The sequence below is a fragment of the Podarcis pityusensis genome, assembly GCF_964106645.2.
Source record: "Podarcis pityusensis genome assembly, chromosome: 1".
In the NCBI taxonomy this organism is placed as follows: domain Eukaryota; kingdom Metazoa; phylum Chordata; class Lepidosauria; order Squamata; family Lacertidae; genus Podarcis; species Podarcis pityusensis.
In genome coordinates this window covers 42,972,348-43,094,243 of record NC_138028.1, presented here as the reverse complement: position 1 = coordinate 43,094,243, position 121,896 = coordinate 42,972,348, and the positions used below count along the sequence as shown (strand labels likewise).

At 43.2% G+C, this 121,896-nt stretch overlaps 5 protein-coding genes, 1 long non-coding RNA gene and 1 pseudogene across 14 annotated transcripts; 3 read left to right on the top strand and 4 right to left on the bottom strand.

Moving 5' to 3' along the window:
* Positions 1-459: 459 nt before the first annotated feature.
* On the bottom strand, positions 460-23,192 carry ZFYVE19 (zinc finger FYVE-type containing 19). 5 transcript variants are annotated; one of them, XM_080997333.1, is made up of 12 exons: positions 23,076-23,192; positions 21,661-21,804; positions 20,042-20,163; positions 19,015-19,068; positions 16,775-16,935; positions 15,386-15,531; positions 12,842-12,956; positions 8,392-8,598; positions 6,146-6,225; positions 5,025-5,132; positions 2,515-2,657; positions 460-879 (listed from the first exon to the last, which is right to left on the bottom strand). In XM_080997333.1, exons 2-12 carry the CDS (start codon positions 21,715-21,717, stop codon positions 807-809), a joined length of 1,266 nt encoding a protein of 421 aa, XP_080853459.1. In that variant the 5' UTR covers positions 21,718-21,804; positions 23,076-23,192; the 3' UTR covers positions 460-806. The 5 variants fall into 5 exon arrangements, with proteins under 5 accessions (XP_080853459.1, XP_080853461.1, XP_080853458.1 ...); XM_080997335.1 differs by having other exon boundaries at positions 21,661-21,741; positions 23,076-23,153; XM_080997332.1 differs by lacking the exon at positions 23,076-23,192 and adding an exon at positions 22,763-23,069.
* LOC308472768 lies at positions 8,606-22,003 on the top strand. The gene is made up of 3 exons (XR_013983718.1): positions 8,606-10,987; positions 18,130-18,210; positions 21,812-22,003. It is a non-coding gene; the product is annotated as an uncharacterized lncRNA (long non-coding RNA).
* Positions 23,193-23,323: 131 nt separating the features above from the next.
* Positions 23,324-42,163, top strand: DNAJC17 (DnaJ heat shock protein family (Hsp40) member C17). The gene is made up of 11 exons (XM_080997543.1): positions 23,324-23,543; positions 25,598-25,667; positions 26,608-26,666; positions 28,098-28,185; positions 28,555-28,637; positions 29,161-29,257; positions 30,185-30,234; positions 30,728-30,805; positions 31,521-31,601; positions 32,625-32,747; positions 41,964-42,163. Exons 1-11 carry the CDS (start codon positions 23,466-23,468, stop codon positions 42,084-42,086), a joined length of 930 nt encoding a protein of 309 aa, XP_080853669.1. The 5' UTR covers positions 23,324-23,465; the 3' UTR covers positions 42,087-42,163.
* LOC308472649 (uncharacterized protein C15orf62, mitochondrial) lies at positions 37,779-41,954 on the bottom strand. Its single transcript, XM_080997760.1, has 2 exons — positions 40,203-41,954; positions 37,779-39,020 (listed from the first exon to the last, which is right to left on the bottom strand). The coding sequence occupies exon 2, from the start codon at positions 38,896-38,898 to the stop codon at positions 38,356-38,358; it is 543 nt and encodes a 180-aa protein (XP_080853886.1). The 5' UTR covers positions 38,899-39,020; positions 40,203-41,954; the 3' UTR covers positions 37,779-38,355.
* A 1,028-nt stretch (positions 42,164-43,191) lies between the features above and the next one.
* Positions 43,192-55,039, bottom strand: GCHFR (GTP cyclohydrolase I feedback regulator). The gene is made up of 3 exons (XM_080997805.1): positions 54,882-55,039; positions 49,338-49,432; positions 43,192-43,959 (listed from the first exon to the last, which is right to left on the bottom strand). The coding sequence occupies exons 1-3, from the start codon at positions 54,915-54,917 to the stop codon at positions 43,779-43,781; spliced, it is 312 nt and encodes a 103-aa protein (XP_080853931.1). The 5' UTR covers positions 54,918-55,039; the 3' UTR covers positions 43,192-43,778.
* An 8,099-nt stretch (positions 55,040-63,138) lies between these two features.
* RMDN3 (regulator of microtubule dynamics 3) lies at positions 63,139-100,032 on the top strand. Of its 4 annotated transcripts, none has more exons than XM_080997286.1 (13): positions 63,139-63,284; positions 64,817-65,019; positions 65,775-65,970; positions 67,021-67,167; positions 73,505-73,769; positions 75,723-75,825; positions 77,005-77,065; positions 85,443-85,518; positions 86,292-86,369; positions 88,851-88,949; positions 89,884-89,937; positions 92,402-92,482; positions 95,107-100,032. In XM_080997286.1, exons 2-13 carry the CDS (start codon positions 64,824-64,826, stop codon positions 95,158-95,160), a joined length of 1,410 nt encoding a protein of 469 aa, XP_080853412.1. In that variant the 5' UTR covers positions 63,139-63,284; positions 64,817-64,823; the 3' UTR covers positions 95,161-100,032. The 4 variants fall into 4 exon arrangements, with proteins under 4 accessions (XP_080853412.1, XP_080853410.1, XP_080853413.1 ...); XM_080997284.1 differs by having other exon boundaries at positions 63,144-63,207; XM_080997287.1 differs by lacking the exon at positions 63,139-63,284 and adding an exon at positions 63,331-63,603.
* LOC308472355 (cytochrome P450 1B1 pseudogene) lies at positions 99,414-110,025 on the bottom strand (annotated as a pseudogene). The gene has a single exon. The product of its transcript is annotated as a cytochrome P450 1B1 pseudogene (transcript).
* Positions 110,026-121,896: the final 11,871 nt, after the last annotated feature.

Here is a 121,896-nt window from a genome sequence, read left to right as displayed (position 1 = left end):
TGCATTTCAAGGGACTTTGGTGCAACGCCAATACATGTCCGTTTAGCACACTCAGGTTGACTTACTAAAAGCATTCACCTCATAATGGTTTTGGAATTCGCTATTGTGAAGCGAGAACAGAAAGGATGCTATTCTGAAAATTTAGTAATTAAAAAACAAGACATATGAAACCTAAATCTAGTTCCTTTTGTAAGGGGGAAAACTGACCAAAGAGAATGGAAAGATAGGAATTGAATGTTTTCCTGATTTCAGAGGAAAGGCCTTGGTTATGATCCAAGCCTACTTGGAATTTACTATAAAACTGGTTCCATTTTTGTGAAGAACTTTGCTGTTGAGGCAACACTACTGCTTGCATTAAGGACGGTGTAGTTTTAAGAGACCTTGAGACGAGTTCTCAGATTGTAGAATGCAACAGTGGACATCTACGGGGGGGGGGGGGGGAGAGAAATCACCACAAACTTCTCTTCATATAATTTATTATCTTTGCAATATTTCCTATGAACATCTCATCCAAGTCAATGGCAAATCTCTGCAAAATAACCCACCTTTTCAAGCATGCCAGTCTTCATTCTCACTGAATTAACAGCTTACTCACATGGCAAACCACCTTCAGTGTACTACGAGCTCCACAGTGGCTGCCTTGATTTTGCTGGGCACAACCATTTGCCCTCCAAGCTTCTCAGTGACACAGAGCTGCCTTTCAGAGTCTGCCAGCTTTTGCTGAAATAGCAAACCTTTGTGGACATCTTCTCTTTTATCCCCTTCCATTTCACCTTCCTCCCCTTTTCTTCTCACGCTCCATAGGCTCATTTTTGCTTTCGAGGACGACAATAGCTAGACGTTCGGTGCTCCCTCCGATCAAATTCATCATGGCTTTCCCTGAAAACCAAAACAGGAAGTGCAGGCAGTGTTTACTAGGAGTCTACTGTCATGCCAACCAGAATATCCTGCAGAAGTGATGGCGACTCTCACTCATTCATGGAGGTAAGAGGAGATCACAAGCCCTCCAGTGATCTGAGGCACAAGGTTTTGCAGGCATAGTCAGAAGTCTATGAATTACTAGTATGAAAATTTAGGTTACTGGGCACAGCTGGCAAACAGGAGGCCTCCAGCCGTTCCTTCAGATCCAACTCTGAAACTGCACTACAGGGGTGGGGATGCCTTCTCTGTAGGATTGTGAGCCACAGAAAAGAGCAGAGAAGGGCCCAATCCACTGACAGGATCGTCTTGCACAAGCTCAATGGAAGGAAACAGAACTATGTGAGTACACATCACTGTCATCACCCGCAAATAAATTACTCTCTTTTATGTATGTGCTCACACACTGTGAAGTGTTTTAATCTTCGGCACCATAGTCTGAATGACAAATTTCTCCCTCCCTGCCCTACAAGAAGAGAACTGCAGAGAGCCAGTGGGGTATATAATAAGCCAAGTGATGGACTTGAACTTTGGGACAAACTATATGTTCACTTAGGTACGCAGCATAGAGCTACTTATTTCCCCTTAAATAATTGCAGGCATGAGAGTTCCCGGTTCTTAATGTAAATACAGCTCATAGAGAGGGGAAGCTTCTCTCTTCACTCTCCCACTTTGATTGGAATGGAGATTCCTTCCCTTCCTCAAATGCAGCTAGAAAAATAAGTTCCCACTGATACCAATGAGGACTTTTTATCTAAGGCTCTCAGCAGCACAGAGGGCTTGATCTCCATTCCAGCTGTGGGATGTGAATATGAAGAGAACTTCTCCCCAGGCTCTGCCTTTGCAGTAAGAACCAGGCTTCCCCCAAGCCTGTAACTATTTAAGAAAAGGCAATATACACAAACTCATGCGACCACTTTAGACAGCCATGGCTCCCCACTCAAAGAAATCCTGTAGTGCTGAGAGTTGTTAGGAGACCCCTGTTTCCCTCATGGAGCTACGGTTCCAAGTGGTTTACCCATCAATCCCTCTTCCCAAGGAACTGTAGGAATTATATCTCTGTGAGGGAACAGCGGGGTCTCCTAACAACTTTCAGCACCCTTCATAAACTACAGCTTCTCTGGGGTAAGCCATGTTTAAAGTGGCAACATAGTGTTTTAAATAGACAGTGTGAATGTGATCATGGTCTGGGCCTGAGAAAAGCTGCCTTTAGGCCCGACACCAGTTGTGTGGTCGTTGCAGGAGGCACTGCTGCTGAGGCAAGCGTAGATTTTCCACCAATTTCTCTATCCGAAAACAGCCCTCAACTCCTGTCCCAGATGATTCCTCCATCCGTTTTAGGGAGAGCAGGAAGTTGCAGCAGGATATAGGAAGTGGGACAGTCCCCTCCCCTTAGGCCCAAGTCATGGGGATTGCACGTTCGGTGCTAACTACTTTCTGCCGTGGGGCCCTTGCAACTCAGGTGCTTTGTTTCAGCCTTTTTGGCACACAGTTCTTCCTGCACACTCTAAAAAAACATGCAGCACACGATCACGCTGCACAAGCTGCATGGAATGCTGGGATTTCCACCCTCCGCCCCGAGGTTCTTGCCATTACCGGAAGCATCGCTGGCAGTAGAGGTCGTCATCACAGGCGTGGCAGCGTAGGACAGCATCCTCGTTGCAGATGCAGCACCAGGGCAGCTCTTCCTCGTCGCTGTCCGGTAAGACGAGAGGTTTAGCAACCGCTGGAGCTTTTCCCTAAAGGGAAAGGGTAATATGCATAGATGTTGCAACAGAAACTCCAAGAGTACCTTCTGGTGTGAATGGGGAGCTGCGTGACATTGCCTTCACTGTTTGCATTCTGCAAAATTCCTCCCACTACAACTTTGCACCAATTACAAACCCAAACCCACTTATCAAAATCAGTGCAATATTTCTACATATATCATGTAATGTTCTCATTTCAATTTTTTTTTAATTCCAGTTTTTAAAAATTAAAAACAAACACACACCTTGCCTATGCGTTATTTGTTTTTGGGGAGGTCAGGAAGCCACATGAGTGTAAGAGGAAAGATGTGATTGGCAGTCAGAGCACATAGAAGGGATGCTGTAGTTGTTTCCTGGATTGCAGATCCCACACTCAGCCATGGGTTGGACTGCATGACCACCAAGGTCCCACCTAAGACTGGAGGCCAGCAGGTAAGAAACTGAACTAGATAGGGCGCAGGACTCTGTTTCCTGAAGATCACAGCATTTTAAATATATGCTATGCACACATCTACATATACAGTGGTACCTCGGGTTACAAACGCTTTGGGTTACAAATGCTTCAGGTTACAGACTCCGCAAACCCGGAAGTAGTACCTCAGGTTAAGAACTTTACCTCAGGATGAGAACAGAAATCATGCACCGGGGGCGCAGTGGCAGCGGGAGGCCCCATTAGCTAAAGTGGTACCTCAGGTTAAGAACGGTTTCAGGTTAAGAACAGAGCTCCGGAACGAATTAAGTTCTTAACCAGAGGTACTACTGTATACACATTCTTTTTTTGAAGATTTGAGATAACCACTGTGTTACTAATATGAACCATCAATTTCCTGCTTCAGGCCTCATCTTACCTGAGACAGTTCTTCTTTCATTCTAGGCCTATATTCCCTCCTCCTCACCACCATGTACAATACGATGCTCATGGTGTTACCCCATGGTCGAAATAAAAAAATTCCTTCCTGTAGCACCTTAAAGACCAACTAAGTTAGTTCTTGGTATAAGCTTTCGTGTGCATGCACACTTCTTCAGATACACTGAAACAGAAGTTGCCAGATCCTTCTATATATTGAGAAGGTGGGGAGGGGTATTACTTAGAAGGGTGGTGGGAATCGGAGATTGGCAGATAGCTGAGATGAGCCTGTTGACGACTCTTAACGACTGTAATAGGTCTTACAGGAAAAGGCAAGGGGTGAGAAGGTGAGAAATGGCTTAGTCATGTATAATGAGATAAGAATCCGATGTCTCTGTTCAGACCAGGTCTCTCCATTGTTTTAAGTTTGGTAATGAGTTGTAATTCAGCAGCTTCTCTTTCCAGTCTATTTCTGAAATTCCTTTGTAGTAAAACAGCTACTTTGAGATCTTGTATAGAATGTCCTGGGAGATTGAAGTGTTCTCCTACTGGTTTCTCTGTTTTGTGATTCTGTAACTGGTGTTACCCCATGTTACAGGGCTGTTTTAAGGAATATACTGGGAATATACATGAAACGTTTGAGACACCTGAAATGTCTGCATAAATGTGAAGTATTAAAATCTTACAGCCACAAGGACCAGAAACTCAAAAAATAAAATAAAACTGAGCTGCTACGAACTCTGCTGCAGGCCCCAGAATACACTTCTAACCCTGTGCAATATTGGGCACCTGAAGACAATGCAGAACAGCCCAAGCAATAAAGGAAGAACCGCTTTTGCTTGGTACAGGAAGGGCCCATCTGAAGCGATGAGGCCTTGACGTGAGTTTTGTAAAGTCACAGAGGAAGCATGTGGAAGAACTGTTTGTTATTTCCCACATTAGCACCAGTCATGCTTGATTGCTATTTACTTTAAAGTGCACACACAACTTCGGGCATCTCTTCTTGCTCACATAAACATCAAAACCTATTGTTCTAGAAGAGGACACCTATCAATTTTGCCTACAGCTGGAGGGCTTTGAATTGTTTGCCATAACACAGAACTAGGACACAGAATGTGGCTCAGAATTAGCTGGCCTTCGAGGAGTCATTTTGTCTTTCGCTTCTCAGCTTAACCATTAGGCCCATGGGCATTTTGTTGTTGTTTCTGTTTAGGTGCTATTTAGCACGATGGGATGACACCTAAACTAAAAAGGGCCTTGCTGGGATCAGCCTGACACTGCACTGAGCACAGCAAAGTCAGAGAAAGCCACACATATAGGCAGTGCTTTTTTGTGGGGGTACGCATACCCCTAAACATTTTGTGAATCTTTGTACTTTTGTCCATTTACTGTATTTATTTTTCCTGATTTGAGCTATAAAACACTGATTTTCTTGAGTCGAAATGAGAGTACCCCCAAACATTTTTTTAGAAAAAAAAAGCACTGAATATAGGATTGAATTGGCTGCTTACTTGCTCGGGTTTCCTGGCTGGTTTCTGTTGGGCTGTCGCTGGTTGGGTGGATCGATCTGGAGAAATATTGAAGCCGCTTGCTTCATCCAGAGCCGCCTCCTCAGTAAGCTGAAGGCAGAAACAACAGCAGTTGAAACAAAAGACTTTTCTTCACACAAACCTTCCTCTCAGAAGTGTCTTTCTTCTACTACTTCCTTAATCTTTGGTTTAGTAAACAAACATGCAGCCACCAGATTAACTATTGGGCAGGAAAGAAAGCAGCTTTACAAAGGGCATTTATGACCAAAAATACTATTACTAGTCATCAAATACTCAGGGAGCACCTGGGTTCAAATTCCTACTCAGCTAATTAATATCTCTAACCTACCTCACAGGTTGTTGTGGGTAGCTCCTCTGGCTAGAAATTATGTAACAAAATCAATAATATGGATGCGCTTCCCTTCAGACATTTGCATGGCTTGTCTTTCTGCCTCTCAAAACCCTTTTCAAAAGTCTCAAGCATGACAGCTTTGATTTTTATTATTTTTCTTACATCTATCTTTGTTTCATCATTCTTTCATTGCTTCCACTGAATAGCAAATATTTGTTCATCTTACTACGTACTTCCTATTCCCCTCCCCTTGTTGTGAGCCTGCAGGAAGAGCCCAAAGATTACAGAATGCTTTAGTTTTGAGTAAACATGCATCCAATTGCTGAACGGCTGCCATTGTGAGTTTTAGATGGTATTGCTTTTTATGATGCTGTAAGCTGCCTTGGATGGGCTATACCCCAAAAGGCAACCTATAAATGAGTTTACAGATAAATAAAATTGTACTACACAACTCCTACAGTTAATTGACTACAGTGGCTGTTGTCCACATATTTTAATGGGAGTAAGTTTCATTTTAACTCTAAGCTGACGCGCACAGGAACTGCATTACACGATTTCTTTAATAGAGTGAAAGCTCTACATAGTACTCTACAAGGCTTATGGACTAATTTGGGAAAACCATTAGGAGCACACTCTGAGGATGGATTTACAGCAAAGATAAGAAGCTGGGCATAGCAGAAATCTTGTCTTTGCAGCAAGGCAAAAACAAGAGGCTTAACAAATGCAAAACTCAATTCCAATTACTATGGACCTGTTTCAAAACTCTCTGAATGGCTTCTTCTTCTTCTATTTCTTCATCACTATTGGGGAATCTGTAGTCATCCAAAGTCACTGCAAGAGAAAGAAGAGGAAACTGAGGAGCTAAAGATGCAATTCATCAAGACGGCCCATCATCATCTTATGTTTCTTGCCCTCCTTTGCAGATTTGCCCTCCCTATGGGAAGATGGGTTTTTATTTTGGTTCGCATTCTTTAGTGTATTTCTAGTCCCTGTAACGCTGGAGAGAGAATAAAGGACCACGTGATAGCATGTACCACTAATACACCCCCGACGGGTGTATTCTTAGAAGAATAAAGGCTGTTCCCTGGTCACTTCCATTCCATCATCAGATGGCACAGTATACCTGAAGGAGTGTCTCCACCCCCATCGTTCTGCCCGGACACTGAGGTCCAGTGCCGAGGGCCTTCTGGCAGTTCCCTCACTGCGAGAAGCGAAGCTACAGGGAACCAGGCAGAGGGCCTTCTTGGTAGTGGCACCCGCCCTGTGGAACACCCTCCCATCAGATGTCAAAGAGATAAACAACTACTTGACATTCAGAAGACATCTGAAGGCAGCCCTGTTGAGGGAAGTTTTCAGTGTGTGACATTTTAATGTATTTTTAATCTTTGTTGGAAGCCGCCCAGAGTGGCTGGGGAAACCCAGCCAGATGGGCGGGGTACAAATAAATTATTATTATTATTATTATTATTATTATTATTATTATTATTATTATTTATTTGCTGCCTTTGGGCTCAAGGAAGCTAGCAATCCGCCCTCTTCCTTTTGTGGCCTTGTTTCTCTAGCAGCCAGTTCTTCCTTCTTGTTCAGCCCAGGCTCTCTAGGCTGATCATTCTTTATGGTAGAGTCCCAGGAGAAACATGTTACTTTTGGTTCCAGTCAGTAGGATTTCTAAAGACATCCAGGATCCTCCTTCTCCCATCATCAGTGTAGGCAAGGCTAACTCTAGCTATGGCAAATGGAGCTGCTAATGGATGAGAGGTCACTTTGACAGCAGCTTTGTTTGCAGGATTAGCAGCGGATACTTTTTAGGTGGAAAAGTAAGTTCCACACACTCACTCTTGCATATCAAGGTTATATCAAAGGCAAAAGATTAGGCCAAGGTATTGTCTTTCCTTCAGTTAGTTGGGAACCCTAGCAGTCAATGTGAGAATGCAGTTATTGATTACAGAGGGAGCATGAAGCTACTGTGCAGCTGACCCAGTTGCACAGGCTGCAATATTTTCTAACACTTGGGATTACTTGAAGGAATAGTATGTATATTTTATTTTATTATAATAATGTTCTGCAAAGGTATTTGTCTGTTTGATACACATTTGGACACCTCTTAAGGTATCATAAATCACATTTTGAATGCGGGTTCCTGAGATCAAGGAGCAGGTTTTTAATCTATGGCTCAGGGGAAATGGAAGACCAAACCTTTCAAAATGGCACTGTTATTTTTGTTTCTTCAAATTCCTGAGCAATGCTAGGCACCCAGGGGTGAAGAAATATGAGAGAAGACCAGGCCCCTGGCAAATGCCCAAGGCTGGAGAAAACACAGCTAAGTACTGAATTTTGCTACAGGCCTGTCTATACGCAAATCAGGCTTTGTTCAAACAGTTTCGCTTCTGAAAGAAACTAAGGGTTTCTGTTACAAGTTAGCTTCGAGCTATCCACCGATACCAATTACTTGTTCCTTAAAAAACCAGAATCACAGCACTAGGAAACAGTCATATTTTTCGACAATTGTTTGTCAGGCATATTCCCACTAGCCAACAAAGAAAATGTAAGGACGTAAGAAGGGTCTGCTGGTTCAGGCCAGTGGCTCATCTAGTCCCACATCCTGTTCTCACAGTGGCCAACCAAATACAGTCAAACCTCGGTTCTTGAACAGCTCCGTTTTTGAACGTTTTGGCTCCTGAATGCTGAAAACCTAGAAGTAAATGTTCCAGTTTACAAACATTTTTCATAAATTAAACATCCGACATGGCTTCCGCTTGAGTGCAAGAAGCTCTTGCAACCAATCAGAAGCTAAGCCTCGGTTGTCAAACGTTTCTGAAGTCAAACGGTCTTTCGGAACGGATTACATTTGACAACCGAAATTTGACTGTATTCCACGGAGAAGCCTGCAAGCAGGACCCAAGAGCACTGGCACTGTCTCCTCCTGTTGAGAACGACTCCTCTTAAGGAAACAGAGTGCCTGTTTTTCTGCTTACTTTAATATCCCATGTTACACACCTTTCTCAGGATCTTGGCCTTTTAGTGCAGCCAATCGCTTGGCTACTTCTAGAATCTTCTCCTGCCTGGTGTTGTCTTCCCTCAGCTCAGTCGCCGCCGATGCCAGCAATCTATTCTTCTCCTCCTCCAACTGTTTGGGATCCATATCATCAATGCCGCCAATGCTGTCGGCTCGATTTAAGTCATTTAAAGTTTGGGTCCTAACTTCTGGAAAAGCAGAGACTTAGGATTAATTCAGAAATATATGACCATTGCACGATGACTGCAACTTTAAATGATGCACGCAGCACAAACCTCCCAGACCAAATGCAGCAGATGGAACATCTATTATCTGGCTCCCACATCACCATAAAAACAATGCTATTTCAGTCTGCAATGTCTATCGCCCCATGAAAAGGATTGTGATTACAGCAAGAACAAATAAGAACCAGCAGCCAGCAAATAAAACACATCTGATCAGTAAAGGCAAAGGTAAAGGACCCCTAGACGGTTAAGTCCAGTCAAAGGCGACTATGGGGTTGCGGCACTCATCTTGCTTTCAGGCTGAGGGAGCCAGCATTTGTCCACAGACAGCTTTCTGGGTCATGTGGCCAGCATGACTAAACCGCTTCTGGTGCAAAGGAGCACCGTGATGGAAACAAAACCACATGGAAATGCCGTTTACCTTCCCACTGCAGCGGTACTTATTTATCTACTTGCACTGGCATGTTATCGAACTGCTAGGTTGGCAGGAGATGGGACAGAGCAATGGGAGCTCACTCCGTCGTGCGGATTCGAACTGCTGACATTCTGACCGGCAGGCCCAAGAGGCTCAGTGGTTTAGACCACAGCGCCACCCCATTCCTCCATCTAATCGGTAGCAGCCGGTAAGGCTGCATTCCCAGTGTCAAGCACCACTGATGCGTTACCAAGCTGGGGGATGGGGAGGAGCAAGGCGGCAGGGAGTTTGGTGTACTGCAGGCAAAGTGCTGGAGCCAACACGATACTCCTGCTGCTGTGCCTACCCTGCAGTAAGCTCTCTGCCGCCTTGCCTTCCCTCTCAGTAGTCAGTCGCGATGTGTGGCATCAAGAAGCCAGGTCAACAATACAGCATTGTCCCACTGGGCACTGCTGCATCAATCCCAATAAAATAACTAAGACCCCATAAATCATTAAAGCTAGAAGGGTATTGCAGATTCAACAACCCCATGCAATTCTGTTTACAAGAACATGACGGAAAACGATTAAAGCCTTTGGGGGCTTTAGAAGGCCTGATATGATGGGGCTGATCTTCCTGGAAATGCAGCTAAGGTTCAAGACGCTTGGAGATATAACACTGAAGGATATACTTTCATGCCAGTAGTGTGTGATGTTCAAAGCGAATTTTCATGGTAAGTTTCTGTGCCCAGGAAAACTGTGGCCTGATGCAGTGGAATAGTTCTGCTAGTTTGCAGCAGGACCCAGCTGTGGATAGTGCGGTTGGCTGGCACCTGCAACATCAAAAAAGCTCTGCTCCCTCCCAGAATAGTTTTGCACTAATTTTTCAAAATGCTTTCTTTAAAAAATAGCGATTAATTAGTAACACTGGTCGATCTTGACTTGGGTTACATTCTGGGGGTTCATGTGCAAAGGCCAAATCATGCAAAGTCAAAACAACCGCTGGAACTCCCCCAGCTGCTTGAGATCTTGCAAGGCCCTACAAGAGAGCCTCTAAAGCCTGAAAAGCAAGGATCTTCCATCACCTTTCTATTTAATCGTACGTTTGCAATTGCTAAGTAAAATAAGTGTAAATTTACATGTGGCACTTTAAAAAAATAATAACAAAAAAAACCCAAAACCATAAAAGAGGAAAAGCCCTCCTGAAGCACAAAGAGAGGGTGGGGTAAGGCTGGAAGATGATGCAGATTTTGAATTTCTGGTATGTGAATCTGTTCTGCAAATTGCCAGGCCAGGTTCACACTGCAGGGCGTGAATAATTATTCTCCCCACCTAGTGAAAATTAACAGCAAATAACCCGCTACCATTTCTCTTTAAATGTTAGGTTTGCCTTCAGCCTAGGACTCGCTTAGGGAGGTCTGCTCTCAGGGAACCTCCCAAGGTCCAAATGCCAGCAGAGGGTTGGGCCAGAGGCAGACATGGGCGGAACAATCGATGTGACTTTCACCTTTGCGCAGCAGATACATTCTAGCCCCACAAAAACCAGAGGGTTCTGCACCTCCCACCTACTCTGCCTTCCAGGCAAGTAGAAGACACAGTTTAAGGACGGGAAAAACAACAACACTGAAGAACAGGAGCAGGCAGCATGGAGCCCTCTGGACAGTAGTGTCACTGCTGCTTTCTGGGTCGGTATGGGGGTTGAGCAGGGTGACATCACAGTTGTGTGGCTGCACCAGTGGAGTCAATCCTGCATTCCCACTAGTGTGTGCCTGCTAGAACCCTATCCCTGCTGCCACCATTCTGCAGAGGACACTGGTGTCAGAGAGGCAGCTCCATACCACCAACCCAACATGCTGGCCCTTCCTGCTCCATGAGAGTCCTGGGGGCCAGATAGAGAAGGCTGGAGGGCCACATTCAGCCCCACACCTGCTATATACATAGGAGGGGAGTCAAATTTCTGGTGGGTATGATAAAAAGTAAGACCTCCCTGTATACTTTTAAATATTGGGGGAGGGGGGGAGATGCATCTTTGTAGGAGTTATTTATGAAAGAGAGGTTTGATACTATTGAGGATTTCCTCTGAGGGTTAGAGGTGCACTTTTGCAGTGGTTCTGTATCTATCAGCTGGGTCAATTTCGGAAAGCAATCTTGGTCCCCTAACAGTTATGCTGTGAAGCACCACAGGGCACTATTTTCTCCCCATTCCTATTTAATGCCTAAATGAAGCCATTGGAAGTAGTCATTAGCAGATCTGCAACACAATGCTTTCAGTAAGCTGAAGACCACTCAGCTTTCTTGCTCTATAACATCTGAATCAGGAGTGGTCTCTTTCAGAGGCATACTTAAGTTTTGTTTTATTGCTGTCCACTGATCATCTCCTGGTCTTGTACTGAAATTTTAACTATTATCGCTACTGCATATTTTATGTTTATTTTTGGTTTTCTGTACTCCACTCCTGATATTTTATAATGAGTAGCTTATATTTTTTTTTGAAATAAATACAGTGGAACCTTGGTTCCCGAATGGCTTAGTTTCCGAACAAATCGGCTCCCCAACGCCACGACCCCAGAAGTAACTGTTCCGATTTGCAAACGTTTTTCAGAAGCCGAACGTCCAGCGTGGCTTCCACTTAACTGCAGGAAGCTCCTGCAGCCAATCGGAAGCCGTGCCTTGGTTTTCAAATGGTTTCAGGAGTTGAACGGACTCCCAGAATGGATTAAGTTCGAGAACCAAGGTACCACTGTAAAATGAATAAAAACATGTCAGCCAAAGAACGACACTGCACCATGACTCTGATCAAAGTACTCATACTGTTCTCGAACTGTAACTAAAGAGATCATAGCAAACAAAGATGTATACAGTGGTACCTCGGGTTAAGTACTTAATTCGTTTCAGAGGTCCGTTCTTAAACTGAAACTGTTCTTAACCTGAAGCACCACTTTAGCTACCGTATTTTTCGTCCCATAGGACGCACTTTTTCCCCTCCAAAAATGAAGGGGAAATGTGTGTGCGTCCTATGGGGCGAATGCAGGCTTTTGCTGAAGCCTGGAGAGCGAGAGGGGTCGGTGCGCACCGACCCCTCTCGCTCTCCAGGCTTCGCGCAGATCTCCGCAAACCGTGGGAGCCCGCACTGGGCTCGCGCGGCTTGCGAAGATTTGCCTGCATGCCAAAGGCTGGGCGCGCTGAGCTCAGCGCGCCCAGACTTTGCGCAGCTCCCCGCAAGGCGTGGGAGCCCGGCGCTGGGCTCCCACGGCTTGCGGAGAGTTGCGTGTTCTGGGGGCTGGGGTCGGGGGAAGCTTGGGCTTCCCCAGCCCCGTGCCTGGGGGGGAAATAATTCCCCCCCCTTTATTTCCCCCCCAAAAAACTAGGTGCGCCTTATGGGACGGTGCGTCCTATAGGGCGAAAAAATACGGTAATGGGGCCTCAGACTGCCACCGCGCCGCCACCCCATGATTTCTGTTCTCATCCTGAAGCAAAGTTCTTAACCCAAGGTACTATTTCTGGGTTAGTGGAGTCTGTAACCTGAAGCGTATGTAACCTGAAGAATATGCAACCCAAGGTACCACTGTATATGGAAACAATTCAAATAACCTTGTTTTCATTTATATACCGTACATTATTTAACTGGGACCTGCAGCAAGGAGTAAATGTTGGGTGATGTGCTTGAGTGAGTGATGATACTGTAATGAATATATTGATCTATAGCAGTGGTGCCCTTTGAGGTCTTGAGGTGTACTTGCTTGTTCCTCCATTTTTAATCAACTTGCGGGGGCGGAGGGGGGGAGACTGAGCAGATTTAAAACAAGACAGGAACCTTGTGGCGTAACTCCTGAGCCACCGCTCTCATCAATGGCAACTTCCTCAGACATCTGCTTCAGCAGGTCATCTGACTGCTCGGTTTGCGTCCTGGCATTAGGGGCCTCGTGTACGTAACAAGAGAAAGAAAAACAGAAAGGGATTGCACAAGTTACATCGGAATTCCCAAACTTTCAAGTTCACTGACCACTGGATGATATCAGAAAGTTGCCATCAACCTCTACCCAAATTCTTAGGAAATAAAGTGGTGGCCTTGGGAAGCAGCTAAGCAGAGCCCTGAAGAAAAGTGAGGCTTTTTAAAGACTCACTGAAGTTTCCCAAAGGCAGCTTGCTTTTATATATTTGGTTGAGGAGTGTTATAATTAGTCTTTTAACACTGTAAAAAAATATTTTACAAGTGAAACTCTGCACTTACATACATTTTTTTTTTGCAAAAGAACAGAAAAGCGTGGTCTGAGAATCCTGTTGCAATGTGGAATCATCTTGTCTAAATACAGAGGTTCCTCAATGGCAAGGGCATTCATTGGCTCTCTGAACATGCCCTTGCTCAATAGTTTGTAATTAAATTTATTTTTCACATTGTACCTTATAAATTCCTTTTCCACCCCAGGCCCTTTTGGACCCCCAGATCTTTATTCACCCCTGCACAGTCCCATCAACCCCAGAGGGTCAATGTTGACCACTTTGAGAAAACCTAAGTTATACAGTCAATGGAAGGAGCCCAGAGGTTCAAAACTAAAAGAAAGAACAAGGGGCCCAGCCACAACAACTTCCCAAATGTCTCAAGGGGCCCAGAGACATTTCTATTCTTTCACACCAACCTAATATACCCAATCTTATTTTCAGGGGGCCAGACAACAGATATAGCCTGTCTCTGAGGCAAATGGCCTTGGACAGAGATAGCACAGGGAAAACCAACACCTGCTCTCTCTCTCTCTCAGCTTTCGAACACAGCTGAGAACTTGAAACACTAGTAGGTACCAGAATGTCTCTGGTGGATTCTGTACCTCATAAAACTTCAAAACCCTATTAGTAAGAGAATGATAATAGGTAAAAAGGTATAGGGCCCCTGGACAGTTAAGTCCAGTCAAAGGTGACTATAGGGTTGCAGCGCTCATCTCGCTTTCAGGGCGAGGGAGCTGGTGTTTGTCCACAGACATCTTTCTAGGCCATGTGGCCAGCATGAGTAAACCGCTTCTGGCACAACGGAACACTGTGACAGAAACCAGAGTGCACGGAAACGCTGTTTACCTTCCCGCCGCAGTGGTACCTATTTATCTACTTGCACTGGCGTGCTTTCAAACTGCTAGATTGGTAGGAAATGGGACAGAGCAATGGGAGCTCACCCATAGCTGTCAACTTACAGATTTGAAAATAAGGGACCAGCAGCCAAAATAAGGGACCTGCAGCCTCACCTGTTCCAGGCACTCCAGTCTTCCTGTCCTCCTGCAGTCTGGTCAAACTCATGCTGGTAGCTTCGAGAACACTGTCCAACCAACTTTGTAACCAGAGGTTCAACTGAATAGAATCTGAATCACATGCACCACAAGGCCTATGCAGCCTCAACTTAAGATGGCTCCCCGGCCTGGCTCTGCACTGCAAAGTTTGCAGCAGCACGTGCAACAAAATGGCGTCCAGCCTTCAAAACCCCCCCCCAGCTTGCATTAACTAGCCACACACAAGGCATGCAAGTTCCACCCCCCAAGTCGTTCTTAGACTTCTTATTGGGTGAGCAACACAGCCAAGCAACACAGTTGGAACCTCCCTCCTCCCTGGCAGGGAGGGAGGGAGAGGAGCAGCTTCCTTTGAAATTTAAGGGACATTTAAGGGACATCCATCAATAAGGGACAGCAGCGGGACATGGTGCTGGAATAAGGGACTGTCCCTTCAAATAAGGGACACTTGACAGCTATGAGCTCACCCCGTCATGCAGATTTGAACTGCTGACAAACAGGCTCAGTGGTTTAGACCAGTAGCCTTGGCCAAATTAATTTTTCCACATAGCCTATCTCACAGTTATTACATTAGGTTGGTGTTAGAATAGACCACAGCGCCACCCACGTCCCTTGACAATATTCATGTGGCAGCTAGAAATAGAATCTGGAAAAGAGTGGATCCTGCGGCCCTTCAGATATTGTTGGGACTACAATTCCCAGCATCCCTATTCACTACCATACTGGCTTGGGCTGATGGAAATAGGAGTTCAATAACATCTTGAGGGCCACCAGTTCCTTATCCCTTGGAAATTATATATAGTAGTACCTTGGTTTACGAACTTAATCCGTTCCAGAAGTCCATTCTTAAACCAAAACGTTCTTAAACCAAGGCATGCTTTCCCATAGCATGGTACTCAATTTACAAATAGAACACACTCAACAGGAAGCAAAACATGTTCTTATTCCAAGGCAAAGTTGACAAACCAAAACACCTACTTCTGCATTTGCAGCGTTCTTAATCCAAGTTGTTCATAAACTAAGCTGTTCTAAAACTAAGGGACCACTGTATATATATATATAGAGAGAGAGAGAGAGAGAAATCTTACTGGTTTTGGAGCTGGAGAGGGGATTGTTCTGCCCTGCAAGGCTGCCAGCCGGTTTTCCATCTCCTGGGCTGATGGAATGGGTCTTGCAGGGTCATCTTTTAGTGCTGCCAGCCTAGACTCTATCTCAGCCTGAGATGGAATGGACTCTGTTCAATTAAGAACAATCTTGTTTTACTAAGAGAGCCCAAGAGGCTTTTGTAGCTTTCGTGCTTTGCATTAAAACAGATAGGCAAGTATTTCCCCACCCCCACCCCTGCTCCAGCCATCATATTGACTAGACCCAGAGGATACCGAGAACCACCTGTGATACTGGAATAAAATATTTCCCTTCTCCGCCCCCACAGCATTATTCCCTAGCCTGTGCACGTTCAGTGCCCTGCAAACCCCAAATCCTGCTGTCTGAATAAAGCTTAAGTAACAGACAACAATTGTTGCATTGTGTGCTATCTCTGCAGGCAGGACAAAGAGCTATTCAGGACACAGAAACTCCACCTGCTGACCACTGGAGGGCCTTCCCATTCAGTCTGAGGTTTCCATCAGACATTGTTCACATATCAAGCAATGCTGCTTCAGAGACCTCAATCGCCAGAAACTAAACAATGAATAGAAGTTCCTTTCAACCGCCCACAAGAATATTTATAATGCCTACCAAATGTCAGATGCTTGCCTTGTGTAGCAATCCCAGGGACACACTAATTATACATAGCCCTGCCTAAGTATCACACAGATGCAAGCTGAATTCAGACCATTGTCTGGTGCCTTCCCTTCAGCACCTTCAATTGGAAGGTATCTAAAGCAGCTTCCAGCAGCAGCACAACGGCCTGCAAAAGGAAGCGTCAAAGATGTATATGCTACAGAGGTCATCAACCCAGAGCAAATAGCAATATATCAACTAACTGTGCAATTCCATAAGTACTGCCTGAAAAATAAGTTCTGTTTTTGCTCAAGACAAACCATGAGCTGTAAACCTAGAGCAAACCTAGGTTACAGCTCAGGTTACAGCTTGTCCAAAGGAAAACAAATCACAAGGCCAGGCTTGTACAACAAACCGTGGCTTAGTTCGCAGCACTGCAGGAGGATCGGAGGAAGAGCAAAGTGGCTACAATCTCCTCTCCAGGAACCAGTGTGTTCACACTAAGCCATGGTTTAGCGTAGCATTATGTGCAAACTGGATCAGTGTGTGGCAGATCTATTGTGCAAATAAACAGTGAAGGTAACCTTGCCATCGTTGGTTTTTTCCACACTGCTGCAAGCACATGTTGGCTTAAAGCTAAGGACAAGCCTTCCCCTCCATTTGCAAGGCTGGGAATTAATTTTTTAAGTTCTGTTTTAAGCAGGCTTTCCAGGGGTGATAAGAGCGAATCACTCCAAAAATAGTACACAGCTTACTGGGTTTTGTTTCCTTCTTGAGCCTCTCCAGTCTCTCTGCTAGAGCTCGATCCTCTTTTGATAGACCTTGATATCTGGAGCCTGCTTGGCTTTGGGACTTCAACAAACCCTTCTGGAGTCCCTGTGGCCGGTTCTGCTTGGCTTCAAGGGCTGCTACACGCCTACAGAAAGAGCAACCAGGAGGACTTACAGCAGGGTTTTGGGTTTTTTTAAAGGGGAAATAATAATTTTAAAATCATATTCCATGTGCTTCTCTAGGGGTTTGTTCACACCCACCCACACCATTTGATCATTTGAGCATCAGCTGACTACTTGCATGCACAAAACAAACACTACAGATGGAATCACCCCACCAAGTAAAACGCAGTCCTGTTTCCCAAGCCCATTCACATGTTCAGCCAGAGATGTGAAAAACTGAGCAATCAAGTGCTGAGCAATCACGAAGTACATAGGCATGAGTGAATCGGTCCTAAGCAACGGGTAATTTTGGATGAAGGTTATGCAGCGACTATGAAAAACTGCCTTCTCTCATCATATGAGTGGAAATCACAGCTACTCCAATAAGAAAGAAGAACTACCATTACAACAGCAAAGCAGTGCTAGATGAGGTTGAGAAAACAATTTTGACTTCCCACCCTTTACATTAGGGCTTCGAATCCTGACACAAACTAGAGAAAGAGAACATTACAAGTGGCTGGTTATTACCTAGAGCTAATGGTGGCAGTTCAGAACAAAGACTTGGATCTGTAAAATGAGCAAAAGTATACACCCTTGTTTGCAACTTACACCAAGGATATGGAATAAAACCAGCTAGATTGTTATTTGCGTACCAGATCCAGGTGCTCTTGGGGGAAACTGATTATCTCTATCTATTTCAATTGGGGTTTAGGCCTGGTTTTGGCACAGAAATTGCTTTGGTTGCCGTGTATGATGCCATGTGTTGGGAGAGAGACAAGGACAGTGGCTCCCTGTTTGTGGAATGCCCTCCCCAGGGAGGTTCGGCTGGCACCTTCATTATACACCTTTAGGTGCCAGATGAAAACAATTCTCTTCAAGGCCTTTGGCTGATTAACATATGATACCCTTTTAAATGTGTTGTGAGAGGGGGTGAGGGGAAGGGAGTTATTAGATTGTTTTTGTTCTTGTTTTTATTACGTATTTGGTGTTTTATATCTTGTATTTTTGTGTGGTGAACGGCCTCAGGACTTGTGGATGAAGGGCGGTATAAACCTTTTAATGATGATAATAAATTAACATCTGCATGAAACTACTGAATAGGATTATCTGGAGTTTTGCAGTACATTGTCAGCAATATGCTGATGACACACAGGTCTACTTCTCATTCACATCGGCAGGTGTGGCAGTGGAAGAGCTGGACCAATGTCTCGCCTTGGTCACAAACTGGATGAAAGCCAATGAACTGAAGCTCAATCCAGGTAACGTTGAGACACTGTTAGTGGGTTCTTTCCTAGACTAAATGGATGGGAGATTGCCTGCTTTTTATGGGGTTACACTTCCTCTAAAGGAGCAGGTACATTGCTTGGGGTATTTCTAAACCCACAGCTCCCCCTTCTGGACAGGAATAGTCTAGCCAGTCATCTATGCTCTGGTAACCTCTAGGTTAGATTACTGCAGTGCAGAAGGAGGCCTCTGAAGACGGTTCAAAAACTTCAGCTGGTTGACCACTGGGGAAAGATGGTTTGAGCATATTACACCAATCCTGACCCAACTGCACTGGCTGACAATTTTGGGGCCCAATTCAAAATGCTGTTTTTGACCTATAAAGTCTTAAATGGCTCAGGACCGCAACACCTCAAGGACCGCCTCTCCTCACATGAACCAATGTGGACCCTGTGGTCATAATCGTTGGCCCTTCTTCGTGTGCCTCCTTCACTAGATGTCCAGAGGGTAGCAACACAAGAACAGGCCTTTCCAGTGGTGGCTCCTTGCTTGCAAATGCTCTCCCCAGGGAGGCTCACCTGGCATCTTCATTACATATATTTAGGGACCAGGTGAAAACATTTCTCTTTAACCAGGTCTTTGGCATCTTTGGCTTTGGCATCCTTTTAAATGCATTTGTGGGATGGGGTTATTGGTTTGTTTTTGCTCTCGTTTTTATTATGTATTTTGTGTTCTCACTTTGTCTTTTTATGCTATGAATCATCCTGTGATCTTCAGATGAACAGCAGTATACAAATTTAATAGATAATATATAGATAGATAGATTATATAGAACTCACTTTTTATAGTTCTCTGGTGGAGACCATTTAGCTGCGTTTGACTGAGGTGAGCCACTGTAAAGCAAAAGGAGAAATGTCACAATGGCAGAACATAAATCCCTTCTTTTTTTCTTTAAATTTTTTTAATTAGGGATTTCAAAAAAACATTTTATCAAAAAACATATCATCCTTAATTGCCCCCCCATTTCCCCCCTCCCCTCTCCCCCGACTTCCCTCAGCTCCTCTCTCTGGTTTATCAACAAATGTTATTCTTAATCATGGCAGGACATGCCCTCAGACAGAACCCCATCTTGCCTTGCCTTCAATCCTTGAGAAGTCCTGGGTATAACACCAATCTATTTCACCCTATGCCTCAAAAGCAGCAGGGGAGATGGCAAGGCTGTTTGTTGATCTCTGGCTTGCATATGAAGAATTGCCTGACTGAAGGCACCCCCGCAACAATCTTCCATCAAAGTACACAGAAAACTAGATGCGAAGGAGAAAGGTCCCAGCCTAAACCTCAGCCTGACATGCCAGTTTTCTAACAAGTTCAGCAATTTCACTGAGGAACCTCAGCCCCAGGGACAAAACGTAGCCCTCACTGGCCATGCTCCATTTCCTCCGTGAATGCTTTTGCCTGGATAGAACATGTCCCTCAAATGGAATAATGCTGCTAGCTTGCACAGATGGAGAGACAGGGAGGGATGTAGAAGTTTCTGATTTTTGCATTACTGGAATGTAGCCTACTGTACAGAGTTAAGAGGCACGTATGTTGCGCTAACTACTTTTGCCTCTGCCCCCTCCCCCTTTGCAGGCATGCAGCCCCTGCCCAGTTACCTATGAGAGAATGCAGCCTTGAGGCTGAAAAACAGCCTGAGAAACTTCCTTCGTTCCTTCCTTGCAGCATCATATAGATTGTTGTGGAGAATGCCCACCTAGCCTGTAGAAGTGCTGGAGTGACAAATCCCTGCAGGAAATGTCCTGTGTTGCCTTCATAAAAGGAAAGCGTGAGAACCCCTCAATCAGAACCACAGCTCTGGTTTCTTACCTTGTTAATTCCCCATGGCATTGCTTGCAGACCTTCTGCTGGGTGTTTCCACAATGGGGGACAACAGCACTGAATCCCAGGCAGCCTGAGCAAAACGCTCGCCCGCATTTCTTGCATCCACACTGAGAGAGGAAGGGAAGAGGAAAAGGAAGGAAGTGCTCTTAACACCCAGCTGCAAATGATTCCAAGAAGTCTGAATGACTCCTTCTTGGAAAGGGTTCACAAAGGGGATGCTTCCACATCAAAACATTACAGTGGTGCCTCGCAAGACGAAATTAATTCGTTCTGCGAGTTTTTTCGTCTTGCAAATTTTTCGTCTTGCGAAGCACGGTTTCCCATAGGAATGCATTGAAAATCCAAAAGGAAACAAACTTGCAAGACTTTTTCGTCTTGCGAAGCAAGCCCATAGGGAAATTCGTCTTGCAAAGCAACTCAAAAAAGAAAAACTCTTTCGTCTTGTGAGTTTTTCATCTTGCGAGGTACCACTGTATAGCCTTCTTCGACCATTTTCTACCTTTTGAAAGCAAAAGAATTTATGTGAATGCAGGAAGTGTTTGCTAACAGTATTTCAGCACTCCAAACCGGACACATGGTTTAGTGATATTTATTTTAAATGTTTTCCTAGTTTTAATGATGGGTTTATCCATATTTTTTTTTAACTGGTTTGTAAATTTTAGTTTTGCTTTATGACTAAACATTATGCTTTATGACTGAACCTGGCTTGTTGTTTTTGCTTATACTTTTTCTAAATAAATAAATAGCATAACATAAATACTTCCCATAAAACACATTAAATGAACCTTTGTTTACTAAATCTGTACTCAAAGATATCAATCTTAATTTCAGCCATTCCACACATTATGTAGCTGCAGACCTTTGCCACCAAACTCATTTACCAAAAGAGAATCCTGGGTCTCTGGTGAATGTTCTTTTTATACATACAATATTCCAAACGTATGTTTGCTTCACGCACACCTTACATTTTTAAGTGCACACTACACAGAACATGCCTACTCATTCAGAAATTTCCCACAGTGATGCTTACTCCCATGTAACTGTACACAGTTTTGCAGATATTGGATATTTGTTTTATTTTATATATTTATATTCCATTTAATGCAAGAATACTCTCTAAGTGGTTTACAAAATATTTTATTATATAAACAATGAAAGTAAAACAATACAAGACTGTATTGAAAAGGTGTATAAAAAGCATAATGTATTAATCAGTCCTAATTCTTACTTTGCAAAGCTAACATAGAAATAACATTTTCACCCCTTCACACCACACCCCAAACTTCTGAGGGTGGAGGAACTAGCAAGAGAGCCCCCTCTGCCTATCTTAGCACCTATACACTTTACAGCTGTACAAAACAGAAAATTGGGACAAAAGAAAGTGATTTGCTTAAGACCTACCTCATCCAGTAAATTAATGACAGGAGACGATTAAACAAGTGGCACATCATTAAAATATGTAATATTTGAGCAAGCGCACCTGTCACAAACGATTGAAAGCCTGATTGAAAGTTCTAGTGGAACATTTTGGAATAATAGTTCCAAGTTCTACTCTTCAAGCTCTCCTTTCTCATGACAAAGACGATTAGTGGAGAAAACCATACCTGTTTCTTGAAGACGGTAAACTTCGATGCACAGCCATAACATCTGCTATCCATCATGTCAGGTGAGGTGGCACACTCAGTCTTCAAAAATGTACAAATGGAGACACATGATTCTATTCTGTCTGCTACCTCAACTTTCTTCCTCTTTCAGAGAGAGACCAGACAATAAGAGAGACGGTACAGTTATGGAATGTTAGCAATGGACCACTGAAAACATGCCATGCTATGGAACCTGAGGTTCATGCAGTCTGAAGAAAATGTGAGGATCTGGTCCTTCCTTAACCTTAACAGCAATGGTTGCCAGTGAAATGTTCTTAAATCATTAAATCAAAGGAAAGGAAAACAGACACTACACTTCTTTTATAAATATCCTTTCTGAGGTGACCATCCTGGTGACCCCTCCAAATTTAAAGGAGAAAATCATTGGGTCTCCTAGAAGGCAGAATTCTAGATTTCAGCACTATCAGTTTCAGATGAAAGCAGTGCCCCCAAAGTCTGTGTGTAATGGGTCACCCACCCCATAAGTTCCCATTATCATCATCACAGATGGCAAACACAACCATCTACAATGCACCGATTTATGTGAGAAAGGTGGCTGGCAATGTACATTTCTGAAGAGGAGTGACTCATCACTTTCGCAGGCCGCTAGCACATTACCCACCACCTAAAGGTAGCATCCTACAGGCAACCTTTAAAAATAAGAAGAGGCTACACTTTCCTGCCATGCTCCAAGGCTTTTAGAGAGGATCACAGAACAGCTATAGATCCACTTATTTCCGCAATACTGTACTGTATGTACTGTAAAATGCAGATGCGGCTGGGCTGACACATGGACAAGCAAACATCCAGAGAGATTTCCCACCTGGTACTCATCTTGCAACAGCAAAACATTTCAGTCTTTTTTGAAGACCAGGAATGCCAGCCCCCACCTTATTCATGGCACCCACATTTATGTATGTATGTATTGAACAACCCACACATTTCAGGTATCTCTCCTTCCGTCTTCCTCCGCCTTCTCCGCCCCCCTTCCTCTCACTCCCTCGTTAAAATAAAAAAGGCAAAAAATGGAAAAGATGATGGAGAAAGCTGTGGAGCAACCCACCTTAGGCTGACCCGGGGCGTCATCCAGCCGATTCACACGACCCAGCAGTCGAAGGCAAATGCTCTACCAGCGCGGAACTCGACGGCCGTTTTACCATAGAAGAGCAAAACAACAACCCGCCAGGCACACACCTCGGTCCCAAATCTGGAAATCCAACACCCAGCTGCACAACACGACACAGCCTCTGGGCGCCGGGAGGGCGAGGAGGCTGGAAGCGAAGCGAGGCAGAAGCCGCCTCCGCCTCCCCGCCAGACAACCACGAGCAGAACCTCACTAATGGCAACGTCCACTGGCCCGGCTCGGTAATACTCACTATAGTGCAAGAAACGCGCGGTGCGGCGAGAGACCCACTCCCATCACCCCGGACAGCTCTTCTCCGGCAAGACCGGAAGGGGAAGAACTACATTTCCCAAGAGCCCACGGGGCCTCCCCGCCCCCACTTTCCCTTGCGCGGTGTCTCCTGGGAGCTCCAGCCTTTCTAGGTCCGAGGAATGACGGGAATCGTAGTTCTGGCCACACCCGGGAAGGGGAACTGCTGAGGAGGCAAAGACTACGTTTCCCAGCAGCCTCAGGGCAGCGCGAGTCGCTGTTGGGGCGGCGGGCGAGGGTAGCCTAGCTGAGGGAAGGCAAGCTCGTTCGGGCAAGTCGAGGGAATAACAGCCTTTTTGGCCCCGTAAAGAAGCGGGTCGGAGCGGGAAGAGAAATGGCGGTGGATAAGGAGCTGCTGGAGTTGGACTTGTACGCGCTTCTGGGAGTTGGCGAGAAGGCGTCGGATAAAGAGGTCGGCAAGGCCTCGGGCTGAGGGGAGGGAGAGGAGGCGGCGGTGGCGGCCGCTGGAGATCCCTCAGGGCCTAGCCGGACCCTCGCAGGCCCCCGAGGGCCAGAATTATAGCAGGGGGCTCTATCCCTGCCGCTCCTTACGGGACAAGACCTCAGGGCCCTCGAGCTGCTGAGTTCAAGGGCCCATGGCCTAAAGTATTGAGGCGATACTGCACACACTTTCCTAGGGGCCACTTGGCACTGTACTCGATGGGTCCCCCTTCTGAGTTCCCCAGTAAATCTGAGATGCGCCGGGGTGCAGCCCTGCGCGAAAGTCGCGCCTTCTTCAAATGCGATCATAATACTGTTTTCTCATAGTCATTATATATAAGACCACGACGGTCATCTAGTTCAAACCTGCAGTGCAGGAGCCTTTTGTCCAACGTGAGGCTCGAAGCCACGACCGTGGAATTTAAGTCTCGTGCTCTGCCAACCGAGCTCTCTCTCATAGAATGGTAGAGTTGGAAGGGACCCCCGAGAGTCATCTAGTCCAACCCCCCCCCCATGCAATGCAGGAATCTCAACTAGATCATCCATGACAGGTGGCCATCGAGCCCCCGCTTAAAAACCTCCGAGGAAGGACTGTCCACCACCTCTCATGGGAATCTGTTTATGAGTGGCTTTGCAAGTGTGTGGTACTGAGCTGCATGAATGAACTGTGATTTGAGATGGCTTCTTGGGTTTGCTTTGGATGCTTGAGGGGATGAGTATAATGATGGGGGAGGTGAACTGTGAACTAGGAAGTCCTTGGTTTGCATCCGATCTTGGCCACAATTCTTTCAGTCTCTCCATCTGGCATAAATTGATAATAATGCCGTCTTACTTTGTGTGGGCAAACATTGTGGCAACCTTGCAAGTATATTCCTCAAAAGTTGCTAGAAGACTTATTTTTATTTGTTATCCTGATCCCCTCACCCCCATTTGAGGCATTTTTTAAAAAGCCAAATTTTAACATGTTTTCCTTCCTAGAGGTGATATTTCCTTATTACAGGCAAGCATTTTAGAAGCTTCTTGAAAGCATGTTTGTAACAGTTTCTGCAATAATGGGTATTAAGCACTTTGAGTGGTCAAATAGTGTTGTTATATATTATTGTGTTAATATTTTGCTTTAAGTTTAAGGATCAATAGCTTCAAGTTGTCTTTTTAGTACTCATTTGGTCCACTAGGTGGTGCCTAAATACCAGACGTTTTTAGTCTATGCATACTGTATATTGACAGAACTTTTTAGGGTAGTTATCTTAGAATAATAAGACACTGCTTTGCATATGAAAATGTTTCTGATAGGGAGTATTAATGTTAAAATGAATGCATGTGATCTATACTTCATAGTATCTCTGTTGTGACAGAATTGTACAGCTGGAAAGATGCTAACAACATCTGATCCAGCAACCCGAACAGAAGAAAGATTCAGTGTCTTAACAGTCTCACGCGGATTTTCAATGTGCCAGAGAACTCAGAGGTTCCTTACTGAGAAGATCAGTAATACAGTTTTTCCAGCACTACTGAACAACCCATCAAATGTGCATTTGCAAGGATGGGTTGAGGCTTCTGGAGCGCACTTTTGATTCACAGGCAGAAACAGCAAGAACAATCGGGGCTGGCCAACATGGAACTCATGTAGTATTTTGTAGCTTCTGGCCAAGTGTCAGCACATGTTCCGTTCCTATCAGGCCAGGTTGTTGCCATTGGATGGAATCAGCGAAACAGTTACTTTGACAAATAAAATATTTTTATTTACCTGAGCAACTGCAGTCCAAGCATTGAGGATGCATTAGGCAGCAGGTGTGTTTGTCATATCTACAGCAGTGTTATACCAGGTTTGCTTGGTATAAGGTAGGCCTGCATTGGGCAGATAACCTCTAGCAGCAAAACAAACCTCTTAAAAGAATGAGCTAATTTTAAAACTTTTCCTATTTACTTTTAGTTGCCTGCTGTCCTATCTTCTACATAACTGAATACTGCCTTAATCTGCTAATCACACTGTTCATTGCATTGTTTTTGCTCTGTCATTTACAGATTAAGAAAGCCTACAGACAGAAGGCCTTGTCCTGCCATCCAGATAAAAATCCAGACAACCCCAAAGCAGGTATGGAAAGTATTCATAGACACTCTTAGTTTTATTGACTGTTTTCCCTGTGTGATCACTAGAAGTGGCTAGATTTATCCAGAATTACACTGGTGTGTTTTATTGGTAATAGATGGAATGTTCTGGATATCAGTGTCTAGGCTTGATTATTTATGTGACCCTTTAATCACATTAAGCCTATTGTGTACCAGGTCCATTGGTTGACAAATGGTGCAGTTTTTAGGCCTGCTACCAAGAGCCATAGGATTGGCAGGTACCACAGACAGAGCTTTTTTGTGGTAGCCCCCGATATTTGAGGCTCCCTCAGAAATTGTGTGTGGACCCCCATTGTTTGAGTCTTAAGCAGATTTGAGATTTTTATTGTTCTTCTAAGCTTTTGTTGATGGTTTTATGTGGGCTTCATCTTTTAGCTGCGGCTATTCTAGATGTTTAATTTACTGACTTCTGTTAATTCTGTAATTGCTCAATATATTATATTTATTGCTGCAATCTGCCTTACAATGTTCATAAGTTTATCTGGGGGAATATAAATATATTCAATTAAATGATCTCAGCAATATTTTGTATTCAGAAGGGGGCTAATTGTTTGAGATTCAGGACAGACAAAATAAAATGTATTTTCATACATGATGGCTAAGTTTTGCTTTCACTGTCCAAGGTTACTAGTAAATACAAGTTACTAGGAATCACCTGTAAGTTTAGAAATAAGATATTAAGAATAAAGCACTGATCCTTGCATAAGGGACAAACTGTATTTTAAACGGAGCAAACTGAAGTTCTGAAGTTATGGTGAGGATTGACTTTCAAATATTGTAAGAAGCTTTGTTGTGTTCTCTGAAATGATTTACTCAGACAAATTTCAGACAATCATTTACTCAGTTCTATATCTAGGAATTGTATGCATTCTCTTATTGCTGTTTCATTTTTTTCTGTTTCCTAGCTGAGCTCTTCCATCAGTTGTCTCAAGCTTTGGCAGTTCTAACAGATGCAGCAGCAAGGGTGAGTTATTTTAATGCTCTGTTAGAACTCCAAGCATTTTCTGGCTCTGCTGTAAGACATGAATACTTGGAAAAGAAAAGTGCAGTCAGAAACTTATTTCAGGCCAGTACAAGCCAACAAGTTGTTTCTGGCTGTTTCCTTACATATCTCTGGATAGCTTATGTACAGAAATTCCCTACTTCTCTCAGCAATAGACTCCTATTCTAAACCATGAGTGGCTGAGGCTGGGTCATACTTGCATGGAGGGAGAACTCTATAACCATCAGAGGTCATTTGAGCCTCCAGTGACAGAGATGGATCAAAGAATACTCCCAGACTGCACACCTGCTCCTTCTGGAGAAGTGCTACCCGATCCAGAACAGACAAGTGGCCTATCTCCCAGAAACAGGAGCTATCCAGTCACAAGACCTCCGTCTTTCCAGGATTCAAGCTCAGTTTATTGACTCTGATCCAGGCCACCACTGCATCTTGCTCCACACTCAGTTGTAATGGAGAAATAAAGTTGAGTTTCATCAGGGCAACACCTTGCTCCAAAACTCCAAATGACTGCTTCCCGTGGCTTCATATAGATGTTGAATATCATTGGGAACAATATAGTGCCCTGTGGCATCTCATAGTGTAAATGTGTTCATTGACCTTGGGGAAGGTTAAAACTAATTTATTCTTGCCTTGGAGGCTCGATATGAATCCTTCATTTCAAACTGATCTGCATACTTTCTAAATTAGTGATAGCTTGGGATGGAAGAGATTTTTGGCATTATGATCAAGTATTTAGGTTCTAAAATGAGCTGGGTTCCACTTATCTGAGTAAATATTACTTCATATAAAGAAATAAGATGGAATTTTAAAAAATGTGAGAGAGATAGAGGGAGAACTATATGCACAGCTTTAAACCCGTTTGCTGCAACAGATCTTATTACCGAAAAAAGTAACTGCTTTTTTCATTGGTTTTCTCCTGTATTTTGAACTGCTGTGACATGAAAGCAGGTAGAGCTCTTGCAATTCTATTGTTCTTGCCCATTCTTTGGATCCCTGTTAAAAGCTGCAAGCAAAACTATACCTGTTGTCAACACCTGTTGTCAGTATGTTTCAGACTATGCTGCCCTTACAGTGCTAGCATTAAACTGGGCTAGTGATCTAATACAGACATTATAAGTAAGATATATACTTCAGAATACTTTCAAACATTTGTATCTTTCTTGATTTCACATATTCTGGTCCATCTTTCTTTCCTCTGTTTGTGGACATTACTAATGTTAGTTACTGAGAAGTCTCGAATTATTAAAATTTTTATCCTTGTTAAACACAATCTGAATGTCCATGACACTTGCAGATCTTTGTTTTGTTTTAATTTTAATATTTCTAGATATGTGATTGAAACTTTCATTTTGTTTTGATTTATTATTTTTTCTTGTCCTATCACTACTGCAGGCAGCATATGATAAAGTGAGGAAAGCAAAGAAACAGGCAGCAGAAAGGACTCAGAAACTTGATGAAAGGAGGAAAAAAGTCAAACTTGGTATGTAAATCTAGAATATTCTTTTGCATATGGAGTAAATGCCAGGTTGCAGGATCCTTACCATTTGTTCATGTCTGCAATTCGTTTGTTTTCATTAAAATTTGAGGTGGTATCAGTAGGTGCTCTTAAATATACTGTACTATGAGCAGAGATTCATCCTGTTAGAAATGAATCTCAGGAAAAACCAATCTGTTGGGTTTGTCCTGTCTTGGAATCATAGAATTGTAGAGTTGGAAGGGACCACGGGGGCCATCTAGTCCAACCTCCTGCAATACAGTAATCTTTTGCTCAACGTGGGGTTCGAATCCACATTCCTGAGATTAAGAGTCTCCTGCTCTACCAACTTGTGGACTTCTTCTTTTGCTATAGATCTTGAAGCCCGGGAAAAAGAAGCCCAGTCCCAGGTTAGCAAGGAGGAAGAGATCCAGATAACTAGAACATTAGAGCAAGAGGTAAGGGTAGCAACCAAACAAAATGTTATTTTATACCAGAAGTGAGGATGGGATCCTTTATGTGCACAGCCATTGTGAAGAGCAGAAAGTTAATGGTATTGAAAGATAAATTATGCTGGCAGCCTATAGGAGTAGCAACACTGAGGTTCAGGCTGTGTGAAAACATAGCATAAAGGGATTATAAACTTGAGGGGCATAGTTCAGTGGTAGAGTGTGCTTCACATGCAAAAGGTCCTAGGTATTGATCCTTGGCATCTCCAAAAAGACTCCTTTCTAAAAAAAAACCTGTAGAGAGAGATAGTCTAATTTATATAAGGCTGCTTCCTGTGTATCTATTCTTCTCCTTTAAAAAAAAAAACTTTTCAATTTGGCTGTTGTTGCTAGACAGGAGATAAAGAGACTGCTGGTCTATTCCTTGTGACACTTTCTTCATACCGACAAGTTAAAGAGTAGATTGTTTTGTAACAGCCACTTTTCTTGGCAACATGGCCACCATTTTTTTGCCTTCTGCCTCTTTCCCCAGATCCTACGGTTACGTGAGGAGGGATCCCGCCAGCTGGAGGAACAACAAAAACTTATCCAGGAACAAATACGACTTGAGATAGAACAGCGAGTACGAGGTAAGGCCAGGCAAGGTCAGAGCCTCTGACTGCCACAAAGTTGCCTTGCCTCGGTTCTCTTCAGAACACGCCTATGGGTGCTCAAAGCCAGTTTGCTTTTGTTGTTAAGGAGTATATGCCTGTAGAAAAATAGCCTTTTCTTTGCTGCGTCTCTTGTTGTGGAGTTTATTGACAGAATATTCTTTTATTAAGTAGAAGGGCCAAACAAGAAGAGTTAAGTTGGGAGATGTACAGCACACTCCTATGCATGTCTACTCAGAAGTAAATTGAGTTCAGGGGGACCTTCTCCCAGGTCAGTGTGTGTAGGATTGCAGCTCTGGTCTCTTCTAAGCTGTGCCACTTATTTCCTTTTTGGCCCCAGGCAGATGTGGAAATGAGGAGGGTATTGACGATTATTTTAATGAATGTTTGCAAAGAACTTTGCAATATTTGTTATAGATTTTTCAGTACCAGTTGGCATGTGAGATTGGTTTATGAACATTCAGTGCTATTTTTATCCTCCTATCCCAAATTTATTTATTTATTCTTTTATTTATTACATTTATATACCACCTTTATATTCCAATAATCTGAAGTTGGTGTACGTGGTGTGTCGTCGTCCCCCGCCCATTTCATCCTCACAACAACCCTGTGAGGTAGGTTAGGCTAAGAGATGGTGACTGATCCAAGGTCACCCAGTGAGCTTCATGGCTGAGTGAAATTTTCCAATCTCACTGTTATTGGAGCCCCACTTCTGGAAGAAACAAGAGTCAAAACAGAACCCCTTTTAACTTGCATAGTTATCAGGATAATTGCCAACCTACACCCAAATCCCCTGTGGTGGAGTTTAAATCAAGCTAAGGATATGCAGAACATAGACTTTCTTGAGTATTTTCATTCATTAAATGTCAATGTAGTTTTCATTTTCTTTTTCTTTTCTTCTTTGAGGCAAACATGATGGGTATGGAGAGGAGGGCAAAGGAACACCCAAGCTCAAAGTAAGACATTCCCAAAAAATGAGCTATGAAGAGAGATGAGCAACTAACTTATCATTCCATCAGTAGAAGCCACATGGATCGCCTCTAGCCACACAGAATGCTGGACTGTCTCTGGCATCCTCGCTGCTTACTGGAATTGTCACTTACTTCATCTTAATGTGTTCCTTGCACTTTAATCTAGAATCTAGGCACTAGGATGAAGGTAATTAGAAGTTAAGTCTCTGTGACTTGGGATATTGACAGGTTGCCAGATGCTGCTTGATGTATGTAGTAATTTTCAGATCTTCTAAATGTGAACTTTTCCCTGTGCCTAGGACTATGTATATCTGCTCCTGTGCAGTGTAGACATTCCTTTTAGTATGTCTACAAATTTTAACATCTGAATCTGTTGCCTCTATAGCATCACAGATGTAAAACCAAATGCTAGATTCTGCATATATTGCATCCAGTACACTGAACAGTGTGAAATTAATTTCTAACTTTTCCTCATCAGCTACGCTGGAAATGCAAGAAAGAAGATGAAACTAAAGGAGGCTACTCAAAAGAAGTTCTTCTGCAAATCCTACAAAAGGTCCTGTTCCAAAATGCTCCTTTCACCTTGGTTGGTTTTGCTTAGCATTCTGTAAGAATAAGCAAAGAAAGTTGATATCTTCATAAACTAATGAGGCCCTCCCATGGTAATTATAAATCATTCAATTCCTTTTTGTTGGTACAGGAGGACACCATAAGGAATTTATTAACTTGTCAGCTAATATATCCCTGTGGTATGACTCATAAATAATTTGATGGTGTGGTTTAACATGTGATCTTTACTTCATCCCTATTTGTACTTCAGTAACTGCTAGGCAGATTTGACTAGCTTGGGCTTACTCTTTTTTTGTGTGTGTGTGAACAATTAATTCAGATCTAGGCTGGAACAATAACCTCATTCATTACATCACATGATGATGATGTTCTATGGGGTTTTGCTGGGAGAGTGTGATTTGTGAACTGACTTATGGCTGTGTTGCATTTCAAGCTTGTTATGATGACCTTGGCCTCAAATCAATGACTGCTATTGTAATATCTCTAAAAACTCTTTAACTAGCATTTTGACATGATTATGCATAGTATATCTCAGCACAAAATGTACTCTTCCCCAGTATTGTATCTCATTCCACTGCAGTCCTTTTTCCATTTGTTATTTATGGAGACTTTGGCAAGAACTGTCATATATCACATTTTAGAACATGCGGTTTCTCCCCTAGACCTATGTCTGACTTTACATTTCTTATTGATTCTGGCAGTACGGCGAGGTTCTGAATTTGCTAATCTCTAGCAAGAAGACTGGGAGTGCAGTTGTGGAATTTGCCACGGTGAAAGCTGCTGTAAGTTTTTCGACTTTGGAATTTCTCAGTGCACCTTTATGGTGGTATATATTGACCTTTATGGAAGAAGGTATCATTAGAAGTCTTTCTGTGACTCTTCTTCATCAACTGGGCTTCACCCACCCAACCCTTACGACTGGCACAGAAAGCAGGGCCAGTTTCCCATCTTTCAGCAACAGGTGGGTGTTTATAGAGGGGTGGGAGGCTCTGAGAAACTTCACCAAAACAAAGGGAAAGCATTTATTGCAGTTTAGGCAACCATACTTAAATATTTCTATATAGATAAGTAATTAATGTGAAAAGAGTTTCTCGTTACTTTAAACACCCACTCTGAGTAACAAAACTAGCCCCTGAGTATCAAAACTATCATGGTAAAACCTTCTCCCATCAGTATGCAAATACCACTATCAAGATAGTTACCAGTAAACCCTAAAACGCTACATCTGATTTTGTTATTGTTACTAGGATGCTTCTCTCCATATTATGATGAGCCTTAGATGCAGAAGAAAACCTTAATGAAGTTAGGAAGGAATTTTCCTCCCATTAGATTATCTGACTATTTTACTTTTCATCCTTCCATACAATACATTTAGTGTGGTTTGCTTTAAGCAAGCTGGATTTGTTTTACTTTTCCCACAAGCTCTCCCCTATCACATGGTGCATCCTTGTGGCGCTGGCATGCTCTCTCACATTAATGTGCACACATAAACCTACTGATGGAAATGGGATGGGCTAATCAGGGACTGGGAGGGGCTGATATATAAGCTTGGAGGGGTTTTCAGCTCCAACTAGCACAACCTTCCCCAACCTGATGCCCTTGAGATGTTTTGGACTCCAACTTGCATCAGCCCAGCATAATCAGTGGTTGGGGATAATGGGGATTATAGTCCAAAACACCTGGAGGGCACCAGGTTGGAGAATGCTGATCTAGCATGATCGTTTAATCAATTGACCTGTGGCTATTCTGTTATTCTGGGCTTAGTATGGGAAGCATGAAATGAAGAGGCTGTTTTTATTCATTAGGAGATGGCAGTGAAGAATGAAGTTGGCCTGATAAGCAATCCTCTAAAAATCTCCTGGCTAGAGGGCCAACCACAGAGCAATCCTGTGTTTGCTGATGGCACCAGCCTGCCTCAGATATCCAAGGTAGGACCAATACAAGCTGCTACTTTTGTATTTGGTGGTTCTTAAAATCTGTTTGAACTCTGCATACACCTGGTATGGGCACTAGCAAAAATATTCCGTTCATCTTTGTACTTTTGCCTTGGGAAGCATTCACTGAGCAACTGTAAGCCATTTAAAGTTTTTCATTTATGAACTTGTTCTAATGAAAGCAGGTATAAATCTGGCTTGATGTTGAGCTTGTATAGATATGATCTGCTGCGGCACTAATTGGGCTGTTGCTAAATGGAGTAATAGAGAGGATCCCATGGGATGTTTGCTGTGTTTAGGGTTGGGCTGAAGAAGTACATGCACAGCTGATGAAAGATGAGCCTTGGGAAGTGATCTCTTCTGAGAAACTAGATTGGGGCAGATAATTCTCCCACAAAAAGAAAGGCTTGTTTTACTGATGAAACTCATGGTTTTAGAGCAGTGGTGGGAAACCTCCAGCCCAGCATCAGCTGATGGTCAGGTCTTGCAAAGCCCTGTGCACAGCACTTTGCAAGACCAGGAAGTAAGCAGATCATCACCACTTTGTGCACTGTGTCTTTGCCAGCCCCTGTCAATTTTGTGGGGAGGGGATGTGGGGACAGATCCAGTTCCCCACCCCTGCTTTAGAGTATACGTTCTCTTCTGTTTGTTGAGAAAGTCCCATCATTGGAAAGAGGCCTACAAACGTGATGCACTGTCTGCAAATCTGCTAGATAAAATAAACCTCTGTGATCTTTTTGAAAGCAGATCTAAGCTATAGGTTCCTCACATCCCCAAATGTGGATTTGCTTTATTGCACCATTTCAATATTACATTTATAAAGACTGTTCTAATGTTTCTAGAACTTCCCCTACTCTGTTGAAGGCAGGGGAATCGGTGCTGTAGAGTGCAAGATCATCTGAGCTTCCATTTTATATTTGAAGCTTCATTTGTTTTTACTTTTTCATTTATAGCTTGCCGTGTCTTGAATCAGAGCACCTATTGTTAGTCATAAATGAAATAAGAGTCTTCATGTGTTAAGGACAAAACAGACTAGATAAATGGGTGATGGAGGGAAGTGGGAACATGTAAATACCACTTTATTATCTTGATTTGGACTGTATCTATTATAGATATGTGAGATGGGAATGCCCAGCTATTCATTCTGCATATGCAGATATTCTTTAAAAGCAAAAGCAAAGAGAACTCTGGGCCAAAGTCTGCCCTCCTTTTCTCTGTGCACGTGGCTTGAATAGCTTTTTCAATAGTGTGTGGGTGGAAAAGTAGCAGCTGTCTACTTAATGAGCAGGTATTCTGGTAGTTTCTCAGGTGAGGCTGTTATTTGTGTCTTCCTTTGTTTTGCTAGCCGGTTACTTTGTGTTTAATTCCAAGTAGTAGTACCTGAGAAACTGCCTCTCAGCCTCCCTGAGGTTTTGCTTGAGCCTGGATGGCTCCATCTAGGGAGCACTTTCAGCTCTTTTCAAAGAGTGACTTTCCTGCCCGACTCCACAGGGCTGTGTGTTTATGGCCACAAATAGTCTTGCCTGGAGTGCAGTGGGGAACAAATGCTGTGACTGGTTGTGCTGAACTAGGTGGAATCCAGCAGTACTTTCAGGTTGTTTGCGGCCAAGAGATGTTTTTCTCCCTTGCGCAATATAGGCGAAGCTACTGGGCATGATAGCTATGCCCTGCCTCCCCAGCCAGAGGCACTAATGCTTCTCAATACCAGGAAACCACAGGAGGGGAGAGTGCTATTGTGGTTGGGTCCTGCTTGTGGGTTGGCCATTGTGAAAACAGGATGCTGGACTAGATTGGTCACCAGCCTGATCCATCAGACTCTTACATTCTTATCACAAACAATGCCTATAAAAGTTGTTTTCTCAGGACTGAAGAGCAACAGTTGTCTCCAAACAGAAGCTCTTGTTGGTTTTCAAGTTAGCTTATTGCTTCTTAAGAAGCCTCTGGCTTATGACGTGAGTTTATCTTGGCTTGTTTCCGTTCCATATGTTTCTTACTGGGAGCCCGTGTATTCTGCCTGCTGCACAGGATTAATGTGTATGAACCCAAGCTGGGAGCTGTGACTGAGTTCATAGCTCTGTGGAAATGATAGATGCTCTGATACAGAGGCCTTCCAGCTACTTGCTGGAGTGCAGACATTGGGATTGTGCTATTCTGAACTCTTTCTTAGATGATACCTTAGCAAGTTTTCTTTTTGGACCCATCTCAGTGGGATGTAATTGCAATTCATGGTAATTCCTGGATTCAGCACTGGTTTTTCAGTGGGTTTCCAGATAGAAGGGATATAACTGGTATGTCTTTCAGGTTGGAGATAAAATCCAGTGTTCCCCCCCACCCAAAGTAATAGTTTCCACCTAAGTTAACTGGCCTGCCAGTTTTTATGAATCACTTTTCATAAGAACTGGTATGGTTACCTAAAATAGCAGGATTTCGATCCCAATGTTTTTTGGTTTTTTTTAATTGCAGTAGGGGGATACTGATTTTTTACTTGAAAAGATAGTAAACTTCTGTACTGTAACCTAAATTCAGTACAGAAAAAGCTGAATCCTGCAACCTGTGTAAATTACCTAAAGTAAACATCCATACATTACAACACAAAATATGGTAATATTCCTAATCAGAAGATTTTAAAATTGCTTTTAGAATTTTTACAATTACTCAAAAATATTAAACCTGTTAAAAGATTACTTATATTTTGCACCCTTAGCCTTTGACAAGTGAAGTTCCAGTAAACTTCACTTTGATATGCAAACTTTTTCCTGTTGCTTGTGCCATGCCTGCAGTGATCACCTTCCTTCCTCTTTTTGTATAATTACTCCTGAGGTGACATCACTGATTCCTTACATCCTTTCTACAGAAACTTCCCACAACTTATTTTGTTTGGCAGTACTTGAATATGAATGCTTGTAACTTGCTCTATTCATTCTCTTCCCAATTTTAAGCGACATCTTTTGTATTAATGCCTCTTTATATTTTGGGATCCTTTTCCAATTCTGTTGGTATTTACATACTAAAAAAAAAGTTATTGAATTTTAATGACTAATTTAAATCAGTTCTTATCTCTTGACTTCTGTCTGCCCTGAGGCTCTTTTTACTATCCTGTTCATGTTTACTAGCCTTCCAATAAATACTTAACTTAGGTGCCCTCCTCCTGAAATACTGTAAAATCCATTAAGCATGTAGACTGTATACCCACACAGTGCTTGTTTTGTCTGTGCTGTCATCATGCTTCTAAAAGGAAAACTCTTGCGGCATTAACCTGTTTGTTGGCTTGCTCCTTGAGTTATGTGATGTTGCATACTTAATGTATTTTTTTGTTAGAAAAATTATCTGTTATCTGCAAAGATGATTCAAAAGCAGATACTTTTTTGCAGCAGAGACACTAGCTTGGCACTTGCACCAGGACAAATCTGCTATTTATTTATTTCATAACATTTCTACACTGCATGATTGTAAAAATAAATAAAATAAATAAATCTCAAAGCTGTTTACAAAAAGATAAAACAACATAATCAAGAAAAATTCACAGCCATACTTTAAAACATACAAAAGTTAAAATACTAAAACATTAAAATTACCTCAACTTTTTAAGCATCTGAGTAAGCATCACTTTTTGTGCTGGAGTGGGAATTGTCTGGCATGCTAGCTGAAAAGTTATGCCAATATACATTGCTGTAGAGCAGGGGTGGGAACTAGATCCATTGAGCAGGCCAGATCCTGGGTTCTGCTCACCCTGGTAGGCCACTTTGACAGGTGGGCAGGGCCCTACCCACCTGTCAATCTGACATCGAGTGACATGTTCCCTGCTAGAAAAGGAAAAACAAGCTTGAAGTCACCCCCTGTCAGTGAATAGACTTGCTCTCGCAGCCAGTCAGCTGATTGGATTAGTGACAGCACACAACTGGGAGTGCACTTTCAGACTCCTAGTTGTGCAGTAGCAGCCACATCTCCACCTGCCCCACACTTGATGTCACCTATGGCAGCAGGTTGGCGTGGTTTGGGAAAAACTGTTTCACAGGCCAAACTGGGACTTGTGTTGGCCCTAATGAGGACTGTGGGCTAGAGTTTCCCGACCCCTGCTTAGAGTATAGTGTGTCGTGCGTTTCTCACAAGGCCATGCTGTTAACCTGAGGAAATCACTCTAAGCTCACGTCTGACTCGTGACTTGTTTATAATGTGAAGCCAGAAGCTGAAACAAGGGTAAGAGTCCCTGGTTACTTAGGAACTCTTGGCATGCTGCAGCTTTATCTTAATGGCACAGTCATTATGGCAAGTATGCAAAAACGGGTGGAGTTCATAATTCAATTCAAGTGTTAGTTTTACAGAGGGCAAAACTACATGTGATGTTAGTCATGCATTGCAAACAAATATGCACAGCCTGACTGTTTTATATTGAAGCAGCAGCAGCAGCCATAGGGTTCCAATCTGCAGTACAGATAGTAAATTGCACCTTTGGAGGTAAATAGCAGCCAGTGATGCGGCAGTTTTCCACAGGAAAGCTATATGAAGTGGTTGTTTTCTCTCTGAAATAAAAGCTGTGAGGTTTTGTATTCTTGTTTAAACATGGAATTGTTGTTGTTGGTTTGTATACCACCCTTCATCCATAGATCTCAGGATGGTTCACAACATAAATTTACAATATAAAAAAGACAAAATACATAATAAAAATAAGAACACAAAAAAATAACACTTGCATTTTGGTCCTGAGACTGACCTGCAATAGCAAGCAAGGGAGTATGACTGTGAATCCATCTACACATTGTAAGTGTTTATTCAGGGCAGTAACTCAATAAATTATTTTGACATGGCCCTGGAGCCACATGATTCCATAATCAAGCCTTAGGACATGATATTTCTTACAAGGGGGTCTTAGGTGGTTTGGATATACTTAGTTGAGCAGTAGCTGTTTGGTTTTCCTTTCAGTGGCCCCTTTTCTGCTCTTTCTAGAGTTTGATGTAACAGGGTTTTCCCCAGTCACACTGTTACATGAGTGCTTGCCAATGAAAATTAAAGGAGACACAAATGAAGTACATGAAATACTTTTAATAAGGTCTAAAATATATATTCTCTTTCACATTTTACAGTGGATTATTCATAGCTTATTGTGGAAGCAATAGTTATACACTTCCTTTCCCCTGTGACAAATAGAAAGAAAAATAATTGCTTTCCAATAATGGTCTGGCTTTCTAATAGCTTAAATATACCCATTAATGAGGGAAAAATGCACCAGCATAAAGGAAGATGAACTTCAGTCATGTATAGTTCAAGGCTCTTGTATATCCATGAGTTCCTTATAGTTCCTTCATGTTACAACCACCCACCCTTTTCCAGACACACATTAGTTGTAGAATCTCTGATACGGTCCAAATGTAGGAAGCATCTTGTCATAATGAAGTACTCTGAGTAGAAGTTCTTGGGAATGTGTGATGAATGGAAATACAGTAATGCTAGTAAATTCCAAGTAGATACTGTGTTCAACTGCTAGCTGGTCTGCTGTTCTCAGTTCATTGAGAAAAACAAAAAGCAGCCTCGGTTGCGTACAGGCAATGAAGATGAGCCAGTGGTTCGGTGTAATTAATTCCTCTGCTTTTATTTGCAAGTCTAGCTAATCTGACAGTAAATTCTGGTTTCTGAGTGTCTGCAAAACATCATCAAGGAGTGAGGGCCCCAAATCCAATGTGAAAGAAAAAAAGGGGTCTAATGGATCACGAATAGGATTTCTGTAGCAGGAGGTGGTTTCAGAGAGCCACCAGTTTGTGGCTTGGTTCCTATAAAATAGGTCTGGCTGTGTTTGAGTGGCCTTGTGGAAATGACGTGAAGTGCTTGGGAAAGAAATGTCTGTAGAGGGAGAATCAGTGTGGTTTATTATATTGGGGCAGCTGGCACTGTCCAGATATAGCCGAGGTGGTTTGGGAGGTGGCAGTGGCTTGCTGAGTAGGTTTTGCTCGCTCTGACACGATAAATAGTCCGACTTTCTCGTCAAGTCTCTTGGGAGCTCCCTTTTGTTGTACTGTTGTCCACTGGTGTCTATTGTTTGGCTGTTATGATTCCAGATCGTGACTTGATTGCCCAGCTTTTTATGCCTCCTGAATGAGAGGCGCTTGAAGAAACCAGAGGATCTGATGGATCCTCTCCGCCAAGTGTCCATGGTGAGGGAAGCAATAAAAAAGGCTGGTGGCTCCCAACTGTGTGATGAAGGAGGCCAGAGGCCTCCGTGTTGAGCTTAATTGAGGCTTTCTGAGTCAGTGGGGAGCTTCTTTCTTCTAATTTCTGGAAGAAAAAAGAAAACCTAACAAGCTGGCTTCCCAGAGAAGGCAATACTTGACTGTTAAACCTCACTTCCACTAAAGAAACCATTGGGAAAGAGTTCTACCAACATGACTTTCATGACCGTATTAGAACTGTAGAACTGTCCAAGTTATCAGTATTTCAAAGAAAATGTTAAGTAGACATATAAAAAGCACTTCAGGTATTGTGAACTTGAAAGCCAATCATAACTCTTAGTGTGTAAATAGTTGTGTTTTAAAGCATTTGTAGTTGAGGCTCTGTCATCCCAGCTGGCTGAGATGCAGCAGATGAGTTATTGCAGTGTACAGGATGGGGCTTGACCCTTCTTATTCCTCTGCTGCTTGACTCTGCCATGCTTCTGCAGTAGCCTTTATTCAGGACAGTGGCAACCAGTATAGTACTATTTGAGAGTTACTGACCTATCTCCATCAGCATCAGCCTTCTTCCCTGCCTCCCTGCTTCAAATCATCTTCTTATCCAGTGGTCCCTTAGAACACCTCTCTGGTATTCTTCATTCCTATGTCTCCTTATCTGTCACCCCCATTAACACAATTTTCCACAGCTTTTTGTACAAATCCACATCTCACTCCTTTTTTTTTCTTCCTTCTACCTGCGATGGTCTTCCCATTTTCCATTTATCAGGCCACTTTCCTTTCTTTCTCTAGAGCTCTCTTTAAGACCAAATTATTTCCAAAAGAGTCTTTTCTGACCTACCCTGCCTTTGTTTCACTTGATCTGCTACTTTTCCTACCTCATTTCCTTCCTCAGTTGTTAGGCAAAATGAGGTACGATCTAATGCAGATTGAAAGCAGTAATGTGTCAGGACGTACTAACTTCATCTGCCACCTCAAGGTCACCAAACTCCACTTGCCCCTTTTAGCCCACTTTAAATCCTTACCACACAAAGGAATTATGGGGCTGCCAAATAAAGGGCTGTATATACATATCATCATCTCAACAAATTTACCCAGATTATAGAGCACAAAACAGCATCCATATGGTGGAATTGTTGAATGTTACATGACAGAAAAGTCATTATCAGTCTCTCATTACTGGATTGGCAGAGCCGAGAATTAGCAAAACTATATTTATGAAGGATTTCTAGAGCTTAAGTAGTTGCAGAGCTTAACATTGAAGAAAATGAAATATAGAGTCGCTACTTACTGTGAGACAGAGGGGAATTTTGAAGGAAGTCCTTCCAGCCCAGGGCACAGCATACCTGTGTCCATGTTTAAAAGTCCACTGTATCTTCTCAGCTCTACCTTTAGAACACCATTCCTTCGGTGTTACTCCTTGCCCTTCTCACTCAGCCACTCATGTGTTTTGCTGGTGGCAATTCCTTTGTGTGTGTTCTGTGCCAAGCCCTTGCTGACTCAGTTACATCAGAAACTGGGATTTACACTATTAGTTAATTGCAGAGATTGCAGGAAGTAGGTGTGTAGACCTGTGAAGTGTCAGCCCACACATACAAAGCTTCAAGAGAATACAGGGCTTCTATGGAATACTACTTGAACAACTTTTCAGTGTAGCTGCTGGAGGAGGGGGAGGACAAGGAAATACAATAAGACCCAGTTCAGAATTGCAAGTTCAAGGGACCTGTGCATTTCTACCTAGGGTTGGAGATGGGATCTCTCCCCGCCCCCAAATGGCACCTTCATGGTCAGAGGCAGTAAGATTCTGACTATCAGGTGTGGTGAAGAGACAGAAGCAAATAATCACGCTATGCTTGCAGCTGTCCAGGGACACCTGACTGGTGGTTACTCCTGGAGACAGGATGCTGAACCAGGAGGACCCTTGGTCTGATCCAGTCCAGCAGATTTTTAAGCAGAGGTTGGATGGTCATCTACCATGGATGCTTTAGTGATTCCTGCATTGCAGGGGGTTGGACTAGATGTCCCTCGGGGTCCCTTCCAAGTCTACAGTTCTACGATTCTATTATTCTTTATATTGTATTCTTACACCATTATATGTTACATAAGCAATTAAGTCACAAATATAAGGTGCCAACTGCCTTCAAATTTTTAAAAAGGCCTGACTAATCAGGAATGTACAAAAATTGCTGTTTTTACCCTGGTTTATGAACTGGATAGCTCCAAGCTGAAAGTGAAAAGCGGTTGGTTAGTATTAAAGAGCCATGCCACCTGTAAGTCCTCTTGAGACTCAACAACACTAAATCTTTACGTATAGAATCTGTTTAATAAAGTGCTGAGAAATAAAATGACACACAATTTCCAGGATAATGGTTCCACTGGTTTTACAGGATATTAGACCAGGGGAATCCCCTCAATGTAAGATGTTTCGTTTTCAACAATTTTAGATTTGGGGATTTGTATTGTTCTCTTCTTGGAATCTGAGGAAGAAATCACTAGTTAAGATTCTGGAACCCTCCTCAAAAGAGTATTTGCAGTGCTTTGCCTATTCTTAATTAAAGTGATATTATGTTCCTGTAAAATTAAGGCAGTAGACAGTATTTTGATCCTAGAACATTTATGATGCTGCTTTAGTACTTCCTGTTATATTGTAGCAAAAGGAAATTTATTTGTCATTTATTACATTTCTGTTTCACTTTTTCAGTAAGGAGCTAGCTTGGGTCTGTGTCCCCTTGCACACCCATTTTACCTTTACAACCACCCTGTGAGCTAGGCTACAATTACCTGTAGTAATGAGAACTGCCACAACTGTAATAGTTGAGAGTGGAGGAGCTTACTTTTTCTGGCATGACATTTTGCTTGTAGTGGCTACATTAGAGTTGTCCCCACTTTGGGCAATCTTTAGCGCCAATAAACATTAGCTAGTAATGTCTGTAAGGTACTCTGCACCAGAAGACCTCTTTTCTTGTGCCATTGTGGTGGTGTTTATTTTAGGACTTCTGAAAGAACTAGCAGGGATCCCACCTTACTTTTCCTACCATCCCTTTTTCTTTAGGGTTCAGTTGTCTCGGAGCGGGATTACGAAAGCCTCGTGATGATGCGGATGCGCCAAGCCGCTGAGAGACAGAAGCTGATTGAGCAGATGAAACAGGAAGATGAGGAAGAACCTTCCACATAGTACAAGGAGAAAAATAGCATTATCTTGTGTGTTTGCTTATACTTAAATTAAGTCAATAAATATCCTTTTTAAAAACAGCCGTGGTTTTCTTTGAAAAATAAACTGATCATCCTCAATAAGGGTATAAATCTGGTGGTGTGTGGCTCTGCTTCTGCTTAGATATCGGGTGCCCACACTGTCAAAGCTACCAAGTCAAGTTTCTCCTCCCATTGACAGACCATGGGCTAGTTTTAATCTTATGGAAACTGCCAGAAAATGGTTCCTGCTGTTGGCAACTCCACAGATGGGTATAAGTTATATAAATGATTGCCATGTTTACAAGGTATCTCCAGCAACTTCTGTGTTAAAAAAATTGTGTGTTAAAGGGAGTTTCAAAGACACTGAAATGGTGATGTGATTAATAGATAGACACATTGGTTGCATTTATTAGTTGAGAAGAAGTCACCAGAAGGTTGTCGTGCAATGGACCTTTGAGAAACCTATTGCTTCTGTTCCCACATGGAAGGCTTTTTTTTAAAAAAGGGTTCTGAAATACATTGGATGCACCCTCAAATCTGCAGCAATCATCATGGCAGGTACTGGTGCTGTTTTTGGTCTTTTCTCACTGTTCTCATTAACAGGGAAACATGGAGATTCTATATAATCAGTGTTGGCCACAGTACATGACCATATTTTCAAACACAAGGGGAGTAAATGGTTTGGCACTACACTACTAAATCAGTAAATAGCCCATGATACTGCCATGTTCCTACAGCTTCTTGAAGAATGGAAGGCTGTACAAGTTGGGATAGCTCAGTTGGTAGAGCATGAGACTTTAGGGTTGTGGGATTGAGCCCACTGGGCAAAAGATTGCTGCATTCCAGGGGGCTGGACTAGATGACCCTTGTGGTCCCTTCCAACTCTACAATTCTATGATTCTACTAAGGCTGTGGGCCTCTGATTCATTATCTGGCAATGCAGGAACTGGCCCATATCCAGGGTCATTATCTGTGTACTTCTAAAGCCTTTTAGCGGCAGCTGCTCATTATTTCTCAGAAATTCATTCAAGAGTTAAAACGCTTGCCCGCTGCTACTTCAAAGGAATTAAACTTTGGACAATGTGAAGTCTGTTTGTTAAATTATTTTATTTTGCCAGCTATTTTAAGAACGGCTAACTGCATAAACACAGTTCCAAATAATCCCAGCAATGAATGGACTGGTACAATTACAAAACTGATGTTCAAATATTTACAGGACCTTTCGCCTCCATTTTCCAGTTTGCATATAGAAGGGGTAACTAAAAAAACCACATTCAGGATTCTATTCATACTCGTTAACTTGAGTTCACCCTAGATTATTTTCAGCTTGGAGATATGCTGTGCTTACTGGTGATCAACTTGTTCTGCAGCAGCACCCACCCCTTTCTCAGCAAAGTAACAAACTTATAAGCTTGGCCTTTTCTCCCCTCAGCCACTCTAGCCTGAGAGAGTTACTTTAATGCCAGCTTTTCATCATTCAACAGGAACAAATGAGGATAATGCTGCTATATTGGCAGTTCTGGACTGGCATTCCAATTAATGCTCAAAAAGGATTGATCTCTTCAGGCCAACGCCAGCCCTAACTGGGCCACCTTCCTATGATGCGCTTGTGGTAGTGGTACCTATGTTTCATAATGCCTTAAAACAAGTAACACGCTGGAAAACGAAGGCAGGACTATGCTGGGCGATTTACAGCAATATCTTGAGCAGAGAGAAAATCAGAGTTCTCTGTACTTTCTTTGTGGAGGCACCACACCAGTGTCTGGCCCACTCCCGTCATGCTGATCACACGATAACCACGCTTCTCCAGCTTGTCCAAGACGATCCGAGGGGCATCGTGCACATAGTATTCCCAGCTGTTGTAAACAAGATGTGGAAACAATGAGAAGAAGCAGTTTCCCAAATAACTTCAACTGAACTGTAACCGCCACTTGGGGAAGGCTACCAAATTCCCTCAAGGTTCTGACAGCGCAATCTGTAGAAAGTAACTGGACGTGTAAACTAAAGTGGTACAGATCAGGGTTATGCCCAGTTACGGCTTTGCCAGCCCAATTTTTTGGAAGACTTAGGACAGGGTTGGGAAACCTCAGGCCTTGGGGCCAAAGGTAGTTCTTTCCAGCTCCTCCTGGGCCTGGAAAGGGGTTAGTTTAACCTCTGATTTGCTAGTAGTAGGCTCCATACAGACCAATCACACCATCCAGATCAGGGGTAGGCAACCTAAGGCCCGGGGGCTAGATGCGGCCCAACTGCCTTCTCAATCCGGCCCGCGGACGGTCCGGGAATCAGCATGTTTTTACATGAGTAGAATGTGCCCTTTTATTTAAAATGCATCTCTGGGTTATTTGTGGGGCATAGGAATTCATTCATGTTTTTTCTTCAAAATATAGTCTGGCACACCCCATGATCTGAGAGACAGTGGACCGGCCCACGGCTGAAGAAGGGTGCTGACCCCTGATCTGGAGCAGCTTTATCCAACCTGGTGCCCTTCAGATGTTTTGGACCACAACTCCCATCAGCTCTTGCCAACTTGGGTATTGGGTGATCTAGATAGGATTAGCATGAAGCTTACACACTTTCATGGCAGAGTGAGGTCAAAACCAATTGTAAATGCAAGTTTGGAGTTGAACTTGGCTGTGGAATCTTCAGCTTATCTTCTTTTTTCAGTTTAGGGGTCACTTATAGAAACATTAAAATGCCCATTGAATAATGAGGAAATAGGAAGGATGGCCTACAACTTGGGAATCTAACTGATAAGAAGAAATTAACAAGGGAATCCAAATCGACTCTGCTCTTGATACATCCAAACTAATAAAGGATAATTAACATCGCCGATGGTTCTTGCCACATATTTCGGGCTAGATGAGAGGTTGTCTTGCTCCGTGGGGAAATCCATGGCTGTGTATGACCCAGATCAAGCCACACAATCTCCATTTATTTAGGTACTTTCTTGTTAACTACATTTGTAATCCCAGCTGATGCATGCTTGTTTTAAGATTTCCAGGCTTACTCCAAAATACTTTTTTCAATTAAAAAACCATCCACTTGCACCTTTAAAACAGGGGTGGGGAACGTGTGACCTTCTAGTTCCGGCTGAACCAGAACCCCCATCATCCCTCAATACTGACCATTCTGGCTGGAGCTAGAATCCAACGATATCTGGAGAGCCTCAGGTTCCCTACATCTGCTTTAAAACTAACAGGAATTATTTTACTGAAAGAGTGGATTACCTGCATAATCATTTAGTGCAACTGGATTTTTAATACAGTTAGAAGCTACTTAGTTATAACACTTTAAGTGTTGTAGATATGCCCTTCACAAGTCGTTTACAACTTGAAGAGCGCCATAATTGCTTAGAAAAGCAATCTTCCCTTAGTATGGCTCAATCTCTGCCTTGATATTTTAATAGGCCTCCCTTGGTTGTGTTCCTACTTGGTTCTCTAAACTGATCCCTCTGACTTAACCTTCCTGGAATGCAGGTTTTCACACCCACAGCAAAGATGCCAAGTATAGCCCTACATTCCACCAAGGCAGGTTTGTTTTTTGTTTTTCCCCCTCTTCCTCCTCTTCAATTACAAAAGGGAGGAGGCAAGCTACGCAGCCTTTTGCCGTGGCAACAGAGACAGGAAAAGCATCTACTGACTAAACAGTGATTGCATCCTAGAAATGGATGGGGTAAGAATTAGAACTTGCAATGTTTGGAGACACATCAGCCAGAGACAAGTACAAAAGTTGACATGAGGGAGTGACACTTCTCACAGCAAGCCCTAGAGCAGGGAAAGGCCACGTGCTGCCCTCCAGTTGTTTTGGTTTACAAACCCCATCATCCTTGACCATTGGCCCTGCCTTCTGGGGCTGATGGGAGTTGCAATTCCCAAATTCTGGAGGGCACCATGTTGACTATATCCAATCTAAAACAAGGTCTCAGGTAGGATTCCTTTCGCATCAAGGTTTTTAATGCTTGATGTTTTGTGTTTTTAGATATGCTGAAAGCCACCCAGAGTAGCTGGGGAGACCCAGCCAGATGGGCAGGGTATGAATAATAAAGTTGTTGTTGTTGCTGCTGCTGTTGTTGTATGAATAATAAAGTTGTTGTTGTTGATACATCCCACCACATAGTTGCCACACACCTGCTGGAAATGAACAAGGACACTTCTCTGGTGAGCACGAGAACTCAGTGGCAGGTAACTTTTTCAGTCCAAAGGCCACATTCTCTCATGTACCACCTTCCAGGGGAAACATGCCAGTGGTGGGTGGGGTTAGAGGTAAAAGTGGATGCAGCAATTGATGCGACTCTTAGAATCATAGAATCATAGAATCATAGAGTTGGAAGAGACCACAAGGGCCATCGAGTCCAACCCCCTGCCAAGCAGGAAACACCATCAGAGCACTCCTGACATATGGTTGTCAAGCCTCTGCTTAAAGACCTCCAAAGAAGGAGACTCCACCACACTCCTTGGCAGCAAATTCCACTGTCGAACAGCTCTTACTGTCAGGAAGTTCTTCCTAATGTTTAGGTGGAATCTTCTTTCTTGTAGTTTGGATCCATTGCTCCGTGTCCGCTTCTCTGGAGCAGCAGAAAACAACCTTTCTCCCTCCTCTATGTGACATTCTTTTATATATTTGAACATGGCTATCATATCACCCCTTAACCTCCTCTTCTCCAGGCTAAACATGCCCAGCTCCCTTAGCCGTTCCTCATAAGGCATCGTTTCCAGGCCTTTGACCATTTTGGTTGCCCTCCTCTGGACACGTTCCAGTTTGTCAGTGTCCTTCTTGAACTGTGGTGCCCAGAACTGGACACAGTACTCCAGGTGAGGTCTGACCAGAGCAGAATACAGTGGCACCATTACTTCCCTTGATCTAGATGCTATACTCCTATTGATGCAGCCCAGAATTGCATTGGCTTTTTTAGCTGCCGCGTCACACTGTTGGCTCATGTCAAGTTTGTGGTCAACCAAGACTCCTAGATCCTTTTCACATGTACTGCTCTCAAGCCAGGTGTCACCCATCTTGTATTTGTACCTCTCATTTTTTTTGCCCAAGTGCAATACTTTACATTTCTCCCTGTTACCTTTCGACATGAAGCTACATTCCATCCACACAAAAGCCAGAGGGTTGTTTTCCCCCACATGCACACACCTGGAGGGGGCTTGGCCTAGGGACAGTCTCAAGGGTCAAAATGAGGCCTCGAGGGCCACACTCATCACCCAAGGCTTAAAGGTCCTCACTCCTTCTTGAAGGCACTTGCAGGAAGGCAGCTGATCAGAATTCTAGGGGGCCTCTCAAGACAAGCTGGTGCTTCCAACAAATGCCATTTTCCAGCAATGCAATTTTACACATTAAATCGCTTTTTCTCTACTAGTAAAATAGTTGCTTTCAAGTATAAACTGTACGATCAGGGAATACGACAATGAGAAGGGAAAGAGCAGAAAACATCATTAAGAGTGCATTGTGGTTTTAAGAAGGGCATGATTATAAATGACAAGGGGGGGATGCTAGTTCTTCTTCACCATTTCTTAGTTCTTATCTCTGAGGTAAATATTCATGTGGGAGAAAAATGTTCCTTAATTTTCTTTTTCTTCAAATCTGAAATACTTGTTTGTTTCAAGAGATTTTCAGTCTCACCTTATAGTTATGAAACAATAAAGTATCACCTTCAAAACTGTGTGTTTAAATCGTAATTACAGGGTTCTGTATTGTGTGGGGACCTTCCACAAGTATAGGAGGCTTCCTGCTTCAAAAGTTCACTCTCCAGCATTGGAGGGCGACATTAACAGTGATGGTGGGCCAAAGCTTTGGGTGCTCTTCATCACACAATGCTACTTGTGGGGGAGATTATAACACCTGAAAAGGGCTTCAGACATACTTGAGAGAGTGTCAAAGGAACACCAGACTGAAAACAGACTGAGGACAGGAAGGGGAGAATGCACAAGGCAGAAGTTGAACTAATGATGAGGAAGTGGTAAAACATTTACTCTGCATGTGGAAGGTCCCAGGTCCAATCCCTGGCATCTCCAGGTAGGTCTGGGGGAGAGCTCCACCTGAAATCCTGGAGAGCTGCTGCCAGTCAGTGCAGGAATTTAGAGCTAGATGGACCAATGGTCTGACTCAGTGCAAGGCAGCTTCCTATATATTTAGGGGCTGAAGCAAGATGAAAGTCCTGCAAGGGACAGTGGCTGGAACACTCCTCCTGAAATTTCTCAGCATGAATGGGCCTTCATTTTTATTTTATTTTTTTACTGTTGTTCCAACCCTACTCTGGCATTAAGCCCTCACACAATGTTTACTGCATGAGAGGAAGAGTGGGGCCACACTTGCTGGTCACAACCCCATTGCCCATGCATTGAGTGGAAAGGTCTAAAGCAGGGAGCCTGACCTGCGAGTGTACAAGTATACAGCAGGCTTCTTGCTTCAGATTTTCCCCTCCCTAATGCATGGATAGCAGAGGCAGGGCCAGCAGGGGATGAGATGGAAGGGGTGGATCCAGCTAGGCCTGAAGAGGACTCTTTTCATTTACTTTGGACTGAAGTCCAGGAAACATCTCGGCAGCAGGGTGGAGTGTTCCATCCATCCTAAAGAATACACAGAGTTTTCACAGAGCTGAATGATGAAGGTGACCAGCAGGGCACGGTTTGGCCATAGATGCAGTGTGTGAGGAAATGTTTTTAACCACTTAGATCAGGGGTAGCCAACATGGTGCCCTCCACATGTTGACATAAAATGCAGACACTGAGTTGGTAATGGACTTTTCACTGTGCCTCCAAATTTTAGATTCCAATTCACATATGAACATATAAAAAACTGCCTTACACTGTACGGGTCAAACCACTGGTCTATTGAACTCAGTATTGCCTAAAAACTAAACTGAAGTCTGGTTCTCATATTCACTTGGCTTATCTACACTTGTTACTTTATTTTTGTTTCATTTAGACTAGCAACTGGATGTGTGGACCGAAATCCACTGAAAAACCTCCAGTTTGAGAGGTGATAGAAACATCTTGCCTGCAGTGCTGTAGCTGTGATGGCCTATTCACACATGCAAGGCGCTATTTGATACTGCAGGCATCCTGTGATGAACACAAGGACATTTGAATTGCCCATAAGTATTGAATTTGCAGTGCACATGCAAAATCAAAAGGCGACAGTCACGTTGTACTCTCAAAATCTCTGACTGGTTAACCAAAGGATGGAGAAGCAAAAAGATGGGAGATCAAATACCCACAGAAATACTTACAAATGGTTCCCCAGCATGTTTCTTTTCGTGGCCCCAAGGTAATGCATCAGGTTTGGGTCAGAGTGCTCATCACCAACCATGGTGGGCCCAACCTCCTGCAGGGAGAAATACCCGGTTTCATTACTGAAAATCATATTGGGATCAGGGCATTCATTCAGTCCATCTAGCAAGAGTGTCTAATCCATCTAATCCAAGGGTCAGGAACTTGTGGCCATCCTGATATTGATTGATTACTCTTATTTTTTCCTTATTCCGATGATGATATTATTTATAGCGACTCAGAGACTTCTATGCATGGCCCAGGAAGGTGGATACAGCAGGAATGCAAAAGGAAACATTCTGCTAGAGCTCCTCCTGCAGGCTGAACAAGGGACACCAGGATTTCCATATGCATCGTTTATCCTGCCAAGTTAGTTATTATGCTTAAATTCAGATTAACTAGAGAGAAGAGAAACGCAGTGAAGGGTTAGAAGAATAACTGTTTAAACAGTTACGCTACTTAGAGGCTGAAGAAGCCTTAGCTGCAACCAAGATCACTAGCCACACTTTTTACTAGCCTGCCTGCCCAAACCTACAAGTCATATCAACCTATTAGGGGAGCAAGGAGAGAGGCGGAGAGCACTTCCACTTCTTTTCCATTGAAGAAGAAGAAGAAGCAGAAGCAGAAGCAGCAGCTTTGACTAATTGCCTGGAGCCACTTCCTACTCACCACAAGCTAAAGGTGAACCATTTGAATGCTTGCAAAATCTTACTTAGATCTCAAAGGAGCCACTTTGCAAATATACTGCTTTAAAATGTTCAGAGCATGGAGTCTCAAAATATGCTAAGAAGCAACTTTTACCCCAAAGGTCAAGATGCTTGCCAAACAGCAAAGGGAACCCACAATGGCTGTGCGACAAAGAGGCTGCAATGCTAAAAGGGTCCACTGTGTGACCAGACCACGGTTCAGGAAAGGGAAAGAAGAAAACAGTGCAACTGCCACAGCTTATTCAGAAACCACGAAGGAGCTCTTTCACGCTCACTGTGGCATGCACTGCAGAGCAATGTCTACAAGAGCACGCCACAGCCAAATGACCTCGCAAACCCTCTTGTCCAGCAGAAAACATATTCAGTGCAACAGCGTTTCCTGGCCAATTTGTCCAGGAAATGACTTGGCATTCCAGCTTCATAAGCCCTTTGAGTAAAGGGACCGAGTGCTGCAGGAACTGGCGAATAAGCTTTGTACATCCCTGGACTGTATTTGGGAAAGAGAAACTTGCATTGTTTGAAATGGCTGTAGGCAGACAACAAAATGTTGTCACCCTATGGTCCCCCCCCCCCCTTTATTCATATTAGTTAATGGTCTAGTCAGTGTTCTAAAGCTTCTCAAAATTTGCTCCCCTTTCATTTCCTACAAAATATGCATTGCAAATAAAAAAATGTCAGACTCCTATAGAAAGCTAGAATTTATTCATACTGAGGGTGTAATCCTAAACAAATTCATTTGGGAGCAAGTCACCCTGAACTCAACTTACTTGTGAGTAAACAGTAGGATTGTGGTGTTTATTGCTTAAGCAAATGTGTGATATGTTGGTGGCAAGGGGAAAATACTGTAGGTACAGTGGTGCCTCGCAAGACGAAAAGAATCCGTTCCGCGAGTCTCTTCGTCTTGCGGGTTTTTTCGTCTTGCGAAGCAAGCCCATTAGCAGTTTAGCGGATTAGTGCTACAGGGCTTAGCAGGCTTAGTGGATCAGCTGATAAGCGGCTTAACGATAAGCTGATAAGCGGCTTAAGGATCAGCTGATAAGCGGCTTAACGATAAGCTGATAAACGGCTTAGCATCAGCTGTTAAGCGGCTTAGCCATCAGCTGATAAGCAGTTTAGCGGCTTGGGAAAAAGGGAAAAAGGAAAAAAAACCTGCAGGAACTCGCAAGACATTTTCGTCTTGCGAAGCAAGCACATAGGAAATTCGTTTTGCGAAGCACCTCCAAAACGGAAAACCCTTTCGTCTAGCGGGTTTTCCGTCTTGCGAGGCATTCGTCTTGCGGGGCACCACTGTATAAAAAGGAGAATTTCTAGATGCCAAGATCCAAGTCTGGGGCAAGTACTCCTTGGTGAGAGAACCCCAGCAGAGTTTTCACATCACAAAATATGCAGCAAAGTAAAGCATGGAAGTATAGGCTGGTAGACCTTTAAATTATCCCCCTGTAAATTCCAAAAAAACCCTTCTTCCTCATCATAGAAAAAGACCACACATTTGGTCAGTTAAAAATGGTTTACTTACAAACTCTGCAAAGGTCATATTCATGTGCTTTTCCACACAGCATTCAGAAGAAGTTGCAGGCAGTAAACCTGACTTAGTTACAGTGGTAAAAGTTCCTAAATTATTTGCATAGGAATTCAAGAAAGGCTTGTTAGAGTCATGTGGTCTGAGCTTCGAGCAACCAAGGTAGGCTGACAGAAACGAAGTCTTGATTACCCAGTCCCGCCCAAGGTGGGCTAAGCCTTGCAAGACAGCTTACTCTATGGTCTTAATCCCTTCATGCATAAATTAGACCTAAGCATGTAGGTTATTTGAGGCTGGTTATCTGACATGATCCACTACAGATTTCTTAAAAACTTTTTTTTTTAATGTGCTGCAATGTATAGTGTACCACACAGAGACACAAGGGAGCAAAGGTGAAACTTGATAGAGCTTTTCATAACAAATGAGGGCAAGAGTATCCATTTGTGTATCAGAGAGGAACTGGAATTTTTAACTTTTATTCGATTTTTAAAGCACGACTGTGCAACCCCATTTGATTCACTATGCACTGCGACACACTGCCTTTGTGTTTACAGATCAAAATGACTGGAAGTTTCTTCCACGTTGCCCTTTGCCACTCTTCACTCAGTTTCCAGTTGTTTTGTAACTCCATTTCTTTCCTTTGCTAACATTCAATACACCTAGCCCATGCAGCTTGATACTCTGGCTGGCAGGCAGAGGCCCCTGCAATGAATATAATGGGACTCTGCTAGAGTCTCTACCCAGCAAGAACAGAGCAATACATCTGCACAGTTCCTGCCCCCCTTTGCCCGAAGTCACTCAGGTTGAGAAATAACACATTAAAAAAGCTAGACTCAAAGTGCTTCCCGGCAGTCACTATTTTGCAGAAGGGATTTCCCTGTATCAGGAGGTTTTTAATGTTTGATGTTTTATTATGTTTTTATATGTGCTGGAAGCCACCCAAGAGTGGCTGGGGAAACCCAGTCAGATGGGTGGGGTAGTATTTATTATTATTATTATTATTATTATTATTATTATTATTATTAAAACATGTATCAGAGATTTAGGTTGGTGCAATGCAACAAATTCACTTAACACACTTTTTGCAGCTCAAAAAGCGACATGGAAATGCACTGGGAAATGTAGGATAAATGACTGAATAATGGGAAGGCAAGCAAATCAAGATGAATGCTCATAGTCATACAACCACCCTATAAGAAAATCAGAGCGACCGCTCAACCAAGACTGGTCACAGTTTAATCACTACATAAGCTTTCTGCAGGTTGAGGGAACTGGTGTAGCAGCAGAGCCAAACCTAGGAGTAAGGGCTGGCTCCAGGCATGCGTGCTTAGTAAAGCAGAAAAGAACTGGTATACTGTATGTGCCACCATATACAAAGCTGCCACCACATACAAAGCTGTTGGTATTCTGAGATTCCACAAAAGCATAGAGTACAAAAGGGGACCAGAAATTCAGCTTTACAGTTTTCCTTTCCTTTCCCTTGGCTCAAGCTTCTAGTCCTTATGGGCAAAAATAAATTGGAATGTGTGGGGGCAGTGCTCAGCAAAGGCCAAGTGACATTTTCAGTTGGCTAGGAGATGCGGCTTCCATGCCTAGCCTCGTCCCTTCCATGCCCAGTACAATCCAATAAATATCCACTCAGAAGTAAGTTTAACGATGCATGATCTCAGATGTGTTTAGGATTCCAGCCTAAATTATGGGAAAGAGTGAGTGAAGATATGCCTAATCTGCATTATGTACACAAGTTGCAAACAATGGGAGTTACCATGGCATGGAATCTTTCCGCTGTAATTTACAGACTGAGGAGTGCTGAAATAATATCACAGGGTATGCAATTTCAGAGTGTTTCCCAACCTTCTGTATGCAAAGCATAAGCATTACTACTTAGCTCTGGTCCTTTCCCTGGGGTTTGCGTCACATTACATTTTTAAGTGTGCAGATAAAATATAATGCATCAAGCAGCTTTAAATGTGCTCATTTGGTTCCATCTAGGCATATACACATACACATACAAACCACCAAACACATAAATACATATATACATACATACTTACATGCCTGCACATACACATACTGTACATACATATATATGCCCCTCTCACAGGTCTGTTTTGAGGATAGAAAGAAGGAGGCTATATATGCTGTTTTGAACTCCTAGGAGAAAAGGTACAATATACAAAATAGTAGCCTTCTACCATTTTTTGTAGGGTGAGCTAGTGCAGTGCAGTAGCTAACAGTCTAATATAGGAATCAGGAATTCCTTGGTTCAAATCTTACCTCAGGCATGAAAATAGATAATATTAACCTAACCACTTTCTTTGAGCCGCAGCCTCCCAACTACAATATGCGAGTAATAAAACTGCCCTAACTTGTGGAGCTGTCATAAGAATTACAACAATAATGTACCAATGTAAATTGATTTGAATACTAAAATCTTCTACATAAATAAGCAGTTATTAGTCATTCACATGTAACAGAACTTCTGGCAGCATTGTCTAAATTTACATCAGACTCAAGCTGCTTGTCATGCAAAGCTATAACATACAGTATTGGACTTCAGTCCGTTATTTTTGTCAAGGAGACAAAAAGTAAGCGCTATCAGTTTGTAATCTAGGACATGCAAACTGTCTTATCACGCAACTATTCTACAGAATCACTGGTTGCTTCCTCAGCCTGAATAACAGCAACTTTTAGCATCAAAAAGGCAAACTTGGCGCCCGTCTGATACGCTGAGATATATCCACAGTAGGTTCACGCTAACAGACAGACCACCCTCGGGACCATCGCTCAGCGGAAGAAGCCACCTGTCGAGCATCCGTTGAGAACTGCTGCACTAAGTTACCTGGACACTTTAGCAGGTGGCATCCCTGAAAAAGGAAGGAAACCAGGAAACAGCCAGGTATGTTTCGATCCATGCCGAGATCACAAAGCCACCCTGGGGGGGGGGGGTTGCCAATCACACCGCCACCAGCACAGCACAGAAAGAGGCAGCCCCATCGGGATCCGAAAATACTTATGCACGCTCAGAGGCCAAAGCGAGAAACAAGGGCCGGCCGCTATTTAATGCAGGGACGTATTATAGCCTGGAAGCAGCGGCACCTCCTGCAAGGCAAATGGGATCAACTCTGTCCCGCGCCCCAGTCCACCTCTGCAAGCGGACACGGGCGGGCAGCAACCCATTCGGGGCCGCCCCTCGCCTTCCTGGGCATGGGCACCGACGGGCTCCTGCTCAGCACCATCCCGGCAAGCCCACCTAGAGCTCCCCCCGAGCTGCTCACCATGCGGATCTGAGTACTGATGAGGACGTACGGCATGATGCCCCGCCGCGAAGCGCTGCCCTCAAGGTGGCCGCCGCTCCCGCACGCCCCGCTTTTGCAGCGCAACGCCCACGTGACATCCTGCCACGCCGCGGCCACGCCCTCGCTCCGAGGAGCCAATCGGCGAGCGGGCTGCGGCGCTGGAACGCGAATTGCTTGGCTTCGGGGGCGCGGGCGGCTTAAGGGGCACGCGGCGGCGTTCCGTCGCTTTTGCGCTCGGACCTGGACTGCCAGGGGGTCACGTGCGAGGGCCCCCCCTCTCGTCTGCACTCTGCTGCGTTGCATACCCGGGTGGGTCACCCCACAGCCTCAAGGCTCCGCGGGGCAGAGGCTTTTTCCCCCACAGCCTTAAACTCCTCCGCGTCGAAAGCCGTGCACCGCCACCAACCTCCTCCTGCTCCTCCCTTCAGGCGTTTCTGTCGCCGCAGACAGACAAGAGGGTGGTGGGGCGGTGACCCATATGCCCTCATAGACCAGCCTCCGTCGGCACCCCCTCTGTGAAATATACGGCATGATACACCTGCCGATCTTCCCGTGCGATCCTATACATGTCACAAAATAAGGCACGCACAGGACTGCAAACTTTAGTTTTACTCTCCCGAAGAATTCGATGGGAATGAGAAGCATTTCAGTTTGGCTGGATGTAATGTTGTTGTTTAGTCGTTTAGTCGTGTCCGACTCTTCGTGACCCCATGGACCAGAGCACGCCAGGCACTCCTGTCTTCCACTGCCTCCCGCAGTTTGGTCAAACTCATGTTTGTAGCTTCGAGAACACTGTCCAACCATCTCGTCCTCCGCCGTCCCCATCTCCTTGTGCCCTCAATCTTTCCCAACATCAGGGTCTTTTCCAGGGAGTCTTCTCTTCTCATGAGGTGGCCAAAGTATTGGAGCCTCAGCTTCAGGATCTGTCCTTCCAGTGAGCGGTTTTATCTTCTTGCAGTCCATGGGACTCTCAAGAGTCTCCTCCAGCACCATAATTCAAAAGCATCAATTCTTTGGCCATCAGCCTTCTTTATAGTCCAGCTATCACTTCCATACATCACTACTGGGAAAACCATAGCTTTAACTATACGTACCTTTGTTGGCAAGGTGATGTCTCTGCTTTTTAAGATGCTGTCTAGGTTTGGCTGGATGTAATATAGTCAGTGCTTTTTCCTGTAAAAAATGTCTAGGGGTACTCTCATTTTGACTCAAGAAAATCACCATTTTATAGGGAAAAATAAATACAGTAAACAGACAAAAGTACAAAGATTCACAAAATGTTTAGGGGTATGCTACTCCTTCATCCCCCCAGAAAAAAAGCACTGAATATAATTAAAAATATTTACCGCAGTACATGGCAACATTAATCTGCCCTCGCTAGGGTTTCCATTCCTTCCCTGAAGGAGCGGGCATGTAACTTGGGGGTACTCCTGAATCCTTTGCTGTCGCTTGAAGCTCAGGTGGCCTCAAAAGGAGTGGCTGTGTGCCAGAGGGCAAGTGGGATGGGGCCCCCCTCCCTCAATGGTCAGTTAGTTAGAAAGACAAAGGGTAATTTAGGATGGAGTTTTGTGGCAGTTTCTAAAAGTCAGCAAGCTGAAGAGAGGGCCATGTTTTTGAGGATGTCTATTTTTTATTTGAATCCAGGACTACGTCTATGGGTGGCGGGGGCAGCGGCAGTGCTCTGAACCCCTCCATGGCAGGCTCAGGTTGTATATAAGTGTAAATAAACCTTATTATCTTAAAGAAACCATAGTCTCCGCTGTGCCTCATTTCCAAAGGAAACACGAATCCTGGGTAAGTGCCTGGACCCCTGGAATCTAACACTGTTGTGGAGGTTGTGGTGGCTTGTAACAATACTCTTCATAGACTTCCTTTAAATAGAGCAATAAGTTTGAAGGTTGGGGGAGCAATCTTTCACTCATTTTTTTGCTTTTGAACCAGGAGGTGGGGCTGTGCACAACAGAATAATAATATTGAAATAGCAAATGTGGGGCACGGAACAGTCTCTACATATTCATTTCCTTTGTCTTGTATTTATTATTTTATTATCTTTGAAGGAAAAAGCACAAACCTCTCAGGGTCTCAAGGTATAGTCTGAGGACACATGAGGCCACCATCTTTCTAAAACTGATGAGGTCTGGATCTGGGTCAGTGCTAGGGTGGGTGAGTACCTGAAACCACATATATGCTGCCTTGAGCTCCATGATGGAAGAAATATAGAATAAATGATTCATTTGTAATTTAACAGAGCATCTCATTTTCTGCTTCACTGTTGCTTTCATGGATATCTTTGTTCAGTCGGCATAATTTTAAATAAACATTACAAAACACCCTAAGTCTCAAGTAACCTTCATGCAAAGGAAACCAAATTCAGGTGGGTGCTGTGCCCTCAGAACTTTTCATCACTCAGAGAAGTGGGGTGAACATAACAGCAACCAATTGTGCTCTGAGCTTTTTCATGCAATTCACGTTTGAGAAGGCTTGAGGTGATTTAGCTGCCTCGTAAATTATGGTTTGGTTCCTTTACATAATATTAGAGATAAATGGCTTTTTAAGCAAGATTTGTGTGTGCCTTTTCTGTTGTTGCAACAGCTTTTTCAAATTAATGCTTTCTTCTTCACTCTATAAGTGCTACAACTAATCTTTGAGTTTATTAAGATTGTTCATAGTTTCTTGAGATCAGCCAACATGGTTAAATTAAGAGACAGAGAGCTTCCTACACAGAGCGAACATCCTTTTTCTATCCTTCCTTTCAGTATAAAATATATTCGAGGCAGTTTACAAACAATAAAGCAACTATTACAATGATTTGCAACAAGGCTAAAAACAATAAAGCAACTTTTACAAAGTTTGCAACAAGGCTAAAAGCAGCAGTAGCAGTAAAATCCTTAAAATGGAGGGGATCCCAAAATAGCTCCCTGAAATAAAACAGTATTTGCTTCTTGTCTAGATAAAATAAACTTTCTTAGGAGGCTGCACCATGGCCACTCTCTAGCTCTTAAAGGGAGAGGTAATACTTGAGATATACTTGGTCCAAGTTATGTCTGTCTATCAAATTAGCATCCACTTGGCTGATAAAGGATTGGTGTGATCTGATCTGTGCACAGCTCTGTGGGTTAGAGTGTAGGGCTGATAACGCCAAGTTTGCAGGTTCGATCCCCGTATGGGACAGCTGCATATTCCTGCATTGCAGGGGATTGGACTAGATGATCCTCAGGGTCCCTTCCAACTCTACAATTCTATGATTCTGTTATCTGATCTACCAACTCCAGACAAGCCTGTCATCCACATTCTGCACACTGAAGCTTCCAGACTATCTTCAAGGGCAGTGCATTACATTACAGAAATCTAATGTGAAAGTGATTAGAGCAGGAGAAATTGAGGCCAGGTCTGGTTTTTCCAGGAAAGGGTGCAAGTGGCATAAAAGATAAAAAGGTCAAAGGTCATCCTGGTCACTGTTGCTGCCTAGGTATCCAGGAACAGGGCTGGGTTGAGAAAGAACCCTCAAGCTGTGGATCTGATGCTTCAAGAGAAGAGCAACTGTATGTGTACCAGTGATGGGAATGCACTGGAGCCTGAGTCAATGGTAATGTGCCCACAGTCTGAGCAACCAGTGGTGCATTCAAAAACGTTTTCTGTTGTGGCTCCCCGACTATGTAACATCCTACCCTGGAAGCTCAAATGGTGGAGACCATGATGAGTTTCTACCATCAAGTAAAAACATCCTTATTCTTCCAAGAATTTGGGGTGAACCAGTGAGGCCACATTTTCAGTATTTTTAGACCATTCTGTTTCTTTTTTATTGCTTTAAGTTGTGTATATTTTTAATTGTTCATGATATTTTGGAAATTACAGACATTGCTATAAATGACAAAAGATGGAATACAAATCTAGATAATAATTACAAAAAGTTACATGGTTCGTTCCTTCCAACTCTATGATTCTATGAATTGATTTGATAATCTTGAAATGCGCACTTAATATATTTGGATGACTAAAAACATCATTTGCACATTCTATTTTTTCCCCATTCTATTTTTTTTTCATTTTTATCCCTAGGGTCCCACTCCTTTTGTTTCTTTGTTTGTCTGGGAAAACCTCTTTTGTGTTTGTAGAAACTTTCAACCATCGCCATTTTACTGGAGTTGAAGAGATCATTCATTACAAGATGAAAAGTCTGACAGCGTGTTGACACTGCAGCGAAAAGTCACGTGCAAATATAACCAGCCCCGGAAACATGAACGTTATTATTTTTTAAAAAATCATTTTTTTACTAAAACTTGGCGCATAACTAAATTAATTAAAGTAATTACATTTCCTTTCTAGTATTCTTCTTAATTATTTAAGCTTACCTTACTCTAGAATATTACCTTGTCACTGTCCTTTGATCCTGCTCCATGAAATGAGGTCATGGATTTGTGTGTGTGTTTATGATGGAACAATGGTTTTCATTTTGATGTCATGAGTAAAGAATTAAGGACTTTTCCTGTTAGCATGAAGAAATAAAATCAAAAACAAGAAACATATGGGAGAGAAAACTCTAATAAGTAACATTTTGTACTAACCCAATTACTAAAAACAAATTAAATCCCGACAATGCTACTCTGGCTTCAAGATGGGCTGGCTGACCCATTCAGGATTTCCTTATCTCTTATATGCATTATTTCTTTGGCTTAATCACTGTCGGGTTTTGTTTTGACCACAGAAGAGCATAACTGAAAAAGGATGGGGCTAATTTAATAACTATCACGTCTAGAAGAAGGGCAATAGCTCACTAGTAGGAAAAGCTTAATTCCTGACATCTGTTATGAAAAGGGTCTCAGGTACAGAGCTGGAAGTCCTGAAAAGTAACTCCCAGTCTTAGTAGGGAATACTGTGCTAAGTCTGACTCAAGGCAGTTCCTTTTCTTACACCTGTCTTTCTCAGTGGGCAATTTCTAGAAAGTTCAGAGATGCCGGACTCAATGCAGCCCGGGAGTCACACCTTCGCACCTATAAGCCTGGTCCCCAATCCCAGATGTCTGGAAGCTGTTTGTTGTTACTTCTGACTTGAAGGATGAATATTACCATTATTTTTTCATCTTCTGTTTAAAGCTGCAATCCTATCCACGCTTATAAGTAGGTCTTATTGAAATAGGTTTAAGTGTGCATAGGAACTGGCCGAATTTGCCTTATTTGATAACACTGAGGGTGTTGATCACGAACATGGCAGTGCTTAATGGGTTTTTACCATAGTCTGACTCTGACTATGGTGGGTTTAGTTTAAAGAGAACAGTTTGATATTACTTTCACAAAGGCTGATGTTCCAACACCAGCCAAGTCCCATAAACACAGTCCAAGCTATGATTTATAATACTGTCTAGATAGGATCTTTAATATCCGCAAAGGCCTAACTTCAAACTCCCGCTGTCTTGAGCCTCTGTTATTCCTTCCTTGATAACAAACGGATAGTGAATAATAATTTGAAGGCTTACAGCAACGTAGTTTCCTTTTTCCACTCACCCTTAGGGATTTGTCAGATGAAATCTATTCCATTTGCTTTCAACCCAAAGCTCTTACGTCAGCAATGCAGCCTGACAGGCCAAGAGCGGATTTCTAACAGTATTATATAGCTGGAACACTCACAGACTTCAGGGACTGCCTTATGTCCTGATCTGATATTATCTGTATGATGCAAAGCCAAATATTGTTTACTGGAAAAAATGGAAGTTTGGTGACTTGCAGGTGTAATCCCTGAGCACTTAAAACATGTCAACTTGCCTCATGGGATTACTATACATTGTTTATAACAAAGTCTTGCATCACCAAACTTTGTGACTTCTAATAAGGCATGTTTTAGTATGAGCCCCACCTTTCAATTTACCCATGTGCATTGGCAAACCCCTTTGTCAGTGACCTTCCCATATTGCACACAACATCCTCATATGTTTCCTCCCAACCCAGCCGGTAACAGACCATCCCAAGTTGTGAGGGGAAGATCTGCAAGGAGCTTTCATTGACTTTAAATTGAATGTGAATTGAATGATCTTGCACAATCAGGGACCGTGTGTTATCAGTGTTCTTGATTGTAGTGGAGCATATGTGGGCATCCCTGCTGCCTTCCACATTTGGAACATAGGAAGCTGCCTTATGCAGAGCCAGGTCATTGTTCCATCAGCCTTTGGTCGACAAAGCATTCTATGGCTTTTTAAATGTTTTTGTGGGAGGGCTTTATTGGTTTGTTTTTGTCTTAAGTATTTTGTGTTCTCATTTTGTATTTTTATGTTGTGAACTGCCCTGTAATCTTCAGGTGAAGGGCAGTATACAAATTTAATAAATGAAAAATAAAAATAATCCAGATGGGGTGATCTGATAACCATTATAAGCAACCAGGACCTGGTAGCCACTATGCTATATTAAGACTAGCAGAAAGACCTGACAGAAATGTTGGGCTTGGCCTGGAATTCTTTGGCCTAGGGCAGTGATGGCCAAACTTGGCCCTCCAGCTGTTTTGGGACTACAACTCCCATCATTCCTAGCTAACAGGACCAGTGGTCAGGGTGATGGGAATTGTAGTCCCAAAACAGCTGGAGGGCCAAGTTTGGCCATCACTGGCCTAGGGTGAACCCTAGATGTCCAATTAATAAAATGACATTTTCAGGCTTACATTGAATGGATAACTTTAAAATATGTGGTTATTTTGAGGCTGTTGTAAGTCCCCAGGGGGAAAGTGTGCTGCCACAGAAGCTGTAAGATTAGATATGTGTGATTCAAATTTCCCAATGTGCAGATAGTCTTATTCATTTATTAAACCTGTATCATAACCTCCAGGGTGTATGGGGTTTTAGAGGGGTAGTACCTCTGGTGGGGGACATGCTTCTTCTGGGGCAGTCTGTCCACTTTTGGTCCCCACCCTGCACTCAGCTCTCACCTGTAGCTACTAGAAGCTGTCAGCATGCAACAGCAGCCATACCCCAGGAACAGCTACGGCTTTGACTGGCCAGCTAAACCAGGTGAGGGTAGCCGATCGGTCTCAAACTCTTGGGGAGTTAGGGACTTTGTCTGTGTGCGAAGAAAGGCACATTGAACCGATGAGACCAATAGTAGGTCCAACAGCCAAGAAGGCGGTTTCTACATGTCCTGTAGAGGGAAGTGAGAGGCAGATCCGGCTCATCAGCCCAGGAAGGTAGTCCATCTAGGAGACAGAAAACACTGATCCTAAACTTCCATCTGTCAGTCTTCCCTAAAGAGTTGAGAGCTGCATAGGCAGAGAGAACTCCCTGCCGCTTCACTTCCAAAAAACTATACCCATATGGTCCAGCATCCTGTTTCCCACAGTACTCTCCTACTGTTCTCCCCCAACAACTGGCATTTAGCAGCGTACTGCCTCTCATGCTGGGAGAACATATCCATCATGACTTCCAGCCAGGGCCAGATTTAGGTTTGATGAGGCCCTAAGCTAATGATGATAACGGGGCCCTTTATATGTCCAGCTGTCCTTTGTCAACAACAATTTTTTGCTGTTTTTTGTGTTGAATATATGCTATATGGCAATTTATGGACCTAATAGGTATCTAAAGCCATTTGCCACCGTTGCTGTATGTAGGCTTTATTTTATGTTTTTTTTATCTTATATTTTGGAAATGTACATCCAGTTTTTTCCCTTTAATTTTTTGGGGGTCCCCAAGAGAGTGCGGTCCTAAGCTATAGCTTGTTTAGCTTACACGTAAATTCGGCACTGCTCCCAGCCATTGATGCTCCCAAACCAACCCCAAGCCCTTTCACATTCTTGCACCATTCGAAATTTGGGCATCTCCCAACGCGACAAGTTAGGCAGAGAACAGCCTCTGTTTTAATTGTACACACCACTAGCAGACGTCTAGGCATCCGCCCGGGCGCTCCTGATTCCACGCCTCGCCCCGGTCTGGTGTTTTCCCCACCCGTGTTTCCCTATTGCTCAAGCATAGGCAAACTCGGCCATCCAGATGTTTTTTGGCACTACAACTCCCACCATCCCTAGCTAACAGGACCAGTGGTCAGGGATGATGGGAATTGTAGTCTCCACTGTGGGAGGCAGTAATGCTCCTAGAAACACTTGTGCTCCGCTCCTGCTTGTAGGCTTCTCACGGGCGCCTGGTTGGCCACCGTGAGAACGGGACGCCTGCTTTGCCCGGCCGCTGGTCTGATCCGGCACGGCTTCTCTCTACGTTCTAGAGGCGTGGCCTTTCTCTCCGTCAATTCTCCGCGCCACCTTTCCACCGGCGGAGGGATGAGTCGTGCCCCGACGTCATTTCTATGCGCCGGCGAGAGGACTGGCCTGCGGCGGGCTAAGGGGGAAACGCGGGGAACGAGGAGGGCGGCGGACGGTGGCCGCTCGAGGACATATCCAGCGAGAAGCGCAGCGGTAATTTAAATAGCTGGAGAAGGAGCGCTTTGAAGTTTTCACTCAGCCTCCTCAAGCGGCTCGCGCGCCGCAACCGTCGCCTTGCGGCTTTCCTGACTCTTTGGGCGCGCGCGCGGCCTCCTTTTCGAGTAGGGGAAGGAGGCGAAGGAGGAGAAAGGGGCGCTTGCCTGTTGAAGCATTAGTTCCTGGGCACATAGAACTACACACAGGCAGAGGGGGAGAGCGAGTCTAGTTTCATTTCTGAAAGAGGGACGGTGTAAGTCCCATACTTGCCTATTCTGGAGTAAACCCCACTGAGTTCAGTTGGCCTTACTCCCATGTAAGTGAGTGCAGGATTGCACCCTCCATCTCTTGTCAATGCAGCCCAAGAGATCCGCTGTGGCGCAACGCAATTCTCTGCGGTGCCACAAATCTCTCTTTCTCTCAAAGCGTTTTGCTGCCAACAGACCAATAATGTGGCTCTTCGGAATTTAGAACTCGGCCTTCTCTGCGCATGCGCCTGGAGCGGCGGGAGATGCTGGGGCAACGCGCCTCCTGTCGCCCATGGGTGGGGGTCGGGGTGCGGGTGGGGAAGGGGCGCGTGCCTCAGTTCTGCGGCTCACCAGTTCCCGCTATCTCTGAGCACACCCAGTGGGTGGCGACCCCTACATGCTCCTTCTTTCAGTAACGTTTGTGGTTTAAGAACCGCAGTGTCATCGCGGGGTCAGAGGCTTGGCCCAATTGTCAAATCGCCTGAGCTGGGTAGACAAGAGTTTAAAACCTGTTTGGTGGTTTTGGACCCCTAAGGCTCAGTATTTCTTATCTCGAAACACATCATGTAGAGGGTGCTGACAAACCGTATTAAGGGGAAACTGGTATATTTACATGTAAGTGGGTTTAGATTTCTGTGTATTTGTGTATGTATTTATGCATGTATGTGAGAGAGGCAGCTAAATTGGGAAAGAGTGACCTGGGAAGAAGATTATGTGGCTTCAGTTCTTTGAAATTGCTACTAATGCGGACGGTGACCTGCTTTGAAATGGGAGTGTTTTTGGCAAGGTTGCTAGGTTATCACTTGTGTCCTCCCTGTTACCTGTTGAGCTCCTGGATTGAACTGTATTATCTGAGTCAAATGTGTATAGCTTCAACTACAGAACTTTATCATGTGGAATGAAATCTCATTGAATGACCTTTGGTATTTGATTATATTTCAGTGTAAAATTCTGTTTCTCCTAAGCATTAATTTGCCATTGAGGTCACCAAATCAGGATTTCCCTCCTATATAGATAGAACATCAGAGTATTTATTTTTACATATGCTGAGAAGTAGGTTGCTGTCTATCTCTTGTATCGAAGAACTGACGGTTATGTTGCTGCACCCTCTTTGTTTTTGTTTTATTTAAAAAATGCTTAGCTTGTAAATATTTTAGACTTATTTTATTTTGAAATATTGTTAAGCACATAACACTTACCATGTGTTATAATACAGCACTTTCTCCTTCATGTTGTGTCTGTTTCATAAATACAAATTATGGCCTGCTTGAATTGTTTCAGATGCATCATGTCCAAAATGGTGGTCTTCCGTGTGGGACTTGGTGTGGTCCTGGGAGCTGCTGCAGGAATAGGTCTCTTCTACTACTTCTACAAACAAAAGAGAAAAAAGCCCCAGCAAAGATCCAAATCACCAAACGTACAGAGTCAACATAATGCTCTGGACCCTAAAGAACACACACAAATTCTACAGCCTTATAATCAGGGTACAAAGATGGTTTCCATTTTTTAAATTATCTTTTGTACTTTTATTTTTTCTAAGACTAGAGTTACTCAAACTGGTAAGAGGTTGTGAGGTTAATTTATCGCCATTAAACTTGGAATTCACATGCCTAGTATTACTCTTATTTGCTTAATTTCAGTGAAAGTATGCTCTGAGATGAATGGGTAGATTAGTTGAGAATTCTGTTTGTATCTGATAAGTTATAATTACTTTAAAAATAAAGACACAACTCTGCTGAACTTGCCAAATGGGAATATATTAAAAGATTCAATTTTTCTGTAAATTAACAAATTACAATTAGACGTTAAGTTGTAAATGCTTAATGTGTACAAGTCTGCATATGCACAAGGCTCTTTCTGCAGACTGGAAAAGCAGTTATATTAGTGTAGGTTATATACCCTTGTACTATTTATCTGCAAAATGTTGATGGCTAGCATGTTTGCATCGCTGTATCAATGATATGTACAATGCTATGGGAATTGACTGCATTTTTCCCCAGAGCAGGTTTTTATCTCTTTTTCCTGGGAAGTCTCTGGGTTCTCCATTCTGGGAGAAGCTTCCTTCTACCAAGTCAGACTTTTGATCCATCTAGCTTAGTATTGTCCACCTGACTAGCTGTGGCTTTCGCCAGGGTTACTGACAGGGGACATTCTCCTTCAAACCTGGAGATGCCAGGGATTGAACCGGGAGTTTCTCCATGCCTAGTTGTGTTGTAGCTGCTTCATTTTCTTTCTCTAGTTCCACGGATGAGACAAGCACCAGTGGAAGGTGGTGACAGCATCCCATATACAGCTCATCTAACACAAGAAGAACAGGCTGAAGTGCTGAACCGTCTGGACTTTGTGCTCAAAAGCCTTATAGAACTGCGACATGAAGTGGAAGAGTTGCGGAATAGCCTGCGGGGTTTAGCAGGAGAGATCGTTGGAGAAGTCAGGTTAGTATAAAGCTATTTCCTTCAGATTCCAGGTTGCTGAAAATTACATGAACCATGTTTTGGGTGAAATTGTTATTGTGCTTTCCTTTTTTTAAACTGTCACTGCTATTTGTAAAACAGTAATTCTTCCAGAGTAATTTCACTGATATTCAGCAAAAAGCTATGGATATGCTAGAGGCACATGCCCTTACAAGGATATTTCATTTCAACATGTTCCTCTCTTTTTTTCTTCAGCTATCTACAAAGCATCAACCTTTATCACACTAACCAGTATTTAAAATTTGAACCGTTTGATTTTGTATCTGTTGTCAAATGTCATTTATAACAGGTTGTCAGCCCCAAAAATTGATACTGGAGCAGAACACTGGTATAAAGCAGTTTATCAAGCAGTTCAGAATTGAATCCAAAACTAAGAAATGTGTTGATGTTTGTATTGTGGGAAGAGTAACTTCTGGAATAACTCCACTGGAAGGTTTTGGATGAAGCCTTTTGAATGATTCATGTTAATATTGACAGCTGTAGAAAAGCAGCATCAATGAAAGAACATCTGACCTAGGCTGCAGTCCTATACACACCTTGGGGGAAGTTTCATTGAACTTGATGGGACTTTTTCCTGACACATGCATAGGATTGCACTGCTATGCTTCTTAGTGGATGACCATTTATTTTTTCCTGGAAGTTCTTCTTAGTATAGTATAGTTGCTAGATGATTTCCCCTAACATATATCCCAGACTGTAGACTTCACAGCCCTATCTAATCTATAAAGTTGAATGCACTTTTGTCAGTTTCCCTTCTTAGTTATAATTGGTGATATAGCTAAATTATTGTGTAAACATTTGTATATGTCTGTTATACTTTTATATTCTATGACACAATAGTTGAATAAGGTCTGATTTTGTAGGACTAATCTGAATTATACTGAGCAGACTAGAATAATTATTTTGGTGGTTTGTGGATGCATTAGAGAAGGAAAATGGAAACAAACAATTAATGGGAAACAAACAATTAAACAGCGTAAGTGTCTCTTGCGTTAATATCTCCCCTTGCAGAACTCAACTAGAAGAAAGCCAGAAGGTTATTCGGCGGAGGCGTACTGTATATCCCAGAGAAAGGAGTGATTCCACAGGTTCAAGCTCTATATATTTCACAGCCAGCTCTGGAGCTGCCTACACTACTGATGGTGAAAGTGAGGGAGGGTAAGTGAGTTCAAAGCAAAAATTAGTTTAAAGGGATTAACTTGTGGCAGCAGTTGGTTCTATAATAGAACTGACTAGTAAAATATCTATTCTGCGCTTAGTATTAAGCCTCATCAGGGAAAGCTCAAGGAGAAGTAAAATGTTGTTAAATTTCTATGTAATTTTTTCTTTAGAGAGCCTTGCTGTTCGCTTAGGGCAGCCTTCAAGGTGACAAACAATTTGGAAGGGCTTGTTTCATGCCTAGTTGTGAAATTTGGCATTTCTGAACTATATGGAAAGAGTTTGGAGCTAGACCTCAGTTCAAAAGCTTTTAAACAGAGATTGCGTGGTGCATCCCTTCAGATAGACCAGGCATGTCCAAAGTCCATTTTGGGGGGGGCCTAATCCAGCCCGCTGGTCAGTTTAATCCTGGAGTAAACAACTTTGGGGTAAATAATTGTAAAAAAAGCTCAACAACTTCAGTCCTAAAAAATCCTTTAAAAAGCTCAACAACTTCGGTCGGCCCTCGCGCATGTTCACTTCATCAAATCTGGCCCTCTTTGAAAAAAGTTTGGGCACCCCTGAGATAGTCAGATCAACTGTAGCAATTTCTACAATAGCCCTACAGGGGAATCACTGCTTACATGAGGGTTCCATTCCTGGCTGCCAGACATGTAAGTGTGATATGCCCAAGTCCATTCCACTCCACCCCATTCCGCCCCACCCTCTTTGGGTGCCAAAAACAGTGCGCCTGTCAGCGACCACACATTTACTGATCTCGCACGAGTGTGGAGGTGCCTGTATTTTATAAGATTTCCCTTACGTTCCTTTTTAACTACCTTGTTATAAGGATTTTGAAAAAGAGAGAGCTAGAATGACCTTCACTTTCTAAAAATTATTTATTAATTAAAAAATTATATCCCGCTTTTCATCATCAGAACATAAAACAAACTCTTAAAGAGTTCAAAGGGATCTGAAAGTCAATACGAGCAGTTCTTATCTAACTTTGTGTAGGAGGGATGCCCGTTAAATGAGAATCCTCAACTGTTTTGGAAGGAAGGTTCAGAAATAATGCCATATTTGTCCTTGTGGCTTAAACCAATTTCATGACCTTGCATAGATTTCTAGAATGTGTTGTACTTGGGAAAGAATTTGGGGAGAGATGCGGAGAAGTCTGTAATTTATCTGCTGAGTCTGTAATTTATCTGCTGAGTGGACAATATAAACAAACAACTATGAAGCTTGTACACTTTCTATCTGCTGTTGTCTTATTAGGGAGATTCAGAATATTAAGTTTGTTTTGTGCTTTTATTATTTAGGTGTTGTTATAATTTTCTTCACATGGCATTTCAATCAAGATTTGTTCCAAGACAAAAAGTTTTCTGAAGGAGCATGTTGTAAAAAGGAGTTGTGATCTGCTAGGAACATTTGGCATTTTGAGTTTATGCGATATATATATATTTTTTTTAAAAATGATATTTATTAAAATTTTCAAAAATACAGAAAGTAAAGATTAAAGTACATTCAAAGCCTTATTTTCATACATCCACTTTCCGGGACTCCCCCCTTCCCCCACCCCTACCATATTCCACTTTCATATTGTTGGCTCCACAAGCTCTCAGTTCTAATTGAAACTTAATTTGTTTAGACCATTATTCGAATTTAAAATTTATACACTCCTCATCAATACCCTTAATAAAAAAAACAAAAGTTCTCTCCCCAGGGCCCACCCCATTTTCATTCCACAATTTCCCTTTTTTTAATAATAAGGACACCCCACACAATAGAAATATAAGAAATAAGAAATGAAAAGTATAATAGATGAAAAAGAGCCAATTCAGAAAAAAAAAGTTGACAAGCCTTTGGATTTTAGTTCTCCCCCCCCTGTCCCCGGTTTAATTTCCCCCTGACCACCAAACCATGTTATCTGCCTGGAATTCTTAAAGTCCATAAATCACCTATTTCCCCCAACTCCTTGCTGGCTTTTTCTTTTTATAGTTATTTTTTTAAAACATTTAACTTCAAATCTTTAATAAAACTCCCCCCATTGTTCTTTCCAAGTTGTAGTCCAATTTCCTCTTGTTCCGCTGCTAAAACGTTCTAATTCAGAAGTTTAGTAACTCTGCAGGGATTATTGTTATTCAGGAACAAAAACTTGCGTTCAGTCCCTTCCTTTCTTCAATAGAAAATTCTATTGTCTCCTTTAGCTGAACACCCTGTAGACAAAATATTATTTCCGTTTTGCAGCTTTCCCAAAAGATAACCAGTCCTGTAAAATTCCAATGGTATTTTTCCACTTACGACCATCTTTGTAATGTCCCGAAACTCCTCTAGGGGGATTGTTGTAACTTTGTTTTCTCTAGTCCAAAAGTCCGATTGTTATCCATGTTTTCGCCATTTTGTATCCAAGTTTTAACGGGTTATAGCAAATTGTAACAAATTTAACCAGTAAAGTTCTCATAATAAAATCCTCTCTGCTTTCCGACTTTGACAGCTACTTTGACAGCTGTCAAAATCTCCGACTCTTTTCACCAGGCTCTCTCTTCAATCACCCCGGTTCCCAGAGGGGGGGGGTTACGTTTCCCTTTTCCCTCAATTCTTCCTCCAGCACAGTTCTTGTAGTTCCCCATCGTGGAATTCTTAGTTTTTATCAGCAATACAAATCTTTTTGGACCTTGGTTTCCCCATCCTTGTTTTGGAAGGTTTACAATAGGGGGGGGGACTGACTTCCTTTTTGGATCCCCCCCCGCTCGTGTCCAATCCGAAAAAAAAAAAAAATTCTTTTTTTCTCCTTTTGAACCCGGTTTCCAAATTACTCACGGGTTGTTGTTAAGAAGTCCGAATTTTCAATGGAAGAAGTCAGCGCTCTCCACCGGATGGCATGCGGCTTCGCTCGGCAGGGATAGCAGAGGACTCAAAGCACCACGCTTCTCCCCGGCACCCGATCCGTAGCCTTTAAAAAGGCTCCTTCACGAGTCGGGAGGGCGCTAGCGGTGCCAGCCGAGTCTCCATGTCCACGGCCTCCGTGGCCGTGGTTTTTAAGGGTCCCCGCATCGCCGGTGCGGTAGGACCCAGCCCCTGCCGAGCAGGCTCCCTCCGGAGCTCGGAGGGAGTCCGCCATTCGGCGATGGCGCCAACCCGGAAGTCTGAGTTTATGCGATATATAGTTTAGTTTGGGTCCAAAATAAAGTTCTACTGATTTTACCTTGTGTAAATTTAAACTTCAGTTTTATAATAGTTGGATGACTAGATACAAATTAACAGATCTAATCATATTGATAAATGAAAACCACCACATTTCTTTCCCTGTGGCTTGTATTTGATTTGGGATATTAATCCTTTGGTAGTGGCGATTGTGGAGAAATAACTCTTGCTAAGCTAATAAACTGCTGAATGGTCTTAGCCTGAGAGCATTTATTTATCTGCTGTATTTATATCTCGCCTTTTCCCCAAGGAACTCCAGTGTGGTACATGGTTCTCTCATCCCCACCCACCCTATTTTTTGTTCTCAGAATGACTCTGTGAGGTTGGTTAGATTGAGAGTCACCCAGGGATTGCCATCTTTTATTTCTTTATGGACAATATTACTATGCTTCCTCATAACCAAAGTTATGGATGACATACCTAAACATCATTAAAATACAATAAAAGCAATATAAATAAAATCACAATAAAACACATCACACTTCAGAGAAGTGTGGCGAATGCAGGCCTTAAAACATTTAACAAACCAGAGCCTCAAAATCCTTTAAAGCCCTAAAAAGCATTGGAGAATAAAGTCTTTTCCTGATGCCAAAAGGAATACAAAGTACAAATAGTTGGTGGCAGGTGAGCCGCTGTGGAGAGGGAATTCCACAACTGCAGTACTATCACTGAGGCAGCACACTCTGTAGCCACAAAACAGAGTACAGTGGTACCTCGGGTTACATACGCTTCAGGTTACATACGCTTCAGGTTACACACTCCGCTAACCCAGAAATAGTGCTTCAGGATAAGAACAGAAATCGGGCTCCGGCAGCGCGGCGGCAGCAGGAGGCCCCATTAGCTAATGTGGTGCTTCAGGTTAAGAACAGTTTCAGGTTAAGAACAGACCTCCAGAACGAATTAAGTACTTAACCCGAGGTACCACTGTACTTGGTGCTGGCACTCTGAGAAGAGCCGTTGGTGACCCCATGACTGAGTGGAATTTGAACCTGGGTTGCTAGTCCTAGTCAAACATGCTAACCACTGTACTCTGGACCCACACAATTGCACACGGAGTTTGGTCCTTTGAAAAAGGAGGTAAAACACACACATCCTGCATATACTCCAGAGCTTTTGACTGAGTGACTTTGCACACACATACTTATCTCTAAGTGATTGCAACATCAAGTTACATGATTATGTGAAATAGAAGGTACAAGCAGGGTTTTCATACAGCGTGATACCACTTCGGATACTTCCTGTATTTTAAGTGGCAATATAAAATCATACGAAGGTTCTCGTCTGAGTACTGCAAATAATTGAATGTTTGGAGTGACATATTATGTCCTACATCAGAGGTAGCACTCCAAAAATGTATTGGGAAACTGTGTAAGGAAAGTAAATAAAAATGTAGTGGGTAACTCAGCTGCAGGAGTGGGAATAATTCTTAGAAGTGCACTGAAGAACGCGTGGAGGGATGATGTAGGAAGATGTAGAAATAAGCTAACACTTACCAACCAAAGCACAGTATGTTGGCATCACTGCCATGACTTATTGATAGAAGATTGTCAAGTACCGTATTTTTCTCCCTATAGGACGCACTTTTTCCCCTCCAAAAATGAAGGGGAAATCTGGGTGCATCCTATGGGGCGAATGCAGGCTTTCGCTGAAGCTTGGAGAGCGAGAGGGGTCGGTGCGCACCGACCCCTCACGCTCTCCAGGCTTCAGGAAGACATCCGCAGCCTAGGCAGCCCTGCGGGAGTTCCCGCAGGGCTGTCTAGGCTGCGGATAGCAGCCTGCTTCCTGGAGCATCGGGCGCCCTGAAAGCAGAGTGCCCGGCGCTTCGGGAACACATCCGCAGCCTAGGCAGCCCTGCGGGAGGTCCCGCAGGGATGTCTAGGCTGCGGATAGCAGCCTGCTTCCCGGAGCGTCGGGTGCCCTGAAGCAGAGCGCCCCTCGCCCCGGGCAGACATCCGCAGCGTGGGGAGCCCTGCAGGAGTTCCCCGCAGGGCTCCCCATGCTGCGGATAGCAGCCTGCCGCCCGGCGGGTGGGGCGCCCTGAAGCAGAGCGCCCCTCGCGCCGGGCAGACATCGGCCAGCCCCACAAGCTCGGGGGACAGCAGGGAGGTGCAGCGCCGCCATCCCGCTGTTCCTTGACCTGGTTCGGTTTCCCCGACCTGCTTTTGGGGGGAAAATAAAGGGAAAAAATTTTCCTTTATTTCCCCCCCCCCAAAAAAAAAACTAGGTGCATCCTATGGGACGGAGCGTCCTATGGGACGAAAAATACGGTAATTATCATTCTGTAGGATGTAGATTCACAGTTCTTGACAGTGTTGTGAAATATATTGCAAGATCAGCATGGTTTTTGGTGTATAGTTCTACTTTTATTCTAGTTTACTACTTATTAAAAATTCCTTAAAATATTATTTTTAGAAAATGTAGTATTTTTCCAATGGAGCTGGGACACATAGTGCATCGTATCTAAGTTTTAGTAGACCTGTTGAAATAATGGCCCTACATTAATCCTATCTATTAATTTCAATGGGTCTGCTCTGAGTAGGACTAGCATTGGCTACAACCCACTCAGTTGGAAATTAGACAGATGGCCCATGCATGTGTGCTGTGGTTTGTTGGTCAGGAATTTTGGCTTTGTTTTTCAGTTCCAGACTTTGAGACCCATTCTGTTGTATTGTATTGTATGTTGTATCTGCTTCTGATACTAAAAGCTGTTGCATAGCAGGAAGTTTAGGATCCCCCCCCCATATTAGCATTCTGTTCATAGAGTTGGATCCAAATTTCCCTGAATAGAACGGCTCCTTCGGTCCACTTCTGATCCAGAAGAGGTATCTCATTAGTGGAAGGGCAGAAGAGGATATTTGTTTATACCCCCGCTTTTCTGGAGAGTCTCCCCATCCTCTTGAGCAGATCTTTGAAGGTTGGGAGGGGTTGCAGAAGGAAAAACAAACCAGCAAAAGTTAGACTCTTCCCTCTTTTCTAATAATGGAAGTGTGATGAACGGAACTCCCTTAGGGAGAAGCTTCTGCCACTAACAAAGTTCAGGCACAAACTTCTATTTCTTAGGAAGTGAAATCTATTGACTTTAAAAGCATTGATTGTGAAATTTAGGTTACGTCATGTTAATGTATTGACAGATTTTCTGTAATTTGTCTTAAAGCTATACTACAGCCAATGCAGAGTCTGATTATGACCGCGAGTCTGATAAAGAGAGTGAGGAAGGAGAAGATGAAAGAAGTTGTGAGACTGTGAGAACGGCAAGGAGGGATTCCTTAGACCTTGTCAATGAGGATGAAACACTGACTTTGGACCCTGCTACAGACGAAGCACTTGGTCAGTTGCTCCAGCAAGCAGATCGCTTGCACAGTGGGAGCGAACAGGAGAAGAGAGAAGGATTCCAACAGCTGCTTAACAATAAACTAGTGGTAAAGTTCACTCTAGCAGTTTCCCAGAAAAACTGAGCTGAGCTAACCAGCAGGGAGAGCAGAACAGGATGTTGTGCAAGGTCTTGTCTATACCACAATCCTAAATGAGACCAGGCATCTAAAATGCAGCATTGCTTATGCTGCCATTAGAAAATTAAAACCCTCAAAGCCTGTGGGACTTGGCCTCTTCTTAAAAGCATTAAATTATGTTTTGTTTATTGCGTATTGAAACATACAGTAACTCAATCCCCTAATGTGTTTAAAAGTGGAACTGCAGCATCTCTGAAGTTGATAGCAAAGCTCTCCTCAGACTTATTACAGTGATGATTTAGGCATAATTGTTTCATGAAATGTAGATACAGACTTGCTTTATATATACATGTCAACAAGTCAGATGGTCAGCTGTTTGCAACATGTTTGGGAATCAAATCAAGCTTAAGGTAAAGGTAAAGGTACCCCTGCCCGTACGGACCAGTCGTGTCCGACTCTAGGGTTGTGCGCCCATCTCACTTAAGAGGCCGGGGGCCAGCGCTGTCCGGAGACACTTCTGGGTCACATGGCCAGTGTGACGAAGCTGCTCTGTCGAGCCAGCACCAGCGCAGCACACGGAAACGCCGTTTACCTTCCCGCTATAAAGCGGTACCTATTTATCTGCTTGCACTTAAGGGTGCTTTCGAACTGCTAGGTGGGCAGGAGCTGGGACCGAAAGACGGGAGCTCACCCCGCCGCGGGGATTCGAACCGCCGACCATGCGATCGGCAAGTCCTAGGCACTGAGGTTTTACCCACAGCGCCACCCGTGCCACCCAAATCAAGCTTACCCGTTCCCAAACTCTTCCCATCTTCATTTGCAGTCATTTTTCAGTCTGTTCTTCTAATGTGTCTCTTACATCTTTTGTGTTGCTAATGCTATCTCAAGTCTTCTACTCCCGCTCCAAGGCTGCCCTACCCAACTGCTGCAACCTACTTGCTATGCTTGAAGTTGGATCTGCAGTATTATCTAAGAACTGTTTGTTCTGCCTTAATACTCGCCCAGTTATTGAGAAATCGCCTCATTTTCTCTCCCTGTCCCAACCCCATGATAAAATTAGGTTAATGAGCCTGGAACTTATAGCCATGTCAGTAGTTATAGATCTGCTTTATATATCATTGTACCAAATTAATTGGCTCTGTAGTGGCCAACTTGATTTTATGAAGTCTCACACAGGTCTCGTAGTTCCCAGTTCTGTCCCCACAAGGGGGAGTATTGTCCAATTCAGCCATGCATAATGTGCACATGGCTGGTGTATTCCATCTAGTGGTCATGGCTGTGGTACATATGCTATATGCTGCTTAAGCTTGACACCTTTGTCTGCTTGCAAAGTAAACCCAGCGTGACACCAGCAGAGGAACAGTTTATTTGCAGGAGCAGGGACTTGTTCTAGGAAGGTTTCTGTTTGACATAAGTGTTTGACTGTCTGACCTGAATCCTATAGTTACTTTATTAAAGTCTAAAGAATGAGAAGCATATTACACTTTACTAATTCAGGCAAGTGAAGAGATTTAAATGAATTATTGAGTTGGTTTTGCTGGTCTAGAGCATTTTTCCACTGCTTGTCAAATTGTTTACAAGCTACGTTTAAAACAAAACACCTGCAATATGTTATACTTGGAAATCCCATTTTCTCTTAAGCAAACAGGTGAACTAATAAATAAAAAAATTGTCCAGTAGCACCTTAGAGATCAACTAAGTATGTTCTGGGTATAAGCTTCCGTGTGCATGCACACTTCTTCAGATACCAGGCTGCATGCACACGAAAGCTTATACCCAGAACATACTTAGTTGGTCTCTAAGTTGCTACTGGACAATTTATTTATTTATTTATTTTGACTGCGTCAGACCAACATGGCTACCTACCTGAATCTAGAATCAGGTGAACTAATAAATGTGAACTAACATTTGTTTTACCCACAGTACGGTGACAAGCAGGATTTCCTTTGGCGCCTGGCCCGAGGTTATAGTGATATGTATGAAATCACGGAGGATGCAGATGAGAAGTTATCTTATGCGTCTGATGGTAAGAAGGCACTTTGAGATAAGGGTGGGTGCATTTCACCAGTGAGTTGTATTGGGCATTTATTTACCTGCCTGCCTTGGAAAAATGTAGGTTACACACACGGTTATTTGTTTGTTTGTTCCATTTATATCTCACCTTTCCTTCCAGAAGCCCAGGGTGGTGTACATTGATTCTCTGCCTCCCCATTTTATCCTCATATTAACCCTATGAGGTAGGTCACCAGTGAGTTTCATGGCAGAGCAAGGATTTGAATCCTGATCTCCCAGGTCTTAGTCCAACCACTGCACTATACTGGCTCTCAATTTAAAATTACAGCCCCCCGCCCCCGGTCGATTATTCTTACTCCTAAAATGAAATCGTGTGTTAAAGAATCTTGTAAACAGAATTGTACTCAGAGAACTGCTTGGCAGGTGCTGCAATTGCATTTGCTGGTTTTATCATGCAATGCAAAACTTTCATAGCATGAATGGTACAATAAGTCTGAATTTCTGCATCTATATTGGAAGCTTGCGCCAACCCACACTTTTGATTCACATCACTGCCACAAACTGCTTTACTCCTCAAATTCCTGAGCTTACGTTTGTCTAAAAATTGTCCACTTTCCTTTACCTCCTCTGTTGCTGCCTCCTTGTCAGACAGCAACCCCATACTTCTCTGATAGGGCAAAAGTAGGCTCTTTGTGATGCTGGAACTCTAAGGCTGCAGTTCTACAGTCTGCACCCTGAGAACACATTGTTATGGGACTTGGGAAGCTGGCAGATTCAAAGCTATAGTTTCCCATCTGAATATGGTACTTCATATGTAACATATCTCTCTTAAAAGTGTAGTTAAATTCTTGCTCGTTTCTGCCTTGTCTCTCCCTTTGTGACAGCTCCACAAATATTAGGGGTGAAGCTCGATCTCAGGCAGCAACCTTAATCTGGTTTTCTGGGTTGGGAGGCATGTGAGCCAAAAACCTATGGGCTCTATTTCCAAGAGTGTCAGACGGTGAGGTGCAGCTCTTCAGCTGTCATAATGTGTCATCCTTGTATTAGGCTGCTGTTTTCTGAATAATATCTGCTTACTGAATGTGTGAAACTTCTTTGTACACTGTTAATCTCCAGTTTCAAAGTATGTGAAGGGTTAAGTGTTTAAAATGTGGCACACAAATAAGTTTATTTTTGTTGATTTTCATTGCAGGAAAGGATGAGGCAGAAACAGCTTTGCAGATGGGAGATCAAAGTGCTGAGTGTCACCAGTGGTATGTAATTACTTCCTTTGTGAAGAAAAGGCAAAAAGAGGAGAATTGTTTTATATATTGGCCTTCTATATGTTGTCACTTTAGACATAAACTTTTCAGAAGTATAGTCCACATACAGAGCTGCTGTCTTCTTAAATGTACAGATTTGATTTATCCTTCTTCCACAAAGACTTATTCATTTGGCAGAAGAGTTTGAGTTTATGGACAGAGCTGTTTACAATTAATCAAAATATGTTTTCCCCATTTGCTCTTGTCAGCTAATGACAAACTGGCTCAGAACAATTCTCCCAGAGGATTTTATTTATTTATTTATTTTGCTGTTAGAATAATAAGTATGTTTTGACTCTGAGAATATGATTCGTATCAGTGTCTTATGAACCCTCATCTAGTAATTTACTGCTTTTCCCCAGAGTTGTAAAAAAAAAAATGGAGTCTAGGCATATATCTTGGACAGTTCTGTTGCTTCGAGAAAACAAATGACTCTTTTTTTGCCGGCTCCTAATCTCTTTCTTCTGCAAGTCTGCAGTTCAGCTGCAATACAGCTGTGATTTTAAAATCCCAAGAACAACACTACTTACTGTAAAATTATGATACAGATACCATCTGGTGCTGCTAATAAGCCATTGTTACAGGTAAAATAGCAAGGACTTCAGAGGAGTCCCATAAATGTCAATATTTTTTCTGTTAAGTGCAGTAGTAGCCATCAGGGGTGATGCAGGTGAGGCAGCATTGCTCACCTGGCATCCCAATGCTTGCATCTCTGCTGTTTACTGAAAGAAGGAGGGACATGACAACAGGGAGTTCAACATGGGCACCCAGTTAGCAGTATTGGATTGCCTCTGCGGCTCCACCACGCTCTCCGCTGCTTTGTCCCTCTCGGTAACTGGCAGTGATGTAGGGGGTTGGGAAGCCAGATGAGCAATACCACGCTGGCCATTGCTGCTTAAGTGTCATGGGCTTAAGTGCCAGGTGCGCTGCTTATAAAGCATCGTTCATGTTGAACCTTTTATATACTGTGCCTGTAAAACTCACATATAATGTTTAACCTACTAGAAAACTGAGGTGGTAAATAAGGTGAGCTTAATACTATGGTGATCAACCCCTTATATTTTGGCGATTTGAGAGTGTGAAGTATGAAGAACTGCTATAGCTTTCATGTGTGCCCAGTGCTTTTTGTCTTAAAAAAATGTTTAGGGGTACTCTCATTTTCCTACTCATATTGAAACAATGCCTCTCAATGAGGCCAAACTTAGATTCACAAAATGTTCAGAGATATGCATACCGCTGCATCTCCCCAGAAAAAAAGCATGCCACCTTTCTGCTGAGTGGTGTATTATTCAACTTTCCAAAAGGCAAGAACAGAATTAAGTGTTTGAAGACCCGCTGCTATCGGCTAGCCTTTCAAGGGTGCTAAAACAAAAATACTGAATTCTTGCACACAGTGGTCTAAATTTGGTGTCTCATGGGAATGTGAGAAGGGTTTCACTGCATTATCCTTTCTACCAAGCAGTAAAAGGGAGCCTCTTCTTGGAACTCCCATCTGCTGCTAGAGGGAAGAGACTAAAGTTCTGTATCTGCCAGCAGTAAGAGGTGAGCTTCAGAGTCATTAGGTATTGTTTCTGGAAATATAATGTTTTGCTGGTGCGATGTAATACATGAGAAAACATGGGTGGCTGACCCAGCCTTGTTTTTAATAGGATGTCCTAAGCTTATCCCATGACTTCCAAAACTAGTTGTAACATTTAATCGCGTGGTAGAGGGAGAAAAATAAGCACCCCTGTCAAAAACTAGGGCAGCTCCGTGGGCTGTAAAGCGTGCGGTCTAATGTGCTCCGGCACCAATATGTGAATTCCCAAAGGCCTAGCAAAATAAAAACAACTGAAAATCCCCCATTGCTTCAGCATGTCTGTGGCCTCTGCATTCCTTAAAAACATACTCTGTGAATTAAGGATCGGGAGGAGGAGTTGCTTGTTTGCTTTGGCATTTGTTTGCATTTGCTGTCGAAAGAAATGTTGGAAGTACAACAAGAGCAGGAGGGGATTTCAGAGTGGTCTCTGGAGAGGAAGCAGTGCAGGTGCAGCATTAGCAGTCCTTTATGCAGTTAGAGCAGTTCTGAAAATATTTACAGACATCCTAAGAAGTCAAAGTTTGTTATTTGCCTTTCGAGACTGAACATAGAGAGTCAATTACAAGATGTGTGAGGCTGGCCTCCAGACCTAAATGGAATTCTGGCACATGAGTTGTCTCTATTTTTTAAAGGGGTGTACAGAAAAACTGCAGTTCTCAAATGTTCCTGAGGTTGTTGTTTTTTTTATGAACAAACTGTGTTCACGAAACATGGTTTTTTTAAGCGTAATATGCCCATTCTTCTTGATGTGAATTCTATGTACGTTGTTTTGGGATAACCCAAAAGGTCCATAAAACTTGCTGAGATAAATTGCCATGTTTAGATTTAGAGCTACATAATTTGGAGTGTTCCAGGTTGTCTCTATTAACAAAAGTTCATTGGTAGGTAGATGCTGACTTTCTCCACTTACCAGTACAGTGGACTCTCAAGTTATGTACCGCTCTGGATACGTAATTTTCGGGTTGCGAACACGGCAAACCCGGAAGTGTATACTTCGCCATGCGCACATGTGCAGAAATTTAATCTGTATCCGGAGGATCCACTGTACAGTGATTTGGTGGGTAACATGTAGCAAGTACTTTCATGGGGTGCACTGCGCCCAGGTTTGTGGCTGTTGCTGAGGGAGTAGGTGTTCAAAAGCATCCTGAAAGTAGCTTGGCCTTTAGATGGCTATTAGGAAGAGGGTGATTTGCAGAGTAGCCACTGAAACTCTCTAGAGCTGTTGGTCACAATGGAACATAGGGGAGAAAAGGAACCATACCTAAGGAATTTCTTTGCATCAAGTGGAGCCTGTGCTCCTTCATAGGTTGTTGGACTCCAGTGCCCATCAGTCCCAGGCAGCATGGCTATTGGTCAGGGATGCTGAGAGCTGTAGTCTAACATTATTTGGAGAGCCACAGCTCCTTCCCCATCCATCATCTAGGCTGCTTTTGATTCTGGTAACAGTAGATGCTTTACTAAGCAGCAGTGCTTAAACAGTTGAATTCTATGAATTACCTTACCCAAGTTTCATAATGTGGTTTTTTTATTGGTGGAAGCTGTCTCCTTCACTCAGTGCTCCTATTTTATAATACAAACCGTGCTGCCCAATAAAACAACCAGTTGGTAAACTTCTAGGAATTTTTTTTTAAAAAATGAGTCACAGCAACCTCTAGTCCAGATGTCAAAGCAGTCACTGAAATTTCTTACATCTATTTCCCTTTTTGTTCACTGTTTTGAAAATGTGGTTATTCAGAAGGGAAAATAGGGCCATATCCATATCAGCAGCTGTATTGCTCTGGTTTCTGACTCTGGATAGTAATCAGTTTTAGCAGACCTTTAGTATGGTCTGTGAATGACTGATCTTCCTGTGCAATAAATCTCTTAGTCTTGAAGGTGTCACAAGACTCCTTTTTTGGAGGAGGGGGAAGAACTAGTTGGCTGAATGAATTCAAACTTCGTAAATTTTCATTAAGTGAAACTTACCCTGATGTTTCTCTTTGTATAGACAAGATTTTCGAGGAAAGTGTTTTCCTTGTATCCAGCAGATTTCCCTTCAGGAAACAGTTCATTTAAAAGTCAGCTTGAATTATTTCCTTCACTGATTGACCTTGTGGCAGGAATGAAATAGCAAGCCTGTTTTTATAGCTAATGGGAAAGCTGGTGTGCAATAAAAGATACAGTGGGGAGGAGGGGAAATGCAGTATTTTTTTCTTGCTTCAAAATTTAAACCATTAGTATTTTGTGGAGTACTTCTCTATTTTAGAACAGTTAAATAATAAAAAAAACTTCAGTAAAGCTTTGTAACCCCGAGGATGGAGAAAAAAAGCAAAGCTCCAGAATGTGTGGTGTGATCCTTGACATAAAGTTCTCCCTTGACACCCATTGTCCCTAGATACCCACCTTCCTTCCCTGCATGCCAGATGGCAGATTCGAAGGATGGTCAGGAGTGAAAGAAGTAATCCCCACCCCCAGTGCCACTGCCCCTATCAAATTAGGTACCCTCCACGGCTGCTTTAAAAGAAGAATAACCACGTTGGGAGAGCTGATCTTGGCACTGTTCATGTTCTCATTCCCCCTATATGAGCATCTTAGGGAAGATTCAGACAGCTGGAAGCCATCTACTATCGCAAAGCTTTCCAAACTTTTCAAGTTGGTGACACACTTTTTGGATATGCTTCATTTCATGACACAGCAGTTCAGTTTTGCATCACTTCATGACACAGTAATTCAGTTTTACTAGCAAACTGGAGGTTAAACTAACCCTTTGCAGCCCCAGGAAGCGTGTTTATGCGACACACCTACACACTGCAGCCGACAAACTAGTGTGCCAAGATGCTCTGTACTATTGGTTTAGAAGCTTATTGATGCTCCTGTAACTGCATCTTGAGAACAGCATGTTCCCTTGCAACCATGTACATGATGACACACACACATGCATCACTCTAAATTGCATTCAAATTCCTACCTGACCGTAAAACTCACAGGGTTAAATGTGGGCTCATGATCTATTAGGCTAGCACATCTCTTTACAGTGGTACCTCGCAAGACGAATGCCTCACAAGACAAAAAACTCGCTAGACGAAAGGGTTTTTTGAGCTGCTTCGCAAGACGATTTTCGCTATGGGCTTGCTTCGCAAGACGGAAACGTCTTGCAAGTTTGTTTCGTTTTTCTTAACACCGTTAATACAGTTGCGACTTGACTTCGAGGAGCAACTCATAGAACGCGGTGTGGTAGCCTTTTTTGAGGTTTTTAAAGACTTTGGTGATTTTTGAAGCTTTTCCAAAACTTTCCCGAAACCGTGCTTCACAAGACGAAAAAGATCGCAAGACGACAAAACTCACGGAACGAATTAATTTCGTCTTGCGAGGCACCACTGTAGTTGTGAAGGTAAAAATGAGGTTGAGCAGAGAGGAGAGAAAAGCCATGTATGCCTCTCTGAGCTCCTTAGAAGAAGGGATGGATGAACTGTAGTAAAAGAAAAACCTATTTTAACCCATATGGCTCTCTCTGTGTGTGAGAGAGATAAAACTGGACTTCATTGCACAAGGGAGGCTAGGGGCAATTTCATACAGCAAGTATTTAAGTAGTACTGCATAGCTTAAGAGGTATGCAATAGATTCAGCAGATGGTGGGTGACAAATTGTTCAGTTTGTTGATGAAAACTAAAAGTTTGAGATCTTTCTCAAACTTGGGGTTCCTTTGCTATATGAAATATGGATGGGAGGGTGAGATCTTTCTGGTTTCTTCCTTTTTATATAGTGAAGTTTTCTCCAGGGAGATCTTGGAGCACTATAGAAGTCCCATTGCGACTTGTTTGCTAAGCACTTTGAGGACAAAATCACACATTACCTTGGCCTGCAGCCTACAAGTTCAGCAGTTCAGCTGAAATGTAAGGGTGTAAGGTTTCACAAACCATAGTTTATTAAACAAAGAATTGGTGTTGGGGCTACACAGTATTTTCTCCTCTCCCCGCTCACACCAGATTTGGTATGAAGATCCAATTTTATTTTGTACAAGAGGACCCTGTTATGTCTGAACCTGAAAAATGATCACAAACCAGGATCTCTGTACAAAATCTGAAGCACGAGGTAAGGGTTGAGGAGGGAGCGTGCAGGTCTGATGTTTGTTCCCAGCTTTGTAAGATTTACAAAGCCTAGATGTTCTAACTGAGCCACATTTATGCGTACAGGAACTGTGCAGTCCTTTTAATATGGATTAGGTGACTTTCAGTTGCTGCAGCTGTTCTTCCAGCCTCCCATCTACTGAGTAAAGGAAAGAAGAAAAGCACTAATTTAAATTAGCAGGGGTTGTTAGCCACTTTGTAAAGCCTGTTTACCAAAAAAGGTGGGGTATAAATCTCCCCACCTCCGCCAAGGCATATAATTGTACTGCAGGGTGTGAGGTAGACGTTTCAGATCTCTCTGCAGTCCTAGGTGGCTGGTTCTGTTTTTTCAGCTGGCCAAGGTTCATGAGAATCTGCTTAGTTTTGAGTTATATGGCAATGCTCCAAGATCTAAACCATCAACATCTGCCGTCTTTGTGCTGTAGAATACCAGCAGGTGAGACTTGAGACAAAACTCCCCAGTTGTTTTCCAAGGAGGGAAGCTGCATCAGAACTGGTGCGAGAATTGTGCCGTATTGAGTTCGTCAACCCTATGTGGGCCGATTCATTTTCTTGTCTCTGACATTCCTCACTGTTGCTATGCAGAATGTGAATTTCTGCACAGTTTGACACTTCTTGAAGGCCTGGCCCAGCTTAGTATGTTAACCAGGAAAGGTGGAAGGAAAAAGAGATGACAGTTACTACTTGATCCTGTGTGTGTTTACTTGGACATAAACCTTGCTCAATAGGATTTACTCCCAAGTAAGTGTGCCCAGGATTGCAGCTCTGATGTTCTTTCAGCTCATACTAGACTCCCCAAAAGTTATTGTTAATGGCAGGCTTTTGTTAAGCTGTTCAAATTCTTTTTGCTACCCCCAGTGATAGAAACTGAAAGTACATTATTTTTCGCTCTATAAGACGCACCAGACCACAAGACGCACCTAGTTTTTGGAGGAGGAAAACAAGAAAAAAAATATGCTGAATCTCAGAAGCCAGAACAGCAAGAGGGATCACTGCACAGTGAAAGCAGCAATCCCTCTTACTGTTCTGGCTTCTGTGATAGTTGTGCAGCCTGCATTCGCTCCATAAGACGCACACACATTTCCCCTTACTTTTTAGGAGGGAAAAAGTGAGTCTTATAGAGCAAAAAATACGGTAAATATGACAGGATTTACAAGCAGTTACTGGGAAGCATTTCCTAGTGCCTTGCTTCAGGGCAAGCGTGGAGGTAATTAACTGTGTTTATTTGAAGATCTACGAGTTCACATGGGGGTTATATGGCTTTCTCTTGTTTAAACAACCTTGTAAAACTGTATTTTAAAGATCTCACAAACTTTTAGTAGTGTTGCAGTAACTTTCATTAGATCATCCTAATGTTTTATGGAGTTGCTGAGCAGCCTGAATTAGAATCTGATATGAACCATTGAACTTTCAGACTGTAACTTTCAGCAACCCTTCATTGTGGGGTTGTTCATTGATAACATGTCACATTGCAGCTAGGTGCATGCAAAAATGGCAGAAAGCTGTTACTCAGTGTCAAAGCCTCTGGTATTTTCTTCACTTTATGTCCCCATGAGTGCAACATCCCTTTTTCCTTTGTCTTACCCACCCGCCCTGCCCCATAGTCTCTACTTTGGCTTCTCCCCACAGTCTCTTTCCCACTGAGGTGATCCCTCTGTTTAACAATATGCATTGGTCCATGGCTCTTCCATGAACAGAAGACTGAACTTGTGAACTTCTTCTGCGTTACTTAAGAATTTGCAGGTTTTAAAAAACAAGTTCCTGTTCACAGCTGTCCTTTCATATTAAATATTTTAGAAAAGGTTTTTTTGTATTTAACTTGCATTTTGTTAAATTTTGTTCACTATTTCCCCCCAGCTGATTCCCTAAAGAAGAATCATACTCAAAACATGGTTATACCTCATTTGGCATTTTTTAAAGACAGGATTATTATATTTCATTTGGCATTTTCTTAGACATTCTGCTTCATAGGTATAGAATTAATACTTTAATAATATGGTTTCCCACCTTTTCTTTGATTGGTAGGCAGCCTCTTTTCATGCATCAACTACTCCTAGACGTCCTTTTATAAGCTCAAATGAAATAGCCTGGATCTGAATGTGTTGACTTGCCTGCTTGAACAAAATGCTGGATTGGGTCAAGATTTCTACGGACATGATCAGATTGGTTGCTGTTTGATTTCTGTTAACCAAGCTTATCTGTGATTCTAGAGGGTCTAGAAGAAAACCTCCTGCACAATCTACTTTCCATGTATCAATGGCTGGCCTCAGAATCCCACTTAGCAAGTGGCACAGATGGTGTTTGTCAAGTGGAGTTCAACTTGGCCAAAGAGCAGTTTGAATATGAGCCCTCTGAGAACAACCTAATGCCAAGGCTGTAAAGTAGTCCTGAGAGGAGATAGTAACTCACCTGAGCCTTGGGGCACCAATTCAGGGTGTGTGTAAATACCTATGAAGTGACAAGGTATAAAACTTTGTGTTTGTAAACTGTTGTTAATTACTTGCCCTCTGTTTTCTTTGTACATGGCTTCTCTGGACAACAGAGCATTTGATATTTTCCTACCCCAGAACACAACCACAACACCATGCTAAAAAACCAGATTTTGGAACAATACACTAATGCTCAGGCTTACTGTAATTTCCAGGTATGCCGTTTTATGTGGTCAGGCTTCAGAACACGAAAGTATACAAAAACGTATACAAGCAGGGCACACTTTTAAGGTAAGATGGCTTTTTCTCTTTTAAAAAGACATTTATCGCAATGGAGTAAAATAGGATATTGTGTTGAAAAGGCCTGAGAACACGATAGAAGGACATCAAATATATTATAAGACTAAGCTGCAAGTAAGATTTCCAACTGATTATAACCATGGTCTGCTTAAAGCTACCCAACAAATTTATGGCTGAGGTTTATTCTGACTTTTACTCTGCGCCATACATTTCTGGCACCCTTCTGTCTCTCTCACCCTTTCTCATATAACACACACATGTACATGCAGTGTGGGTGCTGCTCTTCCATGGTGCTGTTCTGTATTCCAGAGGACTGTGTGAAGTAAACATTCATGAAGATAGGGCCAGTTAATTTAATGGGTCTCTGCTTCAGTTGAACCCTACAATTGGTTCCTCCCATGTTTTTGTTTGTTTCGCATAACAGTCTCCAGTGCTGTAGGATCCCATAGTGGGAAAGCATCCACTATGAGTGCGTGTAGGAGGAGGATTTTAAAATGTGTGGTTGACATAAAAGAGGACATGACATTTGTGCCCTTTAGCAGATTTTAAGAAATGACTTAAAGAAGTTGCAGAGAGTCTTGTCTTTGGTATAGACTCTGGTATTAGCAAGTTCTGTATTACCAGCTTTTTTATAGTTTACTGCTTTCGGTCATTGTTACATAGGAAACATGTTTTTAGTGGAATCATGGATTTATCCCAAAATGAGTGTAATCTTAAAATTGTGCTTCATGAATGAGAAATGTCTTTGCTGTACATCTCTTTAGAAACATGTAGACAAAGCAATTGCTCTGAAACCAGATGACCCTAAATCTTACTATCTCCTGGGCCGGTGGTGTTACCAGGTAAATCATTTTCTTTAATATGTATTTCGGAGGTCACAAGACATCATGCTAAATTATTTTGTCTATATTGTTGTTTGTTGTTGGCACCCGCCTGTCTCGGGAGACAATGAAAGAGTGTGTCCTATTCCTCCTCTGGTCAGTCTTGTGGATGCGCAACCAATCTCCAGGTGATGCGGTCGTCTCCAAGAGATTCCCACATGGAGGAGTTAATGTTCTGTCACATTTGCAGACACCTTTGTAACACAGAGTTGGTGTGCCAATGGGTCTGGTGCCTGAAGCCAGCTCCCCATAGAGCACGTCCTTGGGGATCCTACCATCTTCCATTCTGTGGACATGACCAAGCCAGCGTAGAATAGGAAATAAAATACATCTGTTGAATGCCTTAGGGTTTTTCTGTGTTTAACTGTCTGGATTCTTTTATGCAATTTTAGCTGCCGATAAGATCTTCACAAAAATAGTCTGCTTCATTGATTTGGTTCAGTGACTCAGTTTTATTGCATTTATTGCAGATGGATGCAATTGTAATGTTTTGTGATGCTTCAAAATTCTGTTGTGGTACAGAGTTCCTGATTTAAAATGTTGAAATCTGTCCCACAGCTCTTTTCTCCACTTCTTCCTATATTTGGCAATTGAGTGTCGATGCATCACTTGTTTGAGGCAACATTAAGAATAAGCTCAATTAGATCTTTGCAGTGGGATGGAATTTGCATGTAGTGTTATGGCCTTGTGATGCGCACGCTCTCTTTCTGTCTCTCTCTCAAACGTGCACACACACAGAAGGCTAGTGGCTTCTAACTAATTCACTGGTCTTCAAGGCATTTACACTAGAATCTAATAGTTGACCAAAATGGAGTTTCCCAGGTAATGTGGGATGGGCAGCTTAAAAGCTGCTGATATAGAGAGCCAGCACTGTTTTAAAATGCATGAATAGGCAACATGCACAAAACAATCACTAATGAGCAAAAAGTACTATTGGATTTGTCCCACAAATGTCATATGACAAGTAGTTTTAGATGGGAGTGTAATGTGTCTGACTGCAGAGATTTGTAGTGTGATCATCTGCTGCTACTGTTAATCCTGATTACTGTTTTATACCTGTGTTTGCTGGGGAGTGAGTATAAGAATGTTGTTAAGATATTTATATTGTGAGTTAGTGTCAAACTGATGCTGGCTTCTTTTTGGCAACATGCATTTGTACAAAAACTGTTCATACTTTGTTTTATGAATGTGAGGTATATTTAAAAAGTGATCTTTTTTTAATTGAACAAGTTAGAATTGCGTTGAATAATTTTGTAAAAAAACTATTGTACCTTCTATTTGAAACGTTACTATTATATGCACCAGTAGATAGCTTTAAATTATTTGCTGTCTCTATATATTGTGCGTGTTCTAGATTAGCAACATTATCTTCATGATTTATTACCTGGATCTGTTTTCTTTCTTTCCTCTTCCTTTAGAGGGGAAAATGCTATTATGCTGAAAGCAGTTCCAAGTTGTAAGAAACTCAAGATCCTAGGTAGTTTTAAGATCCTGATTTAGTGCTTTGTTCATTAGAGGGGGCAAGGGAAGTGGACACAAAGGGATAGTGAAAGAAAAGCATTAGTTGCAGGCAAATGCATGCTTTCACTTTCCCCATAATTTTACTCCAGTAAAAACAATCACACTTCCCTCTTTTGAACACACATGGATGTGATTAAGGATGTTTTGGAGCACTCCAGGGCTCCTGCATACAGTGTATTTGTATAATGCTTAGCATGTGTTTTTCTTCTGTTGCTCTTATCAGAAACGGTTGCAGGTATTTAAAAAACTGTATCACGTGCTTTATATTTTTCAATGGTGTAAAGAAAGGAATGAATTGAGGGCAATTCATTCACTTATTGAAAAAAACTGGACTGAGCTAAGTTTATTTAGTACAGTGACTATGAGGCATCCCAAAAAAAAAATGCCCGGGCAGTGGGACTGCTAGCTTGCTCTTCCACTGCTAGCAGAGTCCAACTTTGCTGCAGTTGAGATTTAGTAGTGTTGGATAACAAAACAGAATATCAACTAGAGTGTCATTACAAGCAAATGGTCATTTAAATATTGAATGGCAGTGTGGAGTAGCAACCTCTACTTCTCTAATATTTCATCTCAAAAACGAAGGAATACTGGTGGGAGGAGACACTAGATTAATTGGTTCTTAATCCATGCCCTACCTATTACTGCACATTTTAAGTGACATTCAACATGATTGCAACACATGGAGGCCACCGCCATCTTATTTTTATGGTAAATAATCATGTTAATACCTTCTGTGTGGTATACCCTGGTCTCTGTAGGGCACCTGCATTACATTATTCTTGGAAGGACGGATGCATTCTATCCTGCTCCTCTGCCATACAAATGGAATCACTGGCAAGATAGGCATATGAACTAGGTGGTTTTGTGTTGGCTGCCAAGTTATAGTAGGAAGATTATGTTCCCATCTTTGTTTTTATGCAGGTCTCTCATCTGGGATGGTTGGAAAGGAAAACTGCTGCTGCCTTGTATGAAGAACCCCCCACAGCCACTGTTCAGGATGCACTGCAGAATTTCTTAAAGGTACTAACAGTTGAGCAAAGCACTAAAATGGCTAGTTATTAGTTGTGCACAAACAACCAACAAAAGCAGCTAAAGTTCAGCATTTTCAAGCATATTTGAATAACAGCAAAATAAGCTACCAAGCTTCTTAAACATGAGAATGGGCCTTTTTGGTGGCGGCTCCCTATTTATTCCATCACTATCTACTTTTAGGTGCCAGCCAAAAACATTTCTCTTAGCCAGGTTTTTACCCCTTAATTTGGAGGGGTTTAGATATTTGTGGCCTCTTTCAGTGAGTGGAATATGTTAGGACCTACCTTTTAGATGTATGGATCTATTTTGGTTTTATAATGGTTTTAATCTTTGTACTATTTTGTAAACCTTTTGTAAAACAAAAGTGACTAATAAGTGCAATAAATAATAAACTTTTACACACATAAACACACATCTTTTCCCAGCTTCCATCCAGTCAAATGTGAGACAATTATCACAGTTCAAGGACACATTTCAGCCAGGCTGAAGAGTATAATTCAGGACCACTGAGAGTCAGATAGGTCTGAAAGGCTGCATGCAGACCCCGGGCCTAAAGTTCCTCACCCTTGCATTAAAGGCTAAAATAAATACTATGGGGTAAGCTTCCAAGATTTTTGTGGTCTTTTTGATGCAACAGACTAATACGACTGCTCCTCCAGATGTTTTGTTAGGTGTACAGGTCATGTATTTTGATGGGCAAGGGTAACTGACTCACATGGGCTACATGCAGAAGTATCTGAAAGCCCTGCTTCTTAAAATGATGTGAGCATAGCAGAAGTTTCTCTCTAATAGGCCCCCTCCCCATTTTCATGACCCATTAGAGTGCAGACAGTTTCTGTCTGATGAACAGTGTAGAACCTGCATAGCCTGAGCTAAAGTGTAATCTCTCTGAATCATCTTTAATTCTTCATATTCATTGTAGGCCGAAGACCTGAGTGCTGGTTTTTCAAAAGTGGGAAGAATATACATTGCCAAGGTAAGTGTATGTTTGCTTGGGCCACAAAAGTTGTGTGTTAACGTATTTCAGAATTAACTGCTTGGTTTGAACACATGAAACTGCCTAATGCAGAGTCAGACCATTATTTATTTAGAAAAACTCTGCTACACCCTTCCAATGGTCTGCGTCACTCAAGATGATCATTAGGCTTTCTAGCCCCTAGTATCTATGGTTCCAACTGGGTAGTGGCTGTTGCTGTTGGGTTTTTGTTTCTATATTGTAGATCGTGTTGTGATTTACATGGAAAGCGTTCGGTTTGGTTCCACAAAGGATTTGAAATATGTTCTTGTTTGCACAAACTGAATGATTTTTTTCTGGAGCTGCATTGTCCTGTTTCTGTGACCTCCAGTTGGAGCCCATGAAAGTTTTAATGCCAAATGGCTTTTGCTACAATAGCCAAGCAAGAGTGTAGAGGGATTTGCTCCCTGTAAAATCACTCTGTTCCCCAAGTCCCAAACAACCTCATTTTATGTTGAGTAGTGTACAAGTTTTTAAGATTCTGTTCCTGGTTTGGAATATATCCGAATTTGAATTTGCCAGAAGTTTTACTTGCTTTGACAGTCTTCTGTAAAAACTGGAAGGTGGTAATAAAATTAAAAAAGAAGTCAACAAAATGCAGAAATCTTTGTGCAGGTTACTTTTTTACTTGTTTTACTACACTGTGGGCCGTTGTGTATCTCATACATGACTAGGATGTCAAATGAATATAATCTTTAGTTATAAGTACAGGACTATAAGAATTTCCCCACCATGGAATGTTTTCCCTAGATATGTCTAAGAAGCCTAGATCTAAGTTCATTTTAATTATCATTTCTTCATCATTCTTCCATTTCAAGAAAAGTTTGCTTTTAATAAAATAAGAAAGTTACTATTCTAAATATCAGCGTTTCATATGATACAGTTGAAATGTGAATTGGGATTCTGGTGCAATTAAACCACACCATCATGAGACATATGGTCACTCTTTAGCTAAAAACATTCTTGTTTGGAAAAGCCTACCCACAGATGCTTAGAAAGTTGAGGTAATTTTAATCTGTTTTAGTATTTTAACTTTTGTATATATGGTTGTGAATTTTTCTCAATTTTTCTGTTTTATCTTTTGTAAGTTGCTTTGGGGTTTTTTTTTACAATCAAGTGGTGTAAAATTTGTATTAAACAAATAAATAATATTTTAAACACTTTTTAGTAGTTGTATTTAGACTTTCCTATACCTCTTAGCAAAATAATTTATCTGAGTCACTTGAAAATCACTCACTTCTACTGTTCCATTTTAACTAAGGCTGCAATCCTGCATACACTCAAACTTGACCCTCCAGCTGTTTTGGGACTACAACTCCCATTATCCCTAGCTAACAGGACCAGTGGTCAGGGATGATGGGAATTGTAGTCCCAAAACAGCTGGAGGGCCAAGTTTGGCCATGCCATGGTGGGATTAACACAAGTAAATATGCATAGGGTTTCACAGTCTGACAGTAGGACTTTTATATATACAGTGGTACCTCAGGTTACATACGCTTCAGGTTACATACACTTCAGGTTACAGACTCCGCTAACCCAGAAATAGTACCTCGGGTTAAGAACTTTGCTTCAGGATGAGAACAGAAATCGTGCTCTGGCGGCGCAGCAGCAGCAGGAGGCCAAATAGCTAAAGTGGTCTTCAGGTTAAGAACAGTTTCAGGTTAAGTATGGACCTCCGGAACGAATTAAGTAATTAACCTGAGGTACCACTGTATCTAGCTAGTGTTTGAAGACAGGAGTGCCTGGCGTGCTCTGGTCCATGGGGTCACGAAGAGTCGGACACGACTAAATGACTAAATTCTTATATTCCAAGAAAATGATCTGTTGTACATAATTTTGTTGGCATCCGTCTGTCTCGGGAGACAATGGAAGAGTGCGCCTTTTGGAGGCGAATCAGGGTATTTTGATTCCACTGGTGATTCTGTGAAACCAAAGGGTAAAATATGTCCCAAGATGCTTAGACAAATTCTGCTAAATGGGCCTGTGAGGAGGGTGTCAGCCCCATGCCTGCCCCCCAGGGGTGTGGCAGCCTAAGCACTATGCAGTCAGCAGTGCTGAATGTAACGTCACATTCACTCTTGCGTCACCAGCTCACAACATCCTCTTGGATGTGCCTGTGAAGGACACCTTACCTATGGCGGTCGCTATTGCCTCGTCTCTTGAACATCATTCTGAAGTGAATAGTACAGCTTAATGGGTTTGTACATGGACTGTTGATGTCACCCATTCTGATGCCTCTCTCTCTCTTAGAGTTCAGTCTACTATATATTTTGGAAAGTGCTTTCTCCAGGCGTCTCCTCTTCTGTTCTCTATGGGTTTCAGTGTTTGAAAAGATAAATTATATTTTTTATTAATGGAATACACATCCTCATAAAATGTTCTATCTTGTTTTAATTTTGCTTTCCCTCCCCACTCTCTCTTGCAGTGCTACAAGGAACTAGGAGATAACTCGGCAGCTGCTCACTGGCTGGGTTTGGCTTCAGAGTTGCCAGTCATCACAAAAGAGGTAGTGTTTGAGTGTCATTCATGTGTGAAGATGATGATTTAACAGATCCAAATAATATGCCATCTCATATTTAGTTGTATCTGTCTTCAGAGATAGACAGCCTATTAAATCTACACTTTAGATTTATTTTATCCTTCTTCCTTTTTGAGCAGTTTTCTAAACCTATTCCTGAGTAATTTTTAAAATAAAAATATGTTAACTTTAATGTCATTTTAAATAGGTAATAGGTGAACCTAAATATTCAAACTGCTGAATCCTACTGATCTGATTTATATGTTATGCTAAGCCAAACCGTGACTTAGCCAGACTCTGGGAGAAAAGATCACAGCCATTTTGTTGCTCTCTAGCCATTGTGCTTTGCCAAGTTAAGCCATGGTTTATATTGCATGAACTCTGGCTTGCAGTCTAGCTTTCCTGGTTTGCAGCTCATGGTTAGTATGGAGAGCACTAAACCACAACCCAGGTTTGGACAGCACACAAAGCCAAACCGTGGCTGAATTCAGTGCAGCACAGCAGCAAAATGACTTTAGAGGAGCAAAGTGGCTGTCTGGTGCATCTTGGTAGCCCATGCAAATCTTGCAAGTAAGTGGTAAGTGGTGATAAGTAATTTTTCTATCGCTGTTATGGTGGGGCTGTTTTTTATAAATGTTCTCTGGAATGTTAACATATAATAATAATAATAATAATAATAATAATAATAATAAAAAATAATTTTTATTTATACCCCGCCCTCCCCGGCCAGAGCCAGCCTCAGGGCGGCTAACATCAACAGAAATTATATGAATTTTCTATTGTGTAATGTTGCTTGGATATATTTTAGGTAACAGGCCACTAATATAATATTAATATTGCAGTTAAATAAGTTGAAACTGGCTGCATTGAACTTGCTATATTGAACTAGAGGTGAGATCTTCACGGACCCTGTCAGATGTTTTTAAGCTGGAATATTCATTCTAGGCTATAATGCCTACAGTTGTTTTGAGGATCTTCATTCTTTTAAAAGTTTTCACCTGAAAGGGGTTTTATCTTTTGTTGCACAGCTCCTTAAATGACTTTCGGACTATGGATATACTGAATTTTGCTCACTATTTTATATTATGCGAAACTGGTGTTACTGCCACCTCCAGAACAATATCTAGTATTGCACTAGCAAATCTTCTACTGCAGGCTGCCAAGCTTAGGGAAACCAGATGTCAAACTTAAGAATTCCAGTCACTGAACAGGAAATTTCAGAGATCAAGAAAAGGTTAGATCCATCAATTCAGGCAGCAAAAACCTGTCAGACTTGGCTAGGGTAAAGACGTTTGCTAACCAGGCATTTTAGGAAAACAAGTTGCGCGCTGTAGGAGGAGTGTGCATCTATATAAATCAGAATTGAGTGTCAGAAGTGAAGAATGAACATCTAATGGCCATAAAGACCAGGCTGGCCACAAGTGGCAAGGCATCCCCCAGTGGGGTCGGCAGGGGCACGGTCACCATTTCGGAATCAGGGCAAGTGTCAGCCAGTGATATTACAGCGTGGTTAGTCTTCTAGGGGATACTGAGTTTTGTTGAATGGGAGTCTGGGGTGAGAGGCCAGGTGCTGGTGATCTTGTCCAGTATTTCTTCCCCCAGAGTGAGAAACAGGACTGGAAGTGGATGGCTCTGGGTGAGAGCCTAGGACTAGGATGGGTAGCTGCTTCTGCTGATTATGCTTGACTTACGCAAGGAGATTAGGTTGTGATATGCCCTAGATAGATCTGATAGGCTGGGTATTTACTTTCAGCGGAAAGGACTGCGCTGCTCTACCTGTGGCTGTTTTACTACTGTACTACTAGATATCTTTGATTTGGTGAGGTACAGGATTGTAGCAGGAATTGTGTTTTTAGCTCCTCCTCCTTGCTGTCCACTTCTGGTAATTGTATAATACAGTGGTACCTCGGGTTACATACGCTTCAGGTAATAGATGCTTCAAGTTATGGACTCTGCTAACCCAGAAATATTACTTCAGGTTAAGAACTTTGCTTCAGGATAAGAACAGAAATCGTGCTCCGGCGGCGCAGCAGCAGCAGGAGGCCCCATTAGCTAAAGTGGTGCTTCAGGTTAAGAGCAGTTTCAGGTCAAGAATGGACCTCCAGAACGAATTAAGTTCTTAACCCAAGGTACCACTGTAGAGGCTTTGTGTTTGAAGGGGGGCAGGGAGATAGAATGTTTGAGGTTCCCCAGCTGGATTCAAACTGTGCCTGCAAATGGACAACTTCAGAGGGTATTGCTGTCAGCACTGATCAGCTGACCATCATTGAGCCTGGCTTTCCAAGGAAACATTGGGAGAAGACTTTTAAGCAGTTCATATGCAGTTGTGTCTTTAGTAGGTAGACATATTTTGGGGGAAACAACCTGACAGGTTAAATTAGGGCCCCTGCTAGGCCAAATTAGGGCCACGAGCAAAAGGTTTCCACCGCTGTTTTGAAGTATAAACAGTATGGAAAAGGAAGAAGAGCCAGTCAGGGTTGTTTGTTTCATTTTCTCCCTAGGAGGTTGGGAGAAGAATAGCATGTTGATCATCCTGATTGTATAATTTTGCAGATGGGATTAGTTCAAACCAGCTAGCCACAAATTTACTTTGTTCCTTTTCATTCCTCCAGGACGCTGAAAGCAGTAGAGAGATGGAAGAGATGGAAGCAAATTCAGAAGGCTAAGCAAGTTGAAAGATCTGTCTGCATATTAGTTATGCAAATGCAGTGAAAGTTCCAGTCTAAAAGGTTTCACAGTCATTATTATCCTCACTGGGCTTCATGAACATGCCGCAGAATGAAAATGAAAAATCAAACTGTGGTTTCAGCAGTCCTTTTTCAAAGAATTAGGCTGGCATGATAGTCAAAGAAAAGTGATTCAGCTCATATCCCTTGATTTCTAAATCAGTATGTTCAAGTGTCCTCAAAACAGAAGTTACTAAGTTGATTATTTTTTCATGCTTGTGTTTTGCATATTCACCAGCCAGACATTTCCAAGACACATTAATTGCACACTTCCTTAATTGTGATGTGATCAACATGGCACTTTGTGTGTTAATCCTGTTTTCATAATACATTAGAAATTAATCAGTAAAAAGAAGGCCTATATTAGATGTGATGGCAGAATTAGGCACAAGATCTCCCATAGTTTTTAGGTTAAAGCAGACCTGGGGAGGGTTTTTAAAAAGTTTTTCATTTAAAAACAGTTTCCCATTTAGAATCTCCCCAGCTATATGTTAGGTATATACCCAATACCTTTATGTTTTCCAGTTTATTTGCCATAAGACAAATAGCTTGAACTGGGTGGGTGGGGGGAGTAAATTTGGGAATGAGGTTTATGGGAAAGCTTTAATTGTCCACTTTTCTAATATCCCACACTTGCAGTGATCAGCAGAGCAAGGTGGCATTGCTTACCTGGCTTCCCAGCATAGAGGTTGCTGCTGGTAAATAGGAAGGGGAGGGGCAAGGCAACGGGGAGGTTGGTGTTGTGCAGGTACAATGGCAGGACCAATCCAGTATTCCCAATGCTGCATCTACATCAATCCATGTCACTTTGCCCCTTTCCTTCTCTGCTACTGGCAGTGACTTCACATTAGGAAGCCAGGTAAACAACACTGCTCTACTGGCCCACAGCCTCAGCCCAAACCCAATTACTGCTTTGATCTAAATGGAAAATGGCAACAGATCGTGTTTTCTGGATTCCCCTGTGTTGCATCTAGTTTGAACTGGATGTATAAGGTAGAATTATAGATCACGGCTTCCTCTGGCAAAATGATTAATGCTTAATCCGTGGACGCATGACACTCTGTTCACTGCACACGATAAATATTGTTGACTTGGCCGTTTTTACTCAAGGCAGCGTAGTACTGTCACTTTCCATTGCCCCCATTGTTAATATCCAAGTGGGGATTGATAGGAGAACATTGGGTGCCAATACAATATTCCACAAGCTAGACTTCTGTTTGAGCCCTTACAAATAACTCTGAAAATATTTATTGTGTCCAACACATGCACCTTGTAAGCTGCTTGTGGACTTTGTGTTTCTTTTAGAGTACTCCACTTCTTCCGCACAGTACGCTATAACTGTGGCACTGCCATTCTTTAAAGTCACGAGGGGCACCCAGCAGAAAAACTTAGAAAAACCTTAATGTTGGGGGACCAAATAATTTGCCTTCAGTTTTTGGAGGTGTTTGAAAGAACTAACATCACTGCTGCAAAGGGCAATTAAAATCTGTTTTAAGTTTAAGGAATAAAAACAAATAGTTTTCTTCATCTGCTGGCCTTTAACAGTATATTCCAAGATATATTTTTAAAATTATCTTTCATTCCTTCTCTTCAGCCATGAGCATTACCTGCCTACTGTAGAATACAGCATAGGGGGAAATTCTTGGTTCTGAAAGAGAACCAAGCTCTGTATTTTCCAGAGCTGTCACTGAGTTGTACAGAATATGTAATGCCTAAGAGGTGGAATTAAATTACCAGTCAGTTTCAGCCTGTTGTAAACCAAACAATCTTACTACTTCCAGAGTGCAGAATAATTCTGTTTTCTGTGTCCTGTAATTTTTGCCAGGAATTCAAGTGGGATTTCTCAGTCCCCTTGAAACCTAATTTACTGCTCACTTTAGCTGGATAATTACAGTGATTTTTATTGAATACACGCTGCTGTATTTAACATTTCTAGAAAACACAATTAGAGAGAATATTTTATATAAAAATCATCTAATCTATTCACCCAAATATGTATATAACATTACACTAGAATTGCTTTTTAACATTACAACAAATCAAGTTGGAAGACAAGAAATATTTCTGTCCAAAGATTTTCCTGGTGCATATTTTCCTGTTTCTTAATTCATATTTATATCTAAAAACATTAGATAGGCTTCACCCTAGTCCTATAAACGTTAAGAGAAGCAGGTACTTTTATAGCCCTATTTTTACTGTGCTCACAAGGAAATGCAACTCGGTTAAGATTGCAAAATCAGAAATGTGGATTGTATTCAACTTTAAGTTGTACTCAGAGTAGACCCACTGAAATAAATAAACCTACGTTAGTCATGTGCATTAATTTCAGTGGCTGTACTCTGAGTAAGAGAAGTATTGGATACTGCCCTTTGAGTAGGTGGCAGTGTTATGTATTCTTGTGACCATGTGGTTTGGATGAGAACATACTGCCAACTACTAAATCACTAGGGTAGTTCCTTGCATGTTCAAAATGACTGGCCATAAAATGTTCAGTGAAGGGTTCTTCAAGTTAATGCAACATAGTGAAAGTTTCCCGGTATTTAAAGGTTTGTATAAATGCCTGAAATAATACTTGTTTTAAATACAGTAAGTCCTTGGATCAGTCCTTGTTGCCCTTGCTAATTTACAGTACTGTAATAACATTACCTCACAATCAACTTAGTTCATGCCCCTTGCGAATTTTAGGCCATGCCAGCGTACACAATCTAAACAATGTCCTACTCTAATACTTACTCCATACTTCATTCAGGTGAAGTACAAATTGTATCTTCAGCTTAGACCTGTGGGCCATTTCCCTCAAACCATCAGTTGTTTGTCACTTGTAGTGTGATCTGATGGGTGGGAGGGCAGAGTTAAGACCTGAGTTGGCTGTGTGCACCTCTTCCTTGCAAGGGATGGCTGATGGAGACGTTAAATTAAAATAAATCAGTTCAGCAGGATTCCATGCAAACCCCTCCATGATTCAGGGAGCGCTTTGCATTGGAAGCTGCTGGAAAAAACACCAGTCACATTTGGTCCGCAGCACTGATATGGGATCTGACTGGTGGAGTCAGAAAGATTCCCTATCCCATTCTAAAACCGCTCATCAAAATGTGCATCTGGATATTGGACATTTTGTTTGAGTGAAAATTGGAGTGACTAACAATAACAACCTTTTATTATTTATACCCCACCCATCTGGCCTTGAGGCTCTCACAAGTTTTACTTGAAAAGGACCAGTCCATATATTTGCATTCAGAAGTACTTACATTTTTCTGAAGTTAAAAATTCGTTGGATTTGTGTGCCTGACCAAATTATTTATTATTCCAATGAAAGAACTAATTGAAATGCTTGGGAGAGCCGTAAGAATTATTAGACAGTGACCAAAGTATTTTCTGTGAGTGCTGCTTTTAAAAAGTATGCTCTGAAAGCATTTACAGAAGATGGAGAACTGTAACTAAGGCTGCAATTCTGTACTTGCTTACCTGGGAGTAAGCCTCACTGAACTGACATACTTCTGAGTAGATGTGATAGGATTGCACTATTGAGTACACTTTTCTTTCGTCGTCGTTGCCCCCAATTCTGACATTCCACATGCTTATTTATGAGACCTTTGGTGATTCAGTATTTGATTTCCTAATGTGTTTAAAGCTTTAAATTTCCACGTGTGATATTCTGATACTACAGAGAAATGATGTCAATTGCAAACACATTTATTTTTATGTGAGATGGATGAATTAAGTAACTGATCTGATTGTGCTTCTGCAAGTAAGCCTGACTAAAATGCCAATGAAGTAAACGAAGAAAGGGATCCTTCAGTAACCTCACATGATATCAACCTTTCATTCAAGTACAGACATAGCCATGTTGTGGTGCCCTATGTAAAATTGCACTGTGTGATCATTTTAGGGCCCGCAAAGCAGTGAGTATCTTAATGCACTTGACCAAAGCAAGGTCTTTAGTATGATTGCAATAGCACAAGAATGGTCCTTTAACTGCATTCCATATCCGACTAACTTCTCTCCCTGCCCCCAACCCCTGAATGAATTGCCACATGGGAGCACTGCGTGGGATTTTGCAGGCTGGGAGGAAAAAGCTTTGATAGGCTGGACAAGATCCTCTGGCTATGTACGTATGTGTGCCTTGCCCTTCATCTAAGGACCTGGAGAGAGAACTCTGCCTGCCTGCCTGCCTGTCTCCTTTTGTTCCTTTGCAAGAGATTGCTGTTATCACTAACACCATAGAATCATGTGTTGAAAACAGAATAGCTTTCTGAAATTGGTTTAAGTAATCGAGGCAATATCATTTTGAGCATGGTAGATGGTATACCTTGAGATCAGTATTTTGGAGAAGAGTAATCTCTGAGGAAGGATGGTTTGGGGAAAGTGGTTCTTTTCATTTAGAAGGAGGTGCACTTTAGCAGCCTTAGGTGGAAATGATTTATGTGTGTGTGGTGGTGGTGGTGGTTTTTTTTTTTTAAGTTGCATAAGTTTTGTTGACTAAACTGTGAATATAAAGGTGAAAATCTTTTATGACTGCACTGCAACCCTCCCAGAGGGTCACTAAGTACTTAAAATTCTAATGGACAAGAGGTAGTTCAAAAAGGCAGTTTGCATTACTGACAAAACTTACTTCCAATATCTATTTTACAGGGAACAAAAGACAATTATTTTCATGCAGCTGTATATTTGTTTTTAAAAATCAAGCTAATACAAGAGTTAATTGTAAAACTGGGTGGTTTTAACTTCAAATTTATTTGAAATAAAAGTGACAACACTGCCTAATGATGAGTATGTAACAGTTCTGAAATAAAAATATCTGCATTCTTTTTATATGACTGTGGCTTGTATCCAGAGTTCTGTGAGCAAAACTCTTCTCGGAGGACTTCTCCCAGGAGGAAGTGCAGGGAGGTGACGTTTACTGATTCATACTTCCCCCTGCAGTGCTCTGAAAAGCTGCTCCAGCGGGGCTGGAGAGCCTCTTCCAGGAATAACTTGGCTGAAGGGATAAAAATTGAAACCCAAATCTGATTCCAGACTTCTCAAGAAGTGTATTGTGACATAGACTGTGTAATTAACAAACATTGTATTGGTGACTCTAGTCAATAACTGGTTCCTTGAAATTACAGGAATTATTTTAATAAAGGAAAAGGCCACACAAAGTTAAGACTTGCAGTGCATTGGTGATGCCTTCAACTCCTTTTTAGCCCAGCCGTGACATTACCTGCCCCACTCCTGATGTCATATGTTAGTGTAGGGCAAATAGGCATGGCTTAGCCAAATGGGGAGGTCTGGTGGACTTTATTAGGGGCTCACGATTTCCTTCTGTAAACAATCATAAGAACATGAGAAGAGCCTGCTGGATCAGGCCAATGGCCCATCTAGTCCAGCAGGGATTTGAACTCTAACCACTATACCACACTGCTGCTTGGATGCCTGTGGGAAGCCCACAATCAGGACATAAGTGCAACAGCACTGCTTGCCTGTGATTTCCAGCAACTGATATTCTGACTCTTACTGCCTGACAGTGGAGATGGAACATCATCATCCTGGCTAGCAGGTGATGATAATCTCCTACTCCTCTTTAAAGCTATCCAAGTTGGTGATCATCACTGTGGAAGTGAGTTCCACGGCATGAATAAGTACTTTCCTCTGTCCTGAATCTTCCAACATGCAGCTTCATTAGATATCTCTGAGTTCTAGTGTTATTTAAAAAATAATAATTCTCTATCCACTTTCTACATGCCACGCATAATTTTATAAATTTCTACCATGTGACTTGCCTTTTCTCAAGTTCTGATTGCTGCAACCTTTCCTAATAGGGGAGTTGCTCCATCCCCTTGATCATTTTGGTTGAATTATCTTCCTATGGATTGATAAAAAAAAAGCAGATCCCCTGCTCCCATTTGCCACGTGAGCCTGGGTCGAGCATGTGTGTTTGGCGGTCATAACTGCTATGATGGTTCTGGTGGCATCACCTTTGCCTAGATGTGCTGACTGCAGGATGGTTTTAAAAGATAGTAAAGAGTTCTATCAGCTTCCACCCTGACTTCTGCAAGGCTCGTAACTTTCCCCCTCTCTCCAGCCCCTGCCAGATACCCTTATTTAGACATTTACCAACAAATGGGGGTGCGGGTGGCACTGTGGTCTAAACCACTGAGCCTCTTGGGCTTGCCAATCAGAAGGTCAGTGGTTCAAATCCCCATGATGGAGTGAGCTCCCGTTGATCTGTGCCAGCTTCTGCCAACCTAGCAGTTCAAAAGAACACCAGTGCAATCTGATAAATAGGTACCGCTATGGCGGGAAGGTAAACGGCATTTCCATGCACTCTGGCACTTGTCATGGTGTCCCGTTGCACCAGAAGCAGTTTAGTCATGCTGGCCACATGACCCAGAAAGCTAGCTGTGGATGAACGCCGGCTTCCTTGGCCTGAAAGCAAGATGAGCGCAGCAACCCCATAGTTGCCTTTGACTGGACTTAACCATCCAGGGATCCTTTACCTTACTTTTTTACCTTTTACCAATAAAGTCAAGTTCCACTTGAATTTTTTTGGGGTGGGGAAAAACAAATAATAAGCGTTCGGCTTTCAGAAAACAAGTGTTAGCTGATTAGGCATTTTAGCTATGCAATGTTGAATGTTATCTGTAACATTGTTCTTGCCTGTTTATCCTTTGTTACTGTTTTTATTTAAACCACTCCATGAACCAAGAACTTGCACATTGACCACTTATAATGAAACATGTTACAGATACTACAGAAAATATATACTATTTTTATGGTGTACATGTGACATGAGAAGACTTGGTCTATTTATTTGTACAATTATTATTCCTATGACCCCTGCTTTCCTTTGGAGCACATCAGTGAGGCCAAGGGGGGTGGGTCTTGTCGCATGCACACTGCCAGACCTGCGCCCCAGGGTGGCCACTTTGGTGCTGCTCACATCAGTTTGGCTTCACCCCCGAAGGCACACTCCATTGTCTCGTGAGACAGATGGATGCCCACAAAAGATCCCTGTTTGTAAAACCCAATAAAAAGTTAACTTTTTTTTTAAAGAAGTGCCAGACAATATGTGATTTTGTATTTTGGAAGAACACATTTAAAATTTCTTTAGACCTCTGCACCACTATGTTCAAATCCTGTGCTACGTGAGGGAATGTTGAGATCTTCCCTTGAAAGGCTGTGATTGCCTGCCAGATTCCCCAAGTTCCTTGGTTGCATTATGACTTCTCGACTGTCACCCAATAATCATCTTTAAATGGCTTTTGCTGACTAATGTGTTAAATAAAATCTGCACATTTCTTAGCTGTGAAAAGGGCACAGATGTTCTCTCCAGTGGTAGCTATGAAGAGCTGGCTCCTAACTATTGCATGTATGGGGATAACACCCACCCACGGGAGATATCGTTGTCTCCCCTACTGGTTGGAAAGACTTCGAAATTTAATCATATGTTTTGGCTTAGAGGATTGTTCCTAGATTGGCCCCAGAGAACAGCAGGCGCATATAGTGATATTCTGCGACATTTTGACCATTGTAGACTCTCACTTAGCTAGCTTTTTTCCTGCTACCCCTCAAAGGTGCCCAGTGTTTCTTTCTTTCTCCCCACCTCCAATCCTTTTTCTACCCACTAAGTTAGGACAGGAAGGCTTGAGACTCACAAACATTTCTGACAGGTGTTAACAAAGCAGAGTTGTACAAGTATAATGGTAGGAGACCAGCACCATCCAGCTAACTTTCATAGGTATTAACAGCAATTTTTAATCACTTCAAAGGAGAGGATTCATGAAAAATGTTTCTGACTACCACTGATGGTGACCTTACTGGTGCTGGAGAAATAATGTTGGATGGCAGCTTTCCTGACAGTAAGTGAACAGCCATGTGGCTTTGCCAAAGTGCTTGCTATTTGCGCTCATCTGAAACTTCTACTTTGTGTAGGATATCTCTCTATTTCTTTAATCCCTTGCTGCAAGAAGACAAACGATTGTGACAGCATCTTTATTCGGAGGTAATAATAGTCACATTTTTTAAAATGTTAAATAACACTCAAGTAATGTTTAATACAAAAGAATATTTTTAAAAGTGCTACTTATGGTCTTCACCCAAACATAGGAATAAGGAAAAGCCTAATGGTAGATTCAAAAATAGGCTATATTATTTATGCATTTCAAAACCTTTCCTGAATATGTGGCTTACTAGACAAATATAAAGGCTGCTGGAAAGAAGAAACAGCTACGTAAGTTAACTCCTTGATTTTCAGCAAAAAGCAAACAAGTGCAGATTCCACTTATGTTTAAAACAGGGATGGGGAACTTCTGGGAGTTTTTGGACTCTCAACTCCTATTTATCCTTGATCACCCTGATAACAGACAACTATGCAACGCAATGTGCAGTTGGGTCACCATCGTTGTACTAAGAAGAGTTCAGTTCTCCTTGCTTCTTCCAAAGCATGTGGCTGCTTCACAGGTTACTCTTTGCAAGACCTTCATGAGCTTAACTTCTGTGCAGTAAAATGGGGGAGTGTGTTAGGCTGATGCTCTTCTTCGTCAGCCTCACATGCACCCAATGTGCTATTGCCTATGAACATGCCCCTCTGCAGGCAGAAAGCCAAGCAGGCTCTCAAAATAACAAAGGGTACAAGACAAGGATGCACATTATCACCATTATTATTCATCTTGGTGCTGGAGGTTTTGCTAAAATCAATAAGAAAAAATGAAGAAATAAAAGGGGTGTCTGTAGGGAAAAATGAGTATAAAGTCAAAGCATTTGCGGACGATCTTGTAATGATGGTAGAAGAGCCAGCGGGAAGTGTTAAAAGAATCCTAGAAGAAATAGAACAATTTGGTCAAGTTGCAGGTTTTTATTTAAACAAAAGAAAGACAAAAATTATTGCGAAAAATATGGACCAAGAATTAATAGAGGAAATGCAACAAAGTACAGGGCTGGAAGTGGTGAACAAAGTGAACTATTTAGGAGTATGGTTAACCCCCAAGAATATCGATTTGTTTCAAAATAATTATGTACCTGTTTGGAATGGGATAAAAAGGGATCTGGAGGTGTGGGGAAGATTGCAGCTATCTTTTTGGGGAAGGATATCTACGATAAAGATGAGTGTGCTGCCAAGGATGTTATTTCTGTTCCAATAACTTCTGATAATTAAAGGGGCATCAATTTTCAAAGAATGGCAAAAAATAGTTTCAAGATACATCTGGCAGGGCAAGAAGCCAAGGATTCAGTTTAAGTTATTAACAGATGTGAGAGAAAGAGGTGGCTTCGCCCTGCCAGACTTGAAACTATATTGTGAAGCATCATGCCTCTGTTGGTTAAAGGAATGGATTAAATTAGTGAATGGAGAGTTGTTAGATTTAGAAGGATTTGATAATAGATTCGGGTGGCATGCATATCTGTGGTATGAAAAGAAAAAAAATTCATAAAGGCTTTGAAAACCACATCTTCCGAAGATCATTGATAGATGTGTGGGAGAGGTATAAAAATTTGTTGGAACCAAGACTCCCCCATTGGCTTTCACCACTGAAAGTGATGAGTGTGAAAAAGATAAACATGAGGGGGAGGTGGATAACTTATGGAGAATTGATAGTAAGAGAGGGGGGGAAATGGAAAATGAAGACTTATGAAGAGGTGAAAGAATTTGTTTATGATTGGTTGCACTACTACCAGATTAGTGAAATGTTTAAAAAAGACTGTAAAATGTGTGGATATGAAGGAAAAGAATCAAAATTTCAAATAGAGGTATTGAATAATGAGTATAAAAATTTGTCTAAAATGTATAGAATGTTGTTGGAATGACATACAAAAGATGAAGAGGTGAAATCAGTAATGATACATTGGGCTAGAGACTTTGGTTATAATATACAATATGATGATTGGACGAAATTATGGAATGAAAGGTTAAAATTTACGGCGTGTACCGCGTTGAAGGAAAATGTAATGAAAATGGTATATAGATGGTACATAACGACAGTTAAATTAGCTAAAATGTATAAAACATGTAACAAGTGTTGGAAATGTAAAGAAAAAGAAGGAACTTTCTATTATATGTGGTGGGAATGCAAAAAGGTGAAAGGCTTCTGGGAAATGATATATAAGGAATTGAAAAAGATGTTGAGATATACATTTGTTAGAAAACCAGAAGCCTTCTTACTAGGATTGGTAGGTAATGAAATTAATAGAAAAGATTGTAAACTTTTCCAATACGCTGTAACAGCTGCAAGAATACTGCTGGCGCAAAGATGGAAGCAGGAAGAAATTCCAACTGTGGAAGAATGGAGAATGAAACTGACTGAATATGTGGAACTGGATAAATTGACTGGGAAGATTTGATATCAGAAAGACCAAAAGTTTATTGAGGACTGGGGGAAATTTACAGATTATCTGAAAAGCATATGTGATGCACAGACAACGCTTGTTGGTTTTGAAGAGTCTCTGTGAAAAATTAAGAAATATTGTAAAAAAGAAAGTAGGAGAAAGGAAGAGGAACGGTTAAAGGCAATAATAAGTTCAGAAATGCGTTAACAATTGAAATTTTAACGAAAGATTTGCAGAGAAACTGAGGGAAGTCAAAAATTGATGAATGTGAGAGTTAATATGAGTTGATTGTATAAAAACGTTTGGAAAATGAATAAAAAATTATTATAAAAAAAAGAAAGAAAGCCAAGCAGGCTCAAAACAGTCTGCATCTCCAACTCCTTCCTCCAGAGCAGCTCCAATGCTGGCAGTAGAACAACTCTACAGTAACTGGCATTGAGGACTGAGTATTTTGTCCACCATAGCTGCAGCCATATGACCGGTTTTTGGGGGTGGGAAAACCTGGAAGGTGCCGGGGTGTGTGTGTGGACAATCTGTGGCCCTAGTCCAATTTCATGTGAGTGGCAAAGAGGAAGGAAATGGGAAGAAGGTGGGAGACAGACAGAAGAGGCTCTCCATTATGAGGTCTGGCACACAGCAAGAATGCAATCCCCAATGGAGTACAGGGGAAATGCTGTTAAGAGTAGAACTGGCAGATGAGGAAATTTAAGTGTCTTGATTTCATATCACGTTAAAGCGTAATGGTCTAGATGCTATTTCTAATCAATCATCTGGTAACGTTTATTAAAAACAGTTGGTAGGTTCCGAGTTGAATTTCAAGGTAGGAACCACTGATAGATAACAGAAAAAGAACAGCTTGTCCCGCAACTCAATGCAGAAAAATGCAGCCAAAGTACTTCCTGTTCCCGGGCTAGGAGGGGGCAAGCTGGCTGAGTGTGCACACTATACAAGGAGATTTTCACTTTCATTTCTGCGCAAACTGGAAGTGACAAAGCTGCCAAGACGTGCCACATCTGTGCTGCAACTTGAGTAATCCACTAATGGATACTGAAGAGGCTTGGTCAAGAACAGAGCAGCACTAGGTCTACAAGTGGCAAGCTTCTGCTGCCAGGTGCTTCTAAGAAAAAGCAAGTTTTGAGAGAAGCATCAGAGTTGCTTAACCCTTCCCCTGCCTACCATTTTTCCAGCGGCTGCTAGCATGATGGCTGTGCTCTTCCTCCGAAGTTGGAGGCAGTAATGTTTCTGAACACCAACTGCTGGAACCACAGGAGGGGAGAGTGTTCTGGTGCATGGAGTCGTGCTTGCAAGTTTCCCACAGGCATCTGGCTGGCCAACTGTGAGAACAGGATGCTGAGCTTGATTTTGCCATTGGCTATTCTTATGTTCTGTGTGGCTCCCTCCCACAGCTGGCAGTGTTCCAACCATAACTGTCACAGGCATGTATCTCAACCCGAGAGTGTGGAGGAATTTCAGCAGAAAGCCAGTGGAATAGAAAAGGGTTGAGGTCCCCTCCACTGCTGCTGCTTTGCTGAAACTGCTTTTCCTTTGATGGGGCACTGTGGCCCTCCAGGTGTTGTTTGCAGCCAGCATGGCTAATATTCAGGGAGTATGGGAATTGTAGTTAATCAACATCTGGAGGGCTACAGATTCCCTGTACCTACTTTAGTGGCAGTGGGAGAGGTTGCCACAGGAATAATTTGGCCCATATTTAGCACCACTAACCAACCAAAGGTTTCCCCCATGTCTTTTTTTTATTTAATGAAAGATAACTCTATATATGACTCGCCCTATGAGATGGGATGGAGCCACAGGGTTAATTTTTAGTGAAGTCAGAGCACAGATTACTTGCTCCTGGCTGCCACAGGTAGGAAGTATCACTCTTCTTGTTCTGCTTCAAATATGACAAGTGTGGGAGGGACACAAAACTGCATGAGGATTGTCCCAGGTGACAACTGTCCACATGTATACATAATAACTAAGTGCTGGGCCACCCCTATGTGTCATTTCCTAGCTGAAGGATCTGCAGTTAAAGGCATTGCCGCTGTGATACTCTTCACACTGACTACACATTATTTCCAAGTAAATGCTTCCTATAAAAATGCTTTCCACATAACACAACCTTACCTCCTTTTTTGATCAACAGTACTGTTAAGTGACAAACTTCTTGACACAATTTTTTGGGGGAGGGGGGAGCTGGGAGAATCCAGGAGACCTTTTCTGTCTGCATGGGTGCCTGCTTCAAAGAGGCATTTATTACAAAAGTTCACAGTCCCAAAGGAAGTAACTGATGCCAATTTCCCACACCACCACAATAACGTGTTTCTCCCCCCCCCCCCCAGTCACAATAGTCTCAATGTATCTCAAATTTAAGATGTTTGATTGGAGGACTCTGGATGGGTCACCCAGGTGAGCTGAGCAGGCTCAGAAACCCCCCCCCCCCAGCAGGTTTCAGCTGGATGAGGAACCTTTGGCTCTCTCCAGATGTTGCTGGACTAGAACTCCCATCCTGGCTGACCACTGGCCATCCTAGCTGTGGCGGATGGGAGCTTCAGGCCAAGCCACCATCATCTGGGAGGGCGGCAGGTTCCCCATCCCTGTATGAAAGGCACCGTCTGAAGCCGTGAGCTTCTGAAAGATAGGGGGAGGGGCTGGTGGGGGGAACATCAACTTCCTCTGGCAGAGGGCAGCTCTGAAAAGCCAGCAGGGGCTATGGAGAACTTGCTGGTGGGGAGGGAAGCGCCATTGCTAAGAGGCGCCCTCGACGGTCCCTCCGAGGTTCCCTCCCTCCTCCTCTCCGCTAGGGAGAGCGCTTCGCGGGGAAACGGACACCGTGTAAGGCAAGGGCTTGAGCACCAGCCCGTAGACGTAATCCAAGGTGAGCTCCTCGGCCGGGTTGGCTTCCACCTCGCACTGCTGCAGCAGGATGGCGGTGAAGAGGAAGAGCTGCAGCTTGGCCAGCTGGTCGCCGATGCAGCGCCTCTTGCCCGTCGAGAAGATCATGACCCGGCACGTGAGGTCCCGGTCGACGTTCTCCTGCCGGGCGTCCAGGAAGCGCGTCGGGTCGAAGACGTGCGGGTCCTTCCAGCGCAGCGGGTCGTGGTTGACGGACCACTGGTTGACGAAGACCACCGTGCCCGCGGGGATGTGGAAGCCGTCGAGCAGCACGTCGGCGGCCGTGGCGTGCGGGATGGTGACGGGCACGAAGCTGCTGTAGCGGAGCGTCTCGTGGAGGAAGGCTTCCAGGCGAGGCAAGGAGGCGCGGTCTTCCCCCGTCGGAAGCCGGGAGCGGCCCACCACCCGGTCGAGGTCCGCCTGCAGCTGCCGTCGAAGGTGCGGGTGCTTGAGGAGGAGCAGCAGCACCCACGTGAGGGCGGTGGAGGTGGTGTCCTGACCTGCGCCGAACAAGTCAGCCAGCGTGGCCTCGACGTAGTCTCCGCCCAGGCCCTGCTGCGCCCCGGGGCCGTGCTCCATGCACTCCAGGATGGCGTCGCTGATGTGGCGCGGAGGGGCGCCGGCCTGGAAGGTGCTGCGGTGCTGCGCTACCTTGGCGCACACGAAGTCGTACAGCTCGCGGCTGACCGCCTGGAAGTCTCGGAAGACGCTGCGCACCGGGTTGGGAAAGGCCTGCAGCCAGGGAAGCACGTCCACCAAGCTGCCCGCCGCCACCGTCTGCCCGAAGCGGTGGTTCCTGCTCAGCAGCGCGCGAAACTCGCCGTCGGCGTGGCTGTAGCGCTGCCCGAAGCAGAGGGCGCACAGCACGTTGGCATTGGCCACGACGAAGAGCGGCGAAGGGTCGACGTAAGCGCCGCCCTGGCTCAGCTGCAGCAGGCCGTCGATCAGCTCCTGCGCCTCGGCTGCCACGTGCTGCTCGAAGAGCTGCTTGCTGGGCGTGTTGGCCGTCGAGAAGGCGCGCAGCGTGGCGTGCGCCACCCGCCGCTGCGCCCGCCAGCGCTCGCTGTAGCGCCCGAAGGCCATGCTCTTGCCTCCGGACACCAGGCCGAAGGAGAGGAAGTCGGGCCGGTCCGCGAAGGGCACGGCCTGCTGCACCAGCGCCTGTCGGATGGCCGCCTCCCCGTTGAGCACCACGATGGCGCGCCGGCCCAGGCGCAGCTGGAAGATGTCGCCGTAGCGCCGCGCCAGCTCGCCGAAGGTGAGGTGCGGCAGGCGGCCCAGTTGCAGCACGTTGCCCAGCAGCGGCCACCCGACGGGGCCGGGGAGGCTCTTGCCCGCCGGCCGTGGGATCCTCCTCGCCCACAGGTACAGCAGCAGGACGCAAGAAAGCAGCAGCGCCGGCTGGACGGCGCTCTTGAGGAGCGCGCCGGGCGCCCCGTCGTGGCTCCCGCCTTCCGCCATGGGGGGCGCACGCCCGCGGGACTCCTAAGAAACCGGTTTCTTTGTGGAGAGACGCGGGAAGCCGTCGGGGGACCCTTCCTCCGCCTCAGCCCCGACCGAGCTCGTCGGGTGGGGACTTTATCGCCCCAGACGCTTCGTCCCGTCGGTGAACTGCCCCCTCCCTCTGCCAGATGCCTCCTGGCTCTGCTCTGAGGAGTTCGCAGGATGCCCGTCGCGGCTTTATAGCCGTCTGGGAAGGGGGCTGAGCTTCCCTCCTCCCCTCGCGGTGGTCCCAGAGTCCCCCGTGCGCAGCCATTCCGTGCTTTCCTCCGAGAGAGAGAATGGAAGCAGCAGATTGATCCCTCGCACCAGGAATGTGTGCAACTTTCCAAGGTCTTCCTCCTGCCAAAGACAGCCTGATCCTCGCAGCAGGAGCCGGAGAAGCGGGAGGGGAGCGGAGTGTGAGAGCTACTGAACTCTGCCAGGCACCTTTGGCTGCCTTGGAAAGGCTGCTGCTTTCGTGACTGGAGACAAACTGGCCAGCGACGCTGCGGCTGCCGCTGCCCCAGACCGCGAGAGATGCGAATGCCAGTCCAGTCCGAAGGGAAGGGCGGCAGCGAGCATTTGGTGCCTCTGCTTTGTCAGGACACTTCAGCAAAGCCTGGTGGAGGGGACTGTCAGGAGACAGCAGTTACTCGACTGGCAACCTGACTTTCCTTGCCTTTGGAGTAAGATATAGACAACTTAGACAACTTGACTTTTTTCTTTCTTTTTGCTTTGCAAAAACATCTCAGCTGTTTATCATGCCCAGAACTGGCACGGTTGGTTGTGGGGCTTAATAAAAAAAAGGAGTGGGTGACCTGGAAAGACTTTTGGTTATCCAGAGGGGGATACTTTTGAAAAGGTTGCAATTCATAAATAAAGGAAACACAATTGTTCTATTCCTGCAAAGGCGTTGCTCAGATACTTGCTCCTCTGAGACAAAGTGTTGTTTCTGATAAAGTTACAGCTTCATTGGAAATGCTTGCCATCTCGGCCATCATTGGGTGTCTGAAAGCCCTGCGATTCTCTGCACAGCTTCCCAAATCCTCTGCCAGCTCTTTCTTTAATCACTGACATATCCCCACAACACGCACCTCAGCCCCATTCCTGCATCGTGCTCAAAGATGGGAGAGCACATAGGACCTCAGCTTTGCTGCTGCATAAGTTACTGTTTTCATAAGGCTATGGGGAAAGCTAGCTTAGCTAAAATGAGAGTGGGGAGTGAATTGGTGGGGCTTGTTAATTTTACTACAAGTCTCCTACTCCCTGCCCCCACCGCTCTGCTGACGCCAAACCTGTTGCTGCTCCTGCAAGTGCCTTGTCCATGTTCCAAGTCTCCTAGTCCATCCCACTGCATCTCCTAGCATTTGCTTGCACTGCAGAGATTGTCCTCAGTTCAAATACCTCTTCAGCCATGTCCTGTCTCATAACCTCTGTTTCCCATCTGATATATGGGGATGAGGACTCTGTAGGGATGCTTATCCAATTTGGCACATGTGATATATAAATGACTGTCGGACTTTGGAAAGCTCATATCGGTGGATCAAGCTCATCAGTTTAGTTGGAATTAATTAAACTACATAGTTTGAACTGGAGTTTGAATAAATGTGCCATTTCTGTTTTCTGAATGGATTTTACTGTGGTGTTATTTTCCTTAGTAGTTGTGCAAGCTGCCATTTTGAATAATGCTTCCTATAGAGTAGGAGGCCCTGGAGCATGGCCAAGGGAGGCTGCTGCCACCCCCTAAATCAATTAAAATCAATACAAATCTGAGGTTCTGACCTTTGTAAGAAAAATCCTGGCTACACCCATGCCCTGGGGAATGTTTATGGAACCAAGAAGGCAGTGCCCCCCCCCAAAAAAATTGGGAACCACTGACTTAAAGCCTGTACATTTAGTTGTACTCTGAGCTTCTCTTGAAGCTGAATTCCATGGAATATCCTTGTGTGCTCTACTTGCTTGAGCTTGGGCTGTGGTTCAGTAGTGGATCACATGGTTGGCATGCAGAATGCCCTAGGTTCAGCCCCTGGCATCTCCTGCCAGCCAGTGTAGACCCTAGTGAAGGAGATGGACCAGTGGTTTGGCTCCGTATAAGTCAGCTTCCTAGGTTCTGTCTCAGCCCTGAACAAAAATGTGCACACATATCAATAGGGCTGTAAAATCAATCAGAGTGCAAAGGAGCTGCCAATATAATCCTTCTCCCATATGCCTTCTTAGAAATAAGTCATTATTCGCATTTTACAAAAAGGGAACTGAGCCTAGGAGAAGGAGACCCCGGCCAGTGAGCCTGCAGCTGAGTGGACACTGGTCTCCAAGTTGCCTAAACACAAATCCACTGTGCAAACTGCTGAGCCACACTGATGAGTACCAATCTTTGCAGAACCCTTCCATAGAATTGCAGAGTTGGGACCGCAAGGGTCATCTAGCCCAGCCCCCTACAATTACAGAACAGATAGGTTCACTAAAATAATGATGAGTTGCATGTCCTTTGGTGCCAAAATTATACACAGGGAGGGCATAAGAAAGGACACAAACCCAAAGCAAGAGGTTAATGTACATTGGACTGGTCTCTTACGCAGCAAAGGGAGGTTGAGCTTCTAGTTATCAGGGGCTGTTGGTGGCGTGCCACTTAGAGATCACCTTGACGGAGCTAGGCAGCCTCAGAGTGTCAGAGAATGTGCTTAATGGGGTAGCTGTGAGTAATCATAGCTGTTGGCAGAGCATGTTGAAGAGGGAGCATCCGCAGGTCATGTTTTAGTGGAGCAGAGAAGCTGCCGCTCCGGAGAGCCTGACTGGAGCCAAACTTTTTGCAAACTTTCTGTTGTAAAATAAGATTAAGCTTTATTGTTGCTGTCTGAGATGATGCGATATCGTTTTAAGTCCTTTGCGACTTCAAACGTTTTCCGGTGTATCCCCCTAACATTCCTGGGGAGGAAGGAAATACTGTCGCATTATAAATTGACAGCTTGCACTATCAACATGTCACTCACGGCCGTGGTGCCAAATTGAGCCCGTCTGTTGCTCAAGGGTCTCTGCGAGGGACGTTTCCAATACAGAATAATTGTGACCACATGAAGTATTTGCGTGGATTTCTGAAAAGTATGCGTTTCGGTAGTTTTTTAGACGAGCCTATTGCCCAAAGGGGAAGCTGGTAGCAAACTGAAGATGGGAAAACTCATTTCACTAGACTTTCTGGGAGTGCACTTTTTAAAAATTGAAGCGCTTTCTTTTAGCAAGCTTGTTTTCTCCTGCTCTGGAGGCTAGGACCCGAACCAGTGGCTTCAAGTTACAAGAAAGGAGATTCTGACTAAGTATAAAAAAAAAACACCACCTGATGGAAAGAGCTATTCAACAGCGGAACAGACTCCCTCAGAAGGTAGTGGACTCTCCTTCCTTGGAGGTTTTTAAGCAGAGGTTGGATGGCCATCAGTCATAGGTGCTTTAGTGAATATTTTTGCATTGCAGGGGGTTGGACTAGATGACCCTTGGGGTCATTTCCAACTCTACAGTTCTATGGGTCAATGATTCTAAATAAGCTGGCATGAAATTCCAGAAAAACACATTTCAAAGTATGAGACGAATGTCAACAAGATTCTACTGTGGAGCTTCTCAGAAACTTTTTTTTACTACACAGGTGAAAGAGACACTGTGCTAAACAGTGGTACCTCGGCTTAAGAACTTAATTCGTTCCGGAGGTCCGTTCTTAACCTGCAACAGTTCTTAACCTGAGGTACCACTTTAGCTAATGGGGCCTCCTGCTGCCGCTGCGCCGCCACCGCACAATTTCTGTTCTCATCCTGAAGCAAAGTTCTTAACCTGAGGTACTATTTCTGGGTTAGCAGAGTCTGTAACCTGAAGCGTCTGTAACCTGAAGCATCTGTAACCCAAGGTACCACTGTACACTGTAATTGCGTGTGCTCAGAAGGCGCTGTGTAGCCTATTAATTAGTTGCATTTGAGACTGAAACAATTATCTAATGCCCCCACCCCTCAGCTTTGAACGGTAGCACAAAAGTGGTAGTACAGGGCAAGTCTTTGCTTCCTGCCTTGAAACGGCAACACGATTTCAGCAGATGATTGTTGCAGCTGATGAATAATTCCTGGCTGGTCCCTTGCAGTGATGTGGACTGCCCAGAACAGGGGGCAACCTGTGCAGGATCAAGTTTGGAAAAGTATCAAAGACACCTGCAAGTTTTAAAGCCTCCATTCGTTTTAGTGCAGTCTCCTCTGACCAAGGAAAACAGAGCCCTGGTTAAGAGCTGGAACTTCTGGATTCTCTTACTACTTGGAGACTGGGACGTGCACAACAATATATATACACATAGTTGCAGAACTTCAGGACAACGTTTTAATCATTAATCTGACCATGTCTGCATGAATAAGAAACAATAGCTGCTGGATTAAAATGTGTGTTTTGTTCTATGAATTCAAAGTCAGCTTTCTTTTTAAAGAAAGTTGTTCAGCAATGGTTTTTGGTATTTGTTTTAATTAAAACCATCCAATCTGCCAACATTTGAAAACTGCCTTTTGCACGTATGCTGCAATTTTCAAGGGAAATCATTTAAGTGTCCGTGTTTACCTTAACACATTGTAGATGATTCAGTACCAAACAACGTGGTAACAGAAGCTAGTTTACTTGCTAGGGAACCATTTTCACACCTTCCACTGATGGATGGGACTTGGTGGTTGAATCCTGCCCCAAATTGCCTACTGTCAAAAGAGGCTATTCTGCTCTTCATCATGAGTCACGGAGCTGGGTGTGTCTTCTGATCTAGAAGGAAGGAGGCCCAGAAGAGGCATGTGTTTTACATGCCATCCCACTTAATCTAGAGGCATGCAGAGACAGAGCGGGCTCCCTCCTCCGTGTCTCATTACTCTGGGTTCATGGTGGTGGAGACTTTAACTGCATACTTATTTCCCAAGCGTAAGAAGAATGCAACAGGAAAACATGCAGCAAGCTGGAGGTAAAAGCACCAAGCTGGAGAGATGTTTGAGTTCTGTTTGAATCCAAGGCTGTGGCTACAGGAGAAACAAGACCCTTCTGGGGCGTTGATGCTGTGAAACCCTCCATCACAGGCTCAGGTTGCATATATGTGTAAATCATATATCGCAAAGACACCACCGTCTCTGCTGTGTCTCATTTCTCAATGGAAACACAAAGCCTGGGTAAGCGCCTGGAACCCCTGGAATCTAACACCTCTTGGAGATTGGGGGAACATGCCACAAAGCCTACATCTAATCAGTGACGTAGGAAGGGGGGGTGCGGGTGCCCCTGTTGTCATCATGGAGGGGGGTGACAAAATGGCAAAAATATGTGTTTTTAAAATTAAAATAAAAAAATTGAGCTCACAACACTTATAATAATAATAATAATATTAATAATAACTCCTGCACCCCCTTCCTATGCCACTGGCAGCTAGGTGAGGTGGGGGGCACTGGGTGCCACACCACGGGGCCTGCAGCGTGCCTGAGCCACATGTGTCTCCTGAGGGGGAGGTGGTGGGCGGACTGCCTGCAAGCTCCGTGCTGCGTATGTCTGCCCACCGCCTCAGCTGCCCTACAGCTGAGGGGGAGGCTGCAGATAGGCTCCACGCAGCACGCCCTGACTTGGCTCGCCCCACGCCCATGGACACCTCACCCCGTCCCCGGCTGCAGGATGTGTGGGCCACACCAGGCACCCGAGTGACTAGCTACGCCTCTGTGTCTAATGCTTGGAGAGAGGAAGAGCTCCTGCAAAGGCCTATACCCCCTGAAGAGGTGCAGGGAGGCAGGAAGCTGAACTCCAACACATGTACGCACACACAAACACACACTTTTTCTTAGCCCTCCCTCCCATTGCTCGCCAGCAGAGCTGGCAATGATTATGAATAACAATGCTTTGTAGCCTGGATTGGATTGAATTACATGACATGCAGACTGACAGACGGTTAGCAAGCGGAACTCTGATTGCGAAACTGGGACGCTGACTCCCATGTGGATGCTTCCCAGACAAATCCAACTTCCCCTTTTTCTCCTTTTAAAAAGTTTTCAGCTGGCCCAAGGAGTTACAAATGAAGTGGGTGGGAGGCTGAAATCTGTGTAAAACATACGGGAGATTTAGCATAGCATCTATTTCACTGGGCCCATACAGCTTGAGAATTCCAATGGGAGCCAGTGTAGTGTAGTGGTTAAGAACAGTGGGCTCATAATCTGGGGAACATTGAATCTGGGACCTTCTGTATGTATATGCACATGCTCTCTGACAGAGCTATGACCCTTCCCTTATTCTCCTCAACAACTTGCCCTTGGGCGCTCATCCCCACAGCTGTACTGCAGGCAGCTGAATACAAGCAGCTCCAAATACCTTGGAGTAGTTGCAAAACTATTGTTGGTGCTTTCCCACTACTAGTCACTAGGTACTTTTGTGACTGGTTTAAGCCCAGCCACTTCAAGCTCCATAAAAGGGTGGAAAAGCTCCTCCCAGTTACAGCCAGGTCCCTGAAAGGGGTGGCAGGGTGGTAGTGGTAGAGAGCCTTGTACCCTCTGAAGCCGAGTTGTTTGCTACTGGAAAAAAAAGCTCCAATTCAGTGCAATGCATCACACGATGGCACCGTGCAACAGGATTGCTGACCGGTTCCAAAATGTGGCTGTTATCAGTTAGAAGAAGAAGAAGAAGAAGAAGAAGAAGAAGAAGAAGAAGAAGAAGAAGAGGAGGAGGAGTTTGGATTTGATATCCTGCTTTATCACTACCCAAAGGAGTCTCAAAGCAGCTAACATTCTCCTATCCCTTCCTCCCCCACAACAAACACTCTGTGAGGTGAGTGGGGCTGAGAGACTTCAAGAAGTGTGACCAGACCAAGGTCACCCAGCAGCTGCATGTGGAGAAGCGGAGACGCGAACCCGGTTCACCAGATTATGAGTCTACCGCTCTTAACCACTATACCACACTGGTAATGTAAAAGAATACATAAAGTTATGAACACCGATAAAACACATCTAGGGATAAGACCACTGAGTTCTTTTTAATTTGAAGAGTTTTATCATTCCAAAAAATTGTTTGTGGCTTTCTAAAAAGTTCTGGAAGTCCCTATATATATATATATATATATATATATATATATATATGTATTTGTAAAACCTTGAAGCATTGTCAGCTTATTCAGACATTGGAAGTAGTTTTGTGGAATGGCCAGTAGGAACATGCTGGGAGAACAGCAGGGTGGAGCCAGGATCCAATTAAATCGAGCACGAACCTGAGGTCTGCTCCAACATTTGGTCTCAAGGGTCTGGCATTCTGACCTGGCATGAGCCTGAAGAACTCAATAGCACTTATTAAGGGATTTTACAGTGCGCACACAGCTGACATGGAAATGAATGAAGTAGCTTGGCCCACAATGAATTTTTTTGTTTATGCCAAGAAAACTGCCTTTGCCTCTTTTAGCCTGACAGCAGGGCTATTTGTCCAGGAAAATATTCCTAATGTGTCTTGAAAAAATATATAATAATGTTTTCAGAGGCTGCAGTTAAAAAAAAAAAAGATATGTTTTCAGTACTTTTGCAAGCAGGGACCCTCCTCAGAACAGGATTCAAAGTGGCACTGGGGGTTGCTAGGGGGTGGGGAAATTGGTGGTAATTGTCTCTTTAAACCCCCCCCCCCCGCAAAGTGGGAGCATCTTCTGGATCTTCGGCCTTTTCCCTTCACAAAATGGCATGTTTGGTTCCAACCTGATGAATTCAATAGTTGTGTTCAGCATAGAATATCCCATGGAAGGCAATGGGATGTTCTCCTCTCCCATGCCCCTGTGCACCCCCTAAATCTGCAATGCAGGTTGCCCAGAGCACATTTGGGGATGGCACAGGGCACTTATGCAGTGGGACGAGAGCGGGGGACTCCCCTTGTGCTAGTGTTGATCTTTGCACTAGTGCCTTTATTTAAGCAAAGGCTGCCCAATTTAATTTTATCTCTGTGCATTTATAACTGCTCTTCATCGAGCATTTAAGCACCAGACTGGGGAACAATGACATAAAATAAAAAGACACAGGAGGGAGAGATAATTTATAAAATTTAAAGAATCCGTAAGAAGTAGTCCAATAAATAGCAACCAAATTAAGAGCTCTATCATAAGACAAACAAAACTAAATTCCAGTAAAGACAACCATCAGAATTTCCAATTTAACCAAATATCTGGGCAAAGAAGATACTATATCCAACCAGATGAAACTGCCAAATGGCCTGATTAACAGTTCCCTCCCATTTCTCCTTCAGGGCTGCCCCCCCTCTGTGTCTCACAAAGAGAGCCCCACTCTGTTCCAACAGTTCCTCCCTCAGCAGCTTCCATCCCTCCACCTCAAACCACCCAGGCTCTCACCCCGAGTGGCATAAATTGTTGCCCACAAGCATCCACAGCGGAAACCTCTCGCCCTCTTTTCCCACAGCAACAGAGCAAAAGCTCTGGGCTGAAAGTCAATAAGCCACAGCTAGTATTTTTCTCCTCTTCTTCCCGGTTCTGACAAGACTTAAATTCAGTAAGGCTGCTAGGGAAGGGTTTGCTGGGCTCCCCCATCTCAGTGCACCTTGCCAGCCAAGACAAACTGTAGTCATCGCCCTTAAAAGAAGAGGCTTCAGCCTTTGGGCTGAAAATCGGTGGGTGAGCTCTTGTTTGTCTCCTTGTCTTCCTAGTTCTGCCAGTACTCACAGGCCTCAAAGTTAGCAGGGCTTGGGAAAAAGATGTGTTGGTTGGCATCTCCCATTTCTCTAATTTCGCTCAGTGGATTGCGACTCAATACACTGTTGCCTTGAATTAGAGGGAGTGCAGGATTGCCTTTATGGTCAGAATATTTTGCCTCCCTTTACAATACAATGTGTTAAATAACTGATAATTGGCCAGTGCTTAATAGCATCCAAACACCAGTTCCTTAGACATCCCCTTCACTAACTTTAATAGGGAGGCCAGATCTGATTATGGTAGCTCTCCCACCTCAATCTCATTCTGAGGGCCTCAATGAAGTTGTTTATTTTAGGGGTTGGTGCTTCTTTGAGATTTTCCAGAAAATTAGATCCCAATACAGTGATACCTCGGGTTACATACGCTTCAGGTTACAGACTCCGCCAACCCAGAAATAGTACCTTGGGTTAAGAACTTTGCTTCAGGATGAGAACAGAAATTGCGCTGCGGGGGCGTGGTAGCAGCAGGAGGCCCCATTAGCTAAAGTGGTGCTTCAGGTTAAGAACGGACCGCCGGAACAAATTAAGTACGTAACCAGAGGTACCACTGTATTTGGAAACTTTATTGCATTCCCACCACATGTGAGTGAACAACCCTACTTCATCATCACAGCATCTCCAACACATTGCTGTAGACGTTTCCAGTCTCATTGGTGTCAAGTACCATTTTTGAACAATCTTACAGGATGTCTCTCTGAACCTCCCAGATATCGATTTATAGGGGAATTTAACCCATCAGAAAGTTTTTAAAAATCATTTTTTTAAAAAAAATGAGCAGTTGCTGTAATATAGTGTTATAGCCCTATTACACTACAATACAAACAAAGTAACATTGCAGCATCATGAGGCTATAGCAGCTTTCATTCTGGCGAAACATGAGGCCGGCCGGTATTCATTGCCAGCACAAAATGGCTGCCATTAGCAGGCAAAAAAAGAGGTCCCAGTAATCCATACTGATGAGTATGCTCACATTAAAAAAGCGCTGGGTACTGGAGACCCCACTGGCATTGGTGTTAGGAGACTTTAGCATCCACGGCAGGGATGCTTGGGTGGCAGCAGAAATGGCAGCTTCATGGTTGCCGTGACAACCGTGGGGCTGTCTCACTACATCACTGGTTCAATGCATTTGGAAGGTCATGCATTGGCTCTGGTCTTTGCAATTGGACAGAAAGCAAGTGGTCTAGAACTGGAGGCAGGTGGATTTGAAATAACACTGTTGCCACAGTCGGACCAGTTCCTGTTGCGATTAACAGCATAAGTTTCTATTTTTACACAGGAGAGAGGAGGAGGACCCTGAGCCTTGCGCGCAAGCTCTTATATAGACATTTTAAATTGCCCGCCCTGGAGTCCAAGACCATCCCCAAAAACATCATACATACACCACAGAAGGGGTGTAGCCCAAGACCACCCCCCAGATACACCATACCTACATCACAGAAAAAGCCATCTACAACAGAAATCTGAGTGCATTGTTTATCTCCTGTCTGGCAAGTTACCTGATTGCATTATCTGGATTTTGGCCACTCTTTGTTATTATAACTACTTAATTCCTGAATCTAGGTCATAGGTCACAGGCTCACACCCTGTTCATATCTTGAATGTGCCCTTAAGACAAGATTTGTGAGGACAGGATTTGTGAGGAAAGAGACAATGGGGAGGTTTCCCACTTTGACCTTGCAGAGAAATATTTGAGGTCAATTTGTTCAGGACCTTTTCTGTGGGGTTTCAGACATGTGGTTTATATATACAGTTATGAACATTTAATTTTTATATATATGACCTTAAAATTCTTATAACACCTGCAATTTCAACACAAAAGGATAGTAGCTGGTCAGGAATTCCCTGTGGCAACAAACTCATATTATTTTAAAGAGCAAATGTTTAGACCACAGAAGAGACGAATATTAATTGGAGAGGGGATTTTGAAATGTCTGCTTACCTGTAGATATTTCCTACATGCTCAGCACACCTCTCACTGGCTGATGTGCAGAGGTATAGTGCCTCGGCACACTGAGGTTCCGTTTAGCTATTTGTGTAAAAGCTGGCGAATGGCCTCCCCTCCATGAAGACTTTTAAGCTCCTCTAGCCTCAACTTTCTAGCACTGCATTTCATTGGAGGACTCCAAGCTTTGCCTTCAGTTCTCAGAAGAGCATTGCCCACCCAAACCACTAACTTTTAAAGGGGGGGGGGTACAATTGCCATTTTTATTGTTTTAGCAATGTTTTGCTACTCCATAGGGATTTGTCAGCTGCTAAACCAATTTATTTATACTGTATCCTCCTCCTCCTCCTCCTCCTTCTTCTGCCTTCAGGTGGTTCCCTCACTGCAAAAGGTGAGGTTACGGGGAACCAGGCAGAGGGCCTTATTGGTAGTGGCACCCACCCTGTAGAATACCCTATAAACAACAACGCAACTTTTATAAGGCATCTGAAGGCAGCCCTGTACAGGGAAGTTTTTAATGCTTCTGTTTTATACTGAGTATCCTCCTCCTCCTCCTCCTCTACTTTCACCTTAAGGTCCCAGGGTGGGTTACAACAATTTAAAATGCAACATTAAAAACATTTTTACAACACACACACACACACACACACACACACAGGCTGCATAAGCATTTATCCTACTTTTGTCATCATACAGCCATGTAAACAACTGAGGAATTACAAGACAGTTGGTTTCTATCTTTGTTGTCCTCCCTTATTTTATTTTTACATACAGCCAGTGAGATGAAAGAACACATATTGAACCAGTCAGGTTTAAATTAAACAGCTGTCTTGAAAATGTCCTCTGGGGACCTTTTATAACGGGCTGTTCCAAGTTAATAGCTATTTGTTTATTCAAAGAAACCTGCTACCGCTTGAGAGGCTTCTAATACATAACCCAAGACCTACTCTCCATGATTTTCAGAGGAAGAACTGAATTATCTTGAATGGAAATTAAGGTGCCTGCCTCGTCTTGAACGTGATGAGATCTACCTCCTCCAGACTTGTTTTTCTTTTTTCCAGGTATATTCTGCAAGATTATAACTGAGCTGACCAAATACCACTTCACTTTAATAATTGTTCTGCAATATTTCCCCAGAGCTACTGTTGTTGTTGTTGTTTAGTCCTTTAGTCGTGTCCGACTCTTCGTGACCCCATGTACCAGAGCACGCCAGGGACTCCTGTCTTCCACTGCCTTTGGTCAAACTCATGCTGGTAGCTTTGAGAACACTATCCAACCATCTCGTCCTCTGTTGTCCCCTTCTCCTTGTGCCCTCCATCTTTCCTAACATCAGGGTCTTTTCCAGGGAGTCTTCT

Coding starts and splice junctions, on each gene's coding strand:
- ZFYVE19 (XM_080997333.1), bottom strand. CDS start 21,717: ATGATGGATAGCAGATGTTATGGCTGTGCATCGAAGTTTACCGTCTTC. Junction 19,069..20,041: donor TGCCATGGGGAATTAACAAG/GTAAGAAACCAG, acceptor TTTGCTTTACAG/TGGCTCACCTCAGTCAAACG. Junction 8,599..12,841: donor CTCAGGAGTTACGCCACAAG/GTTCCTGTCTTG, acceptor CTGCTTTTCCAG/AAGTTAGGACCCAAACTTTA.
- DNAJC17 (XM_080997543.1), top strand. CDS start 23,466: ATGGCGGTGGATAAGGAGCTGCTGGAGTTGGACTTGTACGCGCTTCTG. Junction 25,668..26,607: donor TCCAGACAACCCCAAAGCAG/GTATGGAAAGTA, acceptor TCTGTTTCCTAG/CTGAGCTCTTCCATCAGTTG. Junction 32,748..41,963: donor GCCTGCCTCAGATATCCAAG/GTAGGACCAATA, acceptor CTTTTTCTTTAG/GGTTCAGTTGTCTCGGAGCG.
- LOC308472649 (XM_080997760.1), bottom strand. CDS start 38,898: ATGGACACTTGGCGGAGAGGATCCATCAGATCCTCTGGTTTCTTCAAG.
- GCHFR (XM_080997805.1), bottom strand. CDS start 54,917: ATGCCGTACGTCCTCATCAGTACTCAGATCCGCATG. Junction 49,433..54,881: donor TCAGTACTCAGATCCGCATG/GTGAGCAGCTCG, acceptor TTCTCCCTGCAG/GAGGTTGGGCCCACCATGGT. Junction 43,960..49,337: donor AACATGCTGGGGAACCATTT/GTAAGTATTTCT, acceptor TGTTTACAACAG/CTGGGAATACTATGTGCACG.
- RMDN3 (XM_080997284.1), top strand. CDS start 63,176: ATGCGCCGGCGAGAGGACTGGCCTGCGGCGGG. Junction 75,826..77,004: donor GTTATCTTATGCGTCTGATG/GTAAGAAGGCAC, acceptor TTTTCATTGCAG/GAAAGGATGAGGCAGAAACA. Junction 88,950..89,883: donor CACTGCAGAATTTCTTAAAG/GTACTAACAGTT, acceptor TATTCATTGTAG/GCCGAAGACCTGAGTGCTGG.